Source organism: Aegilops tauschii, chromosome 3, assembly GCF_002575655.3.
Source record: "Aegilops tauschii subsp. strangulata cultivar AL8/78 chromosome 3, Aet v6.0, whole genome shotgun sequence".
NCBI classification, from domain to species: domain Eukaryota; kingdom Viridiplantae; phylum Streptophyta; class Magnoliopsida; order Poales; family Poaceae; genus Aegilops; species Aegilops tauschii.
In genome coordinates this window covers 12822086-12964640 of record NC_053037.3, presented here as the reverse complement: position 1 = coordinate 12964640, position 142555 = coordinate 12822086, and the positions used below count along the sequence as shown (strand labels likewise).

The 142555-nt window shown below is 47.0% G+C and overlaps 8 protein-coding genes across 10 annotated transcripts; 3 read left to right on the top strand and 5 right to left on the bottom strand.

The window, feature by feature from the left end:
• Positions 1–12559: 12559 nt before the first annotated feature.
• On the bottom strand, positions 12560–14600 carry LOC109738748 (patatin-like protein 1). The gene is made up of 3 exons (XM_073511450.1): positions 14203–14600; positions 12887–13070; positions 12560–12742 (listed from the first exon to the last, which is right to left on the bottom strand). The coding sequence occupies exons 1-3, from the start codon at positions 14598–14600 to the stop codon at positions 12560–12562; spliced, it is 765 nt and encodes a 254-aa protein (XP_073367551.1).
• A 6341-nt stretch (positions 14601–20941) lies between these two features.
• LOC109738749 (patatin-like protein 2) lies at positions 20942–22953 on the bottom strand. The gene is made up of 4 exons (XM_020297849.4): positions 22420–22953; positions 22152–22329; positions 21902–22063; positions 20942–21693 (listed from the first exon to the last, which is right to left on the bottom strand). The coding sequence occupies exons 1-4, from the start codon at positions 22833–22835 to the stop codon at positions 21148–21150; spliced, it is 1302 nt and encodes a 433-aa protein (XP_020153438.1). The 5' UTR covers positions 22836–22953; the 3' UTR covers positions 20942–21147.
• A 44944-nt stretch (positions 22954–67897) lies between these two features.
• LOC109786828 (tetraketide alpha-pyrone reductase 2) lies at positions 67898–69170 on the bottom strand. Its single transcript, XM_020345392.2, has 2 exons — positions 68329–69170; positions 67898–68256 (listed from the first exon to the last, which is right to left on the bottom strand). The coding sequence occupies exons 1-2, from the start codon at positions 69168–69170 to the stop codon at positions 68109–68111; spliced, it is 990 nt and encodes a 329-aa protein (XP_020200981.1). The 3' UTR covers positions 67898–68108.
• A 3544-nt stretch (positions 69171–72714) lies between these two features.
• Positions 72715–73764, top strand: LOC120976355 (Bowman-Birk type trypsin inhibitor-like). The gene is made up of 2 exons (XM_040403233.3): positions 72715–72962; positions 73031–73764. Exons 1-2 carry the CDS (start codon positions 72842–72844, stop codon positions 73615–73617), a joined length of 708 nt encoding a protein of 235 aa, XP_040259167.1. The 5' UTR covers positions 72715–72841; the 3' UTR covers positions 73618–73764.
• A 6179-nt stretch (positions 73765–79943) lies between these two features.
• LOC109786830 (patatin-like protein 2) lies at positions 79944–81966 on the top strand. The gene is made up of 4 exons (XM_073509817.1): positions 79944–80487; positions 80578–80755; positions 80844–81005; positions 81214–81966. Exons 1-4 carry the CDS (start codon positions 80072–80074, stop codon positions 81757–81759), a joined length of 1302 nt encoding a protein of 433 aa, XP_073365918.1. The 5' UTR covers positions 79944–80071; the 3' UTR covers positions 81760–81966.
• A 16260-nt stretch (positions 81967–98226) lies between these two features.
• LOC109786827 (transcription repressor MYB4) lies at positions 98227–99257 on the bottom strand. Its single transcript, XM_020345391.1, has 2 exons — positions 98976–99257; positions 98227–98871 (listed from the first exon to the last, which is right to left on the bottom strand). Exons 1-2 carry the CDS (start codon positions 99191–99193, stop codon positions 98541–98543), a joined length of 549 nt encoding a protein of 182 aa, XP_020200980.1. The 5' UTR covers positions 99194–99257; the 3' UTR covers positions 98227–98540.
• A 5229-nt stretch (positions 99258–104486) lies between these two features.
• LOC109786829 (uncharacterized) lies at positions 104487–107991 on the bottom strand. Of its 2 annotated transcripts, XR_002238437.4 has the most exons (9): positions 107662–107991; positions 107446–107562; positions 107187–107315; positions 106907–107083; positions 106382–106522; positions 106040–106228; positions 105822–105893; positions 105454–105712; positions 104487–105360 (listed from the first exon to the last, which is right to left on the bottom strand). XR_002238437.4 is itself a non-coding variant. In XM_020345393.4 (8 exons), the coding sequence occupies exons 1-8, from the start codon at positions 107911–107913 to the stop codon at positions 105515–105517; spliced, it is 1275 nt and encodes a 424-aa protein (XP_020200982.1). In that variant the 5' UTR covers positions 107914–107991; the 3' UTR covers positions 105374–105514. The 2 variants fall into 2 exon arrangements, 1 of the variants encoding a protein (XP_020200982.1); XM_020345393.4 differs by lacking the exon at positions 104487–105360 and having other exon boundaries at positions 105374–105712.
• Positions 107992–134216: 26225 nt separating this feature from the next.
• On the top strand, positions 134217–142469 carry LOC109760587 (disease resistance protein RGA5). 2 transcript variants are annotated; one of them, XM_020319398.4, is made up of 3 exons: positions 134217–135147; positions 137454–139475; positions 142101–142469. In XM_020319398.4, the coding sequence occupies exons 1-2, from the start codon at positions 134336–134338 to the stop codon at positions 139468–139470; spliced, it is 2829 nt and encodes a 942-aa protein (XP_020174987.1). In that variant the 5' UTR covers positions 134217–134335; the 3' UTR covers positions 139471–139475; positions 142101–142469. The 2 variants fall into 2 exon arrangements, with proteins under 2 accessions (XP_020174987.1, XP_020174986.1); XM_020319397.4 differs by having other exon boundaries at positions 142082–142469.
• The last annotated feature ends 86 nt before the right edge of the window (positions 142470–142555 follow it).

Genomic DNA, 142555 nt, shown 5'->3' with positions numbered 1-142555 from the left:
GTTTTATATGCATTTATATGCTATTTTATATGATTTTTGGGACTAACCTATTAACCTAGAGCCCAGCGCCAGTTTCTGTTTTTTCCTTGTTTTTGAGTATTGCAGAAAAGGAAAACCAAACGAAGTCCAATTGACCTGAAATTTGACGGAGATTATTTTTGGACCAGAAAAAGCCCACGGAGCATCGGAGATGGCCCAGAAGAATCCCGAGGCACCGACGAGGGTGGGGGGCGCGCCCCCTACCTCGTGGCCGCCACGGAGACCCCTGTGACTTGTTCCCGACGCCAACACCTCTTATATATACCCAAACTTCCAGAACATAACCTAGATCGGGAGTTCCATCGCCACAAGCCTCTGTAGCCACCGGAAACCAATCTAGACCCATTCCGGCACCCTGCCGGAGGGGGGGAATCCCTCTCCGGTGGCCATCTTCATCACCCCAGCGCTCTCCATGACGAGGAGGGAGTAGTTCACCCTCGCGGCTGAGGGTATGTACCAGTAGCTATGTGTTTGATCTCTCTCTCTCGTGTACTTGATTTGGCACGATCTTGATGTATCGCGAGCTTTGCTATTATAGTTGGATCTTATGATGTTTCTCCCCCTCTACTCTCTTGTAATGGATTGAGTTTTCCCTTCGAAGTTATCTTATCGGATTGAGTCTTTATGGATTTGAGAACACTTGATGTATGTCTTGCATGTGTTTATCTATGGTGACAATGGGATATTCATGTGATATACTTGATGTATGTTTGGGTGATCAACTTGCGGGTTTAGTGACCTTGTGAACTTATGCATAGGGGTTGGCACACGTTTTCGTCTTGACTCTCCGGTAGAAACTTTGGGGCACTCTTTGAAGTTCTTTGTGTTGGTTGAATAGATGAATCTGAGATTGTGGGATGCATATCGTATAATCATACCCACGGATACTTGAGGTGACATTGGAGTATCTAGGTGATATTAGGGTTTTGGTGGATTTGTGTCTTAAGGTGTTATTCTAGTACGAACTCTATGATAGATCGAACGGAAAGAATAGCTTCGTGTTATTTTACTACGGACTATTGAATAGATCGATCAGAAAGGATAACTTTAAGGTGGTTTCGTACCCTACCATAATCTCTTCGTTTGTTCCCCGCTATTATTGACTTTGGAGTGACTCTTTGTTGCATGTTGAGGGATAGTTATATGATCAAATTATGTTATTATTGTTGAGAGAACTTGCACTAGTGAAAGTATGAACCCTAGGCCTTGTTTCCTAGCATTGCAATACCGTTTTCGCTCACTTTTATTACTTGTTACCTTGCTGTTTTTATACTTTCAGATTACAAAAACCTATATCTACCATCCATATTGCACTTGTATCACCATCTCTTCGCCGAACTAGTGCACCTATACAACTTACCATTGTATTGGGTGTGTTGGGGACACAAGAGACTCGTTGTTATTTGGTTGCAGGGTTGTTTGAAAGAGACCATCTTCAACCTACGTCTCCCACGGATTGATAAACCTTAGGTCATCCACTTGAGGGAAATTTGCTACTGTCCTACAAACTCTGCACTTGGAGGCCCAACAACGTCTACAAGAAGAAGGTTGCGTAGTAGACATCAGTGGGCAAGGGGGCATCCCAAAGACACAGAAGTTGATCTTTAGCCGTGTGTGGTGCCCCCTCCACAGTTTTCCACCTCGGTCATATTGTCGTAGTCCTTAGGCGAAGCCCTGTGTCGGTAACTTCATCATCACCGTCACCACACCGTCGTGCTGACGGAACTCTCCCTCGGCCTCAGCTGGATCAAGAGTATGAGGGACGTCACCGAGCTGAACGTGTGCAGATCGCGGAGGTGTCGTGTGTTCGGTACTTGATCGGTTGGATCGCGAAGACGTTCGACTACATCAACCGCGTTACTAAACGCTTCCGCTTTTGGTCTACGAGGGTACGTGGACACACTGTCCCTGCGCGTTGCTATGCTTCTCCTAGATAGATCTTGCGTGATCGTAGGAAATTTTTGAAATACTACGTTCCCCAACACATACATGGTCACCGTCGGTAACGGGTGCAGCAACACCGGGCACTCTCCCGATTCATGAGCGGGCTTGAGACAAGTATCACATAGCTCCGTGTTCCGGGTCATCTCATCAAAGTTGTGGGTCACATGATCTAGTTTTCAAAAATTCGTGCAAGCCCTTTGATTCGTGCAGATTTGTTTATCCCGTGTCACAATGAAGTTTAAGTGGGAAAAGGCGGAAGAACTGAAGAGTCAGCCTTTAATAGGATGTATATTCGTGACCTCTTATATCTCGGTTTTAGGCTAGAAGCTCCGACCGGCCTTTTGTTTTTCCCTTTGCTATTTTGTTAATTTTTAAAAAAAAAATCAATTTATTTGCTATATTTTTCTTTTTCCTTTTTTCTTTTTGTTTTTATTTGTTTAAAAATTCATGCTTTTTGTACGTTTATATTCTCTGTTTTCATTTTAAATTTTGAATTTGTTAATTCTCATCTAGATGATTTTTAGCTATGTAACATCTAAGTTGTTCAACACACGATCAAATATGTAAGTTTCGTGCTAACCTGTTTTGTTCATGTGCACTATGCATCGTGTCATGCTTGTGTCTTCGTTGTCGGGGCTGGTTTTTCGCATCGCGCTGTTGGCCATTTTCTCATTGTGACATGTGTTTGCGCTGGTGTGAGTATATGGGCCTCTGTTTCACATGTGTTGTGACTTCATCTTGTTAACAGATTTGCTAGCCATATCTCATCTAAGTTTTCAAATCATACAATTTTTGGTGCCGAATTTTTCATGCATTGCTTCAATCCACGCCGCGTTGTCGTGTTGTCGGCCCATTTCACGGCTTGCGTCCGTTGTTTGTCGACCCATTTCACGGCTTCTATCTGTTGTTGGCCGGCTATATGTCGGCGCACGCTTGGGGCCATTTCGCGGTTCATGTTCGTTGTCGGGCTGCATTGGTTTTGATTTTGTGCAGGCTGGAGCTTCTTACTTCCGTGTGGGTGCCGTTCAGTTTTGTATAGAGACTAGCTGCCCCCTCTCTCTTTTGTTGAGCTGCGGTTTCCGTTTTTCATCTCCTTTTTATTTTTTATTTATTTGTTTTAAATGCATGAACTTTTTTGGAACTCATGATTGTTTTATTTATTCTTTATATTTTTTCATTTCCTTTTTCTTTTCACCCTTTTTCTTGTTCTTCTTCATTTATTTTATTTAAATTCATGTACTTTTTTTAAACTGATTTGTTAATTGTCATCTGATGAGATTTAGCAATGTCTCGGCTAAGTTCCTATCAGTTCGATCTGTTCTCTTTAAATGAGATGTATCTAAGGCCTCCCAGTGTGGACATGTATAATGTCTTCCTCTTGAGGAGATGAATTCGACACATTGTTCTTGCTTTCTTGTTGTGTGAATGTTAGAATCCATGAACCAAGTGGAGTGGGTAACAATTCCAAGTTAAGTCTTATTAAGCAAACTGAGCATGATTCAATTGGGAAGGTTCCATGTGGTGGAATGTGTCGACGCGGATTCGAGTCCTAGACTTGTTGCGGGTGATCGCTTTTTGGGGATTCATTTCATGAATTTCCGGCGATGTTTGGAGAGATTAATGGCATGACTGCTTGTGGATATGATATGTTGGGAGTCTACAACCAATTCTGTCCTCCCCTCCAAGCCCCTCGAGCGGTTGCTAGCGTTCCCGAGCGTCGCCACCCTCCACCCCTCCTCGCTGACACCCAAGGATGTCGCCGGGAAAGCCCAACCGGTCGTGGGTGACACTAGCAGCGAGTCCCTCGTCGCTCCGGCCGTGGTGGATCTGGATCCATGGGGTGGCAGCCCCTGCCGGTGCGGCATCACCGTTCTTGCCTTGGACTGTGTTAACGGGGTGCTTGGGCTAGCATCCTCAACCGCGGGGGTGGTGGGGCATCGGTTCCTGGCGGCTGCAGCGTGGAGGCCTCCTTCCTTGCCAAATCGGGAGGTTTGTCGCCCCCTCCGCCCCTCTGCGTTTATTTTCCTACGGCTTGTTGCTGAATGTGAATCCCGTGGAGTTTCGGGTTGGTGGTGTAGATCGGGGCCGGGGAAACCCCTAGCCGGCTGGTTTGGCCCGTCAGCGACTTCAACCTTGGCCGGCATTTCATTCTTGGAGGCGGCCTCTGCTTCCTCTCCCAAGTGAAAACCCAAAATTTGGCCTAGATTGGGAAGTGGTGGTGTCGTGTGTGTTGTTCCCTCCGTGGAGGCGTTGCCTGGGGAACTTTGGATTCAGGTGTGGGTTGCTGAAGGTGGGGTTTGGCCAACGGCTGGTGCAATGTCGGTGTGGTGTCTCAGTGCCCTGTTGTCCGCATCTCTGCTACTGCTCTCGGTGACTTTCCTGCTTCCTTTAAACGTTCCAGGCTCGGGTAGGTTTCGTCTTCCTGGTATGCTATCTTCGTCAAGCAGGCCATGACCTGTGTTTTATCTGGACCTTGGGATAGTCTATCTCTAGCTCTCGGTGAGCGTCTCCCATGTTCGACAGTACGCCATCTTTCGACCCAAGACAAGAGGGTTGTGGCCCTCTTCGGCGTCTCCCATGTTTTTACCTTTCCAGAGCTCAACCTTGTTCACAAATGAGCAAATCCATGTCTATAAGCAGTAGTTTATATAACGAATATTGGACAAACGAATGAATATCTACACAAATCAAAAAATATAAACGACTATCGAACGGAGTAGTGAATATCTATATATACAAATAATATATAGTGCTTGTCGGTCTCATCAAATTTGAATAGTAAGGAATGCCCCAAGTCTCTAGAATTCAACACCACCATTCTGTCAAAGCCTGGCTTTGCGCTCCTCTGACAACATGCGTGCGAAATTGACCAACTCCTCCTCATTTGTGCCCCTGTTTTGGTCGGGCTCGTTCTTGCCTGTCTTTTTTTTGGAACATAGACGCTAGAAGCGTCCGGCTTTAACTTAATAAAACCACCAGGCAGAATCCACACAAACAGTCTTACAAAACAAGAATAACAAGTCCAACGAGCACATGGCTCAAGATAAAACTAAGTAGCACACAACCACAAGCTCGGAAACACAAAAGCGGAGTATCAAGGCCAGAGCTAGCAGCACGAGGAGGATCATGAGGCAGCCATCGTCCCGTGCCGCGCCTTCATCATGGATGTCTTGATCAGCTCCATGGCCTCGTTCATGCGCTCGATGTCATGCTTCTTCCCCAGTGGAGCCCAGACCTGAAGGAAAATATGGCATTTGAGGATAATATCAGCGGGGTGGGTCGGGAATTTGTGTTCCATCGTAATTTTGTTACGAACCGTCCAGAGGGACCAAAGAAGCGCCCCAACGCATCTCCAAACTATCCTAGCATTGGCCCCTCTTTGCGCCGTTAAGATAGACAGCAATTCGTGGCTAGACTGAGGGTTCCAATTTTGATTGAATGCGTCTCTCACTGCACTCCACGCAAATCTAGCAAGCACACAACGAAAGAAGACGTGGTTCGCGTTTTCCCCTAAACCGCAGGTGGTGCATGTGCCGTCCGCTGGCCCAATTCGTTTGGCAACGTTGTCCGACGTAGGTAAGCGGTTGCGAAACATTTGCCAAAAGAAGATCTTGATTTTGAGAGGAATGGCAGCCTTCCATAGCCCCCTAGCTATATGTAATGTAGGTCCCGAAGATAGCATGTCATATAAGGACTTGACCGAAAATCGCTTAGAAGCGGTCAACTTCCACGATATCGTGTCCGCCCCAGTGCTACGGTTCAAACCACCCAAGTCGACCGTCAAAGCGTCCCAGCTTGCAGCCTCCCTGGGCTCTAGATTCCTGATGAACGAAATGGCTGGAGGGTGGACGCGTAAAGCATCGGCCACGAAAATGTTAGTGTCCGTTGCCAGTTGGTACAATTCCGGATGGGATTGCCATAACGGCTCCTGACCCCACCAGTGGTCGAGCCAGAACCGTGTGGACTTGCCGTTGTTTACCCGGAACTGTGCACCAACTGAAAACGCCGGTCGTACCGCTTGGATCCCGTCCCAAAAGGCCGAACCGTTGGTTTTAGCCTTGAACAGATTCCCCTCCGGGAAATATTTGGCTCGAAGGATGTCTGCCCAGAGCCCCGACTCGTTTTGGGCAAGACGCCACCACCACTTAGTTAGCAACGCCACGTTCATGAGTTTAGAATTCGTGATACCTAGGCCGCCAAATTTTTTTGGCCTACACGCTGCTGCCCATTTTACTAAGTGATACTTGCGCTTGGTCCCGGCTCCTTCCCAAAAGAACCGGGAGCGAGGGGTATCGAGTCTTGTGTGAACCCCATCCGCTAGTAGGAACATCCCCATAGTGAAAATAGGGAGGGAAGATAAGCTCGAGTTGGTTAGGATTAGCCTCGCCGCCGAGGACATAAACCTACCCCTCCAAGGGTTCACTCGGTTAGCGACCTTCCCATAAAGCGGTTCCCATTCCGCTATGGTAGGTTTCTTGGTCGAAATCGGGAGGCCCAAGTATTTAATTGGAAAGCTCCCTAGCTTGCAATTAAGGAGATTCGCAACCCGCGAGCTAGCTAGATCATCCATCCCAATGGTGATCACTTCGCTTTTCAGAAAGTTGATCTTAAGCCCTGATAAGATCTCGAACGCAAGCAAGAGTAGCTTGGTAGTTGCTAAGCTGTGGTCATCGGGTTCGAGTAAGAGCATCGTATCGTCAGCGTATTGCAAATGCGTGACCCCACCCGGAATCAGATGCGCAACGAGCCCTTTGATGTGGCCCGCTGCCCTTGCTTTATTAATCATGGCCGCCAAGGCATCCGCAACAAAGTTGAAGATAAGCGGGGAACTTGGGTCTCCCTGGCGGAGACCACGCTTGTTACGAAAGAACTTGCCCATTGTGCCGTTGATATTGACCGCCGTGTGCCCACTACACACGAGGTGCATGATACGATGTACGAATCCTGCCTCAAACCCCTTTTTGAGGAGGACTTCTCGCACGAACTCCCAGTTCACGCGATCGTACGCTTTCTCGAAATCTAATTTGAGAAGCACTCCCTGTGCCTTGGTCCTTTTCAACTCGTGAACGATCTCTTGTAACGCAATTGGTCCCTCGAGAATGTTACGGTGTTTGAGGAAACCCGTTTGACTAGAGCTAATCACTCGTTGAGCGACCGGAGCCAAGCGCGATGCATACACTTTCGCACAAATTTTGAACGGGACGTTGATCAAGGTAATGGGTCTAAAAAGTTTGATATTGTCCGCCCCTTTGACCTTAGGAATAAGGCAAATGGCTCCATAGTTCAGCCGGGAGAGATCCACCGTGCCTAAGGCGAAGCCATTGACAATATCGTAAAACAAGTGCTTAAGGCAGGGCCAAAATGTCTTAAAGAACTCCACCGGCCAACCGTCCGGCCCAGGCGCCGTGCTCGTTTTCATGCCGTGTAAGGCCTGGTCTATTTCCTCATGAATGAATGTAAGGGCTAACCTATCGTTCTCTTCCTGCGAGACCCGCTCCGCGGTATCCCACAAATCACCGCGAAGGCGTAATGGTTTTTCAGCGACCGTCCCCAAAAGGCCTATGAAAAACTCGTAGATATGGGCCACGATTTGGTCCTGCGCCAACAGAACACCCTGTTCTATTTGGAGACGCAGGATGGTGCATTTCCTTTTCCGCCCGTTCGCGTAGGAGTGGAAATATCCAGTGTTTGCGTCTCCTTTCGTGACCCATTTGACTCCGCCCCTGCGTCGCCAATATTCCTCTTCCGCGCGTAAAATCGCTGTCACTTGATCCTCTAAAGCGTACCTATGCACCCACTCGGCCTCCGAGAAAGGTCGGCGATCAGCCTCCAAATCTAACAGCGAGATCGCCTCAACTATGCGCGCGCGCTCTTTCTTGGACTCGCTACCATGATTAGCGCCCCACCCGCGCAGGTAGGCGCGCAGCTTGCTAGCAGCCGCGACCCAGCCCTCTGCTGGACCGCGTTGAGGTCCCAGATGAGCACAAATCACGCCCCAGCGCTCGACCACCATCTGGGCAAATCCCTCTGCTTCAAACCACGCCGTTTCGAAGTAAAACCGAGGGCTACGGCGAATGAGCTCCTCCCCTGAGGAGAAAATTAGCGGGACGTGGTCTGATCCGATGCGCGTCTCCGCCACGAGGGAGCACATGGGGAACAAGACCTCCCATTCCGGAGTAAAAAAAACCCTATCTAACACGCTACGGACCGGCTGCATTTGCTTGTTAGTCCAGGTATATCTGGCACCAGTCCGTGCGGCCTCCCGCAATGCTGCTGCCGCAATGGCATTATTGAATAAGGACACCCTTGTCCAGTCAATACGGCCATTATTCTTATCCGCCCCCGAGCGAATTAAGTTAAAGTCTCCTCCTACCACCACAGGGAGGTTGATATCCCTTTTGGCCCCGACCAGGGTGGTAAGTTCTAGTAGGAACGCTGGCGATCTGGAGTGGTCAGCCGGCCCGTAGACACACACGACCACCCACGACCGGCCAGAAACACGGTGCTTAATAGTAGCAGATAAAAGGAACACACCAACATCCCAATGCAAAACCTCACAGACATCTTTATTACAACCCAAGAGAATGCCATCAGAGTGACCGACAGAGGGAACCCACTGCCACTCAAAACGTTGAAGAGGATCAAAAGCAAGCAAATCCCTGATGGGAAAATCAGATTTAATCGTCTCTTGTAACGCAACCACGTCTATATGTTCTTTGACAATGAATTCTCTGAGCTGCGTGCGTCGACCACCGTGGCCACAACCACGGATATTCCAGAACATGTAACGCATCTAAATCACCCTGTTACGTAGGCGCACACCTCTAGAGGTCACCGCCTTCGCCACTCTCTTCCTAGCCGTCGCTCGGCCATTAGAAGGAAGGACACCAGCATCCCTAGCTAGTGACACCTCGTCGGGCACTCTCTCAGCAACAGCCTCTACTGGCACAATGGCTAACTCGCTGTTGTTAGCACAGCGCACAGCAGCGGCCGCCAGCGCAGCCTGCGCCTCTTCCCTAGCGCGCACAAGAGAAACGATCTCGGACTGCGCCCCACGAGTCTCCACCCCGCAGTCATCTAGAATGCTCACTAGTTGCTCATCCGAGAAGGCATTAAGAATGCGAAAAGAGGGCAAGGGGTTACCTGCGGCGTCCATGTTCTTGTCAGCGGTGCGAGGTTTGGCGCTTTCCAAGAAGGAGAGGTCGCCGAGCTTGGCCTTGGCCCGAACGCTCGGGGCGCGCTGCACCACCGGGATCGCCTTGGTGCGCCTGGCCTTGTTGATAGTCCCCGTCGTCCCCAGCGCTGCGCCCAACTCACCACCAAGGTCAGAGCTCTCCGCCTCCGCCACCACCATCGCCTGCTTGTTCGCCGGTTTCCTCCCCGCCGTCTTCTTCGGTTGCCTGCCCCCACTGTTGGAGCCCCGGCGCGGAGCAGGCGTATTGTCAGCTGGCTCGCTAACCACGCCACCGTAGTCCGCCCCCACAGCCACTGGTGAGGAAGAGGTTGGCAGAGAAGGAGGGCCAGCAGAGGAAACCCCACCCGCGCCAGTCAAAGTCGCTGCCACCTGGGATGAGCCAAGGTTGGACCCGTACTCGTTGAAGGTAAGTTCCAGCGACCTGGCTAGCGGGGGCCCGCTGACCGCGGTGTCCTGTGTCGCCACCCCCATGGCACCAATCTCGGCCGACAACGCACCCAGCTTGTCCCAAGTTTCCGTGTCAATGGAAGTGTCCTGAATGCTGTCGTCTTGGTCCTCTCCCTTGTCTGTCATCTTGGTATCCTGGTACTCCGCACCACGAGGGCCGCCCTCGCACCCTTGCGACTCCTTGCCTGGTTCGGCCCTGCCGTGCTTTTCGGTGCCCAGCGTCCGAGCGCCCGGATTCGCGACCTTGTCAGGGGGGTTGGCAGGGCCCGCTCCCAGCACGGCCCGCTCACCACCCCTTTTGGGCAGGGTCTTGCGCTCCACCTTGATTTGGTATCCCTCATGGTTGAACCATACCTCGACAACTCCATTGAGCTTCTCCGGGGCTTTGCACGCAAGCTTCATCCGAACAGGCCCCAACCTGATCAGAGAAAGTTCATCGACCACAATTGGCCTGCCCAGCATTCGGAACCCTTCCCTGATGCGATCTTCACGCCTATGTTTCTTTGGGATGCCATGGAGACGCACCCAAGTCTCCGGCATCACCATGGGTTGGACCTCCTCGTGTAACATGTCGCGCACCCGCGCAGTGATGTCATTGATGGACAGAAACAATTTGCCACTAGACTTCGCCATGTGTAACAGGTCTGCAGAAGGAAAGACCACCACGAAATCATCATCCCCCACTTGAGATACCTGCCAGTCCCAGTCGCCTGTCACCATGTGCTTCAATTCTTGCTTGAGAATCCGTAGGTTCAGTTTCCCCGGCTCCGCAGATAAGATGGCCGCGTTCTTGATGCGAGCATCTATGGGTGCTTCGGCCTCGTCCACGTCCTCGAACTCTAGGCAGAAAAAGCCTTCCCCAGAAATGGCGCTACCCATGATTTGGAGGTGGAGTTGCCGGCCCCTTGTTGGGCAGAGTGCAGACGCATGCCCTTCTTCCTTGCAGAGTACACAGAGGGGCAAGAACTTGCACTGGGACTGGAAGTGGCCGGGGCGCCCGCACTTGAAGCACTCCACGTCCGCCGCCACTTCCACTGGGATGGGTTCCTCCGCCGTACCCTTGGGAGCAGAGGGCAGTGCCACCGCCAGTGAAGCTGCCCTCGGCTTCACGGCCTTTGGGTCCCCGTGGCCCCCACCACCGCTGGGGAATGGCTCGGGCTTCCTCTCAAGCTCTCGACGCCGCTGCTGGACCTTCTTTTTCTTCTTGCGCTCCTGCTGCTGGATCCACCACGGGGGAGGAGGACCCCAATCCCCCTCGCGCCCGCCCTAGTCGCGGGATCCGCCTCGCTCTTCTCTGGCCTCGCGTCCACCCGAGCGCTCGCGCATCACACGCTTCGCCTTGTCACGAAGTTCCCGCTCCCTACGCCGCTCCGCCTCCGGATCTGAGACCTCCATCGGCCGCTTGTCCGCACGCCTGTCTCCCATCACCACCGCCGCGAAGGACTGGAGAAGGGGGGGAGGAGGGGGGCAGATCTGGATCGAGCGAGCGGAGTGGGCAAAGCGCCGCACCTCGCGAGTGGTGGCTGGAAACCCTAAACGGGGATCCAGGCAGCCCCGCCTCACCCATATATATCCAGTTATCGGGCCAGAGTCGGGCCGCGACGCGTTGGGCCGTTGTGAAGCATGAGGCTGCGGTGCCGCGGCCGACTCCAGGCCTAGTCCACTCGGCCCAGGCCCAGAAGCCGCTGCCAGCTCCACGCACGACGCCGACCCCGAAGGGGCCCCCACCAACGGCCCACCCGGCCCAACCCTAGGGCCTGGTGCCGAGCGCATCGGCTCGGGACCACACGTCGCCCCCGCCGCCGCCACCGCCGTCGCCACGGGGGACGCCGGCAGGCGCGGCCAGTCCTCCCTGGACAGCTCCATCTGCGACTCCGTCAGGCTCGCCGCCGCCTTGCTCGAATGCTCGCCGCCGCCCCCGACGAACCGCCAGCACCTGAGCCCGAGTCGAGCTCCCGCGGCGGCTGCCAGATGCGAGAAGCAATGGATCTGGAGCCACGGCCGCCCGGCGCGAAGCGACTCCCGCGCCCCGAGCACGAGGCCACCCTGCCGTGCTTCGCAGCCAAGGCCACGAAGTCGCCGAGCGACGGCCCTGCCGGCGCCGCGCACAGGCCTCGCTCCGGATCCAGCTCCCCGCCTTCGTCTTCCTCTTCCAAGTCCTCCGCCGCCAACGCCCAGAAGCGGTTGTGGCGACCTGCGGCCCCCACTGCCGGTGAGCCGGCGCGGCCCTCCCCGCCGTTCACCTGAAGCACGCTCGCGGTGCGCCGGACCCCGGTCCAGCCCGTCTTCCCCGCCACGGCTGGCTGCCACACCGCAGTCGCGTCGCCCACGCTGTCGCCCACGCTGTCGCCCCTGCTGTCGCCCACGTTCTTGCCTGTCTTGATGTTCACCTTGCACACCTGCCTCTTAAGCAGTGCCTGGCCAACATGGATGAGCCGGATGAGATTCTCTGGCGTGGACACGTCGACGGAGGCCGCTTCTCCCTTGAGCTCGTTGTCCTGGATCCGGAGGTACCGCTTCTCGCAGTGCAACGCCTGGAAAAGCACAGACGCGTGGATGTCGACGAGGTCCGCGCTTGCCTGGCTGAAGCTGTCGATGATGGGTGTGGCACCCCTGTTGGAGAGCCACCCGAGGAGGCCCCACTTGCTGCATTCGGCGGCATCGAACTTCTCTTCGATCTTGGCAGTGCTGGTGCACAATGAAAGGATCATGAACTTGCCGTAGTCCGCCGGCTTGATGGGGAAGAAGTCCTTGTTCCCCATCAGTATCTGCTTGCTTACATCCGTCATAGCCAGCAGGGTCTGTATCCATGCCAATTTGTCAAATAGAGAACGAATGATACATAAACGTCACATCGAGATAAGTCAACTGTTAGCTTATAAGCCTAGTTTAGATTATCACAAGTTTCATCGAGGTTGCTTGTCGTGTTAGAATTTATAAGAACAAAGGACTCACCGGGTTGTTTGCGGCGACGCCACTGTCGATGAGGTTGAAGTCCCGGAGCTTGCCATCCTCTCCCTCTTTCTGAAAGTGGTGGCCGGGGAGGTAGGTCGGCGCAGCGGACATGCTGATGCAGACGTCCGACCGAAGAGCGTTCTTGGACTTATCCTTCATGGCCTACATTCAAGTTCCATATAGTTCAGTCATTCAATGGGCGTGGTGCAACCGTGCAAGCAACACGCGTGCATGCATGTACCAATAATGGGTGACAAGCACGCTACTAGGAATAGCTTATTAATCTATTCTTCACACATCACATACGTTGTAAGTGGAGAAGATGGTGGGCTGCAGGAGCTTGATGTCGAACGCGGGGATGACGACGTTGTTGAGCGTGTCGCGGACCGTGTGTCGCCGAGGAGCTTCTTGACGATCGTGTGGAGGTACTCCATACTCGCCGTCGTATTTGGGTCCCAGCATGCTCCTCATCAACCCAAATGGCCCTTTGCTGCATGCACCACAGAACAGTAAATTACTCAAAACCATCATATTTGTGGATAGGGTACTCCAAAACGACTATTTTTACCAAAAAATACAACCAATCATCAATTCTGTGGCAAGTGAGGCACCGGCGGAGGCTGGGGGCTGTTGCCCCCCCCCCCCCCCCCCCCCCCCCCCCGCCCCCAACACCCCCTCGGCCTGCGATCTTTTGTGAAGATTTTTTTTTGTAATGGCATAGATTGATAAAAATTGGGACTTCTGCCGCTTCTGCCCCCTCCCCCTCCCCAATGATCTTGTGCTAGCTCCACCACTGATGGGAGGTGACCGTCCTCCGGCGCCGGCAGGGTCCGCCGCAATATCTAACACTAGCTTACAAACGGTTCAAAAGCACGAGGATTAATTGTTCGTCAGGTTTAGACAAAACCCAGATTAAACAGGGCAATAACATCTAACTAGACCAATGTTTTGGGCAGTCACAATCAAATGGATCGGTCTGATCCATAAAATCAAGATCCCGGTACAAAAGAAATTTAGCGCTAAAGTTTTGGGCGAAACGTTGATTTATTTCCGATTCACCAAATTTTTAGCTCTAAATGTGTCCATTTTTATGCAGAATTCATGCCAATATCTTTTGTTTATTTTTAAATTCAGATTGTGTTGTTGAAGATTTCTACGGTTCTTTTGCCAAATTTACTTATCTGCATGTTTTAGGTCTTTCCCCCCAAAATAGCGGACAACGGCAGGTACCATGGTGTTCGGCAGAGGCCCTGGGGAAGTGGGGCACCCAAATCCAAAACCCTGTCACTGGCAAGAAACAGTGGCTTGTCACGTTAGACTTCGCCGAGGAACCGGCGCGTGCTTACGATGCCAAGGCACTCGAGTACCAGGGGCGAAGGTCCACAGGATGCTTGGCGCGCGAGTGCGATAGAGCCTCCTAACATCAAGATAGTCTCCAAGACCGAGGAGCAGCAGCACCGGAAGGCCGAGGCGCTCCTCAGGGCCGTGAACGTCAGAGTACCGATCCCTTGGTGGAACGGTATCTTCGGGAGGATTCGCATCTGTACGCCATTAACGAGTCCTATGTTTTAGAAACAACTCCTATGTTTCAGAAACAAGACCTTAGTTGCAGAAAAAAAAACTTCATTTTGCCTCCTTGCAACAAACTAGTGTTGCGCTCGCTCCCTTTGCAACAAGAAGCATCTCGCAGAGAAAAAGAACCCCTTGCAATCATAGGCCGTTCGCTGCCACCATTTGCAACAACGTTGTTGTTGCAGGAACTCGTCTCGTAGCACTGCCGCTGGCGACGACGGTCGAACAAGGCGAGGATGGTGCCGGGGATGATCCCGCGCACGCCGCCCCCGTCGATGCTGAGCACGGTGACGATGCTCGCGTAGGAGGGCGGCGGAGACCTGGGGCTCCCCAGCGACATCGAACGCACACCACCGGCGAGCACCCGCCTAGCCGCGGGCTTCATCTTGATCCGAGGCCCGTTGCTCCTTTGCTCCGCCCCCGCCTCCGCCTGTTGCATGGATGGCATGGTTACGATGGACCTCGTGCAACCTCAAGCTAAGACCTGAGAAACTTTTTGGGTTTACAAAATTGCTCGGCTGGTTCAATTTTGTGAGGATCGATTGATGTAGGATGGTGGTTCATGGTCCACGCTCGCAAACCATATTTATATACCAGCGAGATGTATCGGTCGGTCACTAGGAAGAAAAGTAGTCGTGCTCGCCAGAGCGAGTCCACGAGTGGAATTTTGAAGGGGCCAAAGACGCGGGGACGGGGCCGTGCGTGGACCGTTGCCGGTCGGTCATGGCCGCGCGCAGAAGATATCCACCGTGCACGTCCGCGGGCGATAATACTGGAGAAAAAATGATTCTAAATTCCTTTCAGTTTCCATCGACCAGGCTGGCATGAGCTCTTCATCCAATCGGGCGGTGCCACTAGATTTCGTGTGGCTAGAGTGAACCGGACACATGTTTTGTTGTTTACTCTTTTATAGATAATTAGATAGAATGTACTGGATGGGTAAACGTTCCTGCCTACCATGACATGACAATAGTTTCTACCCCACGGAAATGTATGGAAGGCTCCTGCATGGTCCGTCGCCGAGCTAGTGAGATCCCTTCAAGGTGAAACTTCACTACAGGCCAGTTTTCGTCATTTTCTCTTCCCAGCAGAAACTCCTAGACTAGTTCAAGCTGACTGGTCACACACAGGTTCTGGCTGGCTGATGCCTTCTCTTGATTTGCAACCGATGGTTTTGAATTTGGAATGCTGATTTTCCCCCCCACGACAATAGTTTCTCCTCCACGAAAATGTACGCAAGGATCGTGCAGTCGTGCTTCCTCGTAGAGCGTCAAAATAGTAGTAGCTTCGCTTTGTTAGACAACGTCGTTAGACCAAGAAAAAATATCAGTTGTTCCTTCCCAACACAAGCTCCTCACGTAGACTAGTTCACCCACACAGCGGGTTCTTTGTGGTACCTTCATTTGATTTGCAACGGATGGCTTTGAATTTGGACTGCCGATTTTCATTGCAATAACTATAGCTGTGTTTTGACTTCCTTTTTTTGTGATGCCCTACCGGGGTTTGCCTGATGATGCTATAGAATTACAACCGAGCACAAGAGAGCACCGGGGCTTGACGAGGAAGAAGTCCAGTCGTGCTCGCTCGCCAAGCACGAGAGATTAGAGGTAGACCAAATACTAGTGTGGTTCCTTCAAGGTGAAACTTCACTGCTGGCCATATCATCAAAAACAAAACAGAAACAAGAAGTGATAGCAGTACTGGTTTCGGTCGTGCTCTAGCTGTTTCCAGCAGAAATTTCGTAGACTAGTTCGAGCTGACACACAAAACAGAGACAGGTTCTGTCTGATGCCTTCTCCTGATTTGCGACTGACGGTTCTGAATTCCTCAACAACAACAAAACTGACAATTTTGAATTTGGAATGCTGACTTTTCCACGTAGGCCCTATTAACCCGGGCAGGACGCCTAGACTTTGGCACCCCTGCTACAGAGCGCCCAGCCCATGTACTACACAACATACGCTAATGCTGGCATACTGTACATACAAAATCTGGGCAATCCCTATTTGACGCTCACTGCCCCAAATCGTCAACAGAACACACTTGGGGCGAAAATATAACCCATAAAATTACAGGACCTGGTCCCCGGAGAGATTTCAGGAGCGATCTTGTTTCCAGGTTTTCTTTAACGTTTCATTCCTAGCGGGTTTCTGCTATCCTTTTAAGGTATTTTATTTTTAAAGAAATCAAGAATAAATTTCATTACATTTTAAAAGTACACCATATTTTTAAATTAGAGAATATTGTGGAAATGTATGAGCATTTTTAAAAATTTGGGAATATATTTTGAAATCCATTGTCTAATAAAAGTTGGTGAATATATATTGAAATCAGAGAAATACGTACTTTTATTTATTAAAAAAATACAGCAGCTGCTTTTTTTTGGAAAAAACGGCAGAAAATATTAGGTGAAGGAATTCGGGAGGAGCGGAGCCCTTGAACTCGGCTGCTGACCCAATTGCTAGCTTTGTGCGTTTCCACGACATTATGTTGCAGAGAGTGTCATATAGGACCTCTCTAAAATGTCTCTACACAAAAGCTTACCAAACATTATAGGTGGATCAAGAACACAAGAATGCCACGCGGAAGGGAAGCCCACATTTCTAAGAGGGGTTGAAATCTCTTGCCTAGGTATTATTTCGATGTACACAACCATATAAAAAACTAAAGGAAAACACAAGTATTACGTAAGACTTAATATATGAGGCATTTTATTTTTGTGCAATCATATTCTCCCCCCACTCCTTTTTTCTAAAGCTCGCCCTCCCCCTCATATTTAAATCCTGGCTCTACCCCTGGACAGACAGATTTGAGTTGAGAATAAAGTGTGTTAGTATGTATTACATCATGTTGTTCTTGCAAGCGTGTTAAAGCCTATTTTAGTCGTTTCCTTGTCTTATTTAATCAGCTTATATATGTTAGCACTCCACGAAAAAAAACATATATGCAACAAAACTCTTATTTTATTATTAGTAGTGCAGACAACTGCTCCAGTTTTTGTTAATTTAAATTTTATTTAATCAGTTTATGTCTAGTGTCGTGGTCCTTTTTTAAGAAAATAAGGTTGAAACATGTGGCCTCTGCATCCAAACGATGCACACAACTATATTTATTAAATTATTCAATAAATGTTTGATAAAAATATAGATCAAACAATCTGAAGTCATCACACCGCACCTACAAACTCGACGATGTGGGAACTCATTACAAGACCCCACCAGCTAGGTCCAAGGGCATCCCCGAGCGGTCCGCATGGTGTACCGGGAGCTAACATCCGGTCTACTAAACCCTAAGCACACATTGTTTGCACACGCTCCAAAAGCCCCCATCGCCAATGAACCGTCGACCCATCTTCATAGCTGAGATATGCATTATCCTTGTCAAGCCAGCCGTCAATGCCGTGGCGCAGCGCCAAGCAACGGCATCCAGTCTACTTTTAAGATAATAATCTTGTTAGATATAGTAGATTAGTATTCGCAAAAAAGAGATCTTATGACTGACGGTTGTGGCTTTATCTTTACTTTTCCTACTCTTTGTGAGCATTTTTCGTTCTTTTGTTTGAGACATGACGACTTTTGTTGAACCTATTTGCTTATTAATAAGTATGGCCGTATGCATCGTTCTGATGCAGAGGCCGGGATCCCCTTTTCGAAAAAAAAGTATTTGCAAAAAAGAGATATAATAGAATAATAAGTACTCCCTTTCATTAGAACAATGTCAATGGAGGGAGTATAATATACGGTAGTGCCAAACACAACTTGAGAAATAGCTTCGGCGCGGCGAAACTGAATGAAACCGGAAGAACCACAATTTCATTAGAACATCACGTACTACATTTATTTTATCGCTCACACACTGCACGGCATCAGCACACACGCCAGGACTAGGCCCGATTATTTCAGGCTGGACGGCGTTGACCAGGTGATCAGCGCCGCGCGCTAGTAACCGCCGCCGGCAAGAGCCTCCGTGCACGTGGGCCCCATGTCGCCGGTGTACCGGTCGTTGCAGACATGACGGGATGGATCGGACGGTGCTGGCTCGCAGCTCTTGCAGGTCGGAGCACACTGCTCGACCTCGTCAAGGCAGCGGCACGCCCGCGGGAGTGCCCTGTAGCACAGACCGATGTCGCAGCATTTCCACGGCCTCTCTTCCTCCTCTCCCTCCTTCTTCGCTGCTGCCACAGTCACAATTCATGCTTGGCCTGCAAATCCTCAGTTGAGTGGGCGGCGGCGAACTCCGCCTCTGCCTGCTCCATGTTGAAGGGCGGTAGCTGCTGCTCTAGCTCATCCGCCTCCTCCACCTCCATCAGAGCTATCTCCTCCTCCTCCTCCACCTCCGCCTCCGACGAGTTCGGAGGTAGCCCGACAGCGATGTGGGCGGCGCACGCGGCTTCCCTCGCCCGGATCTGCTGCTAGATCTCGTAGCAGCGCTCCGGTGTCAGCATGGCATAGTAGGTGATCTTGCTCGGGACCATGGTGGAGTGCCGGAGTATGGGCAGAGTGCCGGAGCGGGAGAGGGAGGAGGTGGAAGGGTTCGGATTGGCGACGCGGAGAGGGGGAGGGGGATGGGTTAGGGTTGCGGGACGCCGGCTGGCTTAAATAGTCAGATTTCGTCTTGGGCGGCGAGCCGGAGCGGCGCCACGCGGGTTTCCAGTCGTTTCCGTGTGGGGCCACGCCGTCAGGCCGACGTGGCGGGCATGCCAGGGCGCGCCCGGGCGCCTCCATATCCCCCTCCCCCATATTTGGGCTGGATATGAGAGGTGCTAGTCAGCCCTGGCGTTTGAGGACCATTTGAGAGGCTTGTTTGGGTCAAAAAATCATGACCGGTTGGCCCGCACAGGCGTATGAGGCGGGTTTGAGAGATCCAGTTGTAGATGCTCTAATCAATCATTCCAAAGCCGGACCTGCTCAAGGTTAGTAACCAGCCATGAAGATTAGCTAGTGTAAATACACACAAAACACATCTCCCTCATAGTACACTTTAGCCAGAAATAAGCCATGGAACAAAAATGATACACTTGTGGGCTCGAAGCTACAATTGTGGGCTCAACGCCAACCAGTGCGTGGCTCGGCCTACCTCGTAGTACAGGAAAGAGGGATCAATAGTGGAGAGGGAATGGGGAGTTGGGGGCTGGAGAGGAAAAGTGCGTCGGGAGAGAAGAGGATAGAGGAAGAACATAAGGGCATGTACAATGGTGCTATCTTAGAAGTGCCACATAGGATAAATGATGAGGTGGAGGAGAGAGAACTCATAAGAAAAGGTTTGTCTTCTCTTATTTAAGAGAAGAAAAGAGATGATCTGTTAGCACAATATGTCTCACCATGTTTTCAATAATGACTAGTTATTGAAGATATGGCTAAGACATGACCCATTGTAGACATTTTTTATCATCTCTAAATTACATGCAAGACTTGAGATAAGACTATCTTATCAACCATTGTACATGCCCTAAGAGGAGAGAGATGAATCTGACTTATGGACCCATACTCTCAGTGAGAGTAGCTGATGAACCTGGCTGGGATCGTCTCTTTTTCTAGTGCGTCAAACTGAGAGTAGCTGATGAACCTGGCTGGGATCGTCTCTTTTCCTAGTGCGCCAAACATGTTTAGGGTTTGAAAAGACCAGGATCAGAGAGGTCGGGGTATCAACTTCAGAGATTTGAAGATGAGGGTTTATTTGCGTCGGCCTCTGCAGAGTCAGGGTTTATTTCATACTTGACTCTACACAAGAGCCTACGGATTAACCATTTCCCTTGATTCCAATCCAATCTGCCCAAGGTAACCCTTCATGATTTGAACCCAACCGACCCCGATTCCCACCTCAGTTCGTAACAAATCTTGTGTAAGATTGATTTCGTAGGTGTAGCACCTACTTGGAGGGCATATCCCTTGCCTTACAATGGAACCAGCAGGATGTTTTGGTGGAGACTGGTTTAGCTAATCCAGGTAATTAGACAATAATCCTCTTTTCTATAAACTTGTCATGCAGGCAACTATCACTATGGTTCTCCCACACCCCATGATCAGGCGAGCCTCACATGTATATATGTGATGATCATTAATGGAATAACACTGGTCCAATTCATTCATCCAATTTTCACCCATGTTATCACCACCTTGCCTCTGCCGAGTGGGCAACACACGTGTAAAACTTGTTGGGAAGTACTAAAAAAGGTGGGAAAGATGCCTAGAGGTTTCTTGTCCTTCTTCCTCCGACTCCTTTGTGAAGATGGTCGTCGTCATCGCCCGATTGGACATCAACCTCATGGTGTTTGAGGACTTCGTCATCATCACCGGTGTCGGCATGATTTCCGTTGTTTGAAAGGATGAAGAAACTCAAATCTTGCTCTCAAGGCCAAGAAAGTGGTTGTTCGGGCAACTAGAGAGGAAGTAGTAGAAGAAGAAAGTGTTCAAGAATATGTTGATACCGTGTGCCCGATAAATAATTTTGAAGAAGACTTGGCCCTCTTGGTCAAGAACTACTCAGGCACCATGGCGAACAAGAGAAGGAATCTCAAGGAGGAGTCCTTTGGGAGAAGAAAGTGCTCCAACTATGATAGCTCGCAACACTTTGTTGTGGATTGTCCATTTGAGAGACACGAAGACAAGTCCGAGAAGACTGTACTTAATAAGAAGTTCAACAAGTTCACAAAAATAAAAGATGACAAAGTGCTTGTTGACGAGGAGTACATGTGATGATGATAATGTGGGAACGTCCGCCATTATCGTGCATTAATCAAGGTTGAGAAAAAACCAAGTGACAGTTACCCAACATGTATGGACAATGAAAGAAATTCACAAATTGGGACATCCATGCCATATACGCAGTAGTTTATAGAGGGAATATTGGACAAACCATGAATATCTACATGAATAAACAGATATAAATGACTATCAACAAATTAATATGTACACAAATATATCTATCTATACAAATAATATAGGTAGTGCTCGTCAGTCTCATCAAATTCGAATAGTAAGGAGTGACCCAAGTCTCTATAATTCAACATCGCCCTCCTTCCCAAGCCTGGCTTTGCGCTCCTCAGACAACATGCGTGCGAAATTGACCAACTCCTCCTCGTTCGTGCCCCTGTTTTGGTCGGGCTCATTCTTGCCCGTCTCAGCATTCACCTTGCACACCTGCCTCTTGAGCAGTGCCTTGCCAATGTCGACGAGCCGGTTGAGGTTCTCCGGCGTTGACACGTCGACGGAGGCCGTCTCGCCCTTGAGCTCGTCGTCTTGGATCCGGAGGTAGCGCTTCTCGCAGTGAAGCGCCTGAAAGAGCACAGAGGCGTGGATGTCCACAAGGTCAGCACTTGCCTGGCTGAAGCTATCGATGATGGGCGTGGCGCCCCTGTTGTAGAGCCACCCAAGAAGGCCCCACTTGCTGCATTCGGCAGCGTCGAACTTCTCTTCAATCTTGGCAGTACCGGTGCCAAGCGAAAGGATCATGAACTTGCCATAGTCCGCGGGCTTGATGGGGAAGAAGTCCGGGTTTCCCATCAGGATCTGCTTGCTGACGTCCGTCATTGCCAGCAGGGTCTGTAATGTATCCACGTCAGTTGTCAAACAGAGAATGTTCGATACATCAACATCATTACCGGATGATAGTCAACTGTTTCCATACATCAACATCATAACCGGATGACAGTTAGTTAATTGTTATACTATTAGATGATAAGCTAATTAATTAGGTTAACAAGTCTCACTATAATTGAGGTGGCGTGTCGTGTTAGCACGACGAACTCACCGGATTGTTTGCAGCAACGCCACCGTCGATGAGGTTGAATTCCCGGACCTTGCCATCCTCTTGCTCTGTCCGGAAGTGGTGGCCGGGGAGGTAGGTCGGCGCAGCGGACGTGCTGATGCAGACGTCCGATAGAAGAGCGTTCTTCGATTTATCCTTCATGGCCTACATACGAGTTTCATATATAAATCAGCAAGCGTGGTGCAACCGTGCAAGCAACTGCTTATTAACATGTTCTTCACACATCACGTACGTTGTAAGTGGAGAAGATTGTGGGCTGCAGGAGTTTGATGTCGAAGGTTGGGATGACGACGTTGTTGAGCGTGTCGCCGACCCGCGTGTCGCCGAGCAGCTCCTTGACGACGGAGTGGAGGTACTCGCCGTTGTACTTGGGTCCCATCATGCTCCTCATCAAGCTGAAGGGCCCTTTGCTGCACCACAGAACATACACACATACATCAAGATGGATGGTCGATCATGGATGCAGGAGATTTGCACGTGCGATTTGTGTTATTGTGTACCTGGCTTGAGGGAAGATACTCGGGCAGTGGTCGAGGTAGAACTTGTTGATGTCCTTGGCGGCGAAGAGCGGACGGCCCGCGTCGTCGGGCGCGCTGAGCATAGCGGTCACCAGCCCGCCCGTGCTCGTCCCGGCGATCACGTCGAAGTAGTCCGAGATCCTCGCCTCGGGCCCGTCGAGCTCCTGGAGCTTCTCCTCGAGGAAGGCGAGGATGGTGCCGGGGATGATCCCGCGCACGCCACCGCCGTCGATGCTGAGCACTGTAACGATGCTCCCGTAGGAGGGCGGAGGCGACCTGGGGCTCCCCAACGACGACGACGCGCCACGGCTGAGGGCACGCTGCGCCGCGTTCATCAGGATCCGGGGCCCGTTGCTTCTCAGCCCGGCCCCTTCCGCTACTTGCATGGCCGGCGGCATGGTGGTTACGATTGACCTTGGCAACCTCAAACTAAGACCTTAACTCTCTTTACGAAAGTTGTTCAGTCGGCTGGTTCGCTTGTCTTTGGCACTTGTGTGACGATCGACGGCGTTGTTGGTGCACGCCCGTGCATCATATTTATATCCATGGAATTGGGAAAAGTCGTGCTCCCCGCCGGAGCGCCGGAAGCATCGTGCATATGCAGGCGGTCATGGCCGCACCGTACGTGCGACGAGTCAACAGGTTGAATTGAAGGAGCCAAAGACGCGGGGACGAGCGCCGGTCATGGGCGTGGGCTGAAGATGTGCAGCGTGCACACGCTAGCATTGGAGGATAATTCCATGGACCGGCTGGCGTCCAGAGTGAGTGGTGCTCCGCCCGCGGGGCACGCACAGCCAAGGTACGCATTCTTTGTTGTTTACCTGGTCCGTTTACTCTCGGGAATGTTGGATGGGTAAACGTTCCTACGGTGACAAGTTTCTCCTCCACGAAAATGTACGGAAGGCTCCTGCAGCTTAGTCGTGCTTCCTCCTAGAGACACCGCTTTGTGGGACAACGTAGACCAAGACCAAATATCAGTTGTTCCCTTCTAGGTGAAACTAGCTACTGGCTTCGATCCTTTTCTCTTCGAACACAAAATTCGTACATAGACTAGTTCAAGCTGACACGCATACAGGTTCTGTCTAGTACCTTCTCTTGATTTGCAACTATGGTTTTGAATTTAGACCGCCGTTTTTCATCGCACCAACTATTAGTGGTAAAAAAGATGGAGTTGGAGTATTAGTGGTGTTTTGACATTATTTTGCTGGAGTTTTGCTTCGGTACATCCCTCTAAAAGTTTGCACGAATACTAAGTTACTTAAAAGGGGTATTCTCGTACACTCACGAATAACTCATTCAAATTCCTCTTCCCTCAATGGATCAAACAAGAGATCGGAACAAACTAAATTGTTTGACTGAAGGGATAACTTCTAATCTCCATTTTTAGTCTACATGGAAATTCTGAATTTTCTTTAAGGGTGTACCAAAGCAAAACTCGCTGCTGGCATGTTGGCTGATGATGCTATAAAATGACTGGCTGGTTCCTTCTAGGTGAAACATCACGGTTGGTCATCGAAAACAAAATTAAGAAATAAGAAGTGACAGCAGTACTGCTGTTGGTCGTGTTCTAGCCGTTTCAAGCACCAACTTTGTAGACAAGTTCAAGTTGACACACAAATCAGAGACAGGTTCTGTCTGATACTTCTCCTGAGTTGCAGTTGATGGTTTTGAATTTGGACCACCGACTTTTTCCACAGCGGGTCATACCCTGGGCAAATGGGCCCGGCCCATGTACTATACAACACACACTACTCTTGTACACCTTGAAGGAACGATGACCGGCTACATACAAAATCTGGGCAGTCCCTATCTGACACTCACTGCCTCAACTTGTCGAGAAAACGCACGGCGAAAATATGTAGAATGCGACAGGTTTTGGGAGTGATCCTTTTAGTTTCCTATTTATTTTCTGGTTTTTTATTTCCATTTTCTTTGATTTTTGGTTTCTTTTTATTTAAAATTCAGAAATATTTTTAAAATTTCAACACTGCATTCTAAAAATTATTATATTTTCTTATATAGACATGTTTGTTTTCGAAATTTGATAATATTGACTAAATACATGAACTTTTTCTAAATTAATGAACATTATTTGAAATCAGAGAACACTTTGTAAAATCAGAATATTTCTTAAAACTCCAGAAGATTTTTTAATTCATGCAATGGCATATTTTTTTTATCTATAGATTGTTTGGGGAAAACTGGCTAGAAGACCGGAAGAGAGCAATTAGACGAAAGAAATTCAGGAGAAGCAGAGAGATGTTTACCGAGGAAGTATCTTGTGCAACGGCAGAACTGGTGCTTCTGATGCACCAGGGACTTATGGGCCGTTGGATGAAGAACAGGGGGACATGATTCTGCCTCAAGGTGGGCTGCTGGTACTTTTGCAGACTGGTCCTCGTTTTTGTAGGAAACAACAAAGAGGAGCAAAATATATTTCTCTGCAAGCTCTTTCACCTTACACGTCTCATCTTTTCTGTATTTTTTTCCAACACGGTTCGCATGAGCTGCTACCACCAGAAGACAAGTTCATTTCAAGTAGCTATATCAGTCGAGCCATGTCTACTTTGAATCTGCACTCATACTATGTGTGTGCAAGGAAATGCTCCAAGAACACTCCGGATGCATCATTGCAGATTGGTGCTCCATTTCATTTCGAAGATACATTTTTAACAAACAAAAAACATGGCACTAATATCAACAGACTAGGCAGCAACAGTGCATCAATTATCTAGTTCATGATGTGGAAATTGCATTGTGAATTGATTGGCTATATAATTTAACACACAACTGGTGTACAAAATTCAGTTGTTTCATAAATACACTAACATCCCCGCAAAAAATAAATAAATACACTGACATACTTTACAAAGAAGCATCAACTGCAGAAAATGGCATAAATCAAAAAAGATCTTCAAATAATTACTTTCTCTCACCACTCCCGTGTACTTCTAGTAAGTGGCAGTACTACATAGGCAGGGCCTTCTAGACAATGCATTGCCAACATCCATATCACAGAAAGTAATCTCATGACTTTGTAACACAAGATTTGGGAGTCATGGAATACAGAATGTCTGATGGAATACCCCTCGGACTTGTGCTGCATCAACACGAGATTGAATTAGAATGTTGAATCAGGAATAGAGATACAAAGAACTAGTAATGCTTTTAGTTTTTTTTTAAGAACCGGGCTTTACCCCTTTCCATTGCATAGAACGGAAATACAACCAGTTCCGAACAGAGAAAACAGGAGGAGGGAAAGAGGTAGAGCGAGTTCCCGCACTACCAGGAAACCCACCGCACTCGCTCGCCATCAAAACGAATGCTGCAGGGCGAAAACCTGAGTAGCATGAATTTAAAGTCTATCCTATTACAAGCTCAAAAGATCAAGCTAGATCGATCATGAAGTTTTTGCCAGCCTGGTAGGAAACATCTCCAGGTAGAAACGCCAACAGGTAAACGGCTCGAGCCATCCATCTCTTTCTTCAACTGCAGCACCTTGAAAGCATCAGGCGCCCTGGATCGTTTGCTTGGCGGCGTCGCACATCTTCATCAGCTGCATTGTGCTAGCCCTGATCATCTCCGCTCCCGTACGCAGCTCCCTGGCGGCATCCCCTTGCTGTAGACCTGTCCAGTATAACAGAAAGGAGCATAAAAGAAAACACAATCTCAAAAGGAGTCTTGATTTGTTTTTTTTTTTCAAAAGTGGCCCGATTGCGCGCCAACCATATAGCCCAACAGGTGGCCGCCAGGCCCACCATGTAGAAAGACTTCTTCCCAGGAAGAAATTTGTGACACCACACGAAATATCGCCAGTAGTTTGTGGGGCACTTGTCAGTGCCCAGCACCACCCCGATGGATCGCCAAACTACCCTAGCCACAGGGCAAGTAAAAAAGAGATGTTGGGCTGTCTCCAGCCCTTTACAGAAGGAGCAGCACGGGTTTCCTGGCCATTTTCTCTTTTTCATGACTTGCCTCGTAAGCACCGCGTCTTGAGATAATTGCCAGAGAAAGATTTTGATTTTCAGAGGGATTTTGGCTCTCCAAATCCACTTGTAATGGCATCCACTAAGAGGTCTCTCCAGCATCTTGTAGACTGATTTGGTTGTGAACTTGCCGTTTTGGTTTAGGCTCCAGAAAACTTGATCACTTTTCTCAGTCAGAGGGATGTTTTTGATAGCAGTGCGCAGGGCTTCCCACTGTTCAGACATTTCAGGGGTAAGTCTCGCCTGAAAATAGAGGTGGTCTCAAGCTCATTTCTCTTGTCCAGGGTGCTATCCGGACGGTTGCAGATCTCAAACAAACGTGGGTATTGATCCTGCAATGGGATCAGCCCATTCATTGGATCTTTCCACATTCTAGTTAGGTTTCCAGCCCTGATCTCAATTTTCCTGCCCATCATATAGATGTCTTTCACTTTAAGCAGGTTTTTCCAGCAAGGCGAATCAGAGAACCTGGGAGTAACGTCAGCAACAGATTTGTGTCGGAGATATCTGGCATGGACAATTTCTTGCCACAACCCATTCTGGGTCTCTAGCTTCCACCACCATTTAACCATGAATCTAATATTTTGTTTCCGGAGATCTTTTATGCCTAAACCCCCTTTGTCCCTGGATCTACAAATCCTACTCCACTTGACAAGATAGTATCTTTTCTTTTTGTTACACCCTTGCCAAAAGAACGGCGTCCGTGTTTGTCTAGCCTTTCAATGAAGGTTTTATTCATTAACCACATCGACATGTGGTAAAGGGAGAGCTGTGTGACAACCGAATCAAGCAGGGTATGTCTCCCCCCCCCCCCCATCGAGGCAGCATTGCCAATCCAGGCATCAAACTTTTTCAAGTATTTGCTGACAATAAACTCCAAGTCAGAGGTTTTCAGGTTAGCATAGCTGACAGGCATGCCTAGGTATTTAAGTGGGAAACCGCCAACCTCACAGTCAAATATCTCAGCATATTTATTGACAACAGTTTCATCTCCACCTACTGTAAGAATTTCGCTCTTCTGAAAGTTAACTTTCAGGCCAGACATCATCTCAAACATGTACAACAACAACTTCAGGTTGATTGCTTTGTCAATGTTATCCTCTATGCAGATGATGGTATCATCTGCGTATTGAAGGACCGCCACTCCATCAGGAATAAGATCGGAAGCTAGGCCTACTATCAGCTTATTTTTCTGAGCATTCTTAATCATTTTGGTGAGGCACTCAACAGCCAGGTTGAATAAAAAAGGAGAGTGGGGGTCTCCCTGTCGAACCCCTTTTTTACTTTGAAAGTATGGGCCAACATTGCTGTTAAGTTTAATACTAACAGTCCCATTATAGAGTATTTGTTTAACCCACCCGCACCAAGTATCATTGAAACCTCGCATCTTGTGACATTCTAAGAGAAAGTCCCAGTTAACCTTGTCATAGGCTTTTTCAAAATCCAGTTTAAGGACAATCCCCACTTTTTTCTTAACATGCGTGTAATTAAGAATTTCATGAAGGGACAGAACCCCATCCATAATGTTTCTGCCTTTAACAAAAGCATTTTGAGTCGGGCTGATGAGTTTATCCGCATAGATAGCCACTCTACGATCATGGACTTCCGTAATTAGTTTATATGGGCATCTCAACAAACAAATGGGTCTGTACTGCTGGATTTTCTCAGCCCCAGAGGTTTTTGGAAGAAGGGTAATAATCCCATAGTTAAGCCGCTGCACATCCAGTTTTCCTTGGTAGAAATGATCAAACAAGGCCATAATGTCATTTTTGACAATCTCCCAACACACCTGGTAAAATTCGGCCGGGATGTTATCAGGTCTAGGAGCCCTATTGGGAGCCATATCAAACAGGGCTTCCCTAACCTCCTGTTCTGTGAAGGCACGGCAAAGATCAGCGTTATCCTTCTCATTTAATTTCTCCTCAGCCGACCAGGTATCCGGATCAAGGTGAAGTTGGTTACCAGGAGCTGGGCCAAATAGCTCTTTGTAAAACTAAGTAGCATGGGAGATTAGGTTATCTGTGCCCTCAATCACTGTCTCACCCGCTCTAAGTGATTGCGTTTTCGCCCATTGGCAATTTTATGATAGTAGTCAGTGTTTAAATCCCCTTTGAGGAGCCATCGCTCGTGGGATTGCTGAAGCCAAAAAAATTCCTCGTTCACCAGAATCTCGTAGAGCTCAGCACTAATATCAACTTTCCTACCGTAAAGGTCAGGGGGCAAAATATCCTCCTCTTCTAGTTCCTCCAGCATAGACAGTTCTATGTGGAGCTCCTCTTTTCTTCTCTTATCGTGCCCATATTTGTCTGAGCCCCACCCTTTGAAGTAAGTTTTAAATCTTTTCAACTTGATATTTAAGACGTCTATTGGGTTGGTCGATGCAACTTTCCTAGCCCGGATTCTCCCAACAGTAGGTATGAAGCTGTCATCTTTGAGCCAAGAAAGATCAAAACGAAATTCTTGAGGTTTTGGCGCTTCGCGCCCTTCTTCCCCAGAGGAGAGCAACAAGGGGTTATGGTCAGAGATTTCTCGAACTAATTTCCTCACAGAAACCATTGGGAAAGCATCTTCCCAACTTTCAGACATCAGGATGCGATCTAGCTTTTCCAGGGTGGGGTGAGCCTGATTGTTGGTCCAGGTATACTTCCCCCCACTAATGTGTATTTCTCGCAGGGCTAGAGTATTGATGATGGAATTGAAAAGGTCAGTAGCTTTGTTGTTTCCCATTTTCTTATTCTTCTCACCAGGGTGCCTCAAAATATTGAAGTCCCCCCCCCACTATGTAGGGCACACTCATGCCACTACATGAGGCAGCTAGTTCAATCAGAAATTCATTTTTGAATTCATCGTGTGCCGACCCATAGGCCACTAACAATCCCCATTGAAACTTTTTCTTTTTGTCAAAAAGTACCATTTGGAGTACATATTTGCCCTTAGAACAGGAAATTACTTCTAAAGTATCTCTCCTCACACCGAACAGGATACCTCCAGATTTGCCTATAGAAGGCACCCAGTCCCAATGAAATATACCAAAGGGATCAATCCTTCTCAAGCATTTAGGAGTGAGGTTTTTCTTCATAGTTTCTTGCAGCCCCAGAAAATCCAGGGAATGGTCACTGATCATGTCTGAGAGGCAGGTGGCCATTCCTTTCATGCCCACTCCTCGACAGTTCCAAATGAGACCTCTCATTTGGAACGCTTATTATGGAATTTGGCTCGAGTAACCCTGCCAGGAGACGGGGCAGGGTTACCTAAAGTATCCTTGTCAGAATTCTTTTTCTTCTGGCTCCTAGTCACAGGCCTAGGAACCTTCACAGCAGTTTTATGTTGCTTTTTCTTTTTAGATTTATCAGAAGAGATTTGTTCAAATATATGTTCTTCTTGGTCTAGCCACTCTAAGTTCATAGGGGTGTTCCTACCCAGACCATCAACCACCACCAGGTCATCAGGTTCTTGACTAGTGGTATCATTTTTCTTTTTGTCCTCTAGTTCCTTTCTAGCACATTCTAGCTCTCTGATAATATCAACAGCAGTAAAATTATCATCAGGTATATCTACCCCCATCTTGCTAGCCCTACTAATCATTTCATTATTAGACAGGACAGCAAAGGGATTTTTATGAGCAGGTGAAGTGTTACCTTCCAAATTTTTCTTGCTGGCAAGTTTTCTGGCCTTGTCCTCCATCTTGTCCTACATGCCAGGAGCATTACGCTTGCTGAATCTCAGTGGAGCCTTAGGTGCTAGTGGCGGTGTAAGTATGACTTCCTCCATACTTTCAGAAGATGGAAGTTGTACCATGTAGCTGCTTGAAGTTTTTAGTCCAGGGTCCACCTCACCAGTCACCTCCACAATCTGAGACAGGTTAGAAACAGTTCGACGAGGCATAGAATTTTTTTATGAGAAGCACTTGTCACCTGAATATTTTGGATAGAGGATTCAGCAACATCAGGGTTCATGGGAACAGTCCAGTTCGATGAGCCCCCACACTTCTCATGCAGTTTTTCATCAATCTCTCTCTGCATGGTTTCGATAAGCAAGGAATTGTCTGTATCACTCTCAGAGGAGATAGATCCCTCTTTTTCATCGCATAGCAGGCGACAGACCTTGCTACCGCGGTAAGATCCCCCAGGAGCACTGCGCCCAGCAGATTCACTGTGAGTTTCTCCTTTCTCTTGTTCAGTACGCTTCCTCTTAGGGGTTTGGTCAGGTTTGGTTCTTTCATTAGGAATGGGGTCCACAGTTTCTTCCTCAACAGGATTTCTGACCAAAACCTCCTCAACGTCATAAGTAAATCTATAAAAGCGTCCTGCAAGCACTCCCTCAGCAGTGGCAGGGAGTTGGGCAATTGAGCGACAGCCAATCTTAGCCCTGACAGATGAGGGGCGATTGATAGTTGACATATCGACTTCCAGAGTAATCCCAACTAGGCCTCCCACATAAGCTACAGTTTTCTCACACCTCTTATTAGGTGGAATTTTCCCAATTCTAACCCAGGCAATCTCCAGCAGACCCTCAGAGTCAATATCCTCAGACCAGGGGGAGAACTTGACACTAACACCACACTGTTTCAGTTTAATGTTTTCAACCAACAGAGCTCTGTCAACTTCCCTAGGGTTCGGCATTCTCATCACAAATTTTTGTGGAGCAAAGAATCTGGCAGAACAGCGCCATCCTTGTCCAACATAAACACTCAGTTCATGCTCAATATCTTTGGTAGGAGCAGAGCCATCCGTTATAGTAACTACAATGTTGAAAATATTTTCTCTAGCCTGTCTGTCCACACTGAAATCAGGAATGTAGAAGAAGCCCTGCCCCTTGGATTGGAATGCACACATCACAGGTGTGTGATCCCATGGGAAGAACTCATTACACACAATGGATAGGTAGCCTCTCTTCTTACATCTCTCACAGAAAGCTTGCGGGCATCGAATAGTAAAGTGGCCAGGCAGGTGACAGATCTGGCAGCTATCATAGAGAGGAGCGATAGTACCGGATGAAGAATTCTCGCGATTCATCGGAGAGGTGTTGTTCTTGTCGAAGGCGCGAGGGTTCTTGCCGTCGTTGTCTCCCCCACGCCTCTCTTGACAGGGGCGAGGAGCTGCCTGCTGCCCCTCGACCAGCGCCGGCTCGTGCGACCCCTGCAGATCACCAGTGTCGCCGTCCCACCGAGTTTGCCGGGCGAGGTTCGACTGCGGGCCGCCGGCCGCCTTCTCCCACTTGTCATCGGTCTTGGAGGAGCTCCCCATCTCCGTCTTGCGCTTCCACACGTTGGAGTCGAAGCTGTGGTCGCGGCCGCGGTCGAAACGCCCAGCCCCGCGGCCATGGCGGCCCGCACCAAAGCCATCCCCTCTCATCTCAACAGAAACGTTGCCCTTAGATCTAGCAGGAGGATTTGTGGGAGGAGGGGAGGCAACTACTTGAGCAAAGGAACGAAGATCACCATGGATTTTGCCTTCCCACCAGGAGAAATTTGGATGAACCCTAGATCTGGCGAGAGGCGGAGCGCTCCAGAAGTGGGCGAAGCTCTCGTCCAGATCCAAAATGGGGGAAGGGGTAGCGGCCGCACGTTTAATACCAGCGGCGCCCCCGGAAACCCTAGGTCCAGCTCTCTCATGGCGGTACGATCTCCCCATTCCCACGTGGCGCGCATCCAATCCATGGCGGACCGGTCCACACCCCAGCACCCCGGGGCCATCTGTCATATATGGCGGTCGGCGGTGCGCTCCACTCGTGCGTCCGTGCCCACGAACTGTGTACCCCGGTGGGCCAGGCGGCGGCGCATCCTCACCGGAATCCGCGCCACCCGACGGAAGGCGATCGCAAACCCTAGCGAAATGGCAAGGAAACGTGACGATATCCCCGATGTCGATCGACTCACCAGATCTGAGGTACCGGGCATCCACCGTGATCCCACGCGCGTCGATGAGTACGATCCGGAGCGCCTCCTTGCGCAGTCGAAGCTCGCCGTCGTCGAGCGTGACGTGCCGCGCGGTCGCCAAGTCCGCTGCGAACCGAACGCTCCAGCGAACGTTGCTCTCCATCTCCTGGAATAAAACAGTATCAGTAATGCTTTCAGTTAGTTCGGTCAAACATAGTGAGCACACTTTCCACTAAAGATATATTACAAGCTGAATCAGAAGAACATACAACAGATATGATGTGGCCTTTCCTTTAACAAGTCTCCCAGGTACTGACTTTTTTAAATACAAGTTGCATGTTCAAACCTTATTTTAGAGTTTGTAGAGTTACTGGAAATTATTTATAGATGTAGACTCATACGGGGAGCACATCTCTTTTCTCTTATCAATTAGTAACTGCTATCACCAGGGATAAAAAAAATACAATTACAATTGCAGCTTGAGTCTTGTTTGTTTGTTTGTGTTTTTGGCGAGGGACAGCTTGAGTCTTATTGGTTAGCTCAAATACATCTGCGCAACATCTACACATAATTCTAATTCTGTCAGGCATCGGTGAAAGTTATTTCCATGTCACATGTTTCAAACGATTTTGGGGAAAATTGAGAGAACAAAATCTGGACATGACATACCTTGGATCCTTGAGTTGCCACATATGTCGATTCAACGCCATGTGGGAGACAGACGCCTTGGTTTGGGCCTTGGGCAGGGGATGTACGCGCTCAGTTCGTTTTAATTTCAGTACAACACAAGGTTCGTCTTGCATGTGTGCCATCAGCCCAGCCAGTACCCAGATTGTGTCCCTACATTTTGAATCTAACAATCCATAACTCGCCGGTGCATCTGGTGCACCAATTCCTTTGGTGCATGGGATACGTTCTCGATGTTTACCCTCTTCTAGATGACTACCCAGTTGCCAGATAGGTACGTTTCCCGGACATTTCATCATAGAGAGTGTCATATATAACCTCTCCAAAATCTCTCTACACAAAAAGATTATCAAACATCCTGGCGACATTGAGAACACAAAAAGGCCACACAAAATGGAAGCTCATATTCAGCAGGTTTCAACATCCTACTTATGTATTATTAAGATGCACAAACCATATAAAAACTACTCAGGAAAAAGCATAAATATATCTAGGTCCCCCGCCCCTCCATCACATCTAAATCGTGGCTTTATCCCTAGGAAGATATTTGACTGCAGAATCAAGTGCGTTAGAATCCATTATAAGTTATTGTTCTAGCAAGCCTTATGTGAAAGGAGGATTGTACTCGATTCGTCATCTGCTACAAAGACCCCTTGGATCATTGACCTTCCTACGTAGACAAGACATGTTTACCCTCCAAGCAATGAGTATTCAGAATCGACTAAGATGGCCAATAACTGTGTCAAATATTTTGTTTGACCAACTGAAGGGTATGAAAGGTCCCATAGATTGCAATTGAACCCTTGTCCTGCCACAGATCTTCAACACAACATCGATCTTGGCGTCGCCGGTGAACATACCACTTGGGATGATAAGATGGTTGTAGCACGAGCATCAGAACTTCCTAGAGGTGGAGGAAACATATATTGAACTGCAACATCACTGCCTTTTTATTGGCCTCCTTCGAGGCGGAAAGAAGGATGGGAAGTGGTGCACACTTGTGGATGAAGAACACTTCACGCCGGAGCACTAAACAACCGTCTTTTGGCATGAAGCCGACGAAGAGAGGAAAATCCGCCTTCTGTGGCCAAGCACTACTGATAATGAGTTCATGCAGCTAGAAAACCGCAACTTTATTAGAGAAGCAGTTGCATCGAACCACCATGCTAGATCCGCCCAACTCTTCATCTCCTTATCTTCTCATCTTCTCTTAGGCAAGAGAGATACTTCGAAGGACGAAGAGAAAGAATCTGTACCACACCACAAACTCCCCCTCCCTCCTCCTCCACCTCTACATGGGAGTCGGGGGAGAGGGCCTTGAGAAGCGTCTAAGATCCACAAAATACTCCTATAGATATCACAAAGGATCTATCATGTACGTGAAAGAACAATTCTAGCAGAGTTGCCAAAAGTACTGCTCTTTTTTTTCTTCTCTTTTAGATGTTTTTGTTTGTTTGTCACTACTAAATGCATGTGCAACTAAGAGATTATGTGTGAGATGTGATCGATCTTACCCGCTTTTTTTATCGATCAGGTGACTGCCTTATACAATCTGAAAGCAAAAATGTAGGTACACACATCCGCTCTTAGTTATGCCTAAATTAACTTCAATATCTTATACTCTACAATTGTCCAAATGATATTATTTTCATTCATACTCTAAACATTGTACCAAGTTTTCAAGATATATTTAATAAACTACAGAGTACACACATAAATGTGATAGGACAGATTTGTGGAGATGAATTAATTTGCAAGTAATGTGATATTTTTAGCTTGTTTCGAGTACAAACTAGTTCTATTACAAAAAAAACTTCCTTCAACATCTCAAACTAAATTTTAAATAATTTCAAAAAAATACTGTTCTTCTTTGAATAATATATTAGTTTCATAGTGACTCTTACTAGAACCATATGAAAAATATGTATGTGAATAAATTTGAAGTTAGTATATGCATCAAAGAGAAAGTTACATTAGTTTACTCAAAAATAAGTAATGATGAAGTAAAAAAATATCATAAATGCATCTCAAGTTTTTGAATGAAATTATATTAAAAACAATCAATTGGCTTGACGGGTGAATCTTACCAATCTGATCATTGTTTTAAAATGCACTCTACTGCTTTGTAATGTTAAATTAGCGGCAAGTCATGCTACAAACTTAGATATAAGAACAACAGGTACATCATGAGAAAGAAAATTTTCATTAAATACTTGAGTGGTCACAGTTTTGACCCAAGCTTATATTTTTGTACCTGCGACTTGTTATTAAGAAAGAACGCCCACGTAAATATGGAAAAATTATCTACAATTACTAAACCGAAAGAGTTACCACCAAGGCTCTTATAAGCATTGGGACCAAACATATCAATGTGAAGTAGCTCAAGTGGTCTTCTCGTGGTCATGATGTTCTTCACGACATGACTTCATGCAACTTGTTTTTCTGCTTGGCAAGCACTACAATGTCTATCCTTGTCAAATATAACATCTTTAAAACCAAGGATATGATCACTTTCAATGAGTCTATCAAGATTTCGCATGCCAACATGTCCTAAACTTCTATGCCATAACCAACATTTAGAAGATTTTGCAATTAAACAAGTACGAGGTTGGGCTCTTTTAGTGAAATCAACAATGTATAGAGCACCTCTATGAATACCGGTAAAGACCATATTGTGATTGTCTCGACGAAACACTTGGCAATCTACTTCCGTAAATAGGACATTGAAACCAAAATTGGCTAGTCCAGATACAGAAAGAAGATTGTAACCAAGAGATTAACCGAGCAAAACATTTTCAATGGAGCTATCATTGGATATGGCCACCTTACCCTTGGAGTTATCTCCAAAAGTCACATACTTGCATGGACCATCATTTTTGGCAAGCTCACGGAACATGTCTTTATCTCCGGTCATGTGATCAGTACATCCACTATCAAGAATCTACTCTTTTCCTCTGACCATGTAGTCTCGAAGATTTGCCATGAGACTAAGATTTCTCAGAGTCTTCTCATATTCAATGTCGAATTCTTCGTCTTGATCATTATAACCATGCTCAACATCACCATCATCATCACGCATATGATCATCACCTAGGTCAAGTGATTCATTAGATTTATGATCATGAAAATGTGCAAGCTGATGAATCCTAATGGTTTCCATGATAATATTGCTAATGGTTCCAACGTCGCCCTTAGCACGCATAAGATCACGAAGCTCAAATAGACATTCATGAAACCTAGGATCACTAGGCTTCATGTTATGGAAAGTGATGACCCACAAGTATAGGGGATCAATCGTATTCCTTTTGATAAGTAAGAGTGTCGAACCAAACGAGCAACAAAAGGAAATGACAAGCGGTTTTCTGCAAGGTATTTTCTGGAAGCACTGAAATTATCGGTAACAGATAGTTTGGTAGTAAGATAATTCGTAATGGGTAACAAGTAACAAGTGTACCAAAGGTGTAGAAAGGTGGCCCAATCCTTTTGATAGCAAAGGATAGCCTGGACTAATTCTTATATAAAGCAAAGTGCTCCTGAGGACACATGGGAATTATCGTCAAGTTAGTTTTCATCATGCTCATATGATTCGCGTTCGTTACTTTGATAATTTGATATGTGGGTGGACCGGTGCTTGGGTGCTGTCCTTACTTGGACAAGCCTCCCACTTATGATTAACCCCTCTCGCAAGCATCCGCAACTATGAAAGAAGAATTAATATAAATCTAACCATATTATTAAACATGTGGATCCAAAACAGCCCCTTACAAAGCAACGCATAAACTAGGGTTTAACCTTCTGTCACTCTAGCAACCCATCATCTACTTATTACTTCCCAATGCCTTCCCCTAGGCCCAAATCATGGTGAAGTATCATGTAGTCGACGTTCACATAACACCACTAGAGGAAAGACAACATACATCTCATAAAAATATCAAACGAATACCAAATCCACATGATTACTTATAACAGGACTTCTCCCATGTCCTCAAGAACAAATGTAACTACTCACAAGGCATGCTCATGTTCAAGATCAAACAATATTGAATATCATTAAGGATCTGAACATATGATCTTCCACCAAATAAACCAACTAGCATCAACTTCAAGGAGTAATCAACACTACTAGCAACCCACATGTACCAATCTGAGGTTTGGAGACAAAGATTGCATACAAGAGTTGAACTAGGGTTTGAGAGGAGATGGTGCTGATGAAGATGTTGATGAAGATTGACCCTCCCACGATGAGAGGATCGTTCGTGATGACGATGGCTTCGATTTCCCCCTCCCCGAGGGAAGTTTCCCCGGCATAATTACTCTGCCAGAGCCCTAGATTGTTTCTGCCCAGGTTCCACCTCGAGACGGTGGCGCTTGGTCCCGAAAGCCTCCTTATGATTTCTTCTAGGTCAAAACCCTTCATATAGCAGAAGTTGAACACCGGGGGCTGGCCAGGGGGGCCACAAGCTCGGGAGGCGCGCCCTGGGGGGTAGGGCGCGCCCCCAGGCTTGTGGCCACCTGGTGGGTCCCCTTCTATTCTTTCTTCGCTCAATATTTTTCATATATTCCAAAACAATTCTCCGCAAAATTTCAGGACATTTGAATTTGTGTAGAATAGGTATCTCAGATTTGCTCCTTTTCGGTGGAGAATTCCAACTGCCGGCATTCTCCCTCTTCATGTAAATCTTGTAAAATAAGGGAGAAAAGGCATAAGTATTGTACCATAGTGTGAAATAACAATCCATAACGCAATAAATATCAACATAAAAACATGATGCAAAATGGACGTATCAACTCCCCCAAGCTTAGACATCGCTTGTCCTCAAGCGGAAGCCGAAATCGATAATCATGACCACATGTTTAGAGATAGAGGCGTCGAGAAAATAAAATACGGATATGAGGGCCTCATGATCATTTTTAGAAAAGCAATATATTGTCGTATAACTTCTTATGCTAAAGTGATAATTCGTTAACAAGGTAAGGGATGAACCAAAAACTTTACTGAAAACTAACAAACTATAATCTCTGTCATTAAGGCAATTGCAATTTATCATAATATCCGAAAGAGTCAATATAAGAGCTTTTATCTAGCAAGCCCGCATACTAAACCATCTTTTAGTCTTTCATAATTGTAATACTCACGCGATACTTATGTGATCAAAGCTTCAATCAGACACATAGAAAGATAGAGGCACATAGTTTGGCCTCCCAACCATTTACCTCAAGGGTAATGTCAACAATAATAATTTAGGATCACCTACATACGAGTGGATATGTATCTCTGGATCTTTCCCCAACACATAGTGTTTGCCAAAAAGAGAAAGTGTAAAAGGATGGGGGAAGATCACCATGACACTTGCATAAAGGTAGAAGGCAAAAATAAAAGATAGGCCCTTCGCAGAGGGAAGCAGAGGTGGTTGTCATGCGCTTTTTAGTTGGATGCATGAAATCTTAATGCAAAAGAACGTCACTTTATATTGCCGCTTGTGATAGAGAACTTTATTATGTAGTCTATCGCTTTTATTTCTTCCCCATCACAAGTTCATATAAAGCTTATTTTCCTCACACTAAAATATAGTACATATTTATAGAGCAATTTGTATTCCTTGCACTGATGACAACTTACTTGAAGGATCTTATGCAATCCATAGGTAGATATAGTGGACTCTCATGGCAAAACTGAGTTTAAGGTTTTTGGATGCACAAGTAATATCTCCACTTGGTGCGGGATTTTTTTTTGGCTAGCATGGGATGAGAAGAAGCTCAACATGTTGGAGGATACATGACAATATAACTTCTGTTCGGATATAAGGGAACATAACACATTATGTTGTCTTCCTTGTCTAACATCAACTTATTAGCATATAATATTTCAATGAGTGCTCACAATCATAAAAAGATGTCCATATAGTATATTTATATGTGAAGCCTCTCTTTCTTTATTACTTCCTATTAATTGCAACAATGACCAATACTATGTTTGTCAACTCTCAACAAATTTCATGCATCAAACTTCCTATATGTGAAGTCATCAATCTCCATAAGATTATTATATCTTTTATTCCTTTTCTTTTTCAAGATCAAAGCAAGACTAATCTTTATTATATAACTCTCACACTCGATTACATAGAGAGATCAAAAAGCAAAAACTTAAAGACTAGATCATACTAAAACTTTTATTCTACTATATCATGATTTAACAAAAATGATCGAACTAAGATAAACGATAAAGATAAAGATCTGATGCTGATACGATACCGGGACACCTCCCCCAAGCTTGGCACAAGACAAGGGGAGGTGCCCTTACCTGTACCCGCACCTGTTGTTGTAGTAATATGTGAGCCATGAGGACTCAGCAATCCCATTATCATGGGTATCAAGACTAGCAAAGCTTAATAGAAAAGCTCTCGCGTCATTAATCGAATGACCTTCGGACAAACATAATAGGTAATGTTCTAACTTTGCAAAAGCGCCATGTTGTCGATTTAATTTGGTTAGGAAACCCCTTTGCCCACCACATACCAGGCAAGATATTGTATTGCCAAGGGACTAATCTGATTGGATATTTTCCCCTTCCCTTTGTCATTTAACCTATCTACTTTCTTTTTTATAGCAAATAAAAATTGGAAAGTGTTGTTTGAGAAACTGTGACATAACTTTTTGGAGGGTGAAGATGAGAAAATTTGTAAACAAGAAGCCCTTCTGGATGGAACAAGATGGATGGGTTTTGAATTTCTCATGCTATTGCCACTGCACATTACAGGCAAACATTGTACCTTTTCAATTTCCAGCTGGTCAGATTTCTTCCCTACAAAGGCGCATGGCCTGAGTTATTGTTGATCTAACCTGTAAAAATCCCATAGGTGGTGTAATTGTCATGAGAGCTTAGGCAGGTTTCTTTATCATACAATATACTAAGATCTTATTTTGAGATTTTTGCAATTTTGAAGCAACCAGTTTATGTAATTGTTCAAGATCACCGAGAGTTTTTTTTATTATATACAAGAGCCGCGAATGGGTATTTGTCTGTGATGGCAACAAAGTTTGCCGTTTTGGAGTACAATACAGAAATACATGCTTTTTATGTTTTTAATGGCATCCAGATAGTTGATTCCTGTGAATTTTCCTGTTCTGAAGAGGCCTTGGCGACATATATAGAGCCTTGGGCACAAAGACATAGATTAGTACATACTTATATTTTTTTGTGCACATAGGTCGTCGATTTTCTAGTATAATGGAACAATCAGTCTATGGTTTCCATTGCAGGGGACCATGAAATATTGACCATAATTGGTTTACTTCTATTTATTTAGGAAAAAGCCAGGTTAAACTATCACATTTGTGCAATGGACAATTCGCTTGAGAGCCTCAAATTCTACTGTTGTAAGATAGGAAACGAAGTCTGAAGGTTTGGTGGTGAGTATATGCAAGCCAGGAGTGGGTTGCATAGATTATGTGCTAATGAGATTGCATTCTCAGTTTATGTCATTGCATCCTGCAGAGATTAGTCTAAATGAGCATGTACTATAGTGAGTTGTGCATGTGAAGTGCAGAAGCAACTGTTGTACATTATACGAGGATAAGCACACAAACTCGCCGTTTAATTTTCAGTCGGTATCCAGAAGTCTATTGAATAGATTTCTTAGACGGAAATCAATTGTGACATGACCTTGATTGCCTGTCCACACGCACTGGAGAGCAGAGTCGTGCTCTTTTCCGTACTTGAATCTTTAGTAGCAATTGTTCAATTTCATGCAGCCATTTCAGTTTTATGTTTGACCTCACTGGGCAACAAAAGAAATTTACATAAGATGAAATTTTCGTCAGTTGCTTTGCTATTGTTGTGACAACTCATTTGGTTGAACTGTTGCAGAACATGGTAAACTGTGCAAACATAATAATCACCAGTCCTAACTCTGAATCAGAATCAATATATATTAATGTTTTCAGTTTAAGATTTCTTTAATACAGTAAGATTAATACAATGCCAGTTGATGTTGTTCATGTATTACTTTTATCCCCCCCCCCCCCCCCCCCCCCGCGTCCCCTAGCTCTGGCGACTCGGGTGAAAACCTAGCGCCACCACCACCCCTTCCCCTCGGCCCTTCCCGTCTCGCTTCCGCCGGCAACGCTCGCATTGGACCCAGGGACGGCAGCGACGGGGCGTCTCTTAATCCGGGTTCAAGGCGCGGCGCATCTAGCTGTGGTCGGCGGTGATCTCAACCGACGCGGGTTTCCGCGTGGGGATGGATGCAAGGCGGTGGCGGGTGGCTGGGAAGCGGGGGCGCGGCAGCCGGCAGACCTGGCGGTATGGATCTGGGTCCAGCTTGCCGGTCAGGCGTGGCACCGGCCAGCAGGTGGCATGGGGCAGAGGTGTTAGGTGGCATGGTATACGTGCATGGTCTGCGTGGTGGTGCGGGGGTGCAGCCATGCCGGTCAGGGATGCTCCTTCGCACCCATATCTGTTTTGTTCCTGAAGCTCGCCTGGCCAACTGGCGGTGACGTCTGATACGTCTCCGTCATATCTATAATTATTTATTGTTCCATGCCAATATTATATAACTTTCATATACTTTTGGCAACTTTTTATACTATTTTTGGGACTAACATATTGATCCAGTGCCCAGTGCCAGTTCCTGTTTGTTGCATATTTTTGTTTCGCAGAAACCCCATATCAAACGGAGTCCAAACGGGATAAAAATGGACGGAGGATATTTTTGGAATATTTGCGAAATATGGGAAGAAGAATCAATGCGAGAAGGTGCCCGAGGGGGCCATGAGGCAGGGGGCGCGCCTGCCCCCCCTGGGCGCACCCCTGACCCTCGTGGGCCCCCCGTAAGGCGGTTGCTGCTCTTCTTTGGCCGCAAGAAAGCTAATTTTCGGAGAAAAATCTGGGCGAAGGTTTCAATCCAATCGGAGTTACGGATCTCCGGATATATAAGAAACGGTGAAAGGGCAGAATCCCAGAGCGTAGAAATAGAGAGAGACAGAGAGACAGATCTAACCTCGGAGGGGCTCTCGCCCCTCCCATGCCATGGAGACCAAGGACCAGAGGGGAAACCCTTCTCCCATCTAGGGAGGAGATCAAGGAAGAAGAAGAAGAAGGAGGGGGGGTCTCTCCCCCTCGCTTCCGGTGGCGCCGGAGTGCCACTGGGGACCATCATCATCACCGCAATCTTCACCAACAACTTCACCGCCATCATCACCATCTCTTCCCCCTCTATGCAGCGGTGTAACCCCTCTTTTACCCGCTGTAATCTCTACTTAAACATGGTGCTCAACGCTATATATTATTTCCCAATGATGTATGGCTATCCTATGATGTTTGAGTAGGTCCGTTTTGTCCTATGGGTTAATTGATGATCGTGATTGGTTTGAGTTGCATGTTTTACTATTGGTTCTGTCCTATGGTGCTCTCCGTGTCGCGCAAGCATGAGGGGTCCCCGCTGTAGGGTTTGCAATATGTTGATGATTTGCTTATGGTGGGTGGCGTGAGTGACAGAAGCACATACCCGAGTAAGTAGGTTGTTTGCGTATGGGAATAAAGAGGACTTGATACTTTAATGCTATGGTTGGGTTTTACCTTAATGATCTTTAGTAGTTGCGGACGCTTGCTAGAGTTCCAATCATAAGTGCATATGATCCAAGTAGAGAAAGTATGTTAGCTTATGCCTCTCCCTCAAATAAAATTGCAATAACGATTACCGGTCTAGTTATCGATTGCCTAGGGACAAATAACTTTCTCGTAACAAAAAGCTCTTTACTAAAACTAATTTAGTTGTGTCTTTATCTAAACAACCCCTACTTTTTATTTACGCGCTCTTTATATTCTTGCAAACCTATCCCACAACACCTACAAAGTACTTCTAGTTTTATACTTGTTTTAGGTAAAGCGAACGTCAAACGTGCGCAGAGTTGTATCGGTGGTCGATAGAACTTGAGGGAATATTTGTTCTGCCTTTAGCTCCTCTTTGGGTTCGACACTCTTACTTATCGAAAGAGGCTACAATTGATCCCCTATACTTGTGGGTTATCAAGACCTTTTTCTGGTGCCGTTGCCGGGGAGCAATAGCGTGGGGTGAATATGCTCGTGTGTGCTTGTTTGCTTTATCACTAAGTAATTTTTATTTTCTGTTCTTAGTGTTTTTCTATCTTTAGTTATGGGTAGGAAACGCAAAATACCAAAAAAATTAGTTGTCCCTACTGAACCAATGGTTGAAGAACCACTCAAAATCTATCACACTCCTGAAGCATTTTACTTGGATCATCTTCGATCCCTTTGTGCTCGTGCTGAAACCCCAACTAGCTTAGTTGAGGGCAAATATTTAGATGAGCATGCTTGTTATGTGCGACACCGCTTATCTCAAAAAGGGAAACTTTTACTGGATCAAATTCATCGTTTGCAATGCTATGCTTGGAATTTATGTGAAATATATGATGTTACTTGTTGTTCTGAAAACCCTAAGAAACACCTTCCCTACCAATGTGAGTTTAGAGATAATGGAATCGTATCTTCGTATGCTAAGGGTGTTTATAATTACTATGATGTTCAACAAATTGAAGAATTTGTTGCTTTTAAGGGTGCTTATGAAATTGCTTCTTTGATTGAAAAGTATGATGCTACTCTTTACAAATCTGAAATTTTTGCCATACTTGAATATTGTTATGATAATTATGCTTCTAATGCCTATGTTAAACCATATATTGAGGACTCCTCCACTGTCCAAGAAGAGACTAATATTTTGCAGGAGTCTATGGAAGAAGAAATTAATGATATTATGAGCTCATTGGATGAAAAAGATGAGGAGGAGAGCGAAGAACAAAAGGAGGAAGAGCGGATTGATCACCCGTGCCCACCTTCTAATGATAGTAACTCTTCAACTCATACATTATTTAAATTCCCTTCGTGCTTACCGAAGGATGATTGCTATGATGATTGTTATGATCCCGTTGATTCTTTTGAAATATCCCTTTTTGATGATGCTTGCTATGCTTGTGGCCAAGATGCCAATGTGAATTATGCTTATGGAGATGAACTTGCTATAGTTCCTTATGTTAAACATGAAATTGTTGCTATTGCACCCACGCATGATAGTCCTATATTATCTTTTTGAATTCTCCTGACTACACTATATCGGAGAAGTTTGCCCTTATTAAGGATTATATTGATGGGTTGCGTTTTACTACTACACATGATGATTTTGATAGATATAATATGCGTGTGCTTGCTGCTCCTACTTGCAATTATTATGAGAGAGGAACTATATCTCCACCTCTCTATGTTTCTAACACGATAAAATTGCAAGAAACTGTTTATACTATGCATTGGCCTTTACTTTGTGTGCATGAATTGTTCTTTTATGACATGCCGATGCATAGGAAGAGAGTTAGACTTCGTTGTTGCATGATATATGTTACTTTGTGCTCACTACTAAATTACAAATCATTGTTAATTAAAATTGGCTTTGATATACATTGGGATCCGGGTGGATCCATTACTTGAGCACTATATGCCTAGCTTAATGGCTTTCAAGAAAGCGCTGCTAGGGAGACAACCCGGAAGTTTTAGAGAGTCATTTATTTCTGTTGAGTGCTTTCATATAGTTTTAAAAAAAGAGGGGAACCCAAAACTTTTCAAAAAGGAAAATGAAAGTGAGAGAGACAAGCATTGTTGAAGTGGGGGAGCTCCTTGAACTTTGTTCATGCTCACGGAAACTTTTTGAATCTTGATTAGAGAAAATTTTCAAAAAAATAATTACCCCTTGTACAATTCCATTGTATTATAAAAATAATGTGCCAAGGTTTGCCTTTAGGATGTTTACAATGCTTGTTGGTTTGTGCGGTGCAGGACAGAAACTTTGGCTGTAGTGCGCAATTTTACTTTTTTTACTGGAACGTCAAATGGTTCTGAAACTTTTTGCAATGTCTTTCTATACAAATTGTTTATTTTTCATAATTTGGGCAGAATTTTTGGAGTACCAGAAGTATGGTGAATGTTCAGATTACTACAGATTGTCCTGTTTAAGACAGATTCTGTTTTTGATGCATAGTTTGCTTGTTTTGATGAAACTATCGATTTCTATCAGTGGATTAAGCAATGGAAAAGTTATATTACAGTAGCTACAATGCAAAAACAAAATATGAATTGGTTTTCTACAGTACCTAGAGTAGTGATTAGCTTTATTATACTAACGGATCTTACCGAGCTTTCTGTTGAAGTTTTGTGTGGATGAAGTGTTCGAAGATCGAGGATGTCTCGATGTGAGGAGAAGGAGAGGCAAGAGCTCAAGCTTGGGGATGCCCAAGGCACCCCAAGTAAATATTCAAGGAGACTCAAGCGTCTAAGCTTGGGGATGCCCCGGAAGGCATCCCATCTTTCTTAAACAAGTATCGGTATGTTTTCGGATTCGTTTCGTTCATGTGATATGTGCAAATCTTGGAGTGTCTTTTGCATTTAGTTTTCTTTTTTCTTTTATGCACCATGCTGGTATGAGATAGTCCTTGGTTGATTTATAGAATGCTCATTGCACTTCACTTATATCTTTTGAGTATGGCTTTATAGAATGCTTCATGTGCTTCACTTATATCATTTGAAGTTTGGATTGCCTGTTTCTCTTCACATAGAAAACTGCCATTTGTAGAATGCTCTTTTGCTTCACTTATATTTGTTAGAGCGTGGGCATATCTTTTGTAGAAAGAATTAAACTCTCTTGCTTCACTTATATCTATTTAGAGAGTTGACAGGAACTGGTCATTCACATGGTTAGTCATAAAATCCTACATAAAACTTGTAGATCACTGAATATGATATGTTTGATTCCTTGCAATAGTTTTGCGATATAAAGATGGTGATATTAGAGTCGTGCTAGTGGGTAGTTGTGGATTGTAGAAATACTTGTGTTGAAGTTTGTGATTCCCGTAGCATGCACGTATGGTGAACCGTTATGTGATCAAGTCGGAGCATGATTTATTTATTGATTGTCTTCCTTATGAGTGGCGGTCGGGGACGAGCGATGGTATTTTCCTACCAATCTATCCCCCTAGGATCATGCGCATAGTACTTTGTTTCGATGACTAATAGATTTATGCAATAAGTATGTGAGTTCTTTATGACTAATGTTGAGTCCATGGATTATACGCGCTCTCACCCTTTCATCATTGCTACACTAGTAGGAAAAGGGGCTTTTACCCCGGTTTGTAAGGGCCCTTTGTCCCGGTTTTCGAACCGGGACTAAAGGGTCGTTACTAAAGCCCTAACCCTTTAGTCCCGGTTCTTACACGAACCGGGACAGAAGGTCCTCCACGTGGCCGCTGCTGCCAGCCCAGGCAGGGGGGCCTTTGGTCCCGGTTGGTGCCACCAACCGGGACCAATAGGCAGGGCCTTTTGTCCCAGTTGGTGTCACCAACCGGGACCAATAGGCATCCGCGCGTCAGCATTTCAGGGGCTGGGGTTTTTGTTTTTTTTAAGGGGGGGGGGTTGGGGGGTTAATTTAGGTGTTTCATATATTGTGTTAGCTAGCTAATTAATAGAGAGAAGTGTCCTCTCATATCTCCGTGCTTGGTCGACGCTACGTACTATATACGTATGGAGAGGACTAGCTAGACACGCTAGCTAGTAATCAAATGAAGGAAACAGAAGATCGTCATGAACATATGCATACAGAGAGAAGTGATATCGACCACCTCTCCTCCGAGAGATTGGTCGAACAACAAGTTCTCGTATATCTATCCGACACTATCGGCTACATATATACAATAATTATCTCTTACAATACAATCTCCTAATTAAATTGTAAGAACACAGGGTCCACATAGTATTTTCCGTTTTCAGCGATCACGTGGTCAAGGAAGAATGCCGCCAATTCCTCTTGAATTCCTCGCATACGATCTGGTGCTAGGAGTTCATCCCGCTTCCGAAACATCTAATTTGAAGAAGGGGGTCAATACATATATATATGAATAAATGAAACTCAACACAAATGATGGTAATAAAATAAAATTGTGAATATTATTTCTTACGCACTTCATATTGTTCTTCAGAGTAGCCCCGCTCACAGGTCGTGTAGCGGATGGACTCGCAAATGTAGTGTCCACAGTAATTATTCCCGGGTTCCTGCCACAACCACTTTACAATAAATAGAGGTCAATCAAACTGATAAGCAAGCATGCTAAATGGTATTGATGAAACTAGCGCTTGAATCACTAGGAGATGCGCGGAACATGCTACTATAGTACTTACTTTCGGGTGTTTAAATTGCAGCTTCTTCGGTAGTCCCGGAGCTTTTGTGCTGAATTTTCTCCAAACCCTGCCAGACAAAGAAAACAATTACTTGATATCAGGAAATGAACAAAGTTGCTGATATGGTGGATAATGATCGATTTAACTTACTTCTCGAGCATTTGAGTCATGTTCGCATAGTCCTGGGGATCTTTTCGTCTCGAGTCTAAGACGGTTACTACTCCCTGCTCAAGCTTAATCTCTAGGAGAATATAGTGGAAGCTGCGCATGCATGCATAAGTCATCAATTACATTACCATAACCTGGACTAATAAGGGAAACCGAATATGCACAAGACAGTAACACTCACTAGAAGTTGTAAGGAAAGAGTATTATATCTTTGTTTTGATTTAATACCAACGATTGTAGCAAGTTGGCCTCGGCTTCTTTGGGATGTTTTTCAACCGTATATGCATCTATGAGATTTGTGTTAATGAACCCAATATCACCGATTTGTCTTTTCTTCAATTCGGCGATCTTCAATCTGCATAATATAGTGAGGATAATTATAAATACATGCAATGAAAGAGCTGACCTATATAGAGAGACTTAATGACAGAAGTAGTAGTACTTACAGACAGTAGCAAGTGATCGTTGTTTTATCGAGGGCCTTTTGATTGTAAAACTGGAAGAAATCCTCAAATGGAACATTCAACAGTTCAATTCCAACGAGGTCAGGCTCCGGTTTAACTCTCAGCGTCAAAGTACTCGTCCCATCAGACTCTCTGCAGGTTTTCATGTACCAATCATGTAATCTTCGCATCATCGTTGTTAGAGATCTTTCATCTTTGACGAGAGGCTTTCCGTAATGGTATTCGTGTTCGTCCACCTCCATGATTTCATAATGTACATCGTCGGGCAGGTAATCTCCAAGATTGCTATAATCGGGCACCATCCTCGGATCATTAGCGATGATGTCTTTTGACACCTTGAGCGGGGGGCACGATTGGTTCGCTTGTTCGCCGAGCTGGGCAATTTTTTTCCCAGCTCGTCGTTCTTTTAACCTTTGATCACTGACAGTACTTCCCGACCGCTCCGCTTCGGCATATGTCTTTGCAAGAATGCGCTCATAGTTGCCTCTCGGCGGAGACTTTGGTGGTTTTGTCAGGGCAGCCAGAGTGCGCTTTGCTTTCACCGGATCTACCTTCTCCTCCGGAGGTGGATGTTTCTTTGCTTTCACCCCTTCAAAGAAGTTTGTCACTTCGGCTCGCACGATCTTCCTGGTTTCCTCCTCGGTCCTCTCGTATGGTAACTTCTCTGGAGTCTTCAGAGAAGGACCGAATCTGTATTGCCTCCCGCCTCTGGCAGCTGTACTGCTAGACGCCGGCAGAGCAGACGGAGCGGTTGCGGCTGTCTTCTTTCCTTGCTTGCGAGGCGGAGGAGAAGGACTACGACGCGCCAGAGCAGCCGCAGCGGCGGCGGGTCTCTTCCACCCTTGCTGACGAGGCGGAGAAGGAGGAGGCTAGCTGCTCTAGCGCGCCGGCGCAGGCAGAGAAGGAGGCGGAGTGCCGCCACGCGCCGGAGAAGGAGGCTGAGTGCCCTGATCACTCGCCGGAGGAGAAGGCGGAGGAGGAGGCGGACTGCCCTTACTCGCCGGAGCCGTCCAGTTCGGAAGGTTGATGAGCTCCTTCCGCCATAGGCACGGAGCTCCTTCCGCAATTTTCTAGCCTCTTTGGTAACGTGCATTGCCCTTTCTCACCTCGAGAGTTGGTGCAAACTTCGCCGGTGCATCCAAACCCCGTGATATGATACGCCCTATCACGCATAAGCCTCCTTATATCTTCCTCAAAACAGCCACCATACCTACCTATCATGGCATTCTCATAGCCATTCCGAGATATATTGCCATGCAACTTCCATCATCATCATATACATGACTTGAGCATTCATTGTCATATTGCTTTGCATGATCGTAAGACAGCGAGCATGATATTTTCATGGCTTGTCCGTTTTTTTGATATCTTTGCTACGCTAGATCATTGCATATCCTGGTACACCGCCGGAGGCGTTCATATAGAGTCATATCTTTGTTCTAGTATTGAGTTGTAAGTAAATAAAAAGTGTGATGATCATCATTATTAGAACATTGTCCCAGGTGAGGTTATCAAAATAAAAGAGGCCAAAGAAGCCCAAATAAAAAAAAGAGGCCAAAGAAGCCCACCAAAAAAAGAGAAAAAAAATAAAAAATAAAAAAATTAGAGAAAAGAGAGAAGGGACAATGTTACTATCCTTTTACCACACTTGTGCTTCAGAGTAGCACCATGTTCTTCATATAGATAGTCTCTTGAGTTATCACTTTTATATACTAGTGGGAATTTTCCTTATAGAACTTGGCTTGTATATTCCGATGATGGGCTTCCTCAAATGCCCGAGGTCTTCATGAGCAAGCAAGTTGGATGCACACCCACTTAGTTTCCAGTTTGAGCTTTCATACACTTATAGCTCTTAGTGCATCCGTTGCATGGCAATCCCTACTCCTCACATTGACATCAATTGATGGGCATCTCCATAGCCCGTTGATTAGCCGCGTCTGTCGTGGAATTGTCACGGCAGATGTCCTAGCAAAAGGACTTAGTCGTGGAGCCATCGCAATGGGTTAGCTTAAAGGGGTTAAACCGGACAAGGGACATGAGAGTTTTATACTAGTTTGGCCCCTTACGATGAAGGTAAAAGCCTACGTCTAGTTGTGATGGAATTGCTGGGGTTTCAATGACCAGGGAGCGAATACGCTTTGCCTGAGTCTCGAGTTGTTGTGTGTTGTCCTTGAACCGCTGCCGGGTCGTGCCTTTATATACACAGGTCGACGCCCGCCGGCTTACAGAGTCCTGATGCTGGTTTATACACATACCGGCCCGGTCTCTACTTTGTCATACCTTACAATACAAGTCATGTACTACATGGCGGTTTATAGCTACAGGCCTTAATCTACCTTTGGGCCTTGGGCCTTCGAGTCTTTGTAGTAAACCGCTTTATTCCTTGTCTTCATGGGCTTTTAAGTATAAACAATCCATTATGGGGATAACCCGGCTTCCTTGGCCGGTTTACACCTAGTAGTAATATCCCCAACATTAGGCCCCAGATTGATTTGAACTGGTTCATGTCAATCTCCAAAACCTTGAGAAAATTTCTTCTTCCATATCCTCGCATAAATCTTGTAAACCGCCATGACGTCATCATCCAGAATCATAATAAACCGCCATGACGTCATTTGTTATTTTAAATGGTATATTCCTCACCTTCATTAATGAGCCTCCGACAATCGAGGCGACAAATCTGTCACATATCCATTTGTTAGGCTCCTCGATTCTTGCACTTGACCCTTATCCTTTCGTCTTTATAAATACGGCTGAGGGTCCTTTCCGTTTCCCCCCTTTCTCTTCGTCTCCTTCCTCGTGACGTCTCAGAACCCGAGCTCTGCCGCCGCCGTCGTCCTTCGTATCTGCATCAACCAAGGCCGCTGCATCAACCTGATCAAACCAGAGCAACGCGGCGCTCCTCCGCTGTTCCGCAGCACCGGTGCGTTCATTTCCTTTTCAACCTCAGATCTTCATTAGGGTTCCGCCGTTCGTCGGTGTTCTTCCCTGTTCGTCTTCTTTCTGTTCTTAGATCTCATAACTTGATTTGCAACTGATAGTAGAAGTAGGCGATGATAGTCTAGCGCCCTTTACCAACCTCAGAAAACACCTTTTACTGCCTGAGATCCAATCAAACAAACGTGTTCTTCCACTGCCACCATTTTAGGTTAAATTTATTTCCTCTTTTTAGAACTGTGGCAGATCCAAATTTATACCACCGATCTGTGAAATCTGTTTGCGCCATACTTAGAAATTTTTGTAAATCTGTAGCCTCTATACCATTGTGGGCGGTTTATCCTTTAAACTTTGATAACTCATCATATACCATTAGCCCTCTGTTAAACCGCCAACCTACTTTAAGTGCTGAAATCCGGTTTAGTACACCCAAATGCTTGAAATATCATCGTCTTCCATCATTGCGTCGGTTTGTAAGTTGTAACCATGAACTTTAACCCGGATACCGTGCTTTTTTCCAGCTTGTCACCAGAAATGGCCAAACAATTTTGTTCCTGTAATTGGGTTCCTTCCCGGGTTACGGAAGCGCAGCTGGCTGGTTGTGTTGCAACGGGCGCTTTAGCAAATAAGGACACTATTCATTGGCGAGTCCCCGGTCCAGAATTTCCTCCTAAACCCCAAGACGGAGAAGTTATTGTATTTACTGATCACCTGAGCCGAGGCTTCACTCCTCCCGGATCAAAAATTTTCCGTGACGTGCTCGCCGACTTTCAAATCCATCCCCAAATATATCGGTCCAAACTCCATATCCAATATTTGCGACTGGCAAGTATTCTGTGAAGTGTACCTACAAGAGGAGCCTACTGTTGATCTGTTCCAGGATTTGTTTTATCTAAACCAACGTACTGAGTTTACGGATGGCCCCAATACTGAACTAGGCGGGGTTTCAATTCAAAAGAGGAGAGATGTTGATTTCCCTCATGCCAAGCTTCATAGTCATCCTAAGGACTGGAATCAGACTTGGTTCTACTGCCGCAACACAGCCCCAGCCAATGAAAATCCTTTGCCGGGTTACCGTCCACACCGGCTTACCCAAGCTCATCCCGTTCCTCAACGGTTGACCACCCAGGAGCGAGCAAAATATGCCCCTCAACTGGCAAAGCTCAGAGCCTTTGTTGCAAATGGGCTGACAGGCGTGGATTTTGTCCGATGCTGGGTTTCATGGAGCATTTTACCTTTAAGCCGGTGACCCGGTTTAATGTGTGAATACACAGGGGATCTGAACGACCCGCAACGCCATATTGACATCCAGCTGACTGATGATGAAGTCCCCGAAGCTGTTAAAAAGATGCTTAATGAGCCAATAGATGTGTGCAGCAAAACCGGGCTCAGTCCTTTCTATGCTGCCAATAAACCGCCAAAGGTATAATCTACCGTATTTCTGCCTTTATCCATCCTTTGTTAACTTTCTCCTTTGAGGACTTACTATTTGTCTATGCAGGCCGATGATCCATTCTGGAAGAAAAAATCACAAGATAAACAGGTAAAGAATCCTTGGCTTAAGACCAAGGCTTCAAAAAAGCCTATGAAAAGAAGGAACGTTGAACCGTCCGAGCCCATTATTGATGATGATCTGGATATTCCGGATTCAGAGGTAGAAATTGACTCTCTCGGTTCATTTTTTATACACCTTATTGACAATGATCATTATCAGGATGAAGCGGATGCCAGCCATGCTGATGAGGTAACTATTCTTTCTTCTGATTCTGATCCTATGCCAGTACCAAGAATCCGTCGAGCCATTCGGAAAGTAAAATTTTCATGCCCTCTTTCTTATTTGGACCCGCACTTTCTTTTAAAGACGCAGCAGCATGAAGCTCGCCGCACAACTCGACATAGTGGCCAAGTGGTGACCTCCTCCGGTTTACCAAATTCGCCGGTTCGCAAACGCCGCCAAGAGGTTGCTTATACTCCTGACACCCTTTATCCTAAGGCGGGTTACATCCGATATCCTCTTAATCCGTCTGACTCAAATTATCAGGGAACTTCCCATTCATCGTCCGGCGAGTCATCAGCGACACAACTTCCTCCTCTGAGAACCATCCCTGGGTAAGCATAACATACTTTTAACTTTTTGGTCTTGTATTATATTGTCATATCGATCTTCGTGTCTGCTCTTTTTCAGTGCTAAAGCCAGACCAAGCAAGAAGGCTAGATTGAATAGGCCAACCGACCATGAACCGGCTACCGAGCCGGAGAAAACCCCAGAGGCTATTGACCCGGAGCCTAACACTGTTATTGATAATCCGGAACCTCAAGCAACCGACACGCTTGTTGAACTAGTAGAAAATAATCCAACAAGCCAGTCAGCTGATCCATTAAGTCCAACTGTTGATCCGCCGAGTCCGGCTAAAGCATCCGATAAACCGCCAAGCCCTGCCAAAACTATGGACGACGATGTTGTCGTAACTGGCCTTGGTTTCAGCTCCCCTGGTCGTCCTGTCTCGTTATCAAAGCATAGCGCCAAAGAAGAAATTTCTGCTATGGACAAAGGGAAATGGAAATCCGAATTATCCAATTATACCAACCTCAGCGCTGAAGACCTTCATTCTGGTTTTTTAAACCGCCTGTATACAAGCCGCGACTTTGAAGTCGGTTTAGTAGGCCTGATGAAGGAGCGGTATGAGGTAAATGTCACTTTCCCTTTGCATAAATATTCCAACAGTCCTTTTGTTAGAACTGGTCTAACGTATCAACTCCAGTAGCCCCCAAGGGCCGGTGCATAACATTGGTTTGAACCGGGTCTTGAATCGATATTTGCATTTTGCTAGTGTAGCCCCCATGAACCGGCTTATATCTTTTTAGAATGAACCGGTACATCCTACTAATCTCACCACTTATAATGATGACAATCCATCTGAATCTGAACGAATACGCATTAGCCCCCAAGTGTCAAGTAGATAACTTGTTATGTGCTTGAGACTTTAAATTAATAGCTGATAAGAAGCAATCCGCATTAGCCCCCAAGTGTCAAGTAGATAACTTGTTATGTGGTTGGGACTTCAATGTTGTAATGCTAACTTATTATCTGTATTTTGCAGGATGAGTTGTCCAAAAAAGACTCCCAAATCACTTATCTCCAAGGAAACATCAAGTCTCAGGTAGACGAAACTTGCAAAGTTAAGAGCGAGCTGACCACCGCTTTAACAACCATGGAGCAGCTGAAGGAATTCTTCAAAGGCGAACGGGCAGATTAGGCAACTGAAAAGACCACCTTGTTAAAGCGGGCAGAAGATGAGGAAAACGCCCTTAAACCGGACACAGAAGAGCTGAGCAGCCTGAAGCGGCAGATTGATGCCATGACCTCTGCCATCTTTGGTAACAATCTCTTCACCAATATGTAACAACACCAGTTATAAAAACTTCCGGTTTAATAATAATATGATCCTTTTGCAGGTAGTCGTGTTACTCATCTTGGCGCAGATATGCGCAAAAAATTGAAGGTCGTCTATACTTTGGTAGAGCAGCTTTATACCGGCGCACAACGAGCCATCTGCACAGCTTCCAATAACCATCCGCCCCCGTTGCTAATCAAGGAAATGCTGGAAAAATTATCTATGATGCCTGCCCGGATTGTGGAATTGAAGAAATCCGCTGCTAGGTCCGGTGCCCTTACTGCACTGACGCACGCCAAGGCCTGGATCTCTGACCTTGATCCGGAAGATGTTGGAAATGGTTACCCAAGCCAAAAAGAGGATGGTTCAGAATTTAACAATGACGATCTCCGGGCTATCACAAGAGAGATGCGACCACTGGCAAGTAAGTTGGCTGAAGATACTAACTTGTCAATTTACCAGAATGTATATGACGCCAGTGGCAAGTGAACAAGTGCTCCGACTTATGACGTGGAAAGTCTGATCCCGCTGATCCGTAAGCACACTTATGCTCCTGATGTAAAACCGTCTGATCTTATACACGACGAAGCTATCTTTCAAGCCTTATCAGCAATTGATTGGACAACTGTTGACTTCCAGTCACTGGGTGGAGAGAAGGAGGGTGAACCGGCGCAGGAAGATCCGCAACCTTCACATCAACCTGAGGCAGAATCATAATCCGGAAGCCGGTTTAACTTGTGCCTATTGTCATCCTTGTGAAAAACAATCATTCTTATGGGCAGTCGAAACGCCTTGTAATAGGCTAGCTTGAACAGCTGATCTGATATGCCATCGTGCATACTTGTTGCACACAATATTGTTAATCCATCATGCTATATTTGCTTATGATCTTTATCGGTTTTACACAGCCCTGTTTCTGCATAAAACAAAGTGAAAACTGTCCTGGCGGTTTACCGCCGGACGGGTCATAATGCCCAATATATAGCCAAGGTTGATAACCATAGCTTTAAATAATGAAATATGAAACATATCATACCTGTGATATTGAATCACTTTGTTGGTTTACCAACATTCTTGTAATAAGGGTGACGACCCAAATACTGAGTATTGATAACTCAAACCATGTTATGCTGGTATATAATAAGTGATGGCGGGTTATGATAAACACCGGATGATCATTCTGGCAACTTATAATTAACTCCAGGCCGGGTTAAATAAACACCGGTTTATACGGATGACTTATAATCAGGCCGGGCCATTGGACGCCGGTTTAGCTCAAAACTTTAACAAGGGAGAAAAATAAAACTGACCAATAAAAACCAGGGAGAAAAAAAACACTTGTAGTCGAGGCTTTTCAAGGGCTGCCAGGCCCAAATGCGAGGCTTTTCATGGGCTGCCAGGCCACTGAGTTAAACCGTTTTACAAAGCCTTTTAAGATGGTTCTCAATCCTTAACCAATCGTCGGTCTATCATTGACAAGTTCAGGGTCATATGCGATTGACTCGTCAAGTTGGCGGGTCATACCAGGTTTACCTGGGCGGAGTGACTTACTTAATGAAGGCAGGTTAACCCGGGGTTTTAGGTATATATACCAGGCTTCCAAGCCACGGCTTGATAGCCTATTGCAAGTGTAGATTTCTTTGTTCATTGCGATAGCAAAGAATCCCGAAGCAACATTTTGAGCTGTGCTCAACGGGTGCCTATGTTTGAGTTATTCTTGACAACACTCTTTGGCCCCTAAGTAATGGCATTGCGCCAGCCAAAAGGTGTAGCTATGGTTGAAAACAACCAAGCCCCCAAGTGACTTACTGTCGTGGCTTTTCAGCCAGCCAAGAGGTGTAGCTATGGTTTGAATACAACCAAGCCCCCAAGTGACTTTCTTTTGTGGCCTTGAGCCAGCCAAGAGGTGTAGCTATGGTTTGAATACGACCAAGCCCCCAAGTGACTTTCTTTTGTGGCCTTGAGCCAGCCAAGAGGTGTAGCTATGGTTCGAATACGACCAAGCCCCCAAGTGACTTATATTGATAGACAGTTGTAAAGCTGATTCAAAGGGTAAACCGGATGTCGCTTTACAAACAAAAACCTCCGTGTAACCACTCATGATATGAGAAGAACAGCAGATACCCCGCTTTAGCTGGGGCTCCGGTTTATTACATTGATCACAATATATACATCGTCAAAATATGTACATGATAGGAGCCTATGGCTCAGGTGTAGTACGGCCGTAGATGAGCTATGTTCCACAGCCGGATCGTCTCCTCCTCTGACTTGCGTGAGTCTTTATGCTCTCGGACATCAATGAGGTAATATGATCCGTTGTTTAGATTCTTGCTAACCACAAAGGGCCCTTCCCAAGGCGGGGATAACTTGTGCATATCGGTCTGATCTTGGATAAGCCGGAGTACTAGATCGCCTTCTTGAAAAGTTCTGGTTTTAACCCGGCGACTGTGATAACGCTGCAGGTCTTGCTGATAAATCGCCGAGCGAGCCGCCGCTACGTCCCGTTTCTCATTCAACAGGTCCAACGCATCCTGGCATGCTCTTTCATTATCCGCTTCAACATAAGCTGCCACTCGTGGTGAGTCATGACGAATATCACTTGGAAGGACAGCTTCCGCTCCATAAACCATGAAGAAGGGTGTATAACCCGTAGATCTATTGGGGGGGTGTTAATGCTCCATAAAATGGAAGGCAGCTCTTCAACCCAACAACCTGGTGTCCTCTGCAAAGGAACCATAAGCCGTGGCCTTATCCCCTTCAAAATTTCCTGATTAGCTCTCTCCGCTTGACCATTAGACTGGGGGTGGGCCACTGAAGACACATCAAGACGGATGTGCTCTCTTTGACAGAACTCCTCCATAGCACCCTTGGAAAGATTCGTGCCATTGTCTGTTATAATGTTGTGTGGAAAACCAAAACGGAATATCACCTTCTTTATAAATTGAACCGTCGTGGCTGCATCACATTTGCTAACTGGCTCTGCCTCCACCCACTTGGTAAATTTATCAACCGCCACCAAGAGGTGGGTCTTCTTATCCTTAGACCTCTTAAAGGGTCCAACCATATCAAGCCCCCAGGTTGCAAACGGCCAGGTAATTGGAATCATCCTCAGCTCCTAAGCCGGAACATGAGCCCGGCGTGCAAACTTCTGACAGCCATCGCACCTTTTGACCAAGTCCTCAGCATCAGCATGAGCCGTCAGCCAATAGAAACCGTGACGAAAAGCCTTAGCCACCAGGGACTTTGAACCGGCATGATGACCAGAATCACCTTCGTGAATCTCGCGTAAAATTTCACGACCTTCTTCAGGAGAAACACAACGTTGAAAAGCCCCTGAGACACTGCAATGATGTAGCTCGCCATTGACAATAGTCATGGACTTGGAACGCCGGATTATCTGCCTGGCCAGAACTTCATCCTCTGGTAACTCACCCCGGTTCATATACGCCAAATATGGGATCGTCCAATCCGGGGTGACATGAAGCGCCGCCACCAACTGAGCCTCCGGATCAGGAATAGCTAAGTCCTCCTCTGTGGGTAGCTTGACCGACGGGTTATGCAAAACATCAAGAAAAACATTGGGCGGCACCGGTTTATGCTGGGAGCCCAACCGGCTTAAGGCGTCCGCTGCTTCATTCTTTCGCCGGTCTACATGATCAACCTGATAACCCTTGAAATGACCTACAACAATATCCACCTCTCGACGATACGCTGCCATGAGGGGGTCCTTGGAATCCCAAGTAGCAGAAACTTGTTGAGCCACTAGGTCTGAGTCACCAAAACATTTAACCCGGCTCAGATTCATCTCCTTAGCCATCCGAAGACCATGGAGCAGGGCCTCGTACTCAGCTGCATTATTAGTACAAGGAAACATCAAGCGGAGAACATAACAAAATTTGTCACCTCGAGGGGAAGTAAGAACCACTCCAGCCCCCGAGCCCTTCAATTGCCTGGATCCGTCGAAATGAATCGTCCAGTATGTGCTATCCGGTCTATCCTCCGGCACCTGCAACTCTGTCCAGTCATTGATGAAATCCACGAGTGCTTGAGACTTGATGGCCGTGCGAGGCATATATTTTAATCCGTGAGGCCTAAGCTCAATAGCCCACTTAGCAACCCAGCCAGTCACTTCTCTGTTCTGGATGATATCTCCCAAAGGAGCAGAACTGACCATAGTAATGGGATGGCCCTGAAAGTATTGCTTCAGCTTCCGGCTCGCCATGAAAACCCCATATACAAGCTTCTGCCAATGTGGATATCTCTGTTTTGACTCAATGAGCACCTCACTGATATAATAAACCGGCCGTTGAACCGGATACTCCTTTCCTGCCTCCTTGCGCTCCACCACAATAGCCACGCTGACAGCCCGAGCATTAGCATCCACATATAACAGCAATGGTTCCTTGTCCATGGGGGCAGCAAGAACAGGTGGTTCGGCAAGCTGCCGCTTTAGAGCCTCAAACGCTTCATTAGACGCATCACTCCAGACAAAGTTGTCTATTTTCTTCAGCATTTGATATAAAGGGATGGCCTTCTCTCCGAGACGACTTATAAACCGGCTCAATGCTGCAATCCGGCCTGCCAGTCGCTGAACATCATTGATGCACTTCGGTTTAGCCAGTGAAGTAATAGCCTTGATCTTCTCCGGATTAGCTTCAATGCCCCTGTTAGACACCAGAAAACCCAAAAGCTTGCCTGCTGGCACACCAAAAACACACTTGGCCGGGTTGAGCATCATCCTACAAATCTGGAGGTTATCAAAGGTCTCCTTTAAGTCATCTATTAATGTTCCTCCTTCCTGGACTTCACCACAATATCATCCACATAAGCATGAACGTTGCGCCCAATCTGGTTATGAAGACAATTCTGAACACAACGCTGATAAGTTTCTTGGGCACTCTTGAGCCCAAAGGGCATAGACACATAGCAGAAGGCTCCAAAGGGAGTTATAAAAGTTGTCTTCTCCTGGTCCTTAACTGCCATCTTAATCTGATGATAACCTGAATAAGCATCCAGAAAACTCAAACGCTCACAACCCGCCGTAGCATCAATGATTTGATCTATACGGGGGAGGGCAAAAGGATCAGCCGGACACGCTTTGTTCAAATCCGTGTAATCAACACACATACGCCAGGTGCCATTCTTCTTAAGCACCAGCACCGGATTAGCCAACCACCCCGGATGAAAAACTTCAACAATGAACCCTACTGCCAAGAGCCGGGCTACCTCCTCACCAATAGCCTTGCGCCTCTCTTCATTGAACCGGCAAAGGAATTGTCGGACCGGTTTAAACTTGGGATCAATATTAAGGGTGTGCTCAGCGAGTTCCCTCGGTACACCTGGCATGTTAGAAGGCTTCCATGCAAAGATATCCCGATTCTCACGGATTAACTCGATGAGCGCGCTTTCCTATTTTGGATCCAGATTTGCACTGATGATGAACTGTTTGGATGAATCACCGGGCACAAAATCAACCATCTTAGTCTCATCAGCCGATATAAACTTTTCAAGGCCGGATCATGCTCCGTGGTTGGTTTCTTCAAAGAAGTCATGTCCGCCGGATCAACGTTGTCCTTATAGAACTTCAACTCCTCTGCTGCACAAACCGACTCAGCATAGGCCACATCACCTTCCTCACACTCCAAAGCGATCTTGCGGCTTCCATGTACTGTGATAGTCCCTTTATGACCCGGCATCTTGAGCTGTAGATAAACATAACAGGGTCGTGCCATGAACTTAGCATAGGCCGGCCGTCCAAACAGGGCATGATACGGGCTTTGGATTTTCACCACTTCGAAAGTCAATGTCTCTGATCTTGAGTCATACTCATCTCCAAAAGCGACTTCCAGAGCTATTTTACCAACCGGATAGGCTGATTTGCCAGGCACCACACCATGGAAAACAGTGTTTGAAGGTTAAGATTCTTATCTGTCAACCCCATACGACGGAAGGTGTCATAATATAAGATGTTGATACTGCTACCTCCGTCCATGAGCACCTTACTGAACTTATAACCTCCAACCTGAGGTGCCACCACCAACGCCAAATGACCCAGATTGTCAACCCGGGGCGGGTGATCCTCTCGGCTCCAGACAATAGGCTGCTCAGACCATCACAAATAACGAGGCACTACCGGTTCAACCGAGTTCACCGCTCGTTTATGAAGCTTCTGATCGCGTTTGCATAAGCTGGTGGTGAAAACGTGGTACTGTCCACTATTCAACTGCTTTGGGTGACTTTGGTACCCTGACTGTTGCTGCTGCGGTCCTTGTTGGTTATAACCACCCTGGTTGCTCTGATTGCCTTGATTGCCATGTCCACCCTGATTGCCTTGGAATCCTGAACCGGAGTTGCCTCCTCCATAACCCGGCCCATAGGACCCGGATCCTGAACCGCCGGATGGTCCATGATCATTCCGGAAGAAATCTGAATTTTTGAATTCTCGCATGATATAACAATCTTTCCAGAGGTGCGTGGCCGGTTTGTCCTGCGTTCCATGCTTCGGGCAGGGCTGGTTCAACAGGTAATTCAGGCGATCCGGATTAGGACTGGGCTCTGCCCTTCTTGGGGGCGGCTTTCCTTTACGACGTTGACCATTACCCTGTGTATTGGTGTTAGCCACAAAATCTAAATTATGATCTGCTTTCCACTTACCATTATTATTGTGGCCCGTCGGGTTATGCTGCTGCCCCTTGGCGTTGCCGCTCTTCTTTCCCTCCCCCGGTTTGTCATCGTCAGACTCGGGGTCCTTGGTACTATCAGAATCAGCATACTTAACCAGTGCAGCCATAAGTGTTCCCATGTCATTGCAGTGACGCTTGAGCCGTCCCAACTTCAACTTTAAAGGCTGAAACCGACAATTCCCCTCCAATGTTATAATCGCCGAGTCGGCATTGATGCGATCCGAAGAATGTAAGATCTCTGAAACCCGGCACACCCAATGGGTTGTTGACTCGCCTTCTCCCTGGACGCAGGCGGCTAAGTCCACAATTTACATAGGTTGCTTGCACGTGTCTTTGAAGTTTGCTATAAACCGGGCTTTTAACTCAGCCCATGTCCCAATGGAATTAACTGGTAAGCTTTTCAACCACGTGCGAGCTGTTCCATCCAACATCATAGCGAAATATTTCGCGCAGGCCGCTTCATCCACATCTAACATCTCCATAGCCATCTCATAACTCTCAATCCATGACTCGGGAGGCACATCAGCGGTGTAATTAGGCACCTTACGGGGGCCCTTGAAATCCTTGGGCAGCCGTACATTGCGCAAAGCCGGGACGAGGCAGGGCACCCCCCAAGAGCTGAAAGTAAGGCCTTGCTCTACGGAAGCCACCGGACGAACCGGAGTGAGCTGACGGTCCTGCGCTGCTAACTCAGCTTCTCGACGTGCTACGTTGTTCACCACATCCTGAGCATTTGCCCCACCACACGCGGATTAGGTCCTCGAGGAGCGTCTCGGTTCAGCGCACTGCTTGACACAGCCGGTTCATCGATGTGCCTGCTATAACTCCGGCTCGGGCGTGGGGTTGAATGAATTCTGTCTCGGCTGTATGAATAAGCGTGCTGCTGCACCATAGCCGTCTGAAGAAGATCCCTAGCACGCCGCGTCTCAACCGCTGCTGGGGATTCACCCTCCATTGGAATAGCGGCTAATCGTGATGCGGCAGCGATCATATTATCCAAAGGGGTGGAGAAGTGACCCGGCGGCGCCGGTACATACTGCAGCGGGTTATGGGTCCGTCGAGGGGGATCCGTCACCCGTGGCTGATCCGGTGCTCCGGTCCTCGGCGCTTCAATCCGGTTCACCGCTGCCGGATTACTGGTTCCTGCTCCTGGCGTGCCAAAGAGATTCATTGCCTCATAAACCGGTGGTAGTCGTGACCGATGCCTTCTCCTTAACACGTCGTTTGAAGCATTCTGATCCAACAGGAGTCGATAATTTTCCGCCTGAATCCGTTGTGCTTGTGCCTCTAAAGTGGCACGCTCCTCAGCCATCCTAGTTTCTTCAGCCGCTAAGTCCTCCTTAGCTTGAGTTATCTGATCCTGCAGCTTAGCCACCTCCGCATTATGCTGATCTTGGGTGTCGGCGGTAACTTGTGTGGTCAGTAAGGTCGTCCAGGCGTCCAATAAATCGGACAAGATTTGGGTCGGCCGGCACGCGGGGCCTCCCGCCCCAGCTGCCGATCCGAAAATTATTACTGCCGCGGTTGAAGATTGCAACATGGGTTGAGTTCCAGCCATGAAGATCGCAACCCGGTTCAACGGTTCAAAGGGGTCCGGAATACTGTCGCCGTCGGAATACCCCCAAACTGGCCATCTTGCAGTTGGTACAGTGACCCGGTCTCCCCGGTGGACGACTCGTCATCTGAGTAGACGACAGTCTCGCCATCGGACACCGGTTCAAGTTCCGCACCATTGATGAATCCTACGAAGGCACGCTTCACGGCGGGCTGAACCCGGGCAGGGCTTGCACGCTGAGCCGTCTCGACGAGGTCGGTGCAGATGTCCGGCTCAGGGCCCGGTTCGCCGATCTTGCCGATGAAGACGTGAATTCCTCCAAAGGGGACCCGGTACCCGTACTCGATTGAGCTGGCCTCGGGGCCCCAGCCTGCGTCGTCGATGTAGAGCTTGCCGCGACGACTCTTGGTCATCCGGCTCACGGTGTATCCCTTGAGCCCTTGAAAATTGCCCTTCAAGAACTCGAAACCATCGCGCGATAGCCCCACGGTGGGCACCAACTGTCGTGGAATTGTCACGGCAGATGTCCTAGCGAAAGGACTTAGTCGTGGAGCCATCGCAACGGGTTAGCTTAAAGGGGTTAAACCGGACAAGGGACATGAGAGTTTTATACTAGTTCGGCCCCTTACGATGAAGGTAAAAGCCTACGTCTAGTTGTGATGGAATTGCTAGGGTTTCGATGACCAGGGAGCGAATACGCTTTGCCTGAGTCTCGAGTTGTTGTGTGTTGTCCTTGAACCGCCGCCGGGTCGTGCCTTTATATACACAGGTCGACGCCCGCCGGCTTACAGAGTCCCGATGCCGGTTTATACACATACCGGCCCGGTCTCTACTTTGTCATACCTTACAATACAAGTCATGTACTACATGGCGGTTTATAGCTACAGGCCTTAATCTACCTTTGGGCCTTGGGCCTTCGAGTCTCTGTAGTAAACCGCTTTATTCCTTGTCTTCATGGGCTTTTAAGTATAAATAATCCATTATGGGGATAACCCGGCTTCCTTGGCCGGTTTACACCTAGTAGTAATATCCCCAACAGCGTCGATGTGAGACTTTCTCCTATTTGTCTTCTCCACACAACTCCCATTATCATATTCTATTCCACCCATAGTGCTATGTCCATGGTTCACGCTCATGTATTGCGTGAAAGTTGAAAAGGTTTGAGAACGTCAAAAGTACGAAACAATTGCTTGGCTTGTCATAGGGGTTGTGCATGATGTGAATATTTTGTGTTGTGAAGATATGTTATTTTGAAAAGACTTGATTGCTTTATTAGTATGCTTGAAGTATTATTGTCTTAATGTCAAAAGATAGACTATTGCTTTGAATCACTCGTGTCTTAATATTCATGCCATGATTAGATTACATGATCAAGATTATGCTAGGTAGCATTCCACATCAAAAAATATCTTTTTTATCATTTACCTACTCGAGGACGAGCACGAATTAAGCTTGGGGATGCTGATACGTCTCCGTCGTATCTATAGTTTTTGATTGTTCCATGCCAATATTATACAACTTTCATATACTTTTGGCAATTTTTTATACTATTTTTGGGACTAACATATTGATCCAGTGCCCAGTGCCAGTTCCTGTTTGTTGCATATTTTTGTTTCGCAGAAACCCCATATCAAACAGAGTCCAAACGGGATAAAAACGGACGGAGAATATTTTTGGAATATTTGTGAAATATGGGAAGAATAATCAACGCGAGAAGGTGCCCGAGGGGACCACGAGGCTGGGGGCGCGCCTCCCCCCCCCCCCCCCCCCCCCCCCGCGGGCGCGCCCCTGACCCTCGTGGGCCCCCCGTAAGGCGGTTGCTGCTCTTCTTTGGCCGCAAGAAAGCTAATTTTCGGAGAAAAATCTAGGTGAAGGTTTCAATCCAATCGGAGTTACGGATCTCCGGATATATAAGAAACGGTGAAAGAGGAGAATCCCAGAGCACAGAAACAGAGAGAGATAGAGAGGCAGATCCAATCCCGGAGGGGCTCTCGCCCCTCCCATGGCATGGAGACCAAGGACCAGAGGGGAAACCCTTCTCCCATCTAGGGAGGAAAGTCAAGGAAGAAGAAGAAGGATGGGGGCTCTGTCCCCCTCGCTTCTGGTGGTGTCGGAGTGCCGCCGGGGGCCATCATCATCACCGCAATCTTCACCAACAACTTCACCGCCATCATCACCAACTCTTCCCCCCCTCTATGCAGCAGTGTAACCCCTCTTTTACCCGCTGTAATCTCTACTTATACATGGTGCTTAACGCTATATATTATTTCCCAATGATGTATGGCTATCCTATGATGTTTGAGTAGATTCGTTTTGTCCTATGGGTTAATTGATGACCATGATTGGTTTGAGTTGCATGTTTTATTATTGGTGATGTCCTATGGTGCTCTCCGTGTCGCGCAAGCGTGAGGGATCCCCGCTGTAGGGTTTGCAATATGTTCATGATTTGCTTATGGTGGGTGGCGTGAGTGACAGAAGCACATACCCGAGTAAGTAGGTTGTTTGCGTATGGGAATAAAGATGACTTGATACTTTAATGCTATGATTGGGTTTTACCTTAATGATCTTTAGTAGTTGCGGACGCTTGCTAGAGTTCCAATCATAAGTGCATATGATCCAAGTAGAGAAAGTATGTTAGCTTATGCCTCTCCCTCAAATAAAATTGCAATAACGATTACCGGTCTAGTTATCGATTGCCTAGGGACAAATAACTTTCTCGTAACAAAAAGCTCTTTACTAAAACTAATTTAGTTGTGTCTTTATCTAAACTGCCCCTACTTTTTATTTACGCGCTCTTTATATTCTTGCAAACCTATCGCACAACACCTACAAAGTACTTCTAGTTTTATACTTGTTTTAGGTAAAGCGAACGTCAAGCATGCGTAGAGTTGTATCGGTGGTCGATAGAACTTGAGGGAATATTTGTTCTACCTTTAGCTCCCCGTTGGGTTCGACACTCTTACTTATCGAAAGAGGCTACAATTGATCCCCTATACTTGTGGGTTATCAACGTCGCCACGACCAGGTTCGGCAGTGGATGCCATCTACAGAGATTGTCTACAGCGATGGTGCGGTGTGGTCCACGGCAAGGGCTTGGATGTGTGTGGCAGCCGACAACAACCTAACTCCGGCTATGCAGGTATGGTGCTCAAGGTGAGCTTCTGTGTCGATGGAGCCTCATGCTAGTCCTAGTGGGGATGCTCGCCGCGGACTGGTAGGAGGGCGGGGAGGTCTCGGGGAATTGGGCACAGCGGCCACCTTCGACGGAGATTACTGGGATGGGATGCTTCAGGCGAAAGCCTTGTGTCCATCTTGTCGGCAATGACGACGGCGACGCCTTCGGGCACCGTTTCATTTCATGAAGGCATCATCGGGAAGCTACTGTTGCCCTCTTAATCGTGTGCCCCGGGAGAAAGCCTCAGATCCATCTCTGGATCGAACGACGACGACCGTCTCGATGTCGTTTCTCCCCCTTGGGGGCGTTGTTTTTGGGAGCCACAGATCCATGGTTAGTAGCTTGAAGTCTGGGTTGGAGTGTTTGTTCGGTTGTTGGTGTGCAGGATGGTGGTGGTGGAAGTGATCTGTGGCGACGACCAATCCCTTGGTCACCTCGGTGCTGATGGTTGACCTATCTCTTGGGGGCTCATGGCGGCGATGAGGTCTCGGTGTTCGGTGCCCTTCGATGGCGTCTGAGGTTTTGTTGCCTTGCATAGTGCTTTGGTTCCCTCTTTTTGTGATGGTGGTCGTGGTGTGGCCTAGAGGAGGTGCAGGGCCTGTCTCGGCGGAACATTGCCCTTCGGCACGGTCAGTGGCTCTCTTTGCCGCGACGTGGCTAGGCAATAGGATTCCCTTCGATGGTCGTTGCGACTTCCTAGCTCTTCAAGGTGCAGAGTGATCGCAGGGCAACCGGCAACTTCTTCTCTACGTCTTCTCGGTGACAGATCTCCTTTCGATTGATTCAACAAAGCTTGCTTCCGCTCTTCTCGGCCCAGCTAGTGGTGTTGGGTGCTAAGTTCTTGGTGTTGGCTGCACGTCGTAGCTCTTTTCTAGATCTTCTTCTGATCTTCCTTGTGCCTTCTTGTGTGTGTTGGTTGCTATCTGTTGTACCTGATGTCTTGTATCTTATTCTTATATATAATGAAAATGGTTCAGGCCGGCATAAGCCCGCCGTAGCACCATAAAAATAAAAAATACAGTGCCAGTTGTAATTTAATGCTGGTGTCTCAAAAAATTGCATTAGATTTCTTTATTATAGATAGACTTGGGCGCAAAGTTAGCCATAGAGAAGTACTATTGTGCTAACAATCTGAGCTGAATACTGCTAAATGCAATACTATTGTGCTAACAATCTGAGCTGAATACTGCTAAATGGCAATAGCTGCATTCATCACTTTAGAATGGTTGGTTTAAGAGCCAATAGAAATAATTTTCGGATACTCTGCAGTTTTGCTTCCCATTATGTCCAAGATCTGTCATAGATTGGAACGTCATGCTTCCCAATTCTGCAAAGCCCAAGATATATTTTTGAGACTTGCTTCCCAGAGTCAATGATAATATCCAAAGAAGCACGCAAGATTTATATGGAACAGAGGAACCGATACATGTCAAACATCAATGCGGGTGCTATTATTGTTATAGCCTGGTTAGACTTTTGCTGCTTTGGTCAGAACATATACATAGTTGAATCAGTGGTCAATGTAGTTCTACTGTAACTAAACCAAACAGGGTCAGTCTCCCTACCAACATTGACCACAAATAAAAGATTACAAGGACGCACCATCTTCATCCCTTCTCAAAACTGAAATTAAAAAAATAAAATGACTATATCATTGGGAAAATAGTTATGCATTATACGCGGCTCAGATTGTTGAAACCCAGAATCAGATTGTTTTTATTGTTTCTAAATGTAATTACTCCCCCCCTCTCTCTCTCTCAGTCTACAGGGCGTGCGCGTACCCCTAGATCGTCAATTTGACCAACCTAATACAAGTCATATATTATAAAAAATATACCAATATAAACTTCAGATGTTCTATTTTCAAACGGTATAAATTTTGTGTTATATAGTTTATATTAGAGTGATGAAATTGACAATCTAGGTATACGCGCCGGATTTGTAAACTGAAGCAGAGAGAATACATGTCTTGCTTGCTGATGTGGCATGATTGTGTGACGATGCCACATTATTACTTTTGCACTAACTTTCGTGATCTCATGTGTTGCGTGCTGGGAGCTTGGCTATGTAGTTGATCCTTCAATTTTCTATATATAAATTACACTCTTTCGGCTGCAATCTAATTCATTTCTCTTTTATATATGTTTTTGTTACATGCTTCATATTTTTAATGTTTTTAAAGTGTATATTAAAAAATACTCTTGCATTTTATCTTTGTTAGTTATATTTGTTTATGTAGCACCTAATAATGCATTTCTTTTAACAAGATTACCATGACAAGCGCACGGGGTATCATCTAGTTGAGCAAGTTTGACAGCCAACAAGTTGGTACTAATACGAGGAACAGTTTATAATGTTGATACATACTCCAGGTTCCTATTGTAGCATTGTACTGTGGGTACCGACATTGTATGTATGACGCACAGATGCTCACACGTTGGATCGAGCACACCACCTCCACTTAATTACTCGATATATATAAGTAAGCCGATCCATGGATCGATGTCATGTCAAGGAAGAAGAAGACCCTTCTCCTGGAAACTCTTGATGCAGTCGTCGAACATCTGCTGGATGGAGAGGAATGGAGGGAACCCCAGCGCCTCCATCTTGCTCGTGTCCATCTTGTGCGCCCTGTCATCCCCCTTCCCGCCGCTGCACCTGTTCCATTCAATATCCCAACGCCATGAGTTCATCATCCATGAGTTGCTACATCTAGAGCTAGGAACTTACTCTGTGGGGATGGGGTACTGCGGGTAGCGCTCCCGGAGCGACCCGAGCACCTCGGACCAGTGCGCGACGTCGCCGGAGCAGATAAGCCTGCCGGACGCCCTGCCGTCCTCCATGGCCAGGACGTGGCCCAGCACCACGTCGTCCACGTGCACGAACCCGATGGTCGTGTTCGGGTACTTGCCGAGGTCCCCATTGAGCAGCGCCAGCACCACCAGCGCCGTGCTCGTGGCCGCCGCCCGGCCCAGCACCGGCCCGACCACGAACGACGGGTTCACCACCACCAGGTCCAGCCCGTGCTCCGTCGCCAGCCGCCACGCCTCCTTCTCCGCCACCGTCTTGGCGTACGCGTACCACAGCCCGTACGTGCGGCAGTAGTCGGCGTCGCTCCAGTGGGACTCGTTCAGCGCCGGCGGGGCGCCGCCGTGCACGTGGTGGTGGCGGTACCGGACGCAGGAGCAGGAGGAGGTGAACACCACGCGGCGGGGCGGCACCGCGGCCCGGGCGCAGGAGCGGAGCACGTTGCCCGCGCCCTTCATGATCGGGTCCACCAGCTTCTCCTGCGCGTCCTTGCCGTCCTCGTAGCTGACGACGACGGGGGACGCCGCGTGGAAGACGCCGTCGACGCCGCTCACCGCCGCGTCGAAGGAGCCCTCCACCAGCAGGTCGGCGCGCAGCAGCTGCAGCCGCTCGTCGGCGCCCTCCAGCTCCCACAGGAACCCCACCTTGGCCTCGTCGCTCGGGTCCCTCACCGTGGCCCGCACCGTGTGCCCGGCGGCCAGCAGCGCCCGGATCAGGTGCGACGCGATGAACCCCGTCCCGCCGGTCACGCAGTACTCCGGCATCTCGATCGACCACCGCACTGTGTATGTCTACTTCTTGACTCCGGCTGGTGTTAGAAGAACATGCATGCGTTGGGTACAGATTTATACCACGAGTTTGTTTTCAGGATCGATCTATCTGCGGGGGGGAAGAGAAAGAATGCGATGGACGGATCAGTTGGCCGGGGCAATGCAACGCAAATGTGGCGCCATGGAGTTCGGTTTGAATTAGGTTGAACATGGGAAGCGGATTCTTGAGGGCATCAGGGATGCGTGGCCTATTATTCTTCATCTGCCGCATTCTTCTATACTGAACGAGCAGTAGATACGTACGTACGCATGCATGGGCATGTAGCAATCTCAACCTCACGTACTAGTAGTTACCAACTTGTTTGCTGTCAAACTTACTCAATTACCTCAACACTAGTTGTACTAGGGGAAAATGGTTGTGTGTGGTGCTCGCCTGTTTACCGGGTGCATTACGTCGGATACTTGGCAAACAGACACCTAGGGACATCTCTAGCCCAACTTCCAAAAATGTGCTCTTTCATTCTATTCCTACCAAAATATGCTCTTTCATTCTAGACGATCTCTCACTGGTTTACCTCCTCAAAATTTTGGGAGAAATGTCCACGGGCTCTCGAATTTGAGCAGCCGAAACAAAAGTCTTAGCAAAGATTCCTTTTAGGCTGCCGCTCCTCTCGCTTCTCCGCCTTCATCATGTTTCTTGCCTCCGCCGGGCACCGCGCATGCCGGACGACACCCCACAGCCCTGCCGATCCCCTGCGCCTCCTTCGGTTCCCTCCCTAGCCGCCACCGTGGGTAACTCATGGACGACTAGGGCCACCGTGGAACCTTGTTTTGTCAGAAACGGATCTTCCAAAGAAGCACGGTGGTGTAGACCCGCACTGAAGCAAAATGGCATCCAAATATCATCCACGCCAGCGACCTTCTGAATATTGGAGTTCGGCCACGGTGGGATTGCTCGGCGAAGGGCGAGCATGGCTTCGAGGGGAATCAAGCTACTCGATGCCTGCAGACGACCCCCTCGGCCTCGTCGCCCACTTGCAGCCTCAACGTCGTTCGCTGCAGTTCTCACCTCCTCTGCCTGCCAAGTGTTTGACGAATCACCTAGATACAATTTTTTCTAATGTTTTTCTTTGCTTTCTTGACTGCTTTTGCAATCAAATTCACCATTCAATATTGCAATGGTAGATGAATAGGTTAAGAAAGATGTTCTTCAATGACTTTTCATCTGAAGAGGAAGAAGATGATGAAGATGACTATGATGGCCATTGTCGTGATCGTTGGCAAGTAACATAGGAGACCTAGACTAGAATCTCAGTTCGCCCGCTTGGATATCAACCATGATTGGGCAGAAGGCTATGCCAAGCTTGTCGGGGATTACTTTGCACCCAATGCAACATATGCAGAGAAGTATTTCCAGTGGCAATTTGGATGCACTGAAGTATATTCAACGCCATTGCAAAAGTAGTTGATGGTCAAGATCCTTGGTTTAAATTGACAAGGATTGAATCGGGGGAAATGTCTGTTGATGAACTGTGTCGCGGCTCTTCGAGTCCTTGCCTATGGGTGCTCGGCCGACGCCATTGATGACAATGTTTGCATTGGGGAAAAACAATCCTCGAGATGGTTCAAAGATTCACACAAGCCATGGTCAAGATCTATGAGTGAGTGAGGCTCATGGGTCTTATTGAAGAATGCGGATGGTCATGGATGCTTGGATTAGTTGATTACATCCAATGGACATGGAAGAATTCTCCCGCGGGATGAAAAGGTCAGTACAAAGGGTATTGGAAAGATCCAACAATCATCCTCGAGGTGGTTGCATCAGAGGATCTGTGGATTAGTATTCGTATTTTGGGTTCCCTGGCTCTCACTGTGGATTTTGTGTCCTTTCAAGACTAGTACCTTTTGGAATGCTTGTTGTTGAAGATGCTCTGCCTTGCATCTATGTTCTCAATGGCCGTGGGTACACAATGGGTTACTACCTTGACGATGACATCTATCCTGCATGGGCCACATTTGTGAAGATAATTCAGCGTACTCAAGGCAATAAGAGATCCCACTTTGCGGCATGTCAAGAGTCGGCAAGACTGGATGTTGAGAGAGCTTTCAGTGTGCTTCAAAAGTACTTTGCGATTTTTCATGCCTTTGCCGAGTATGGAAAGCCACAAGTCCTCTGGCAAATAATGACATGTTGCATCATATTGCACAACATGATCATCGAGAATGATAGAGGAATGCCAGATAACTTGTAGTATATCTCCAATAGGGATCATGTCGAGCCGGAACACAATACAAACATAATCAGGAAATTCCACGCAACACATCAAAGGATTGAGAACAGAGAAGTTCATACCTTGTTACAAGATGATATTGTTGAGCACTTGTGGCCACTTCATAACACTTGATTCTTGTGCGTTTATCATGCTTTTTATTTGGATTATTACTTTATTTGAGCCATTTAATGTGCTTGAATTTGAATAACTAAGTTTATAATGTTGTTTAATTGTGTGAACCTAAATTACCAAGTTTCCACTTGATACCAGTGTATCTAGTTGAAATTATAGACAAAAAAGATAAAATAATTGGAAAATATTGTTTTCTAGAAAATTAACTTTTAGGAGTTTTGTTATGTCTACTTTTTTTAAAACAATTGAGATGTTTGAGGAGTTAAATTTAGTAGTTCGCGTGGTGAGCGACATAGAGGACTAATTGAGTACGGTGGTATGTAAGTAGATGGCCTTTAGGTTGGTAAATATAGGGGTTTTGGACGATAGGATTGAATCAAGATCAACCTTTGAACTTTGTGTTGTTCATAATGCAGATCGAGACGAACAACACATGCAACGAAACAAAATACAGATGTTTTTTTACCCTATTTTTTCTCAGTCAGATTCAACTAAAAACACGTGCAATACAGATAAAATCGCTGCGGGCGACCAAAACACATGCAATATAAATAAAATCACTGCAGACAACCAAAATATAGATGAGGTCGCTGCGGACAATCGAACATGCACTTATCGTATCTAGCAGCCGGTGACGAAAGAAACCCGGGGGCACGTCCTTATCGGCTCGGTAACGACGACGAGGCAAGTGCGTGGCCGGGCTAAGGCCAGTCATACAGTAACATACATATGTTATTAGTCCATGTTACCATCTTCATAATGAAAAGTGTCATAGATGTAGTAACATACATATCTTTATTTATTGCGTTGTAGACTCATTTTGTATTGGAAACCACTAGATGATGGTAACATATTATGTTACTCTGTTTGTCTCTCTTCTCTTTAATTATATGACACATCATCTTTTTTCTTATGTGTCATCTATGTTACTACTTATATTACTATGACTAGCCTAAGTGTCGGCCAGCGACCGACACGTGCCTTGATCAGCTAGCAGGTCAGCGCATAGGGGTTCGTTTTTTGGCCGGTGGGTGCGCGCCAGATGCATGCGTTGCATGAGCCCCACGTGGCCACGCCATGAATGCACGCAGTTTACAAATGCTCTAGCTCCTAACTCGAGGTCCGTGACTGCCGTGCCACGCCACAAGGTCTCCTCTACCGTCGCCTCGCTGTTGGTCCGGCGGGGCTACATATACTCCATCTAGTCGACGTGAACGCCACTCCACCATCTTCTGCTTAACTAGCTACAGTTCACCAGCCATGACGAGACGCGCTGCAGCCACCTTTATGCTGATGCTCTCGCTCCCGACAGCGGCCCTCATGGTCGCCGCCGACGACGTGGGCGTCGACAGCATCCGCCTCCCTACCGACGGCGGCGAAGGTGATGCCTCGACTTCTGAATTTCTGCTTGTTCATCTATCTTACCGAGCACCTACGTCGTTTGTTCAGGTCTCGCAACGAGCAAGGGAGCCGAGGAGCAAACACTCCCACTCCCGGACCATGTTGTGGCGGCCAGAGAGGAGAGCGTCGGCGGCGTCCCCGAGGAAGAGGAGAGGCCATGGACGTGCTGCAACAGCACCGTGTGCACCAAGTACATGCCGCCGACGTGCCGGTGCCTGGACGAGGTGGAGGAGTGCGCCCCCGCATGCAAGGCGTGCGAGCCGTCCGGGTTCAACCCGGCCTTCCACGTCTGCAATGACCAGTACCACGGCGACCCAGGGCCGACGTGCGGCAAGGAGGAGAGGCCGTGGACGTGCTGCGACCGGACCGTCTGCACCAAGTCGATGCCGCCGACGTGCCGGTGCCTGGACGAGGTGGAGGAGTGCGCCCCCGCGTGCAAGCGCTGCGAGCCGTTCGGGATCAACCCCAACCGCCACGTCTGCAACGACCAGTACCACGGCGACCCCGGGCCCACGTGCGGCAAGGACGACGACGACGATGACCACCCCAGCGGCTCTCCATCCCTCGCCGCCGCCACACAGATGCAGTTGCTGCTGGTTTCTCTGATCTTGTTGTTGTTTATCCAGAGTCCTTAGATGCCTCCGTGTACTAGCATCGCGTCAGGGCACGTGAGATGGCGCGTTCTTCACGGATCGTGCCGCACGTAATAAGATTAGATTAGAAATGTTAGGGTGTATCGAATAAGATAACAAGAAAAGGTCCCATGTGAGCATTTTCCTTTCTATTGTAGTCCTTTCTGATGGATAGATAAAAGCGGTCGCGAGGGAGTGAGCCTAGCTCAACTGGTTGGGGGAGTGGATATACAAACCCAACACCTAGGTTCAAATCTTCGTGGAGATGAATTTAGGTTAAGGTTGTCTGCATTCGTAGTTGGTGGCTTGGTGCAGAGGCCAGGAAGTGAATTCTCCCCTTCTTAAGTACTTGTGTTGTTGCACGTACGCACTTGCGTATAGCCGATGGACTAGGCAAATCACAGCTGTTGCGGATCTCGGTGCGGCTCAGCCCTCATCTCTGCATGGTGTGGGTGCTCGCGGCGGTGCCCACTGAGTTCTTCGGCCTGCTGATCAGTAGCCGGCAGGTGGCAGCGTGCGGCCTGCCGATCTGCCTAATAAAGGAGGTGGTCCTAGGGTTTTTCTTGTGTCAAGATGGTGTTCTGCTTGATGCCTGTCCTCATTGATCTGGCCGGTGACAAGTATCTGAAGGCTACGTCGGAGATCTTCATTGGGCGCCTGATATCTGTAGATTGCTAGGTCGGTTGGGATTCGGTCGTATGAACCCATATTTCTTGGCGTGCGGCTTCAGGAGTCACGCGAAACTTCGTTGTCTGTTGCCATCATGGGACATGTCGGTGTTTTGAATTCCATGGTGAAGAAAGTGGCAGAGAATGTCATATGGCGGCTAAGGTCTGAGGCATAGTAACGGCGGATTGAGCCTTCGAGGCAATGATGACTTTGCTTGGTGTTTCTTGACTTGTCACCGGAGGAGTACATAGTCTAATCTTTCAGTGTGAAAATCCAAGGTCTGACCTGATGTGGTTGTGCCTGGCAATGGTGTTGTTGAAGGTATTGTTTTGAGAGTGCAGACTTTCTCCATGGTGAAAACCTGAGATCTATGATCGCACGACGACGTCACTTATGCACTGTTTACTTCTTAGAGGCGTCGCTTTTGAAGAATTTGAACTCCGGGTGCTGCCTTCACAGTGGTTTGTATTAAAGCTATGTGGTTTTGATCACCTTAGCGAGATCTTTAGTTTTATTTATTTTTTATCTTTTTTTGTTGTAATTTTGTGTGCATCTGTAATGTCTGTAGGACATTTTGCTGTTACCGAGGCCGGGTGTAATTGGTATCTTCAAGATATTAATATATTCCCTTTATGGAAAGAAGGATAAAAGTAGTCATAAAAACTGTGTTCTCCCCTCGCAAAAAATAGTCTGTTGTGTTAAGCAACTCTATTAGAGTCCGATCACCATATTAATCGCAACTATAGTGATTTTGGCAGAAATGATGCTCTAGCAGATTTGTCATGTCGTTAGAGATCACCCTCTCATTAGGGATCATCATAATGTATGTGTCCTCCGTATATGGCCTCCCAGCAGTCATATATGGCGTCTCGAGGTTGGCTTTTGAAGAGAACTCCATATTGCAGTTGCATGTAGATTGTATGTGGTGTAAAGAAAACTTCCAATGGTCGAATCTCACGTGGGATGACTGAGTGGTTGGGGGAAAAGGGGACGAAGCTCCTCTGACGTGCCGTCAGCCCACTGACACGTGGGCCCGGCCCCACGCGTCAGTGAGCCAACGGCAGGGTGCAGTACGGCAGAGGAGCCGGCTCCGGGAAAAGGATGTCCCATTCATAAATGGGTCTCCATGATTATAAAAGCAGCAAATACGAAGACTCTGTTAACTATTTTTTTAAAGGACTCTAAGGTTACATGTTGCATCTCAAGCCTCTATAATTTTTTGAAGTGCACAACATACTAATTATGGAGGCTACTCTTTTGGAAACTCTGCTAGAGTTGCTCTTACACATACATGATGGATCCTTTGTGATATCTATCAATATCTATAGGTGTATTTTGTCGATCTTAGGATGCTTCTCAAGGCCCTCTCCCTCGACTCCCATGTAGATGCGGTAGCGGTGGGGGGGAGGGAGGGACAGTGGTGTGGTACGGATACATTTTCTTCAGCCTTTGAAGTCTCTCTCTTGCGAGATGGGAAGACAAAGAAATGGAGAGTGGGCGGATCTAACATGGTCATTTGATGCAACTGCTTCTCTGGTGAAGAAGTTACAGTTGTTCTCGCTGCTCGAGCTCATTATCGGTAGCCCTTGGCTATACAAGGTGGATATGCCTATCTCCGCCGCTGGTTCTTCTTGCCAAAAGGCGACTGTTCAAAGCTCCGACGTGAAGCGTTCTTCATCCGCAAGTATTAACTGCCGCCCATTCTTCTTCCCGACTAGATGGAGGCCAATAAAAAGGCAGTGGTGCTTCGATTCAATATATGTTTCCACGACCTCCAGGAAGTTCTAGTGCCCCATGCTACAGCCATCTTGTCATCTCAGGGGGTATGGTCATCGGCAACGGCAAAGATCGATGTTGTGCTGACGCTTTGTGGCAGGACAGCAGTCCAATTGCAACTATGTTTATTGTTTGGATCAGTACTATAAAATTCTTGGACCGAGTTACAATATATTCATCTTCTGGTGTCATGTGTGAGTTGTGGTTTGTATTACTACATTTTTATCTTTATAATGAATCTATGGGACCTTCGTACCCTTCAATTAGTCAAACGAAAGATTTAACATAGTCATTGGCCATCTTAGTCGGTTCTGAGTACTTCTTTTTTCGAGATTATGCCTAGGTGTATCATATTTTTATAGAAGACAGAATTATAAGTACAAGATGACTACATTTCGCTGCGAACAATGAGCATAGCACGAACAACACACCCAGGCCAGTCCAAAGACAGCCACTAAACGATGAATAAAATTAGAAAGCAAAAGAGCATGTCCTAAACTACGAAACATCGCCTCGTCGATGCTGAATAAACATTGCTTGGAGGGTAAACATGTCTCGTCTACGTAGGAAGGTCTGAGATCCAAGGGGTCTTTGTAGCAGATGAGGAGTCAAGCACAATCAGCCTTTCATATACGGCTTAAGAACAACATGTAATAGATTGTGACACACTTGGTTCTCCAGCCAAATATGTCTGCCTAAGGACCAAGCCATGATTTAGATGTGATGGAGGGGGTGGGGCGGGGGGGGGGGGGGGGGGGGCTTAGATATATATGGGAGGGCAAAGAAGAATAAAATCACATAAAAGACAAAACATCACATATATTAAGTCTTTATTTAGTGTTTGTGTTTTTTCCTTAGTAGTTTTATATGGTTGTGTGCATCACAGTAAAAAATCGGTAGGAGGCTGAAACATCCTTTTAGAAAAATGCAGGCTGCTATTCTACGTGGCCTTTTTGTGTTCTCAATGTCGGCGGGATGTTTGGTAATCTTTTTGTGTACAGAGATTTTGGATAACTTCTATATGACGCTCTCTGCGAGGAAATGTGGGGGGGGGGGGTGGGGGGGCACATAGGTACCAATTGGGTAGGTGGCCCAGTTAGAGGCCTCTGCCTGTGCTTCTGTTGAATTTCATTCATCTAATTGTTGTCTTCTGGTCTTCTAGCCAGTTTTCCCCCGAAAAAGGGGCGGCTTGATTTGTTATAGGTAAAGAAAAATATTTCATTGCATGATTTAGAAAATGTTCAGGAATTTTTCAATAAATATGCGAATTTTAAAAATATTATCTGATTCAAACAAATGTGCACTAACCTTAAAAAATGTTCATGTATTGAAAACAATATTAGTCCATATGATTCATATTACTTGTCGCTCAAACGGATATATTTAGCACTGAAATACGTCTAGATACATCTATTTGAGCGACAACTAATATGGATAGGTGGGAGTATCATATTCAAATGTATTTTATGTCTATTTAAAAAATATAATAAATTTAAGAAATCATTCTTGAATTTATAAAATATTTGTGAATTTCATGTAAAAAGGAGCCCAAAAACATAAAAAGGGAGAGAAAAAATGGGTTTGATATCGAAGAAAATTGATAGAAAACAAAGAACAGGATCACTCCCGAAACCTGTCCGTAGACACCGTGCTATGATTTTATGGCACATTGTCGGTGTGCGTTTTTCCGGCAAGTTGAGGCAGTGAATGTCAGATAGGTATTGCCCAGATTTTGAGTGTAGTCGGTTGTGGTTCATTCAAGGTGAAACAACAATAGCGTGTGTTGTGTAGTACATGGGCCGGGGCCCTTGTAGCTGGGGGTGCTAGGCGCCCCATTTGCCCCGGATATGCCCCGCTGTGGAAAACGTCGGTGGTCCAAATTCAAAACCGTCAATTGCAGCTGAGGAGAAGTACGGGTCGCCATTTGTGGCTAGGGTACCCGCATGATCCCATTTGTATTCCTTTGAACATCCCCTGTGATCAATAAAGCAGTTTCTTGCCGCTCAAAAAAAAAAAGCTGAGGAGAAGTATGTCTCAGAAAAGAAAAAGAAAAACTCAGCAGAAATATCGGACAGAACCTGTCTCTGTTTTTTGTGTCAGCTTGAACTGGTCTACAAAGTTGCTGCTTGAAACAGCTAGAACACGACTAAAAGCAGTATTGCTGTCACTTTTTTTTTCTATTTTGTTTTGGATGACCAGCCGTGAAGTTTCACCTTGAAGGAACCACTCTAGTATTTGGTCCACGTACGTCGTCTCAGGAAGCGCAGCTAATCTCTGGTGTAGGGATGACATCCCCAGGGTATGGATACGGGTGGAGTTTCTCCATACTCTTACCCATCCACGCTGAACTTACCTACCACTCATTCCCATATCCATCAAGGGTATAACTTTTTCCCATACCCATCATCCGACAGGGTATATGGGTACCCGTGGATAAAAAATACCGCATTTACAACACGTCAAATTGAGTAGAAAATACATTTCAAACCACGATGTACAAAGACACATTCTTAAAAAAACTTGCACATAAAGCAACCCATAAAAATGTTAAACAAGAACACATAATCATAAATAACAACACATAGTCATACACTTTAAGTTCACAAAATCACGATTAATTATAGAGATAATTTGAATGCACATTAGAGTTTTTACCTAGTGTGATTAGGGGGAAAGTTAATATGTTAGAATATTAAAGGAAACCCGCTTGTCAACATTTTAGATGGGTACATGGGTAAGCGGGCATGGGTTATACGATCCCATACCCATACCCTCTCTACCCGATAGGTGTGATATTTTTTTCATTTAAGTACCCATTGATAATTTTGTGTCCCATACCCTTACCCTCTCTACCCGATGGGTGTGATATTTTTTTCATTTAAGTATCCATTGATAATTTGTGTCCCATATCCTTACCCTCTCTACCCAATGGGTGTGACATTTTTTTCAAGTACCCATTGATAATTTGTGTCCCATATCCTTACCCTAATACGGTTTTTTCCCTCGGGGTACGCGGGTAATGGAGACCCATTGCCATCCCTACTCTGGTGCAGAGCGAGGGAGCACCACTGCACGAGATTTTGTACATCTTCGTGGAAGAGAAACTCTCTCGTGTTCGGCATTCATTTTATAGCATCATCAGGCAAACCTCGGTAGCGTATCAGCAAAATGATGCCAAAATACCAGTTATAGTTATTGCGGTAAAAAATGGCGGTCTGAATTCAAAACCAACAATTGCAAATGCAGAGAAAGCATCAATCAGACCCCGTATGCGTGTCAACTTGGACTAGTCTACATTAGGAGTTTGTGCTGGAAATGGGAAGAGAAAATGATCGGAACCACTAGTGTCACTTACTTTAATTTTGGCTTGTTTCTATTCTATGGCCAGTAGCTCCACGAATATTTTGGTCTAGGTCTTCCGTACATTTTCGTGGAGGAGAAACTTGTCACCGTAGGAACGTTTACCCATCCAACATTCCCGAGAGTAAACGGACCAGGTAAACAACAAAGAATTCGTACCTTGTCGGTACGTGTCCCGCGGGCGGAGCACCACTCACTCTGGACGCTGGACATGCCACACGAAATATAGTGGCACCACCCCATTGGACGAGGAGTTCAGGCCAGCCTGGTCCATGGAATTTAGAATAACTATCCTCCAATGCTAGCGTGTGCACGCTGCACATCTTCAGCCCACGGCCATGACCGGCATGCTACGGTCCACGGCGCCCGTCCCCGCGTCTTTGGCTCCTTCAATTCAACTTGTTGACTCGTCGCACGTACGGTGCGGCCATGACCGCCTGCATAAGCACGATGCTTCCGGCGCTTCGGCGGGGAGCACGACTTTTCCTAATCCCATGGATATAAATATGGTGCACTGCCGTGCACCTCAGCCACCAACAACGCCGTCGATCGTCACACAAGTGCCGAAGACAAGCGAACCAGCCGACTGAACAACTTTCGTAAAGAGAGTTAAGGTCTTAGTTTGAGGTTGCCAAGGTCAATCGTAACCACCATGCCGCCGGCCATGCAAGTAGCGGAAGGGGCCGGGCTGAGAAGCAACGGGCCCCGGATCCTGATGAACGCGGCGCAGCGTGCCCTCAGCCGTGGCGCGTCGTCGTCGTTGGGGAGCCCCAGGTCGCCTCCGCCCTCCTACGGGAACATCGTTACAGTGCTCAGCATCGACGGCGGTGGCGTGCGCGGGATCATCCCCGGCACCATCCTTGCCTTCCTCGAGGAGAAGCTCCAGGAGCTCGACGGGCCCGAGGCGAGGATCTCGGACTACTTCGACGTGATCGCCGGGACGAGCACCGGCGGGCTGGTGACGGCCATGCTCAGCACGCCAGACGACGCGGGCCGTCCGCTCTTCGCCGCCAAGGACATCAACAAGTTCTACCTCGACCACTGCCCGAGTATCTTCCCTCAAGCCAGGTACACAATAACACAAATCGCACGTGCAAATCTCCTGCATCCATGATCGACCATCCATCTTGATGTATGTGTGTATGTTCTGTGGTGCAGCAAAGGGCCCTTCAGCTTGATGAGGAGCATGATGGGACCCAAGTACAACGGCGAGTACCTCCACTCCGTCGTCAAGGAGCTGCTCGGCGACACGCGGGTCGGCGACACGCTCAACAACGTCGTCATCCCAACCTTCGACATCAAACTCCTGCAGCCCACAATCTTCTCCACTTACAACGTACGTGATGTGTGAAGAACATGTTAATAAGCAGTTGCTTGCACGGTTGCACCACGCTTGCTGATTTATATATGAAACTCGTATGTAGGCCATGAAGGATAAATCGAAGAACGCTCTTCTATCGGACGTCTGCATCAGCACGTCCGCTGCGCCGACCTACCTCCCCGGCCACCATTTTCTGACAGAGGGCGAGGACGGCACGCCCCGGCAGTTCAACCTCATCGACGGTGGCGTTGCTGCAAACAATCCGGTGAGTTCGTCGTGCTAACACGACACGCCACCTCAATTATAGTGAGACTTGTTAACCTAATTAATTAGCTTATCATCTAATAGTATAACAATTAACTAACTGTCATCCGGTTATGATGTTGATGTATGGAAACAGTTGACTATCATCCGGTAATGATGTTGATGTATCGAACATTCTCTGTTTGACAACTGACGTGGATACATTACAGACCCTGCTGGCAATGACGGACGTCAGCAAGCAGATCCTGATGGGAAACCCGGACTTCTTCCCCATCAAGCCCGCGGACTATGGCAAGTTCATGATCCTTTCGCTTGGCACCGGTACTGCCAAGATTGAAGAGAAGTTCGACGCTGCCGAATGCAGCAAGTGGGGCCTTCTTGGGTGGCTCTACAACAGGGGCGCCACGCCCATCATCGATAGCTTCAGCCAGGCCAGTGCTGACCTTGTGGACATCCACGCCTCTGTGCTCTTTCAGGCGCTTCACTGCGAGAAGCGCTACCTCCGGATCCAAGACGACGAGCTCAAGGGTGAGACGGCCTCCGTCGACGTGTCAACGCCGGAGAACCTCAACCGGCTCGTCGACATTGGCAAGGCACTGCTCAAGAGGCAGGTGTGCAAGGTGAATGCTGAGACGGGCAAGAATGAGCCCGACCAAAACAGGGGCACGAACGAGGAGGAGTTGGTCAATTTCGCACGCATGTTGTCTGAGGAGCGCAAAGCCAGGCTTGGGAAGGAGGGCGATGTTGAATTATAGAGACTTGGGTCACTCCTTACTATTCGAATTTGATGAGCCCGACGAGCACTATTATTATTTGTATAGATATATTCGTGTACATATTCATTCATTTATCCGATGGTCATATATATCTGTTGATTTATGTAGATACCCATTCATTTGTCCAATGTATTTGTTATATAAACTACTGCTTATATGGCACGAATGTGCTAATTTGTGAACTTCTTTGATTGTTCCAACATGATGAGTAACTGTCACTTAGTTTTTTTCTCGACCTTGATTAAGATAGTTAACCATGTAGTTTTGACAATCAACGGACTGGTCTTATATATCATTTAGAAGTTTATAAGTTGCATATTCATGTAGTGAATAAAATGCACCTACTTTTCTGCCACTTTCCGTCTTTGGGATCAAAATCTATGTACTCATCTAATCTCTGGGGAAATAAGAAATCAAATAAAGTCAAGGGGAGAAGCCCCTCCTACGGAATCGATAACAGCTTAGAGTTATGAATCGGATCTGATGTACCTCATAAATGCTCGGATCGGTAAGTGTGGAGCATTGAGATGGCCTTGTATTCATGAATCTAGCCATTAGCGAACACTCTTTTGATCGCTGGAAAGTGGTTCTTACACTCCCAACATATCGCCGAAAAATCTGAAATAAATCTAGAAAAACTGAGCACCCGCAACAAGTCTAGGACTTGAACCCGCATAGATAGATTCCACCACGTGCAACGTAACCAATTGAGCTATGTTTAGTTCGTTCAACAAGACTCAACTTGAAACTGTTTCCCACTCCACTAGGTACATGGATTCTAATAATCACACAACAAGAAAGCAAGAACAAAGTGGGTTATTCAACTCCTCAAGAGGAAGACATTATGCATGTCGACAAGGGGAGGCCTTGGATACATCTCCACAAATGAAGGGCTTAGAGTGGGGAAGGAGACTATGCTCAATTATCCTATTTTTAGTTTTTCATATGTAACCCTAATGAGAGGTGGAGAAATGGTACAGTTCTATACATAACTCTAGGTTTAGATGGGCCAAACTCACTTAGGAGCAACCACGTGTGACGTGTGCTAACTTCAGTCTGCACGCATGCAGATGTTTCAACATGATGTTTCTTTAGTGTGTTGATGATTCATAATCCCGCCAAGCACTAGGATTGATCCTGATAGTACTGGGATTGAAGCCGGTACCACCAGGGTTTCTCTCTAGAACACTGAGGCTCGGTCTTGCTAGTTCTCTAGAACCGTGCATAGCACTGCGATTGTGGCCGGTAGTACCAGGATTGAGGCCAACATCATCGGACTGTTCTCTGATGAAATTGCCGTTAAGTGTTTCAAGTTACCCTCATTGTTTCTGTAAGCTTCAATCTTGAAGGCGGTGATGCCTTTACATACATCTTCACGCATAGCTTGCTCTTCCTTCGCTTCCAAGCTTTCTCTCATGTTGATCACTTCCTCCTTTGCTAAAGATGCAAAGGATAGGAGTGTCGAAGCTGCCCCTCGTCGGCGTGAGCGCCGATGCCGCGAGGATGCTCGCCGGAAGCATCTGATGCTATGATGGCAACCAAGACCTTGCTCTGACGGGCGGGCGCGGTGACGGCAGATGCTGCGACGGCGGCCAACTCGTCACGCCGGTCTCCTCCCAGTGCCTGCTGCCACCGTGGCTCCGCTCCGGCACTGCTTGTCGCCCCCAACCGGATTCGGCCGCCTGCTGTCCTCCATGGTGTGCAGTGGTGGCTCGGTTGCTCGCAGATCTGGCTGTGGTGATTAGAGACATTGCTCCGCGTTCGTCGGCCCGTCGCGTATCGGGCTCCTGGTGACCGGCCTGTGCGCACGGGGGCAGCCTGCGAGGCGGACCCGTGGCGGAGGCACAGGAGGCAGTCTGGCGCAGCAGCGGTAGCCTGCTCAGGGTCGTACTCGGAGCCCCAAGGCCCAATAGATCGCGTGAAACGTTATTTCCCTGACACCACTTATTCGCGAAGTACGGGTCGAATACCAAAAAGCATAAGGACTTTTTTGCAAAGTTGCCACGATGGTGAATCGCGCGAAGCAGTCTGCGCTTTATTAGTAGTAAAGATAAAGATTTTTTATTGTATAAGTTTACATTGTTTTCTATAAATTTGGTCAAACTTTATAAAGTTTGAATTCAGTTAAAGCTAATATGGGGACTAAATAAAAACGAAAAGAGTTGCAGGGATGAAAAGGTTTCAAATTACATATATAAGCAACCATGTAGAGAAAAAAGATTACAAATTGGTCCATAAGGGACACACACACACCACCCGCCGCTGCACAGGAGCTGCTACAAGCTTCAGAAAGGCTTTCAAGTTCCAAGTCTTTTCGATTGACTGGAGGAGGCCTTGTCCACGACAAGCCGGCGCTCCGGCTGCTACCAGCAAGGCGGCGACACCGCCAATGGCCTGCGGCAGACACTAATGACCCCTCTTGGCTCACGGGCACAAGTAGCAGATGAAAGAAGAAGCCTAGGCCAACGAGCAGATCGAAAGATAGCAGGAAAGATTATTGGAACGGAAAACCTAGCTAAAGGACCTGCAGGCAGGCATGGATATCTTCTCCAACTCTCGGATAGAGGAGTGGAAGAGCATGGATCCAGACATATCCGAAGGTTATTTGACGCAGCGGCCATGAGACCCACCTCATCACTGCCGTCAGCGAGGGAGACACCGACCACCTTGAGAAGGTAGGCAAAGCAAAGGCAGGAGCGCCTCCTCGCCCCCTGACCTCTCCGGAAACGAAGGAGCAACTAGGAAGGAACAAGTAGTAGTTAACCTACAGGTACAGGAGGAAGCCCATTGGGCCAACGGCACCTCCCTACAAGTAGTAGTTAACCTACAGGTACAGGTACAGGAGAGAAGGCGGATCTGGGGCATGAGGTTCCCTCTTGCCATCTAACGGCAATTGGGCCAACGGCACCTCCCTCGTAATGCTGCTGCTGCTTCTTGATATGTTCCTCGGAGCGCGAGGCGAAGTCTGCACATATACATGCACTGCGTGTAGTGGGAGGAGCCAAAGCATTCCGATTGGCACTCTCCGATGGACCTCCCCTCAGCCGCCGTAACGGCGACGAGGATGAGTACGAGGACTAAACACCACACAACAGAGCTGCGATTCTAACCCATGGCCCATGTGTGTGTCTACCAAGTACTAACTGGCTTCAAGCTGATTGAGATATGCCACCAGTACAGTACGTACGTCTGGTATTTGTAGAGGCGTGGCTGGAACAGAAGAGTGGATGAGGCCGGCCAGAGCAGGGGAGACATGCATGCATGTGCATGGCCAACACACACCACGGAGGTGTTTGGTTGGGGCTCCGTTAACGTAAATGGTAACGTAATCAGGTTACCCCGCATTTGCGGCTGTAATGGGACTGTCGCTGGTTTGTTTGGTTCACTCATTCAGGTAACGGTAACAAAGAGACAAGAAAAGAAAACTGCGATTAGGGTTGCCCCTGCGTGATTCTCCAGCTCCACGACCAAGACCTGAGGACGTTGCACGCGTGGTTTGAGGACAGATTTGCTGCGGCGGCCAGCGGCACAACGGCAATGGAGACGGCCATGGTGGTACGGCGGCAACGGAGGTGGCCGCGGCAGTGGACGGCAGCCATGGTGGTACGGCTGCAGCGGCCGCGGCCGCGGCGGTGGACGGCAGCCCTGGTGGTACGGCGACAACGGCGGCGGCGTCCATGGTGGCTCGTGCGAGGCAGACGCAAAAAATGTTGAGGAAGAAGAGGAAACAGACGTGGGCGAGAAAGGTGGAACGGGGATGGGATCGCTTAACGGCCAGGTGTGGGCGTAATCGTTTTTGTATAGCGCTGTAACCGATTACGCGGTTTGGGATTCCAGCCCGACTCAAACCAAACACACGTAACGGTAATGGATATCGCTGTAATCAGGTCCCGGCCAGAAACTGACGAAACAAACACCTCCCACGTGTATCATCCATCGAGGCCGGCCGCATCCGACATTTGCGCGCGGGCATCGGCGTCAGTCTCAACAATACATCTAGTATCAACTCCCTCCGTGGAAAGGAGAGGAGCGGATGGGCGACAGCTTGGGCGACAGCGTGGGCGATGCGCCGACGGCGGTGTGGCAACCAGCTGTGGCGGGGAAGACGGGCTGGCCCGTGGCCCGGCGCAACGCGAGCGTGCCACAGGTGAGCGGCGGGGAGGGCCGCGCCGGCTCATCGGCAGTGGGGGACGCAGGTCGCCAAAATCGCTTCTGGGCGCTGGCGTCGGAGGACTCGGATGAGGAGGACGAAGGCGGGGAGCTGGATCCGGAGCGAGGCCTGTGCGCGGCGCCGGCAGGGCCGTCGATCGGCGACTTCGTGGCTCTGGCTGCGAAGCAGGACGGTGCTGCCTCGCGCTCGGGGCGCGGGCGTCGCTTCGCGCCGGGCGGCCGTGGCTCCAGATCCATGGCGTATCGCATCTGGCAGCCGCCGCGGGAGTTCGCCTCGGGCTCGGGTGCCGGCGGTTCGTCGGGGGCGGCGACGTGCATTCGAGCCAAGGCGGCGGCGAGCCTGACGGTGTCGCAGACGGAGCTGTCCAGGGAGGACTGGCCGCGACTGCCGGCGTCCCCTGTGGCGGCGGCGGTGGAGGCGGCGGGGGCGCCGTGCGGTCCGGAGCCGATGCGCTTGGCACCAGGCCCTAGGGTTGGGTCGGGTGGGCCGTTGGTGGGGGCCCCTCCGGGGTTGGCGACGGGCGTGGGGCTGGAAGCGGCTTCTGGGCCTGGGCCGTGTGGGCAGTCTGGGGCGTTTTCCGACCCTCCTGTGGGACTTGGACTGGAGACGTCCTCAGACCCGCGGCCTCATGTTTCCCAACGGCCCAACGCGCCGCGGCCCGACACTGGCCCGATCACTGGCTATAAGTGGGTGAGGAGGGGCTGCCTGGATCCCCGTTTAGGGTTTCCAGCCACCACTCGCGAGGTGCGGCGCCTTGCACACTCCGCCCGCTCGATCCAGATCTGCCCCCCTCCTCCCCCCCTGCTCCAGTCCTTCGCGGCGGTGGTGATGGGAGATAGACGTGCGGACAAGCGGCCGATGGAGGTCTCAGATCCGGAGGCGGAGCGGCGTAGGGAGCGGGAGCTACGTGACAAGGCGAAGCATGTGATGTGCGAGCGTTCGGGTGGTCGCGAGGCCAGAGATGAGAGAGGTGGATCCCGCGACCAGGGCGGGCGCGAGGGGGATTGGGGTCCTCCTCCCCCGTGGTGGATCCAGCAACAGGAGCGCAAGAAGAAAAAGAAGGTTCAGCAGCGGCGTCGAGAGCTTGAGAGGAAGCCCGAGCCGCTCCCCAGCGGTGGTGGGGGCCACGGGGACCCAAAGGCCATGAAGCCGCGGGCAGCTCCACTGGCGGTGGCGCTGACCTCTGCACCCAAGGGTACGGCGGAGGAACCCATCCCAGTGGAAGTGGCGCCGGACGTGGAGTGCTTCAAGTGCGGGTGCCCTGGCCACTTCCAGTCTCAGTGCAAGTTCTTGCCCCTGTGTGTGCTCTGCAAGGAAGAAGGGCATGCGTCCGCACACTGTCCAACAAGGGGCCGGCAACTCCACTTCCAAATCATGGGCAGCGCCATTTCTGGGGAAGGATTTTTCTGCCTGGAGTTCGAGGACGTGGACGAGTCCGAAGCCCCCATAGATGCTCGCATCAAGAACGCGGCCATCTTATCTGCGGAGCCGGGGAAGCTGAACCTACGGATTCTCAAGCAAGAATTGAAACACATGGTGACAGGCGACTGGGACTGGCAGGTTTCTCAAGTGGGTGATGATGACTTCGTGGTGGTCTTTCCTTCTGCAGATCTGTTACACATGGCGAAATCTAGTGGTAAGTTGTTTCTGTCCATCAATGACATCACTGCGCGGGTGCGCGACATGTTACACGAGGAGGTACAACCCATGGTGATGCCGGAGACTTGGCTGCGTCTCCATGGCATCCCAAAGAAACATAGGCGTGAAGATCGCATCAGGGAAGGGTTCCGAATGCTGGGCAGGCCAATTGTGGTCGACGAACTTTCTCTGATCAGGTTGGGGCCTGTCCGGATGAAGCTTGCGTGCAAAGCCCCAGAGAAGCTCAATGGAGTTGTCGAGGTGTGGTTCAACCACGAGGGATACCAAATCAAGGTGGAGCGCGAGACCCTGCCCAAAAGGGGTGGTGAGCGGGCCGTGCTGGGAGCGGGCCCTGCCAACCCTCCTGACAAGAACGCGAATCCGGGCGCTCGGTCGCTGGGCATCGGAAAACACGGCAGGGCCGAACTAGGCAAGGAGTCGCAAGGGTGCGAGGGCGGCCCTCGTGGTGCGGAGAACCAGGATACCATGATGCCGGACAGGGGAGAGGACCAAGACGACAGCATTCAGGACACATCCATTGACACGGAAACTTGGGACAAGCTGGGTGCGCTGTCGGCCGAGATTGGTGCCATGGGGGTGGCGACTCAGGACACCGCAGTCAGCGGGCCCCCGCTAGCCAGGTCGCTGGAGCTTACATTCAACGAGTACGAGTCCAACCATGGCCCATCCCAGGTGGCGGCGACTATGACTGGCGCGGGCGGGGTCTCCTCTGTTGTCTCTCCCTCTCTTCCAATCCCTGCCTCCCCAGTGGCCGTGGGGGCGGACTCTGGTTGCGTGGTGAGCGAGCCAGCTGACAACACGCCTGCTCCGCGCCGAGGCTCCAACAGTGGGGGCAGGCAGCCGAAGAAAACGGCGGGGAGGAAACCGGCGAACAAGCAGGCGATGGTGGTGGCGGAGGCGGAGAGTTCTGACCTTGGTGGTGAGCTGGGCGCAGCGCTGGGGACGACGGGGACTATCAACGAGGCCAGGCGCACCAAGGCGGTCCCGGTGGTGCAGCGCGCCCCGAGCGTTCGGGCCAAGGCCAAGCTCGGCGACCTCTCTTCCTTGGAGAGCGCCAAACTCCGCATCACCGACAAGAACATGGACACCGCAGGTAACCCCTTGCCCTCTTTTCGCATTCTTAATGCCTTCTCGGATGAGCACCTGGTGAGCATTCTAGATGATTGCGGGGTGGAGACCCGTGGGGCGCAGTCCGATATTTTATCTCTTGTGCACGCTAGGGAAGAGGCGCAGGCTGCGCTGGCGGCCGCTGCTGTGCGCTGTGCTAGCAACAGCGAGTTAGCCATTGTGCCAGTAGAGGCTGTTGATGCGAGAGTGCCCGACGAGGTGACACTAGCTAGGGAAGCTAGTGTCCTTCCTTCTAATGGCCGAGCAGCGGCTAGGAAGAGAGTGGCGAAGGCGGTGACCTCTAGAGGTGTGCGCCTACGTAACAGGGTGATTTAGATGCGTTACATGTTCTGGAATATCCGTGGTTGTGGCCACGGTGGTCGGCGCACGCAGCTTAGGGAACACATGGCCAAAGAGCATATCGACGTGGTTGCGTTACAAGAGACGATTAAATCTGATTTTACCTTCAGGGATTTGCTTGCTTTTGATCCTCTACAACGTTTTGAGTGGCAGTGGGTTCCCTCTGTGGGTCATTCTGGTGGCATTCTGTTGGGTTGTAATAAAGATGTATGTGATGTTTTGCATTGGGATGTTGGTGTTTTCCTTTTACCTGCTACTATTAAACATCGTGTTTCTGGTCTGTCGTGGGTGGTCGTGTGTGTCTACGGGCCGGCTGACCACTCCAGATCGCCAGCGTTCCTGCTAGAACTTACCAACCTGGTCGGGGCCAAAAGGGATATCAACCTCCCTGCGGTGGTAGGGGGAGACTTTAACTTAATTCGCTCGGGGGCGGATAAGAATAATGCTCATATTGACTGGACAAGGGTGTCCTTATTCAATAATGCCATTGCGGCAGCAGCATTGCAGGAGGCCGCATGGACTGGTGCCAGATATACCTGGACTAACAAGCAAATGCAGCCGGTCCGTAGCGTGCTAGATAGGGTCTTTTTTACTCCGGAATGGGAGGTTCTGTTCCCCATGTGCTCCCTCGTGGCGGAGACGCGCATCGGATCTGACCACGTCCCGCTCATTTTCTCCTCAGGGGAGGAGCTCATCCGTCGTAGCCCTAGGTTCTACTTCGAAACGGCGTGGTTTGAAGCAGAGGGATTTACCCCGATGGTGGTTGAGCGTTGGGGCGTGATTTGTGCTCACCTGGGACCCCAACGCGGTCCAGCAGAGTGCTAGGTCGCGACTGCTGGCAAGCTGCGTGCCTACCTGCGTGGGTGGGGCGCTAAACATGGTAGCGAGTCCAAGAAAGAGCGCGCGCGCATAGTTGAGACTATTTCGCTGTTAGATATGGAGGCTGATCGCCGGCCTTTCTCGGAGGCCGAGTGGGCGCATAGGTACGCATTGGAAGATCAAGTTACAGCGATTTTGCGCGCGGAAGAGGAATATTGGCGACGCAGGGGCGGAGTCAAATGGGTCACGAAAGGAGACGCAAACACTGGATATTTCCATGCCTACGCGAACGGGCGGAAAAGGAAATGCACCATTCTGCGCCTCCAAACAGACCAGGGTGTTCTGCTGGCACAGGACCAAATCGTGGCCCATATCTACGAGTTTTTCATAGGCCTTCTGGGGACGGCCGTTGAAAAACCTTTACGCCTTCGTGGTGATTTGTGGGATACCGCGGAGCGTGTCTCGCAGGAAGAGAACGATAGGTTAGCCCTTGCATTCCTTCCTGAGGAAATAGACCAGGCATTACACGGCATGAAAACGAGCACGGCGCCTGGGCCGGACGGTTGGCCGGTGGAGTTCTTTAAGAAATTTTGGCCCTGCCTTAAGCACTTGTTTTACGATATTGTCAATGGCTTCGCTCTAGGCAGGGTGGACCTCTCCCGGCTGAACTACGGAGCCATTTGCCTTATTCCTAAGGTCAAAGGGGCGGATAACATTAAGCTTTTTAGACCCATTACCTTGATCAACGTCCCTTTCAAAATTTGTGCGAAAGCGTATGCATCGCGCTTGGCTCCGGTCGCTCAACGAGTGATTAGCTCTAGTCAAACGGGTTTTCTCAAACATCACAACATCCTCGAGGGACCAATTGCGTTACAAGAGATCGTTCATGAGTTGAAAAGGGCCAAGGCACAGGGAGTGCTTCTCAAATTAGATTTTGAGAAAGCGTACGATCGCGTCAACTGGGAGTTCGTGCGAGAAGTCCTCCTCAAAAAGGGTTTTGAGGCAGGATTCGTTCACCGCATCATGCACCTCGTGTGTAGTGGGCACACGGCGGTCAATATCAACGGCACAATGGGCAAGTTCTTCCGTAACAAGCGCGGTCTCCGTCAGGGAGACCCAAGCTCCCCGCTCATCTTTAACTTTGTTGCGGATGCACTGGCGGCCATGATTAATAAAGCGAGGGCAGCGGGACACATTAAAGGGCTCGTAGCGCATCTGATTCCGGGTGGGGTCACGCATTTGCAATACGCAGACGACACGATGCTCTTATTCGAACCCGACGACCACAGCTTAGCTACCACCAAGCTACTTCTGCTTGCGTTCGAGATCTTATCAGGGCTTAAGATCAACTTCCTGAAAAGCGAAGTGATCACCATTGGGATGGATGATCTAGCTAGCTCGCGGGTTGTGAATCTCCTTAATTGCAAGCTAGAGAGCTTTCCAATTAAATACTTGGGCCTCCCGATATCGACCAAGAAACTTACCATAGCGGAATGGGAACCGCTTTACGGGAAGGTCGCTAACAGAGTGAGCCCTTGGAGGGGTAGGTTTATGTCCTCGGCGGCGAGGCTAATCCTAACCAACTCGAGCTTATCTTCCCTCCCTATATTCACTATGGGGATGTTCCTTCTAGCGGATGGGGTTCACACTAGACTCGATACTCCTCGCTCCCGGTTCTTTTGGGAAGGAGCCGGGACCAAGCGCAAGTATCACTTAGTGAAATGGGCAGCTGCGTGTAGGCCAAAAAAAATTTGGCGGCCTAGGTATTACGAATTCTAAACTCATGAACGTGGCCTTGCTAACTAAGTGGTGGTGGCGTCTTGCCCAAAACGAGTCGGGGCTCTGGGCAGACATCCTCCGAGCTAAATATTTCCCGGAGGGAAATTTGTTCAAGGCTAAAATAAACGGCTCGGCCTTTTGGAACGGGATCCAAGCGGTTCAACCGGCGTTTTCAGTAGGTGCGCAGTTCCGGGTAAACAACGGCAAGTCCACACGGTTCTGGCTCGACCATTGGTGGGGTCAGGAGCCGTTATGGCAATCTCATCCGGAATTGTACCAATTGGCAACGGACACTAACATTTTCGTGGCCGATGCTTTACGCGTCCAACCTCCAGCCATCTCGTTCATTAGGAATCTAGCGCCCAGGGAGGCTGCAAGCTGGGGCGCTTTGTCGGACGACTTGGGTGGTCTGTCCCGTGGTATTGGGGCGGACACGATCTCGTGGAAGTTGACCGCTTCTAAGAGCTTTTCGGTCAAGTCCCTATATGACAAGCTATCTGCGGTAACTACATTAGATATAGCTAGGGGGCTATGGAAGGCTGCCATTCCTCTCAAAATCAAGATCTTCTTATGGCAAATGTTTCGCAACCGCTTACCTACGTCGGACAACGTTGCCAAACGAAATGGGCCGGCGGACGGCACGTGCACCACTTGCGGTTTAGGGGAAAACGCGAACCATGTTTTCTTTGGTTGTGTGCTTGCTAGATTTGCGTGGAGTGCGGTGAGAGACGCATTCAATCAAAATTGGAACCCTTATTCTAGCCACGACATGCTGTCTATCCTAACGGCGCAAAGAGGGGCCAATGCTCGGATAGTTTGGAGATGCGTTGGGGCGCTTCTTTGGTCCCTCTGGACGATTCGTAACAAAATTACGATTGAACACAAGTTCCCGTCCCACCCCGCTAATATTATCTTCAAATGCCATATTTTCCTTCAGGTTTGGGCTCCACTGGGGAAGAAGCGTGACATCGAGCGCATGAAAGAGACTATGGAGCTGATCAAGACAACCATGGTGAAGGCGCGGCACGGGACGATGGCTGCTCCTTGATCCTACTCGTTTTGCTAGCTTTGGCCTTGATGCTCCGCTTTTGTGTTCCTGAACATGTGGCTGTGATCTTATTAGCTTTATCTTGAGCCATGGGCTCGCTTGACTGACTTTATTTGGCTTGTAATACTCTATGTGTGGATTCTGCCTGGTGGCTTTATTAAGTTAAAGTCGGACGCTGCTAGCGTCTATGTTCCAAAAAAAATCAACTCCCTCCGTAAACAATTAAGGAGGAGTATCAACTTGCTAAAGGAAGAATTAAATAGCTTCCACTTTCATCAACTGGCTCGCTAGCTAGCAAGCTAAATACAGACAAGGTGTTGTCCCAGAGAAGGGTAGAGAGGAGATGGTCGTGAAGGCAGAGAAGATTCTACAGGTGGCTCGTAGTTCTGAACTCCGTGGCGGTGTGGAGCATTCGTGATGGTGGAGGAATTGCTCTACTGTTCTTTCTCCCGCGCAAGCTTAATTTCCCTGTATGAAAGGTTTTCGGTTTGTATGACGTTGGTCCTTGCTGTAGATCTATACTTCTTCACTCTCTCTCTCTCTCTCTCTCTTTTTCTTTTTTTCTTTTTTTGCGGAAAATTTCAAAGTAGTACAGAGCACTGTAGAAGTAAATAAAATTACAGCAAGGTCCTCAAACCACACAACAACCACAGCTGCCGCCTAAGCGAGTTGAAGGCACGCCATTGCCGCCGCCGCCGCTCCACTGCCGGAGCCAACACCTTGTAAAGATGACCATGGCGACCGTGAAGTCTGCGGCCATAAGACCAGAACCCCGATAAACCGTCGTTGCCAAGGAATCTTCGCCAGGAACCACAGATCCAGCACCCCCTACACACCAGTACCCCAACTCCGCTGTCCCTGGAGGATTTTTCAGTGAAACGACGAAGAGGAGAGGTAAAAATATGAGATCGCTATGACAAAAACTTGATGCACATCATGTATAAACAGGACACTCTTCCACCACATGTAAGGGTTTATAACGAAAACAGCCATCTCACACACACAAATCATTTTTTAAAATATTTTAAACTTATTACTTTTTCCATGAGTAATAGATGCTATTTGGAAGCCCCGTGCTCAAATTTGCAGATTTTTGAGTTGGTTTGCTATTTTCGCGGCAATTGAATTTTCGGCAACTAAAATGGGCAAAAACTAGTGGCAGGTAGTTAACCTTGCCCGTCAGTGCTCACTTTCATTACGTGCGCAAATTTGGGGACACTTGTGGCGGGCGCTTATACTCCCCCGCCACTGCTATGCTAACAACAGTGGTGTATATGTTTTGCTACCCGCCACTGCTGCGTTTCAAAAATAGCAGTGACGGGTGCCTTCCTTTGCCCGCCACCAATTTTAGGCCACCTGTAACACTTTTCTCAGTAGTGAACTGTGGGACATGAGATAGAGAGAGATTGGAATGTGAGGAGACTGCAGAGTGCGAGAGATGTGGGTAGTGGTGATGGGTGGTGAGGGGTTAGCTGCTAGGGCTCACGATGTTTCTGTACAAGATGTTTCTAATGGGCCTAGCGAGCCGGTATTTTTTGGTGGCAGGTGTAGAAAACGATCCGCCTCACAACAGTACAGACACAAGCGCTCATATACACGCGCATACACTCACCCCTATGAACGCACACATGCACACATTACCCCTATGAGCACCTTCGAAAGACTGAGCCGGCATATCATCTTGAGATTTATGAAGTCACCGTAGGCGTCTCGTCGTCAACGAGAACGTCTCTTCCCACTGAATGCGCATCACAGGAAATACTAAAATAAATTCAGAAATAAATGCGAGCACCAGAATTTGAACCCTGGTGGGCTGGGGATACCACAGTCCCTCTAACCATCCAACCACAGATTGGTTCAAACATCTACCTGTTATCTGTAGACATTATGTCCGAGTCTATGTGGGTGGTAAAAATGTGGCCCCACCTCGAATGTCATTACGTTCGAGTCGGATTAAGCTATCAAAGACGGGGTTTTTAGCCCCACCTTGATAACTTGCTTTGCAGTGATATCCCTTTTTTGTTGGCTTTTGGTTGTGATATCACATATTGTATGTGAACATTGAGCGTGCATCCTGCAAATTACGAAGTGACAAGATTTTCTTTTTTTTTGGTGCTGCTCAAACCTGGGCAGTTTTTCTGTTTCCTCCTTCCTTCATCTTATTTGTAGCTAACAGAACATAAATAAACAAAAGAAACGAAAACACGGAGACACTGCAGACATGCATGGCTTCGCACGCAACAAAAGAAAAGAAAGAAAACAATAGCACGTCGACAATGCCAGCCGTTATTATGCATACCCCCTTCGTCCCAAAATAAGTGTCACATACTTAATAAAACTTTGTACTACTAAATTTGTATACTAGGTTTGCGACACTTATGTTGAGAGACAACTAAAACCGAGCTAGTAAAAAAAAATGATGGAAGAAATATGAATGGCGGGCACTAGCTAGCCCGCAAAGCAGGCTAGTATTTCGAAGAAATACGGCGCCCCCAAGCTTGGATAGGCTTAGAAAGGCACTTGTGCTGGCTTGGCCAGATTCCAGCACATCCGCCAGCACTCAGCGAACGACTTGGCCTCAGACGCCGTCGCGATGAGGAGGAGCAGGCATACACACAACACAGCAGCGATGCGCTTCGAGCCCATGGCTGGAGTATCAACTGGCTACAAACTGATTGAGATACACTAGCACAGGTACGTACCTACGTACGACGTGTGGTATTTATAGAGGAGGTGGCCGGAACTGCGGAAGAGTGGATGAGACCGGCCGGAGTGCGTGCATGTGCATGGCCACGTGCATCATCCATCGAGGCCGGCCGATCCGACATTTGCGCGCGGGCCGCATGCATGTGCATGGACAAGGCGTCAGCGCGCACGGCGCTCGATCTGTTGTGTCACGACTGGACTTGTTACGTCTGACCGCTGGCCACTTAGAGCATCTACATCGGCGATGGACAAATCTAACCCTCAATATGTCCGCGGGCATGTCCGGACTTGTCCATGGACAGGAGGAGCAGGCTGTCCCTAACTTGTCCTCGTCCGCAGCCGTTTCTCTGATATCCAAACCCTTAAATTCATACACAAACATGCAACATGAATCAACACATGTAGTTTCATACTTCATACCGGACATAGGACATTGTTGGACATAGGACATGTGTTGTGCGTGCTTCATTTCTGTGTTGGGCTTGTTGTGCTGTGCCCATAGCTGAACCTTGTGTAGTGTTTGTGTGCGTGTGTGTTGGACCTTGCCTGCGGTGGCGTTGTGTGTGTGTGTGTTGTTCAGATGGTACCATGTTGACTTTGTGCTCGGTGGTTTGCTTTATTTATAAAGCGGCGCGAAAGCCTTTTTCGGTATAGGACATTGTTCGTACATGGCATATGAAACTAAGACATAGCTAGCATAGGGGAGCTCAACCACGGCAACCCTTGCCCCTGACCTTGTCTTCATGGTCGAGGAAGTGACGGTCGAAGAAGCAATAAGGATCTAGGCGGATCTGCTCGATGTCGTAGCTGGATGTGTCGGACATGGCACTAGGCATGTTCAGATCCTCCTCTTTGGTGGAAGGCCAGTGAAGGCACGAACGGCCCGGGCTTGCTCGATCGCGAGGCCCGAGCTGCCCGGGCTTTCCGTTCGAGAGTATCCGGGCACGGTAATCCTCGTCACCGGCCACCACTGCGTGATACACCTTCTCCCTATCATGACGGGCATGCCGAGCCTCGACCACAGACGCGCTTTCACACTCGGAGCATCCATGGCACTGAGCATTGCTCCCATTGGCCTCAGAGTCCAAGCCCGACATCACCGGGACAAGTACCCATCACCTAGGATACGCTAAGCTTGGGGCGTCGGAGCCTTCTGCCAGGGACATGCTCAGCTGCACTCACCAGCTGTAGTGACGAAGCGTCCGCTAGATGCGCTGACACCGCTAGATCCCACCCGGAGTGGAGGTGCTGGTAACTGGCTAGTGGATCCGCGGCTAGGACGCTCCCACGCCAAAGCTCCGTTTTCCTCCAGGGAATGGCGGACTCCGGCCAGGAGGCTCTCTCCTCCTCGTCTGAGCACTCCATGGTGGACGGATCCCAGTCAACGGATCTGGACCAGTCAGACTCAGGTCTGCTGCCGGAGTAGGCCATCGTGGAGCGAAAGGGGGAGGTGGGGCTAGAGTGGAGTGGAGTGCTCAAGAGTGAGGACTAGAACTTTGTGCAGGGTGTCGACGGGGTGGGTTATATGTAGCATCGAACTGGTCCAGCCTACACCGGTTCGGCGTGACGAACGTGCCTAGGCTTGTCCGAGGTGCCCCATATCCATCCTACATATGGGCTGGATATGAGGGTGTCGGACAGCCCGGACGTTTAGGAGGAAAGTGGGGAGGGCTCGTTAGGGTGGTCTTTTTGCGTCCAAGCGGTGTCCGAGCAGTCCGCCTGTTTAGGAGAGAAGTTGGGGGTCTGATTAGATGCTCTTACTTCACGTACTACTCCCTAGAGGAGAAGTATACACTATCAAGTAGCTAAACGAATAAGTAATCAGCTAGTTAGCGAGCTAGATACAGACAAGGTATTGTCAACTATCCATTTGTAATACATGGTAACTCGATATTCTTGTTAAAACAAATACATAAATAGATGGTACAATCAACTATAACTTGTGTAAAATAAAATGTAAGTGTGTTCTTTCTTTACATTTTGAAAACAATAAAACATGTGAATCGTGTGGCAATGTAATGTTTAAAAAGAGAAAAAATATTAGATTGAAGTCAAGGGAATGAGATTTTTAATAAAATAAAGTGAAGCATGAATAATATAGATTTGCATCCTGTGTCCAACGCATATACCGTCCATAATCATGCAAAAAGTTTGCGTAGACCAAAGACTGATAGTTACATATTGTACTTATAGTTACCAGATTTCTATGATAATTCATTGAGCTGTGAAAATTCCCACAAGATCATCAAAGCTACATCAATTGCTTGTTTAGTAACCATATTCTAATCTAATCATGCTAAAGGCAACTCTTGACACTTTATTAAACAAAACAAAAAGAAAACGCACTAACTTAGGGAGGCTCGACTTTTGTTTGAAAAAAGAGAGGCCCCTCTCCGATTTCGGCCAGATCACCAAGGAAGTAACAGAAAACTAAACAACCTACGATCTGATAATGAGACAGGGACTGAACTAAATAAAACAATACAAGGTTGTGTCACGTGAGCTTTAATTATAGCCATATAACTTTGTAAGTCTTTCATTTCATTGCTTACCTAAGCTATGGCTTTAGCTTTAGTACTGTTGGATAAATAAGGTAAAGTTCGTACGATTGCATATAATGAATGATTGTCATATTTATAAAAAGAACTTTCAAATTAAAATAGAAGTGTGGTCCACAAAGTCAAGCATTTTAAGATCATCATCCTCTACTTCTCTAATGTACGGTATAAAATTGGGTAGGAGTATTGGCAAATTGAGTTTTTGCCACGTAGATCATATCTGAACGTTTGAAGGGACATGAGCATTAAATGATGAGCCTATATATCTCTCTTGTAGACAATACAAGCTGCTTCATATACTGAGTAATTAAGGAGCGGTGATGGGCTCAACTCGAACTTGGAGTAGTAGTCAGTACACATACATACATAGTACTTCCTCCGTCTAAAAAAACTTGTCCCTTAAGTGGATGTATCTAGTACTAACTTGGAGCTAGATACATCCATTTGAGGGACAAGCTTTTTCGGACGGAGGGAGTACAATAATAGGACTGTTTCTTATACGGTACAGAAGCCATCAACCGAAGTATGTAAACACCAGGTGAAACCCTCCAAATTAAGTAGACGTACTGCACGGCATAGAGAGGCTGAGCTCCAGGTTCACTTGAGCGAGGCACCTGCTGTCGGCGTCCGACAATGCCCAGTCGTCGAGTCCGTCGTTGGAGAAGGAAGGACGGCCCCGGTGCTCCCGGCGCACTTCATTTGGAATTACCCTTGGCAGATGCTCGCCGTGCTGATCATGTGACGAGGCTAGCAAAGCCTGCAATAGCACACGATGGCTGTCGGGGTCGGCGCCGCCCGTGCGCCTCCTCATCGCCGGCGAACCCCAGTGGGCCTCGACCTCCTCGCCCGTCCTCCCAGGCAGCCTCCCGGCGATGATGGACCAGCTGGATAGATATAGTCGTGATTCGTCATCAGCAGAACATAACCAGAAGCTAGCTACTAGCTACGGATCGCTATATGCATCGCAAGCACGTAGCTAGGTAGGTACCGGTTTCCGAGCAAAGCATGCAGCTTGATGAGGAGGTCCTCCTCGTCCTCGGAGAAGTTCGTCGTCGTCCCAGCAAGTAGCCCCCCTGTAGCCATAGCCGGCTGCAGCGACCGCGCATCACTGATAGTAGTGGTCAGGCGCTCCGTGACAAGCTTCGGCCGGCGGCGGCTCCTCGCCGTCGTCGGCTGCCTGCTCGGACTGCGTCGTGGCTCCCTCATGGCTAGTAGCTGGTACGTGTGCTAGCTTGCGATGGTTAGGTCGACTTAGATAGCTAGCTAGGGGTCGAAGGAGGAGAAGATGAGGTGTGTGTGGCAATGTTGGCATATAAAGCGTGCGTGCATGAGCTTATTTTTGGCAGTTGACCGGAAGTAACAGCAAGACCGGCCGGTTGGATCGCTGCAGCTGTACTACTGGACGACGAGCCGACGATCGAGCTAGCTAGCCACGCCCACGCGCGTGCGCTGCCGCTTTTGTTAGTTGCGGCTTGTGGCATCGTGTGCTGCGTGCATGCGCGCACGTACGTACCGGTACTACTGTAGCCTGCATGCCGCCTTACGGTCGGCAGCACCGCACCTACCCGCAAATATCCCTCACAGGTCCAACTATGATATCCATTTATATTTCGGCCTATAATATCTGGTACAGTGCAACTACGATATCCATTTATATTTCAGCCAAATATGAGATAGCCCAAGTGAAAAAGGAAAAGAAGTAATGTTTTTGTCTCTCAATTTATTTGATTTTTTAAACTAAATATATAGGAATTGCTTCCTATGATGTATTTTTCTAGATTTTTTAAATAAAATTACGTACAATGCCAAAAGTCTTAGAACTAGCTAAAAAGTAAAAAAAAATTGGTGGTTTTGGAATCTCGATGTACTAATTTATATTATGTTTGAGGTTTATTTGTACTTCTCATCAACTTTGCTAATATGTCTACATACTTTTCACAAAATAAAGTAAAGAGGAAAATAGTCAAAAAAGTAAAGAAAGAAAAATGACGGCTGGTACAAAGCCGAAGTCCTTTCTAACTAAAGGCGCCCGTGCCCATCCAGCCAATTAGGCGCAGCTACCTCACCCCGTATCCTGATGTACCAGCCAATTTGGTTTCCTGTTTGAGAATCTCGCGTATTTCTCACACCTGGTCCCACCAATTTTTTGTCACACAAATGTATGGATGGCCCATGGTGCATTCATGGTTGCACCAATCTCTCTCCTCTATCTCTCTTGCATAGCATTTATTTTTTAGGGGCTTTTAGATGCTTCATATAAATTAAATCAAAATTATGTATTGGTCCTTTTAATATATTTTTAATCCTGGCAATAAGACCTCTCCAACAGTACCAATGTTGGATATTTTTGAAAACCTTGTAAATTTCACCGTTCCACAAAATTGATTGAAATAAATTTCACAAATACCAAAAATATTGCAAACAAATTGTTCAATTGCAATAGAATGTTTTGTAGTTATTTTAAAAAATCATCGAAAGTGAAAACGGATTCAAAATGTTTATTTCAATTAGCAACTATAATAAAATGAATTCTTATTTCAAAATGTCTTTTTAAAAAAAACTCGATTTCAATTGTTTCAAAACACATATTTTAATTATTTTAACTTTGCTATCTTGGAATATTTGTGCACATTTGCCATTTTAACTTGAAATATTTCATAGCTCGGATATTTCACATATTTGAAATACTTCTAAAACATACATCTCCGTAATTTTAGCACATGTTTAACTTTCACTTATTTGAAATATTTAATAGGTTATATATTTCATGTATTTCAATTTTTACAACATTTAAGTCTGTCATTCTAATAATTTCATTTATTTCATGAACTATATCTATTTCAATTAAAATGATATCAAATATTTAAAATCAGTTGATTTGATTATTGAGAAAAAATAATTTCAATTAATTCCGTCTAGTTATTTGAATTATTTCCATCAGGTGATTATAGTTACTTCACACTTAAGTTTCAATTATTTAAGGCAAATATACATAAATAAAGTTATAATGATTTTTTATAAATAAATTTTAGTTATTTTAATTTTTTGAATATTTAAAATATGTCAAGTAATAAATGTTTTGTTGCATTTATATATTTCATGAAAAAAAATACTAATTTCAATATCTATTTCAATTTCACATGTTTTAGATATGGCATAGTTAGCTTGATTCACTTATTCGAAAACTTTCACATATTTCATATTTTCCTTTTTCAAATATCTTTGAAACACATATCTCAGTGACTTCATCTCCTATTTCAATTTCATTTATTTAAATATTTTCACATATCACATATTTAACTTATTTTAAAGTATTTGCATATGCGGAATAAGTTTTCACTTGTTTCATCTATTCCAATATTTTACTGGATCACTATTTCACTATTTTGAATTTTCTTACATGTGTGAAATAAAGTAATTTAAATATATCACTTATTTAAACAGATCACTGTTTCACGATATAACCAATTCACTTATTTTGAAATATTTCACATTGTGAAATAAGTTTTTGACTTGTTTTCTATGTTTTAGTAGTTTACCAGATGATTATCTCGGTTACTTTGAAATATCTTACTTATGTGAAATAAACAATTTTTCATATTTCATTATATCGCTATTTCACATTCACTTTTTTGAAACATTTCATATTAGTGAAATATTTTTCATTTATTACATCTATGTCATTTATGAGTAAAATTGGTTTTAGTCTGTCACTTATTTCATTATGTCAACTGATTCTAAAACCAATAAGACTTACTGATTTATAGCTTCACTAACTTCAATTATTCCATAGATTAGTTTCAATGATTTGGGATAGTTGACTAACTTCTCATATTTTATTAAATTTCTTATTTAAATCATTTCAAAGATAATGCAATGTATATGAAACTCATGTCAAATATTACTGAAACATTAAATTAAAACTAGTTTAAATGTAGCCAAGATTGATCTTATTTTGAAGATCTTATTTGGGTACGAATTCAAATACAAAAAAGGTTCACAATCTAACTTTTGGTCTACAAGATATCATTCAATAAAAAATATTCAAAGGTTTGGTTTTGATTAAGTTGATTCTAGATGCATCTCTCTCTCTCCATCTATCTCTCTCTCTCCATCTATCTCTCTCTCTCTATCTATCTACTCCCTTCGTTTCTTTTTACTCCGCATATAAGATTTGGTCAAAGTCAAACTACACAAAGTTTGACCAAATTTATATAAAAAAATATGAACATCTACAATACTAAAACTATATAGTATGAAAATACGTGTCAAACTCTACAAAGCTTGACTTTGAACAAACTTTATATGCGGACTAAGAAGAAACGGAGGGAGTATCTCTCTCTCTCTCTCTCTCTCTCTCTCTCACACACACACACACATAACTGTACCTTTGTGGAGCCTAACTGGACTATTCTACGAAAAAAATATCCATGTGAGGACGAAAGTGTTCTTCTAATCCCAAGCTCATCTGCTCCTCCTATGAATAGTAAAATCATAGAATATAGAAACAAAATCAAAACTTCCAATTTTTTTACAACAAACATTGTTTCGTTTGCACCTACGTGAAAGTTTTTGTGATGAAATTTCATTCGTGGAGGTCTAGGAAAATATAAGAAAATGAGCACTCCAAAATGCCTTCAAAAACAGTCTTTTTGGAGCATTGAATTTGTTTTTTCACCCACAACATTAGTAATATTTTTGTGGCAAAAAACATTCTGAATGGTTTGATATCTGTGGCCAAAAAAATTCTGAATGTTTTGATATTTTTAAACTATGTTATTGTTAATTATGGTGCATTTGAGCTCGTGTGTAAAAATTACATGTCCAAGCCTCTCCGAAAATGGATTTTGTGCTCTCGGGAGCACATGTTCCGTTTATTTCATAAAATGAATGTTCCAAAAGTTAAAAAATGGTGTGTAGATTAGGGTGAGTCATGTATTCTCAAGTTTTTGTGATAAAAAACCATTTCTTTTGTTGTCTAGATAAAAAAACATTTTCTAGGTTTTGAAAAAGTGTTCGGTTTGTTATTTTTTCCAGGTGAGCAGATGATCTGTGATTTTCAAGAAATTTGAATGGAAATGAACTTAAGTCCTTTGCTTCTGAGATTCTATTGGGTTCTTTTGGATTAGTGTTTTTTTATTAAAAATGTAGTGCATGCTCCCTGAGCAGTCATCCAAAAATACACTCCATAATTAAGTGTTTGAAAAGTCTAAAAGTATCTGACAAAAAAAGAAAAACCTAAAACTAATTTTGCACATACGCAAATATATATCAGTATGTCATAAAAAAATTCCTCTAAAAAAGTATGTCATAAAATTTCAGATTCCAATTAGAACTAAAAATATAGAAACAATAAAGTCAAATCATTTTATGAATAGTACTCATTTCAGATTGGGTCATGAATTTGGCCCATTAACACAATCAATTTCATTTTTTTATTTTTGTTTCACAAGCTGTGACGTGGTTAATATATGCTATATGTCACATTTGGGCATCCGGTGCACCGGTAGCACCACAAGGCTGGGTGCACCACATACATTCCCCAATCAATCGCCTACATTTTCTCTTTTGCCTCTAGTATGCCTATGTCACCAACAAGGGTTTCAAGGTTGAAGAGGAACAAAAAGTGTTTGGTTTTGCATATTAGGAGGTCAAGGCATCGAAATCGGTGGACCAAAATTTGTGCCCAACAGGAACTTGAAACAAGAGACCATGTGTTTTTTTTTTTCTGATTTCCTTTCACTATAGCAAACTAGAATTACCTCTATCTTGGATGGGCACCTGTTCATTATTCGATTCACCAGCTTAAACAACATCTTCACGTTCTGTTCTTCCTAGAGATGAACATTTCGGTGTCTCGGGCAAATTGAAAAACTCAAAATGAATACATTTTAAAAGCCATTGAGCAGCGCATGTATGCCCGCCGAAAGAAATTCAGAGAGGTGCTGAAATGGATCCTCCACCGTGCTCATAGAACGATCTACTAATCTTTAGACGACTCAGTGCACGCATTCAGATAGTTCGGTTGTACCAGGGACAAGTAAATCTAAAGACAAGGATATGGACGGGGTAAGGATCCACCGTTTGTGTCTTCCCGGAGATTGGTGCATCCAATTCGGGTATAAACCTGTAAATCCTTTTCCCAAAACAACACACCCTATAGTATGCATCCTGACATATACCAAAGAAGTAGTCCTCACATGGGAGGTTGTTTCATCCTGATACCTTTTTGACAGTGGCAAATTAAGTACCGTGTAGTAAATGGAAGTCCGGAGTAAATTAACTACTGCAAATAGCTGCTACTGTATTTGCGAGCCTTTTTTCCTTTTCTTCCGATAGTCAGGTTGTTCATCCTGACACCAGCTGTTCTAACAAAGGTTGAATGAACTTCGGGAAGGGCTGCCACCAACCCATCATCTAACTTGAAACTTCTAGAACCAAGAAAGATGATATATATAACCACTGAAAAGCATAAACTATGCTAGTGAGAAAAAGAAACTATTGCTGAAAAAAGACCTTACCTATTTAAAGGCACAGAATCTGCATGTGAAGTGCAAATCAGGTAAATATGTACTTCAACAGCAAGCTAGCATAAACAAACAGGCATCTAGTACACTAACACACACAAACAGCAAGTCATAAGCTGCATCTCATCTAAGTTGAAGGTGCAGTTTGATTGGTAGTTGGAACAAGCAAGCAAAAGCAGCAACTACCCACTCTGACAAACATGCGTATTCTGAGTAGATGCAGACAGCAACAACAGAGAGTCGACGATTTGAGAGCGCAGAATGACACATCAAGACATAAATGCCCTCAGCAATCAGCATGACGACTCATACATCTTTGGACTGCGTCTTCGCCCGGGAGGTTTGGCATGGGTTTCAGAACTCGGACGGCAAGGCGGCCATCATTGCTTCATCTTCTGCTACCATCAAGGATTGGTGGTGGAAAACGCTTGGGCTGGGAAAGCTTCAGGACTCGCGCAAGCAGGTAACCACGGCGGCCTACGTGGTGTGGAATCTCTGGAAGGAACGTAACCGCCGAACGTTTGAGGAGAAAAGGTGTTCGCCTGAGACGATTACAGCCATGGCGAGAGATGAGATAGCTTTGTTCTGGGAGGCTGTATCTTAACTAGCTGCTTCGCTTTGCCACTATGTGGTCTTGGCACTGTCTGTACCAAACTGTGGGATTTTGGTCCTTCTCCCTTCTTCTATAATGAATTGGCAGAGCTCCTGCCCGTTGCCCGTCAAAAAGCAATCAGCATGACACTTGTGTGGTGGACAGGGAGCATAGCACTGCCCCTGTCTAGCAACTGAAGAAATTAATTGATCCGAAGAATGGCTTCGAGTACAACATCCATGATCACAATGACACTGCAGACACGTATCCATATCAATGTAATTCCTCATGGGGTGACAACGAAATAAAGTTACATATGTATGCTCCTACTGTTGTGGAATATGTACCTGGGACTTCAAAATTTGCAGCCTCCTACTTGCTAAAACTGATTTCTTCTGTACTAAATTGTCAAACTAACTGGTGTACATATACTTTATCCTGCGTTGCAGAAGAGGCGTATGGCCTAGGACCAGAAGATCGGGCAGAGTACAATCGTCGATGGCTCTTAAGATGGTCAAGTCCTTGTTTTCTGAGAGCATTTGGATTGATGCCTGCCTTGTGAGCAGCAATAACTCCAATTGCTTCCCAGTAGTTCTGGACATTCAGCTGGGGAGAAAAAGGTTGGTGTCTAAGGAGTAAGGATCTCTCGAATACAAGATCATGTGGTGTATCAGAAGGTAAACTAGAAGAATAATTATCAAGAAATGTTACATACCGCTTCAATATTGAATTTATCAGGGGTGTCATCGAGCACCGTCTCATTTTCCTGAACGGTAATGATTAAGGGCTGCAGAATTACAGGAAAAATTATCTAATTTAGCTGTCCTGATAAATACAGAGGGTTACACTTGGGATTCTATCATTAGCTTCACTCATCATATGCAATTTAAGTGGCAAGATACTTCATCCGTAATATGCACAGGAGAAGTGTACCTTGTTCTTTCTTGCAGTTCGAGAAAAGGCAAGAGCACCATCACCTCCACAGGCATCTCTTGGAAGAATCACACTATCAACATCACTAGCCACTATGCAACCACTGTCCAAGGTACCCTGCCTCCTCGTCACATACTGAGGAGCAGTGCTTAAACCAGCAAGCACACATGGTAGAAAGGTATAACCAATCTGTTAGAAAAAATATCAAAAAGGGTGAAGGGAGACGGGAGATGAAATTTATAAGCACTATGTAGTATGTACTCCTTAGTTGACATTGGGCATTTCACTTGTAATTATTTAACTCAATGATGCACAAACAACTTAAAATAAGAGCATAAATACCTCTTCAGCAGCAGATCGTGGGGACACTGATGGGCTGAGTGGCAGGGGCAACACCGCAGGAGCGTGAGCAGCAGGAATTTTGAATTCTTTCACAATTAGGTGACTGATGATTGCTTCAACTCCGGCTAACAGATCAACTCCCTGCATTGATATTGTGATATCAACAACATATGAGCTGAGAGGTATATTAATTCTTGCTAGGATATCAGATATATTTCTCCACAACTGATAAGCCTTTCAACGAAATAAGGGGCAACAATTTTCCCATTTATTGAGAAGAGAGGCGCTAACATGTATTCCTGACTCTACATGAGCGCCAAAGAATGCATGTTGTTACAACTTGCAAGAGATACGTTAGATGATGCAAACTGTAAGTTCGCATGTCAGAGTAACTCTCCAAACAAGCATATCAAAAGGATAACAAGGGAGCTCCAAGAATGCCTCTTGCAAATATCCGATACAACAAGGGCAGAAACTATCATTACAAAAATTAGAAAAAAAAGTACTTGAGCAGATAAGAACTACCTTTCCTTCCCTATAGCAATCTGAATCTTCAGGGTCGTCGTCTGGGAAGCGCGCGACAACAGCCACAGCATTCACGCCTGCCTGGTTCACTAGCGCGTCGACCGCTCTTAACAGGGAATCGGAGTTCCCGACACTCCCGGTTGATTTCCCACACTTCGGATCGAACCAGGTCTTGATCTACACCATACATGGGTATTTCATCAAGTAACAATGAAGATTAGCAGATACCAAGGAATTGAGTTTGTCTTCTCAGCTACTACTTTCAAAACAGAGTGTGCACCTCTAAAGGAGCATCCGTGACAGCGTACTCCACAACAGGGAGGCCGAGCGAAGCCCTCGCCGCATCCGCGACCTGCAAATGGCGGAGCCGGAGCTCCTCCTCGATCCCGGAGTCCAACACCAAGCCTACCTACCTAGGTTAAATCAGCTACAACGCATCAACGTGTGAAGAAATGAAATTCTGAAATTCCTAGTGATCTTGTTCCTACAGGGCCACTGCATCTATCAGCATTCAGTATAGTTTGGTAGCGCTCACTGACCTTGTTCTGGTGGACTGGCTGAAGAGCCCAGGCGCCTTCGGCAAACCTGTCGAGGGCGTATCCCTCGACGTAAAGCGTATTGGGCGTCGGCCAGTAGAGCATCGCGGCGTTGAGCACCTGGGGTAGGGGTGGGGAGTGGAAGCAAAGCCTCAGACTTTGAGCGGTCGGGCTCCGGCGGAGGAGAAATGGCAGCGTGTGGGGAGGGCCTGAACTTACGTTGGGGTGGGAGATGACGCAGTCGGCGACGGCGGCGAGGGCGCGTGCCACGGGGAGGGCGTCGCCGGCGAAGCCCCCGACCGCGGCGCCGACCCCCGTGGGCACCACCAGGACGGACGTGTAGGGCCTCCTGAAGGACGGGGGCCGCGCGTCGGCGGTGGGGGAGAGGGGATGCGCCCGGGCACGAGCGCGCCGGCGCGCCGGCGGCGGGAGGCCGGCGGGGAGGAACGGTCGCGCGAGGTGGAGCGCCATTGTTTTACCACGGCGAGTGAGGGGAGAGCGGGGAAATTGCAGGGGATAAGGTTGGACCGAACATGGCCCACCAGTTCGGCCCTGGAGTCGGCCCGTCTTCCATGTAAATTTGAACTCATCTCTTATCGCTAAACTGTGTACTGAGAAAAAAGTAGATGTCTGTTAAAAAATCCGGATAAAAACCGACAAAGAAACAAAAACAAAACAAAACAATGAAGAAAACAAGAGTATAATGAAGATAAAAAAGACGAGTGAAAAATAAGAAAGAAAAGCAAAGTATAACGAAAAAGTGCAACCTGAAAAAAGTCAATGAAAAAAAAGTAAAAACCAAAGAAAAAACCCGAAGTAAACTGAAGCAGAGCGAACCTACAACAACACAAGCTGCGGGGAGCGACCTACGATAATGGGCCGGCTCGATAGTAGCCCACACGTAGGTGATTCCTAATAGGAATCAGCACGGGCGAGATAAAGCTCTCGTGTCTCCGGCCGCTCGGTCGCTACCAGGTTTTTTCTTTTTTTTTTAGCATCTGTAACCTTTATTATAGTTGGATGTTCATAGGGATACAGATGATATCGGGCGTAGAAACAAGCCATACATGGCGCCCGCTAGACAAGGAAACAGCAGCTTTCGCAAGCGAATGTGCTTCAAAATTAAACTTCCTATTTTCATGAACAAAGCGAATATTATGAAAAACAGCAGTGCGATGACTGATCTCCCGGAGTATCGCTGTATAGTGGCAAGGAGCTTCCGTCCCGATCTTGGAGATCACCTCAGCACAGTCCGATGCCACACAAACAGCATTCAAGTTGAGGTCCCCGGCCAATGAAAGGGTATCATTGCAGGTGAAAGGATCGATATAGTTGACTAGGGGGGTGGTGAATAGGCAACTAACAATTTTTAGCTTTTCTTTACCAAATTAAACTTTGCATCAAAATAGGTTGTCTAGATATGCAACTAAGTGAGCAACCTATATGATGCAACGACAACAAGCACGCAAGCAAGTAAAAGATATAACACAAGTAAACTAGCGAAAGTAAAGGAACAAGATAACCAAGAGTGGAGCCGGTGGAGACGAGGATGTGTTACCGAAGTTCCTTCCTTTTGAGGGGAAGTACGTCTCCGTTGGAGCGGTGTGGAGGCACAATGCTCCCCAAGAAGCCACAAGGGCCACCGTATTCTCCTCACGCCCTCACACAATGCGAGATGCCGTGATTCCACTATTGGTGCCCTTGAAGGCGGCGACCGAACCTTTACAAACAAGGTTGGGGCAATCTCCACAACTTAATTGAAGGCTCCCAACGACACCACAAAGCTTCACCATAATGGACTATGGCTTCGCGGTGACCTCAACCGTCTAGGGTGCTCAAACACCCAAGAGTAACAAGATCCGCTAGGGATAAGTGGGGGGAATCAAATTTCTCTTGGTGGAAGTGTAGATCGTGGCCTTCTCAACCAATCCCGAGCAAATCAACAAGTTTGATTGGCTAGGGAGAGAGATCGAGCGAAAATGGAGCTTGGAGCAACAATGGAGCTTTTGGGGGAAGAGGTGAGTCAACTTTGGGGAAGAAGACCCCTTTATATAGTGGGGGGGAACAAACCAACCGTTACCCCCCCTCTGCCCCAAAGAGAGCGGTAGTACCGCTGTGCCAGCAGTACTACCGCTTGCAACAATAAGCGGTACTACTGCCCAAAAGCGCGGTACTACCGCTTGGTCCACAGCGGTACTACCGCGGAGGGAGGGCGGTACTACCGCACGGGAGCGGTACTACGGCCCCCCACAGCCGCGGCCAGTACCGTAAAACCTGACACGAAAAAGGAGCCCTCGAATCGAGGCGGTACTAGCACGAGACCAGAGCGGTACTACGGCTTGGGGCCACCAGCGGTACTACTGCTCTGGAGCGGTACTACCGCGCCCAGAGCGGTACTACCGCTTGTGGCACCCAAGCGGTACTACCGCTCCGTCCCGCGGTACTACCGCTGGGACCAGAGATAGCACACACACGGAGCTACTAACGGTACTACTGCTCTGGGCGGTACTACCGCTCTGGCCCGCGGTACTACCGCTGGAACCAGAGAGGGCACAAAGAAAGGAGAACCAAGCCCATCATCGAAACGGAAAGGCTCGGAGGGAGGGGCAAAGGAAGTGTACGTGATGATTCCGCCCTAGCCTTTCCAAAACGGACCCCCTCTTGATAGTACGGTGATCCCTATGAATCTAGTCCACCAAACTAATCCGAAAGGACTACACCGTCTTCGCTTTAAGCTCCGAGGGGAGGATATCGTCTTGTGCCCAAAAAGAATGAATCTCTGAAAAAACACTCAACGCACACGATTAGTCCGTAAAAGCATTGTCATCAATCACCAAAACATCTTAGGGATAAATATGCCCTTACAATCTCCCCCTTTTTGGTGGATTGATGACAATACGGGATTTGCACAACTGGGAAAAAAAACAAAGGGCATAAGCAAACCCCAAGTCTCTAAAATATAGACGGGCTCCCCCTAGATGTGTGCCATCAAGATATGTGCTTTGAGCTGCACGACACACATATTAGGATCAACACTCCCCCTGTATTTTAGAGACCAACAACCTAAGCGAGAAACAAGATAGCAGGATATATAACATAACGAAGCATATAACTCAAGAGATATCAAATGACTAGAGACAAAGATAAAGATATTATAATGATGGGGTAGCATATGTCTCACACCATATGACTAGAGACAAAGATAAAGATATTATAATGATGGGGTAGCATATGTCTCACACCATATGACGCGAACTAAAGTCTTACTGAACACAAAACCAAGCAAAGTGCAAGTTCCAAGCAAAGCACAAAGTAGCACATAACGAAAGCACAAAGGCAAAGACACACTCACACACTCGCAACACAACGACGCAAATCACTAAACTCTCTCCCCCTTTGGCATCGAGACACCAAAAGGGGCAAAGAGCTAACCTACGGCTCCAGGTGAGAGCATGCTGAGGATCTCGAACATCAGGACTCTGCGTGATCATCTGCACTGCCGTCCGCGCCCGGAAACTGCTCGGCATCTGAGTCGGTCCATGGACAGTGCTGCTGGATCCACTCCTCCTCCTCAGTAATCTGACCCTCTGAGCCGCTGGTGACTGTCGCACCCATCTGACGCATCAGCTCCTTGTGTCGACCTCTTGCCTTCTTCTCAGCCACATGAGTCATGTACTGACCATGAGACTCCATGCAGAACAGCTTCTTCATCTTGCGTTTCAGCTTCTTTGCCCAAGAGGGCTCTGCTGCAGAAGGCTCTGTCCCAGGTGGCACATACTCCTCATCATCATCCCCGGCATCAGCCTCGTCCTCGGTCTCCATGGCAGCAGCAGAAGATGGAGCTCCAGATCTACCCCAATTATCCTTCTTCCTCAGACGCTTGATCTCATGAGAGACCAACTCTCCAGTTTCCAGCTGCTCATCAGGATAGGTACGTCTCCAGGCCCTCTCAATAAGCAACATGATGAACGGACCATAAATTGGGCACTTGCGCTCAGAAACAGCCGCCAAAAGCTCAGACCACATGACATGAGAGATGTCCAGAGACTCGCCGGTGTTTGCGTCCTTCTCACGCTGGCAGAAGAGAAGCATGTCCACAAGATAAGAGTGCACCATGTCCAGGTTCCCAATACGAGGGAAGAGAGTCTCGCGGAAGATGCGGTGAAGGATGTCCAAATAGGTAGACAACTCATAGGTTTCCTTCCTGGTCTCAGGGTGGACCTTCCGAGTACAGTAGGGCCAGAGGGCTTGCTTGTGAGTGGAGGTGGTATTCTGGTGAGGACGAAAACCAACTGGAGTCTCGAGCCCTTGATCTTCCACCTCAAGCAGCCCCATGAAGGCCTGCCACTTGACAGCTAGCACCTTTCCATTTGTCATCCAAGTCAGAGTCCTGTCTGCGTCAGTCCCTAGGTGAACAGTGGCAAAGAACTGTGCCAGCAAATCTGCATCAAAGTCCTTGTTGAACTGCATGATCCTGAGAATGTTCAACTGAGAGCACATCTGTAGAGCATCACCAAAGTACTCAAGGTCCTTCTCCATAGCATCCGTGTTGATGGAATGAACATTGACAAAGAGATTCTTCTTAGCCTTGATCACATCAAAGTATGTGGAATACTGAAACCGGTTCCAGAACGGGCGGTTGACAAGATTGGGTTCTTGTTCTTCCTCATAGGGGTTGCGCCGACGCCTGTCCCAGAATTCCCTGCTAGACATCTCAGTCACTTTCCTGCCACTTGGCTTTGGTCGGCTGGCAATCTTCTTCGTGCGAGGAGGATTAGCACTTGAGGAAGCACCCCCTGCCGGCTGTGGAGCACTGGAAGAACCACCTGCAGTCTCAGATGAGCGGTACCGCTTCGACGTTGAACGCCCGGGGTTGACACGACGGACTTGCTGCTCAGTATGTTCATCACCTGGAACCAAACACACGGACACAAGAAACAACCAGTAGAAACGATCAACACCAAATAAACACAACAAAGATGGATCAACATGTGGTAGGAAACAATGGAACTGGGCATCCAGCGGTAGTACCGTGCCTGCTCAGCGGTAGTACCGCTTATCCACATAAGCGGTAGTACCGCTCCGTGGAGCGGTAGTACCGCTCCAGCGGTAGTACCGTGCCATATGAGCGGTAGTACCGTGCCATATGAGCGGTAGTACCGCCCGAGACGGGGCACGGTGGATCCCTACTGCCGTGGTCAGATCCGGCACTACCGGGGATGCTAAATTCAAAAATAAACCTACCAAACATCAATCCAAAGAGTCTAGTTGCCTTCTCCAACCTACTCAAGCCTAGATTTGGCCAAAAATCTAGAGATGCAACTACTATTGCCCCTAAAACGCACAATCTGAAAACTAGACACAAAGAGAAGAGGAACGGGGGCAATACCGGCATCCATGGCAAGAGGACGAGGTGGGGATCGACTCCACCGAAGGAAATGGAGAGGAACGGTCCGGAGACGGAGGGCCGCCGGAGCCTTCCCGCGGCGAGATGGCGCTGGAGAGAGGAAGAGGAACCAGGGGACGAAGCAAATGGGTATGGGGTGGAGGAAACCACCCCTGCCCACGACTTAACCCCCTGGCCCCGCCCCTCAGCGGTAGTACCGTGGTGAGGGGCGGTAGTACCGCTTAGCCGTATAAGCGGTAGTACCGCTCTGTTGAGCGGTAGTACCGCTCCAGCGGTAGTACCGCTCCAGCGGTAGTACCGCTCCTTCACAACGGTAGTACCGCCCAGCGCAACACAAACCAGACTCAACACACATGGTGCAAAACGAAAGACGGGAAACAACGGCAAGAAGACCAACAAGAGCACTAGCAAGAGAGCAAGAATCACACACCTCTATACGAGAGGGCGGTGGCCGAGGCCACCTATGTTTGAGTCACTTGGTATGGCACCGCGAAGAATTATCCTTGGGCCCATGACCAAAACTCGTCTATGAAGCACAAGTGCCATCAAAAATGGCTAATGTGAAAGAGTGAGATCAGTTTATGCATTGTGGGGGGAGGGAAAGTTCATTGAGAGAACAACACTCCCCCTACGTCCATGCCTACACCTAGACAAGAAAGCACAATGAATGTGAGGGGTGTGCAAAGGTTCAAACCACATTGCTCGAATCAATGATATTTAGCTCATGCCTTAACTCGCGAAATCTTGCTTCATCCAATGGCTTCGTGAAAATATCTGCAAGGTTATCATGAGTGTTGACATAGTTGAGCTCGATCTCCCCTCGCCTAATATGATCCCGGATGAAGTGATACCGAATCTCAATATGCTTTGTCTTGAAGTGTTGCACCGGGTTGAGAGAAATCTTGATAGCACTTTCATTGTCACACTAAAGAGGCACTTTGTCACAAATGACACCGTAATCCTTTAAAGTTTGCCTCATCCATAAGAGTTGTGCACAACAACTTCCGGCCGCCACATACTCCGCTTCGGTGGACGAGAGAGACACACAACTTTGCTTTTTGGAAGACCAACTTACCAAAGAGCAACCAAGAAATTGGCACCCTCCGGAAGTGGACTTCCTATCCACTTTGTCTCCCGCCCAATCGGAGTCCGAAAAACCTACAAGCTTGAAGTTTGCTCCTCTTGGGTACCATAGGCCAAAGTTTGGGGTATGAGCCAAATATCGAAAGATTCGCTTGACCGCCACAAAGTGGCTTTCCTTAGGTGCGGCTTGAAACCGTGCACATATTCCCACACTCAACATGATATCCGGTCTAGATGCACAAAGGTAAAGCAAGGATCCAATCATAGAGCGATATACCTTTTGATCCACCGCTTTACCATTGGGATCAATGTCAAGTTGGCACTTGGTGGGCATTGGAGTGGAAGCCGGCTTGACATCACTTAGCTTGAATCTCTTTAGCATGTCTTGAGTGTATTTGGCTTGGTTGATGAAGGTTCCTTCTCTTCTTTGTTTGATTTCGAATCCGAGAAAGAACTTCAACTCTCCCATCATAGACATCTTGAACTTTGAGGTCATGAGAGCGGCAAATTCTTCATTGAAAGCTTTGTTAGGGGAACCAAAAATAATATCATCAACATATAGCTGGCACACAAACAACTCCCCTTTGACCTTCTTAGTAAAAAGAGTGGGGTAGATTTTCCCGATTTCGAATCCACGATCTTGTAACAACTCCGTAAGATGCTCATACCACGCACGTGGGGCTTGTTTAAGGCCATAGAGCGCCTTGTGGAGTTGATACACATGATCGGGGAAATAGGGATCTTCGAACCCGGGGGGTTGTTTGACATATACCAACTCATTTATGGGACCATTAAGAAAGGCACTCTTCACATCCATTTGTTGCAAAGTGAAATTATGATGAGAAGCATAAGCAATCAACAAACGAATAGATTCAAGGCGAGCAACGGGGGCAAAGGTTTCACCGTAGTCGATACCCTCGACTTGGGAGTAGCCTTGTGCACCAGACGAGCCTTGTTGCGAACAATGATTCCATGAGCGTCTTGCTTGTTCTTGAATATCCACTTGGTTCCAATGACATTATGATTCCCGGTTGGCCTTGGCACTAACTTCCACACTTGGTTATGTTCGAAGTTGTTGAGTTCTTCATGCATGGCGTTGAGCCAATCCGGGTCCTCAAGTGCTTCATAAACCTTTTGGGGTTCGACACAAGAAACAAACGCATGATGTTCACAATAGTTTGCTAATTGTCTACGAGTGCTTACCCCCTTTCTTAGGCTTCCAACCACATTCTCCATGAGATGACCTTTGGTGGTGAGCTTGGAAGCGATCTTAGCGGCACGACGCTCCAATTCCTCCTCGGAAGTGAAGTGAGGAGGGGTAACTTGATCATCTTGAGCATCGTCTTGAGCTTGTTCTTGATCTTGAACTAGCTCGAGGGGAAGAACTTGACCTTGGGCATCATTTGGTGGATCACCACCATCTTGAGGTTGATCTTGCCCTTGATCTTGTTCATGTGGTTGAGGGCCTTCACTTTGTTCTTCGGAAGCGTGTGGGTCTTGGGTTGGTGATGGCTCCACTTGAGTGGAGCATTGTCCTTCTCCTTCGGCCACAAGGGGTTCCTCAATGGGTAGGATATAACCAATACCCATTCTTCTTATGGCTTGGGGAGGAATTTCATCACCTACATCACAAGTACCACTTTGCTCCACTTGGGAGCCATTATTTTCATCAAACTCCATGTTACACGTCTCCTCAATAAGTCCCGTGGACTTATTGAGAACACGGTAAGCATGGGAGTTTGTAGCATAACCAACAAATATGCCCTCATGAGCTCTAGTCTCAAATTTAGACAAACGAACACCTTTCTTGAGAATGAAACACTTACACCCGAACACCCGAAAGTACTTGAGGTTGGGCTTGTTACCGGTGAGGATCTCATATGGAGTCTTGTTCAAGCCTTTGCGAAGATAGAGCCGATTTGAAGCATGACACGCGGTGTTGATGGCTTCGGCCCAAAAGTTGTATGGAGACTTGAACTCCGCCATCATGGTCCTTGCCGCATCCATCAACGTCCGATTCTTCCTCTCCGCAACACCATTTTGTTGAGGGGTGTAAGGTGCGGAATATTGATGCTTGATCCCCTCATCACTGAGAAACTCATCCAAAGTGTAGTTCTTGAACTCGGTGCCGTTGTCACTTCTTATTGTCAAGATCTTTGTATTGTGTTGACGTTGGGCTTCATTTGCAAAGTCAATGACTGTTTGTTGGGTCTCACTCTTCCTCTTGAAGAAATACACCCACGTGTATCTAGAATAATCATCCACAATTACCAAGCAGTACTTTCTACCCCCAAGACTATCAAAGGATGGAGGCCCAAAGAGATCCAAATGAAGGAGCTCCAACGGCCTCTTCGAGTAAATAAGAGTCGTGGGAGGGTGAGCCTTCTCATGAAGCTTTCCTTCGATACAAGCACTGCAAGCACGATCTTTGGCAAAACTAACGTTCGTTAGTCCACGGACATGGTCCCCCTTGAGAAGACTTTGCAAAGATCTCATATTGACATGGGCTAAACGGCGATGCCACAGCCACCCCACGTCAACTTTAGCCATTAGGCATGTCGCGGTCTTAGTGGGTTGCTCCGAAAAGTTAATCACATAGAGACCGTTCTCGACATGCCCAACAAAGGCTACTTTAAGAGTCTTGCTCCACAAGAGGGCCACGGTATCAATATCAAAGAAGGTGGCAAAGCCCATGATAGCAAGTTGACGAACGGAAAGTAAATTGTATGCAAGGGACTCAACTAGCATGACCTTCTCGATCGTGAGACCATGAGAAATGGCAACTTTGCCGAGTCCCAGTACCTTAGAAGACGAGGCATCACCCCACTCGACATTGGTGGGCATAGATGGATTCTTGTGCACGTCCACCACCAAGTCCTTGCTTCTGGTCATATGATTTGTAGCTCCACTATCGAGCAACCATGATCCCCCACCGGAAGCAAACACCTACAAGAGATCAATGCTTGGTTTTAGGTACCCATTTTGTAATGGGTCCTTTGATGTTAGCAACAAGGGTCTTAGGAACCCAAATAGACCATTCAATGTACTCATGAGGAGAACCAACGAATTTGGCATAAACATGCCCATCACTAGCACGGCATAACACATAAGAAGGATTAAAGTCGCCGGCTTTGTTGGAAGGAGTGGCATTGCTCTTCTTGACACCTCCACCCTTCGCATTGTTCTTCTTCTCCTTGGAAGCACCCTCTCCCTCCTTCACAAAAGTTTGCTTGAGAGGAGGAGGTCGCTTGGTCTTGTCATTCTTCTTCTTGTTCTTGGGATTGGGTGCGAACCCAATCCCCTCCTTGGCCACAACTTCCTTTTGATTGCTCAAGAGGTCGTTGAGGTTCTTCTCACCTTGTATGCATGACATAAGGCCTTTCTCAAGTTGCTCCTTTAGCTTAGCATTCTCCTCAACAAGATGCACATGCTCACAACACGGGTTAGTAGCATTTGCATTATCAATTAACACCATATGAGGAAAGGTGGCTTTCTCCTTTGTTAGCTTCACTTGGAGTTGATCATGAGACTCCTTGAGGCTAGCATGAACACCCTTCAAGACTTTGTGAGCCTTGTCGAGAATGCCAAACTCCTCTTTGAGTCTAGCAAGATCAACCCCAAGTTTTGCCTTCTCGGAGTTTAGCACACGAGACACAACAAGAGCATGATCAAGATCCTTCTTTAACTTAGCATGATCATCGTTGTATGACTCCTCAAGAGCCAAACGAAGACCACGCTCTTCGTCAAGAGCATTGGAAAGATCCGAAATCTCATCGGCATAGTCACGACTATGCCCCTCCATCTTAGAGATGGTATCTTCGTGAGCCTCGATCATGTCATTGGCTTCACCAAGTTGTTCCAAGAGAGCAACGAAGTGCTTCTTGGATTTACCCTTGAGTTTACTCATAAAGATCTCAAACTCATTTTCCTCCACATTTGTTCCCTCATGTTCATCAATGCTATCCGTCGAAGAAGGATGATTAATGATGGTAGTTTTGATGTTGGAGGTTACCTTATTGGTGGCTTTAGCCATGAGGCACTTGGCGGTGATGTTCTCATTGGGTGAGTCGAAGAGAGACACCCGTGGAGTCTTCGCAATGGCAACGGAGGCCATGGCAACCGACTCACTATCTTCATCATCGTCATCATCCTCATTGTACTCTTCTTGAACCACCAACGCCTTGAAGGGAGTCTTCTTGGTGAAGTTGCTCTTGTTGGGGAACGACTTGGCCTTGTCTTTTCTAATGAGCTTGCCACCATTGTCTTCCCTCTTCTCGTAAGGGCACTCCGCAACAAAATGGCTCACATTGCCACAATTGAAGCAAGTCCTCATCCGTTGCTTGCCCTTTGCGCCACTTGAGTTGCTTTTGTTGAAGTTTGGCCTCGTGTTCTTCTTGCTCCAAAATTGCCTTGAAGCAAGAGCCATGTGTTCATGATAGGCATACTTCGTATCTTCGAGGTTGCCCTCCTCTTCTTCCTCTTCATCCTCTTCCTCCATACTAGCCTTGGCCTTTAGAGCAAGGTTGGGCTTCTTTACTCTTTGAGAGCGAAGAACCGCATTGTCGGCGGTCTTGTCCAAGATGCTCATAGCAACAAACTCATCCAACACTTCACTTGATGACAAAGTGTGGAAGTCCGGCCTTTGACGAATTACGGAGGACATGGCTTTGTGGTAGGGCATCATTGCCTTGAGGAATTTGCGCTTGATCCAATTGTCATCCGTGTCCTTACTTCCATGATCTCGGAGAGAGACCGCGAGTTTGGTCACTCTCCGAAAAAGCTCACGAGGTTCTTCATCTTCTTTCATTGCAAACTCGTCGGCTTCATCTTGCACCACTTCATAGTTGGAGCGTTGAATGCTTGCGCTTCCCCGATAGAGGGAAACAACTTGGAGCCAAGCATCTTTGGCCACGGTGTAAGGCCGGAGATGAGGAAGATCTTCGGGCGGGATTGCTTCTTGGATGATGAAGAGAGCATTCTCATTGAATTGATGATCCACAACTTCTCTAGGAGTGAAGTTGCTTCGGTCATGCGGATAAAAGCCTTCTTCAATGATTCTCCAAAGGTTAGTGTTCACATGATTTAAATGACGCTTAAAACGATAGACCCAAGAATCAAAATCTACATTCTTCTCAATCTTAGGGGCCGGGCCGGCATGATTCAAATGAGTGGAAGGAAGCGGTCCACCATAGATGGGTGGAGGTTCCACATGGGCAAAGATGCCGGTCCCATTTTTATCACTAGAACAAGGAGCCTTCTCGCTCGAAGCTTCCCCCTTGTCGGAGGTAGCATCCGTCACCTTGTTAGCGGGATCACCCACTTTCAACGGTGCGGTGGTAAGTTTAAGCCCTTCTAAGAATTTATTCAACATGCTTTCGACCTTGGTCGTCATGGAGGTTTTCAATGTGTCCAACGCCACATTGAATTCCTCACGAGAGACCGCGGTTCCCCCATCTCCCGTAGATGAGACAGGATTCTCACCGGAGTGCTCCTCCGCACCGTCTACGACGTCAACCATACTCTTTGGACAGTAAAGTCCTTAATAAAGAGACGAGGCTCTGATACCAATTGAAAGGATCGATATAGTTGACTAGAGGGGGGGGTGAATAGGCAACTAACAATTTTTAGCTTTTCTTTACCAAATTAAACTTTGCATCAAAATAGGTTGTCTAGATATGCAACTAAGTGAGCAACCTATATGATGCAACGACAACAAGCACGCAAGCAAGTAAGAGATATAACACAAGTAAACTAGCGAAAGTAAAGGAACAAGATAACCAAGAGTGGAGCCGGTGGAGACGAGGATGTGTTACCGAAGTTCCTTCCTTTTGAGGGGAAGTACGTCTCCGTTGGAGCGGTGTGGAGGCACAATGCTCCCCAAGAAGCCACAAGGGCCACCGTATTCTCCTCACGCCCTCACACAATGCGAGATGCCGTGATTCCACTATTGGTGCCCTTGAAGGCGGTGACCGAACCTTTACAAACAAGGTTGGGGCAATCTCCACAACTTAATTGGAGGCTCCCAACGACACCACAAAGCTTCACCACAATGGACTATGGCTTCGCGGTGACCTCAACCGTCTAGGGTGCTCAAACACCCAAGAGTAACAAGATCCGCTAGGGATAAGTGGGGGGAATCAAATTTCTCTTGGTGGAAGTGTAGATCGTGGCCTTCTCAACCAATCCCGAGCAAATCAACAAGTTTGATTGGCTAGGGAGAGAGATCGAGCGAAAATGGAGCTTGGAGCAACAATGGAGCTTTTGGGGGAAGAGGTGAGTCAACTTTGGGGAAGAAGACCCCTTTATATAGTGGGGGGAACAAACCAACCGTTACCCCCCCTCTACCCCGAAGAGAGCGGTAGTACCGCTGTGCCAGCGGTACTACCGCTTGCAACAATAAGCGGTACTACCGCCCAAAAGCGCGGTACTACCGCTTGGTCCACAGCGGTACTACCGCGGAGGGAGGGCGGTACTACCGCACGGGAGCGGTACTACGGCCCCCCACAGCCGCGGCCAGTACCGTAAAACCCGACACGAAAAAGGAGCCCTCGAATCGAGGCTGTACTAGCACGAGACCAGAGCGGTACTACGGCTTGGGGCCACCAGCGGTACTACTGCTCTGGAGCGGTACTACCGCGCCCAGAGCGGTACTACCGCTTGTGGCACCCAAGCTGTACTACCGCTCCGTCCCGCGGTACTACCGCTGGGACCAGAGATAGCACACACACGGAGCTACTAACGGTACTACTGCTCTGGGCGGTACTCCCGCTTCAGAGCGGTATTACCGCTTGTACCACCCAAGCGGTACTACCGCTCTGGCCCGCGGTACTACCGCTGGAACCAGAGAGGGCACAAAGAAAGGAGAACCAAGCCCATCATCGAAACGGAAAGGCTCGGAGGGAGGGGCAAAGGAAGTGTACGTGATGATTCCGCCCTAGCCTTTCCAAAACGGACCCCCTCTTGATAGTACGGTGATCCCTATGAATCTAGTCCACCAAACTAATCCGAAAGGACTACACCGTCTTCGTTTTAAGCTCCGAGGGGAGGATATCGTCTCGTGCCCAAAAAGAATGAATCTCTGAAAAAACACTCAACGCACACGATTAGTCCGCAAAAGCATTGTCATCAATCACCAAAACATCTTAGGGATAAATATGCCCTTACAGCAGGGTTGCGCCTCTAGCGAGGATGGGTCCGTAAGACCTTCAAAAACTCTCGCTGAAGCTCCCAAGAAAGTTCCCGCCTTGTCTCGGCAAACGACCGCCGCAGCACCTCTTCTACCACATCTTGACACCCCACCATCAGCATTAATTTTTGCGTCGAAGTCGGTTCGGGAATCCATATCGATCTGATTACTCTGGCCCTTGCATTATCAGCTGTTACATGCAAGTCCTTATGCATCGCAAGCCGGTCCTTGGCTGGGTGCCGCTTGCTGTCCGCCACCAAATCAAGATCTTCCAGGAACTTTGTGACAAAAACCAAGGTGCTTAGGGGGCTTTGGTATTGATCGTCATGGATAGCACGTCGTCTCGCCCACCATATGGCCCACATCGTAACCAAAACTTGAACTACCTCCTCCTCCGGTAAAGTATCAAGCAGCCAAAAAACCCATAATCTTGCATCTTCAGTTCGGTTTGAGATAGCAACCTCAGTCAGTTCCTCCTCGGCTAAAGCCCACACACATCGGGACATATGGCAATCAAATAAGGAGTGTCTCCAGGAATCGATAGCCGCGTTGCATATGGAACACGCCGGCGTATCTGTCATTTTTCTGTGACTCCGGACATCTCCAGTTGGGAGCAAAGTCTTGGCTAAACGCCAAGCAAACACCTTAATCTTGGACGGGATGCTCAGGTTCCACAGTTTTCCCCAAGATTTCCTGTCCGCCTCGACATGAGAGTGGCTCGGGTTATGCTCCAGCCAATCCGTTCTCTGTTGTTTTGTCGAGGCCAGAAGTCGGTAAGCAGACCGAACTGAAAAAACACCCCTCCTATCATAGTGCCTGGCCCAGAAGTCATCTTGAGCTCGAGTACTCAACGGAATGTTCAGAATCGCCTCCCTGCCCATTGCATAAAAGTGTTCATCCAGTACAGCAACATTCCAACAAGCATTGCTATGGTCAATCAAATCCGATACTAGCCGCGGAGGATCTGAAGTCTTTGGACACACCGGCCTCAGTTTGTGATCCCGGGGTATCCAATTGTCATGCCAGATGTTCGTTTCACTTCCTGTCCCGGTCCTCTTAATGATGCCCAATTTGAGAGTATCCCGACCTTCATGTATAGAGCGCCAGACCTGGGATGGTTTACTCCCCAGCTCGGCTTCCAGAAAATTGCAATCAGGGTAGTAAACTGCCATGAGTATACGTGCGCTGAGGGAGTCGGGTTCTTGCAGCAGTCGCCATGCTTGACGAGCCAGTAAGGGAACAGCTCAATGTCACGGAACCCCATACGTCCCATAAACTTGGGCTGAGCCATCACCTCCCATGAGACCCACGCAGTCTTCCTCTCACCCTTCTTGGAGCCCCACCAAAACTTACGGAGCAGGCCATTGATGTGTTGGCACAAACCCCGCGGAAGCTTGAAACACGCCATAGAATATGTAGGTATTGCTTTTGCAACTGACTTAATAAGAACCTCTTTGCCTCCGACTGAGAGTGCATTTTCCATCCAACCTTGAACCTGCTTCCAAATCCTATCTTTCAGGTGTTTGAAAGAGCCCTCCTTAGCTCTCCCAACATCTGATGGGAGGCCTAGATATTTCTCGGACAGCTTTTCATTTTGAACATCGAGAACTTGCATGACACTCTTCCTCAAGACATCTGAACATCCCTTGCTAAAGAAAATAGAAGACTTCTCTTTGTTAATTCGTTGTCCAAATGCTTCACAATATTTCTGGAGCAACACATTTACTCGCTCCGCCATTTCAGGCGTAGCATCAAAAAAGAGCAAGCTATCATCTGCAAAAAGAAGGTGATTAACACACGGTGCTCCTGGTGCAACCTGGATCCCATGAATACTCTCTCCTGGGGTCATAGCTTTAAGCAGCAAAGAAAGGCCTTCCGCCGCCAACAAGAAAAGGTAAGGTGATATAGGGTCTCCCTGCCTTAACCCTCGAGTTGGTTTAAACTCCTCAAGCTTTCCTCCGTTAAACATGACAGAAAAAGACACCGAGGTTACACACCTCATAATAGCATCAGTAAACTGAGGGCTGATGCCCAGCTTCAGCATCACCGCCTTCAAATATGGCCATTCGAGCCTGTCGTAGGCCTTCATCATGTCTAGTTTTAATGCATAGAACTGGTTACCCTTCACCTTCTTGGTTTTCATATAGTGTAAGCACTCATAAGCAGAGATAAAATTATCAGTGATCAAGCGGCCAGGTACGAATGCAGATTGTTCCTCAAAAATGATCTCGGGGAGAATGAGTTTGAGCCGGTTAGCCAATACCTTTAATGCGATCTTGAAAATCACATTGCAGAGACTGGTCGGTCGAAACTGTGCTAAATTTTTTGGACTAGCAATCTTGGGAATAAGAACGATGAAAGTTTTGTTTATCTCCTCCGGTGAATCATCACCACTCAGAACACAGAGCACCATCTCTGTTACCTCATCACCACACAAGTCCCAGTGCCTCTGAAAAAAGTGAGCAGGGAAACCATCTAGCCCGGGGGCCTTCGTAGGGAACATTTGGAAGAGTGCAGACTTAACCTCTTCCATTGTATACAGTGAGTCCAGCCTACTGTTCATTTGATGATCAACTTTCACCGGGATGTGGGAGAGAACCTCTTCCATCCCAATGGTGTTTTCTGAAGCATACAGATTCTTATAGAAGTTCGTCACGATGGACACCATCTCATCCAAATCCGACGTCATAGAGCCATCGCTTTTCTGGAGCTCCACGATATTGTTCTTGGCCCTGCGTGCACTTGCATTTTTATGGAAAAAATTTGTATTGCTATCACCTTCAGCCAGCCATTGGATGCGGGCCCTTTGCCGCCACATGATCTCCTCTCGGAAACAAAGTTCGACCATCCTGGCTTCAACTTCCTTCTCTTCCGTGCTCGGTCCAACTCGCAATGGTTCCGCTCGCAAGTCCTCTAGCTTTCGGCGTAGATTCCTGAGTTCCGACCGGACTGGCCCAAAGGTAGCCCGCCCCCACTTTTGTAATTCTGTCGCCATATGAGCTAATTTTCCAGAGATAGCCGAAACAGATTGTGCCCTCCCATTAGCTTTCCATGCGTTCTCCACAGCAGCGCCAAAGCGGCCATCACGTTTCCACATACATTCATATCGAAAGGGCCTCTGTATTGCACGTATACTGACATTAACCAGTTCAGTTTCCAAGAGGATAGGAGAGTGATCCGACTTGACTGCCGTTAGATGCTCTAAGCTAGCATAAGGGAAAAACTCAGACCAGCACGCTGTTGCCAAGGCTCTATCAAGCCGAACGCGACAATAGTGGCCACCAGCCACCTTCTTCTCCCACGTCCAATCCAGCCCTCTATAGCCTAGATCTGCTAGCACTACTAGGGAAAATCCTAGTAATAGCGCGGGTTTTGAGGCTATCAGCAGCGCGGGAAGCTGCGCTACGAATAAGGCGCTACAGCTAACTGTTAGTAGTAGCGCGGTCTGTACCCGCGCTACTACTATGGACTGTATCAGCAGCGCGTTTCCCGAACGGGGTACTATTAATTAGCTGTAGCGATTTCCTGGCCCCGCGCTATTGCTATATCTTTCATCATTTCCCCCGGCTTCCTACCCCGTTTCAGCTTCAATAAACTGCAATTTTCAGATACTAGGTACTACTAGATATCAATTTCATAAAGCATTATAGATACTAGGTAGTACCCCCTCGGTTCCAAATTACTCACCACGACGAGTAATTTGGAACGGAGGGAGTACTAGATAATAATTTCATATATACTCAACATGCATCCTCAAGCAGTACAAGGTGATATCGACGACGATCATCATATGTAGTTCTAGATAATATCGACGACGATCATCATATGTAGTTCTACATGATATCGACGACGATCATCATATGTAGTTCTAGATGATATAGCCACACACACATATGTAGTTCTAGATGATATCGACAACGATCATCATTCTCAAGCCTGGGCGGTGGGTGTTCCTGATAGTAATTAGGATGGCCTGTCCAACACGAAGATTCTTGCCAACGAGGAATCTCTTCCACCCAACCGAGTTTAAGTGTGTGCGACCGTCTGTGTCCATACGGTAAGTACAGGTGGTGACGGAGCCCCTTGCGGTAAGGCGTAGTCCAGCTGAGCCTTCTTCATCAGGCTCGATACCACAACTCACAGATAGGTTCTTTGGTAATTTCTGAATAAGAAAAACATATCAATTAATAAATAGCCTCGCACATACTCTTGCAAATATATTTCTATTAAGTCTTGATTTCTACACTATCAAAAGACACAGTACTACGCATTTGTACTAACTAATCATGAATTCTACTAATAAGTATATATGGATTATCTACACTATTAATAATTCCTTGGATTCTACACTAATAAGAGCATGTGATCAGACTCTACACTAAAGCATATCATCGACTAGATTCCACAAAGCATATCATTGGACTCTACACTAAGCATATCATCGGATTCACTAAGCATATCATCGAATAATTTGCATTTGTAAGTATAACAATAAAGCATATATATATATATCATCAAATTACTACAGGTAGTACGTATAACATACCATTTCATGCCGATCGACCATGGTACTTGTCAGGCGGGTCACGAATGGCACCCCGACAAAGTCATCACATGGCGGAATTATGTCCCATAGGTTGCACACCTCCTCCTCGCTCAGCCTCATTCTTTGAGCTATGATGGCTTCATGAAGTGGGTTCTCATCATCTTCATCGAGTGGGTCCTCATTATCTTCATCATCTTCGTCATCTTTCACCAGGTTGAGATAAATGACAACCAGCTTGGGTCTTTCTTCTCTGAAGGAGAAGCTGATCAACTCACCACCAGTAAGACGCATGTGGGCAAGGAAACGGGCCCATCCATCTCCTCCAATCTGCGACATATTGCGTCCTTTCTCGACCTCCATAGTGTACGGCCCCCCAGGAGCCTCAAGTGTCACAGTGTCTCCTGTCAGCTTGTTGAATTTCAACCTCACATTGCATGGGACGATCTGTGTAAAAAAAGCAAAATGACACAATGCAGTAATGCCAACACTAAAAATAAAATAGTTGTTACATTTCATCTAATTTCTTACCGCCGCATGACGAAAACTCAGCTAGAAGTAGATGCCGAACAGCTTGCCAGTTGCAAGGCTGCTGGTGCACCTTGACTTGCACAGTCGACATAGTGGTGGTGGTGGTGGCGCCATTTTCCTAAAGCAATATGAGCAAAGGATTAACGATTCACTTCACAAGAAAGAAAAACAGTAGCATGTGATATTTTTGGTTCTTCCGCGAGAAGCAATTTTATGGACAAAGCATTTCGGTGGCACCTATTGCCGAAAAAACTTTTCACAAATATGTACCAAATAAGGGTACCACCTACCAAGACATTTCATCTCATTTGGCCCCTATTGCCTAAGATAATTGATTAAAAAAACAAGTGGCAAATTTAACTAAATTGGCACCTACATTTTGCCAAAAAATATCTTATTACAAAAAAACAAAAGCATCTACCTATCCATGTATAGAAAAAATAACAATAAAATGGTGCATACTAAATCAACTAAATCAACTAGCCTACTAAATCCACTAGCATACTAAATCAACTAAATCAAAATGTTCTAAATCAACTAGCCTACTAAATCAACTAAATCAACTAGCCTACTAAATCAACTAAATCAAGATGTTCTAAATCAACTAAATCAACTACATACTAAATCAACTAAATCAACTAAATCCAACTAGATGGAGGAGGGAGGAGGGAGAAGGAGGGGCGACTCAAGGAGGGAGAAGAGAGTAGGACGGAGGAGGAAGACGGAGCGAGGAGGGGCCAGCCGGCGACGAGTGGAGGGAGGACGGAGGAGGAAGCGGAGCGAGGAGGGACCGACCAGCGGCGACTAGAGGGAGGACGGAGGAGGAGGTACCGAGTCCACCGAGGAGGAGGAGGTGGCGGCGGCACAGATTGGAGAAGGGGCGACGGGGGAGGACCGGCGTGGGGGTTGAGGGCGAGATGGAGTGAGTGTGAGTGTGAGTGGATCGGATAGGTCGGAGGGTGGGGGAGATGGAATGGCTTAGCAGTAGCGCGCTATATCAAAAGGCGCTACTGCTAAACGACCTATCAGTAGCGCGTTTCACAAAGAGCGCGCTACTGCTATGTGTCAGCATGTAAAAATAGACATCAAAAATACATTGATCATCAATAATCTTTTTGTGTACAATCTGATTTGTCAATATGAGTCCTCATCACTTTAGGAACTGGTGAAGACTCATCTTGCGGCCACAAATTCTACACATAGAGTTCAATGAAGACCAAGTGGTTGTGAAAGTTTGAGAAGTAGTATATTTAAGGTGGTACAAACTCTCTTCACGAAGCGAGGTGGGACTAATTTTTTTTAGTAAACTTAGCAGTAGCGGTTATTGTGTGAATGCGCTACTGCTATGGCCCCTAGTAGTAGCGCTCTTCATATTAGCGCGCTGCTGCTAGAACTAGCCTCGCGGCGGCGTCGTGGCAATTATAGCAGTAGCACGTCTTAGAGTAGGTGCGCTACTGATACATTTATTTCAGCAGCGTGGTTTGTGCGAGCGCGCTACTGCTAATTAGCAGCAGCGCCTTATTTTAAAGCGCGCTGCTGCTAAGATTCTGTGTATAGGCTTTTCCCTAGTAGTGTAGGGTGCAAACATCAACTGCTTCACGAAATGCCTCCATCTGTGCACTATCCCTCTCATTTGGGCCAACCTGCTCCTCATTCCTTGGAATCTCATTAAAATCGCCAATGCATAACCAAGGCAAAGTGCTCTCGCCTCTGAGACGTTTCATTATATCCCATGTTTTGTACCGTAGGCTCCTGTTTGCTTCACCATAAAAACACGATAAACGCCACGGATCCTTCTGTGGCTCCTTGACCCATGCATTCACATGATACTGTGAAAAATTCTTTATTGAAATATCCAGAGAGTTTTTCCAAAAGATACAAATGCCGCCGCTACGGCCAGAGCTACTCACACCAAAACTGAAATCAAAACCTAACGTAAAACGGAGACCTTCAACTCGGCTCTTCGACAATTGAGTTTCAACTAAACAAAGAATCGACGGCGCACTTCTCTCCACGAGATCGCGGAGTTCTCGAACCATCGCAGGATCGCCAATCCCGCGACAGTTCCAGCATAATGTTTTCATTGGGCCTCGCGGCGCCCCAGATCAGCCCGCCAATAATGCCAACTTGTTCTTATTCTGCTTTCCTGGTGACTCTGAGTTTTTCGCCTTCTTTACTTCCCTTGGAGAGACGTATGCTGAGGGAGTGGCGGAACAGCCATTAGAGATTGATTATTCTGCGTCATGTTGTTTGTTTCCTCCCCCTGAGCCGCGCCAACCACATGATCAGATGGGTTTCCGGACAAGGCCAAATTCAGATTTCTACGCGCCGTTGGTGCTACTGATCTGTGGTCTTTCTCCATTGTAGCTACTGGCTTTAATGGGCTCGTAGCATCTTCTCCCACTTCTACATCCTCATCCAGTCCTGCATCTTGCGATGACCGTTTTCTCGGTGATCCTGTCCGAGCCGGGGGAGCCCCCCTGCCTGTCCGTCCTCTACCTCTGCCACCTGAGCGGCCACCACGCGAGCCACGACCACTATCTTGCTGCTCCGGTGGTATCTCCCTTCTCTTTGCGAGCATCCATCCACCCCATTGCTTATCTTTGGCCTCCCAGACTCCATCTCCGCACTCCTCATGGTTATGACCCATGAAACTACAAACCTGGCAGAAATAAGGGATCTTCTCATACTTCACCGGGAGGAACTTCCGCCCTTCCCGCGTCACGTTCAGCAATGTCACCCTAGTTAGAGGCTTGTTCACCAGAACCCTTGCACGCACTCTGACGTAGTCTCCCTCATAAAAGAGCCTCGGAGAGAGCTGGGTTTCCTTCACCCGACCAATGCGTCGTGCTAATTGATCCACTACCTCAGTCTTCCTGTATAGCTCTGGTATGTTGTGAATCTGAGCCCAAACGTAAAGGCCCCCTGCCTGTCCGTCCTCTACCTCTGCCACCTGAGCGGCCACCACGCGAGCCACGACCACTATCTTGCTGCTCCGGTGGTATCTCCCTTCTCTTTGCGAGCATCCATCCACCCCATTGCTTATCTTTGGCCTCCCAGACTCCATCTCCGCACTCCTCATGGTTATGACCCATGAAACTACAAACCTGGCAGAAATAAGGGATCTTCTCATACTTCACCGGGAGGAACTTCCGCCCTTCCCGCGTCACGTTCAGCGATGTCACCCTAGTTAGAGGCTTGTTCACCAGAACCCTTGCACGCACTCTGACGTAGTCTCCCTCATAAAAGAGCCTCGGAGAGAGCTGGGTTTCCTTCACCCGACCAATGCGTCGTGCTAATTGATCCACTACCTCAGTCTTCCTGTATAGCTCTGGTATGTTGTGAATCTGAGCCCAAACGTAAAGGCCGTCAAACACATAGGAAGCTGGTTCCTGCTTGCCATTGTAGTCTTCAATAAGCATCCCCATTCCTCTAAACAACCAAGGTCCTCCATGAACAACCTTCTTCCAATCCCCTAAGCAAAACATCTGGAAGATATAAAGGTTCTCGCCAGCCTCTCTGTACTTGGGTACATGCCTAGCCCCCATACCGACTTCATAGTTTCGAACATCGACGATGAACTAAATTGCATGGTCGTGTTTACCTTCCCAATTGCTAGCCACCTTGCATCTACCGCGTACTTCCTCAGATCCTCCTCCCCTACAACCATGTCATCCAACTCATCATCCTGAAGATCCAGATGTTGCAGCATCTCTTCCAAATCCTTCCCCTTCCATCCCGCAGAAGAGGAACTCGCGTCAGCCGCCATCTAGGGTTTTACTCCCGGAGTCGGCACGGCAACAGCTGATGAAACACCGACCGATCCTCTCTCCCGAGTCCCTACCGCATGCCAGGGCGAGCAGATTAGGCGAGAGCGGACCGGCGGCCGGCAAAAGTCTCTAGGCGGAGATAGATCGCCGCCAGAGCCATAAACCCTAAACACGAGGGTAGGTCACGTGAGGTCGCTACCAGGTGATCATGATGGCGAATCCTATTTCTCGTGTAAGTCAGTGGATAGCCACCAAACGGATACCCCCCCCCCCCCCCGGCTCGCCACGTCCTTTCTCTTCTGGGCCAGCCCACTTATCCGCTTTGTGTGCAAAGTTGAACCCCGGTAGAATTTTTTGGCAGACTCCACTTCTGGTTTGGGAAGGTTCTAACCGGTTTTCTTTTGTTATTTGTGTTTTCTCTTTTCGGGTTTCTCTAGGTATTTCGTTTTTGGTTTTACTTCTTTTCCTTTAATTTTTTTCATTTTTTCTTTTTACAATACAGGAACAATTTTCAAACACATGAGAATTTTTTACATTTGGAACATTTTAAAATTTGCAAAAATATTTTGAAATCCATGAAGATTTTGAAAAATGCAAATAATTTTTTGAACTTCAGGGACATTTATCGATATTATGAAATTTTTCTTAATTCAAAATATTTTTAGAAATTCATGATTTTTATTGTAAAAGCCAGGGTCATTTTTAAATTCTTGAACATTTTATGAAATTTATAGTATTTTTCAAATTTTTGAGATTTTATAAATTTTGAACATTTTTAAAAATTCATGAACATTTTCTAAATTCACGAACATTTTATGAAATCAAAGAACATTTGTTAAATTCTTGAATATTGTTTGAATTTTTCTACTTTATTTGAAATTTAGAACATTTTGTGAAATCCTGAACATTTCTTAAAGAAGCAAAGGAAAAAAACCACAAAAAAAAAGGCAGGGGAACCCGCCCCGAATATTGGCTAGCCAAAGCTATCGCGCCGGGGGGGGGGGGGGGGTATGTATTTCCTCTCTATTTTGCACGTAGGTTGGGGAATAGGAGGTCCGGCTCTTCATCGGCCGCCAGAGCCATGTTTCCCACGGTTGGAACCAGGACAACCACTAAGAAGAACCACCAAGTGAAAAGCAAAGAAAGCAAAGAAAAATAACAAAAATATATATATTAACATCAAGTTGATTAAATAACTCCACCCATGCGAAGGTCCGGAGGCAGTAATGAGCTTTGGTCACGACATAGCCCGATAAATGTTAACAGTGCGTATAAAAAATGTTTCGAATGTGTACGGAAAGTGTTGAATGTGTACTGAAAACCAAGAAAGAAATAAAAAAAGCAAGAAAGAAAGAAAAACAATAAAGCGATGAAAACCGAGAAAGAGACAAAGAAAAAAAGAAAAAAAAAGGGTGAAACCGAGAATGAAATGAAGAAACCCGATGAAAAGGCAAAGAAAACAAAAAGGAAACCTAAAAAAAAGAAAGGTAAACCAAAACCGGCGAGCGAGGCGAAGGAACCAGCGAACTTGATTGAATGAAACCCAACATATGAAAATGGGTCGGCCCATTAGCTACAGCGCACAGGCATTCGCTTCAGCGAGCCAGAACTAGCGACCGTGGCGTTTTCTTGGGAGCGTCCGCGGTTGTCTTCCCAGGTGTGACAGAGTCTGCTACTCTCGAGGCGTGCGCGTGCAGAGAAGCATTAGCTCTTGTGGAGGATCTGGCCATCACTAAAGCATGTATTGTATCTGACTGGCTGAGAGTCATAAACGACCTGAAGAGTAGACAACATCTTGGTGAGTATTGCCTGATCCTCAGAGAGATCGACGACAAAAAAAGGCAACTGCAGAGTTGTGAATTTGTCCATGAGCACCGCGCAAGCAATGGTGAGGCCCACGGACTAGCTAGATTGGCCACTACACTCTGTAATGGTCGCCATGTGTGGTTTAATGATCCACCGGATCACCTTTGTATCCCTGTAAACTTATTTGAATGAAATAAACTGCGGTGTTCTTCTAAAAAAAGCACCCACGTGAAGTGAGATATGGTCACCACGCAGAAAGTCAGCAATCCACGCACGCACGACCTTGATCTAAAAAAAATGCACGCACGACCCAACTCACGACCACGCGCACACAGACAGGAGAGACGACACGTTCGGGTCCAACCTCGCGCTGCCGCCTCCTTGCTTGACGTCGTCTAGGCTGTGGCCGCCATGGTGTTGTCCACCGATCGGTGACAGACACCTTCCATCGACCCCCCACTTCCCCAGGAAGGCCCCTACTCCCCTGGTCCCGCCCCGATGGCCCTGCTCCGCCCCCTGTGTGCGCCGTTCGCTGCCCCGCACCATCCCTTCTTCCCCTTCCTAATCTTGGTAAATTTCTTTGATTGTTTTCCACTTGTTCTATATGTGAACTAAATTTATTTGAAAAAGAATGACTGCGTAAGTATTTTGTATTTAGGCATATATGCAGGGTATCGTTGAACTGAAATTGATGCATCTGCAAATTCCATTTTATGTTGTAGAAATAGAAGATGAAGGGGAAAAAAATCACTGGTGCTTGCAATGGGGATGTATATGCCTATCATATCATTTCAGATGGAGTGAATCAAGCGTCCAGACTGAAACACCCGTGATCAAGTTAAGGGAGGAACCAACGAAGTAATCAACTGATTTGATATTTTTGTATCCCCGTATTATTATATGTACTTTGGTGATGTGTTATCTATTCACTGAGCATTGGGTTTAAATTCTCGATTTATTGGGCAATTGAACTTACTTTATTCTGTATATTTTTGCATGAGGTATTTTTGGAAAATGGTGTGAGGTATATTTGGATTGTTGTAAGTGCCAAAAACTATCATGTTGCCGGAAAAAAAAATTGGGATGAGGCTTGCTTCATTCCTGGCTCTGCCACTGCGCACCATCGCAAACCTGACGCATGCACATGCCCGGTGGTCTCGCCCGAGCGAAGTAGCACGGCAAGGGGCAAAGACCCTAACAGAACGACCTGACTTCACACGGCGCACGCAGACGAGCACGCGGGGTGGTGCACGCTGGCCCGACGCAAAGCCCCTCGTAGAGGTGGCCCCGGTCACGCCGACGACCCATGCTTTATGGACCCCTAAGGAATACCAGCTGGGTGTAGGGTGGCCACAGAGATTAGACGGACGAGTGCACACTAGGGAGCCATCGGTGGGAGGCTCATGCGCAACAGATGGCACGAAGGTCACTCTCGCGCGCTGAAGCCCCCAGAAAGCGAGTACTCCAACATGCTTTTATAGGAGTAATTGGTGGACTAGGATGTAAAATGTCCAACCCTAACTAACCATACTAACCCCTGTGGTTGGTTGGGGCGCAGTTTTGTCATTCTGGTGGAGGTGGCGGTGGTGTTCTCATTGTTGGTCCTCGAGCTCAAACCTCCTCCCGGCGTTGTCCTCTGTGGCAACACCGTTGGACTCGTTCCCGGGCTTGGTCAGCGAGGCGGCGACGTCAAGCTATGTGATTTTGTTTCGGGGCTGCTTCACCACTTTGTCAGCGCAGGCCCCGGTGCCAGCAAGAAGTTCTTTATATCCCTGTACAGGAATGGCGTCGGAGCTGCCTCCCTCTTGGTGTTTGTCAGCGAGGGAGGCATCAAGTTTTCTTTGCTGATGCCTGCTGCTTCTCAGGCGTGGCGAGTCAGATGGGCTGAGGCTTTGAAGACTTCACGTTCTCACAAAACAAGGTCAGCCGGCTCCACCGATGGGGCGGCAACGGCGGCATGCCTTCAGCTCGCGGCGGTGTTAGTAGTTGGTCGGCACCCCAAGGACCCGGTTGTAATTTTCTTTCATTTTGGGGGTGCTCCGTATCACTTGTTAATTGTTATCTTCAATATAGACCTAAGGCCTACTCACAAAAAATAAATCATACTGATCTACACACAGACTCGTCCATATATTGGAAACATATCCCTTTTTTTGCGGGTGATGTTGGACACGTATCCAGCAATATTCGGTAAGAAATTTTCTTTGTTAATGCGATGCCCGCATGGTGGATGCTCGTGGTAGAGCCACACACAAAGTTTCTGATGCCATGCCGACACATTTCTTCAAAAGCTACGCGGGATGTTTCTGAGCCACGCACACAAAGTTTCTGATGCAATGCCGAGTCATTTCTTCAAAAGCTACGCCGAATATTTGTGAGGCACACACGAAGCTTCCCGGTGGATGAGTGAAAGTTCCATATAGTGCTGCATGCGATGACCTCTTGACCAGCCTCGGTGCGCATACCACTCACTTGGCTCATCGTCCCGCTGAAACCTCACACCCAGTTCATATACAGTGTTCACTTGGATCGCATTTGGTTGCGCGGGGAAGACGATCCTGCAACCGATGGAGGCCGTGGCGGCGAGCGCCGTGACAGGAGCGATGCGGACCCTCCTGCCCAAGCTCGGCGCCCTGCTGGAGAAGAAGTACAAGCTGTCCAAGAGCGTGAAGAAGGAGATCGCCTCCTTGAGCCACGAGATGAGCAGCATGAGCGCTCTGCTCGTGAAGCTAGCCGAGGCGGACGGCGGCGAGCTCGACGTGCAAGACAGGGTGTGGCGCGACCAGGTGCGCGAGCTGTCCTACGAAATGGAGGACTGCGTCGACGCCTTCACGGACGACCTTGGCAGCGGCGGCGCCAGGGCCGGGCTCTTGAACGGGCTCATGAAGCTCAAGGCGCGGTACAAGACTGCCCGCTGGATCGAAGAACTGAAGTCTCGGGTGGTGGAAGTGAACAAGCGCCACGACAGATACAAGCTTGGTGACCGGGTTGGTTCTTCTTGTCAGAGCCCTGTGGCCATTGATCCTCGGCTACATGCACTCCATACGGAGGCAGCCAGCCTTGTCGGCATAGACGGCCCCAAGGAGAAGCTCGTCGACCTGTTGCTGGGAGAGGAGGAGGAAGATGGCAATCACCGGGCACTCAAAGTTGTAGCCATCACGGGGTTTGGAGGTATTGGCAAGACAACTCTCGCCAGCCAGGACCGAGATAAGATCAAAGGCCACTTTGAACGCACAGCCTTCGTATCGGTGTCGCAAAATCCAAGCATGATCGACATCTTGTTGGATATACTCTCACAAATTGGGGGCTTCTTGCATTCATTGATGAATAATGTGCCCCGACTCATCAGCGCACTGAAGGCACGTCTCGATAGCAAGAGGTATGCTTAGCTCACACAAGTAATTAAATTCAGCTATTACAGCTTTTTTTTTAGAAATGGAGGATGACCCCCGGCCTCTGCATCTGGGAGAAATTCAGCTATTACAGCTGACGAAAGGAGTGTAACTTCTTTAAATCTCCATCATTTTTCGCCTTCATTGTCATTTATACAACTTTAAGATACAATTATACCTACGTCTGCATACTTCTTCTTTTTTCATGCCTGGCATCTCACCTTCCCAAAGCTTATTCAACAATTTAACGCTATCAATGGGGTATCAAGATATTTCAGAGCCAAAAACTCATCATACATGGAAGAATCAGAGTCAGCAGCCCCCAGACAGAAAACTTCGTTAGTTTCAACTAGACAGAGAATAAAGTTCAAACCATAATAAGTTCCTATCCCGACCAGACTTGCCACCTAATTCAGCCAGCTTGTCAACTTCATCCGTCTTCCTATCTACTTCTACTTTTCCTTTCTGTATTCACTATAGAGCCACATTTCTGCTCCTCCCACCTTTCTCCTTAAAGTTGACAGAGTGTAGTTGCATTCATTCATGGCATTTCTATTGCCATATGGGAGTTCTAAATAGACTGAAAAATGTCAATTGGTTTATTCCTAAGCAACCAGCATTGCTCAAAGGCTGGCCTCAAGTGTCATTCCCTATAGAAGTATGATAGTCCCACAAGTCCCTATTTTTCTTCTTCTCGAAAAGTAGGTTGGACCCCGGCCTTTGCATCGAGAGATGCACACAACCATATGTTATTGCATAGTTGGTTCATCCAAACATGTCATACAAAAATATATAAAATGATAGCACAACCAGATAGTAATAAGATCACATAACTCTGTCATCAGTGGCGGACCCAGGAATGGGCTAGGCCCCAGGCAGGCTACAGTGATTGCTACAATCAACAAACGGATTGGGCCGCACGCCCCAGCCCGCTGCCTGGGGCCTGAATCCGCCACTGTCCGCCATGCTTTACTAATCCTATTGCTGGAACCCCATCCATATGAGTTGACCATAGCCTGTACTACTGTCTCCGATTAGTTGCACCAGAGACCGTGGACTCCCGCGCCTCCCCACACTATAGGTAGGTGGTACCATGTACAGATCAACTGGCTGCCTTGAAGACAACTTGCAAACAAAAAATTGAAACTCACATCCTGTTAAAAACACACGGGATAAAGAACTTGGCCCCTGATTGCTCTCATCCCATTTCGCCTGCTACAGTAGTGCGTAAGGAGACAGAGAGGTGGCGAAGTTCCCCCTCGGTTCCGCCGGCGATCCTTGGCTTTCCCTCCTCCTCGCTCGCTGCTCCGACAACGCGGGAGGGGGTGGGGGTAGCTCTCGCATAAGTTTTCCGTGGGTATCGTTTTGACGGTGACACCACATCAATTTGGGCTACCCAGCTCAAGCCAAGCCTTGGCGTCCTACGCGGCGTCATGGTGCATCTGTGGGTTGTACATTCCTGTTGTCCCTTCGGTGAGGCTTGGCTTTCCTGGTGTTGTTGTTGTGGTGATGGCGGCGACAACTTTGTCGAATTATGTTCTGCACTCTTGTCTACATCGCATTGGCGACGAGACTGGGGCAGTGCAGCCTTTGCAGTTCGGGCTCGTGTCCGGTGCAGGGAAGATGGTGTGAGGATAGTAGATCCGGCGTGGTTGACCTATCTTGGCGGCGGCGGGACGCAGATCTGGGGTCGGGTGTGGCGTGGCCATTGTGGTATGGCAGATCAGGTTCCGTTGCAGGCAGTGGCGGAGCTACATTCAAAAAGCATGGGTGGGCCGGTCTGAAGATAGGCCCAGTTTTTCTGATAATTATGACTTAGATTTACCCTTAGGCCCAATCTGTTGCACCAAAACTGGGTGGGCGATGGCCCATTTTGCATCAAGGTAGCTCCGCCACTGGTTGCAGGGCGGCGGGCATTTTTGCAAGCATGGAGCTGCTCCTGAATCCAGGTTAGTAGGAGGTATGCCCCCTTCTTCACTGGCATCTTCCGTAATGCGGCAGATCGCTTGGTGGTCCCCCCGCCACCGCCCAATATTTGTAGCACAAAGTGTTCTGAAGTGTACATATCTGAATTGTTTTGAAATTCCGTTCAGTTGTGCAAAACACACTCAAATAAATCCAAACGATTCAGCCCGGCAGCCATGACACCACCCTCCAAATGATTATATATGCTTTTATCTCTAATTTATATAACTACTTTAATTAAAGTTATTTAACTTTAACAAAACAATTGGTGAGGATCCTACTGTGTTCTTGAGTATGAAAACTTATACGATTTTACTTTATTTGACAGATACCTTATTGTCATTGATGATATATGGACAATACAAGCATGGAATACTATTAAATGTGCCTTTGTGGAGAATAACCTTGCTAGTAGAGTTATAACAACTACACGTATTGAAGACATAGCTCAAGCATGTTGTTCTTGTTTCCGTGGCCATGTCTACAAGATGAAACCACTTAATAATCTTGACTCAAGGAGATTATTTCATAGAAGGATTTTCCCCTCCGAAGATGCTTGTCCGGAGAAACTAAAGAATGTTTCTAATGAAATTCTAAATAAATGTGAAGGAGTTCCGTTAGTTATAGTAAGTGTAGCTAGCATTTTGGCTAGTCATAGAGAGGTAAACTCAAAGGAATTCTGGGAGAAGATACAAAATTATTTAGGTTTCCAATTGGAAGGAAACCATGATTTGGAATGGCTGAGACATGTGCTTAATCTTGGTTACATTAATTTATCTTTGGACCTTCGGACATGTATGCTTTATCTCGGTATATTCCCAGAAAATTCTGAAATAATGAAGGATGATTTAGTGAAGAGATGGATAGCCGAGGGTCTCGTTCCTGAAAGGCTTGGTTATGGTCAAGAGGAGACCGCAGAAGATTTCTTTAATGAGCTGATCAATAGAAACATGATCCAAATAGCAGAGTTTGATGACTGTGGGCATGTGTTATCTTGTCGGGTGCATGATGTGATGCTTGACTTTATCGTATGGAAGTCCACGGAAGAAAATTTCATCAATATAATTAAGGGAACCCCTACAGTTAATGATCCGCAATACATGAAAGGGTGTTTGCAGGTTCGTCGGTTATCCCTACAAGTTAGAAAACCGGAACACAAGGAATTGCTGGGAAGCATGGCTCTCACGCAGGCCAGATCATTTAACTTTTGGGGGTCTGCTCAATGGATGCCCTCTCTGTCTAGGTTTCAACTCCTGCGAGTCCTGCATCTTGACCTTGGTGTTTATGATTCCAAAAATGAGCAGTGTCTGTCTTTCATTGGCAGTTTTACCCGACTGAGGTATTTGAGGATCAGAGGTGCCGTCTTTAAGGAAGTGCAGAAAGAAATGCAAAAATTACAACATTTGAAGACATTGGAGATAGTTGGTGAAAAAAGAGTTGGCCAAGACAGAGAGGAGTTTTTACAATCTTTACACCTAGAGCTCAATGTCAGCAAGTTACCATCGATGCTGTGGCATCTGATTGTTCCATGCACTGTGAAGCTGCCTGGTGAGATCAGCAGGATGAGTGCCCTCCGCACTCTGGGCGAACTCAGCATAGATCTCCAAGATGTGGAGAACATCAAAGGCCTCGGTGAACTGGAAGATCTGAGGGACCTGAAGATACTTGTAGAAAAAGGTGTCCGGGAAGGCGATTGTGCTGATCTTGTTCCTTCCCTGAGCAGGCTCAAACGCCTTGAGTCCCTAACCATCCGTATGGCTGGATCCGTCAAAATTATTGATGTCCTGACTTGCTGGTCTCCACCTTCTCCCCATCTTCGAAGACTACATGTGCTGGGGCTCCCCTTCTCCACTGTCCACCAAAACTGGATTAGCCAACTCGACAACCTCAGAAGCTTGAAAATTCAGGTTGTTTCGCTGCCAGAAGATGGTGCCGAGGTTCTTGCCAGGCTGACCTCGCTGGTTCACCTTACACTGCATGTTAGCAAGAATGTTCCCGAGGAAGGCGTCGTCATCCGCGCCGCATCTTTCCCAAACCTCAAGGATTTCGTGTTCAGATGTGAAGGGATTTGCCTCGTCTTCGAGGCAGGGGCCATGCACAAGCTTGAGAGCCTCACCGTGAAGTGCTGCGAAGAAGCAGAGCGGGTACACGGCTGTGCTGATTTATTTGGTAGCATCGGGCATCTGGGAAGCCTCATGTCATTCAAGCTGGATATTTACAAGCTGGGTATTGTTTTGCAAGCCTATTCTCCTCCACAGCTTCAAACTGGGGGCCTCGACAGTCTCGCGGCCGCGCTCAGGGAGAAATATCCGGGGATTCCTGACATTCGCATTCAGCGCATGTAAACACGGTACGGATAGAAAACCTTCCGTGCTTCGTACTACTACTTTGTTTCACTTACATGATTTGTACTGTTTCGTACTCCCTCCGTTTCTTTTTTATTTGCATATAAGTTTTGTTTGGAGTCAATTACACTGGTGGTGCTAGAAGTTGACGCAAACAATCATTTTGGTGCTAGAACTTGCGGCATACATTGAACTGGTGCAATAACTTGGCTCGAGTGTGCAAATATGGTGCAAATCTTGATTGTGTATGCTCAGACCGCTGACTAGGCATTCCAGCGTGGCGTGGGGGCCACTGTCAGTGACTAGACGGTAGAGAGGGGGCGTGTGGCCAGTTTCTTTGCGAAAACCACCTTCAATTTTTTATTTATCACAAAAAAAATCCCCTGTCATTATTGGTGAGGTGGCATCTCAATTTTTCTGAAAAATTAACAAAAAAAATAGTACTCTGCGCCTCGAACCAGCGACAGGCTACTGGCACGTAGTCGGTCCTAGCAACTCCATCCGTAACACACTCTTCTTAAATGGACTAGCAAGATGCTCGTGTATTGCACGGAACATCAAGATGCATCTTTTTTATAAAACACCTGTTGTGATTGACCCATACGGGAGTAATCCATGTGTAAAAACTAATGATATCTCAAGAAAATGGAGAGATAAGGTGAGGAGGAGTGGGGTGTGGTGGTGGTTGGTGGTCTGACTGAGTGGAGGCATGGAGATGGACGACGCTGGCAGCGACCACCGTACCAGATTGTTCCAGAGGCTTTCTTTTTTAATTGCTCAACAATGAGGTTGTGGGAGATAAGGATGAACGAGGGAAGGCCTTATCTGCAAATGTGGATAGTGGTGCGGGTATCTTTTTGCAAAATTACCATAGTTTGCTTTCTATCCATCAGATATCGGTCGGATGGTCTATATTGCAAGATGGCGGGTACACCATCATCACTAACTCAGTTTTTATATCTTAAATGGATAACTACGCGTAATGTAGATGACAGAGGAGCTCTTTTTTTTGTGAAATACTTTTATTTTTAGCAAATAACGAAGGCATTCTTAGCTGAAATAGCCTGCGGCCAGTGCCGCCCATTTGCACCTGCTCGTATCTTTTAGAAATTTGTAAGATGTATGTAAATTCTAATCTCAACAATAAAAATAACGTTAAAATATTCATATTGTATAAATATTATATACATACAAATAAAATAACTTAATTTTTAAAAAATCAGGTATTATTTAAAAATATATTCATATATTTGAAATAATATTTATGAATTATGAGAATGCTTGTATAATTTTAAAAATACAATATGAATATTTGTAAACTAATATTTAAAATAAAATGTTTGTATAATACAATTATATACATACAAATAAAAATATTTCTATAATTACAAACATTTCAATAAATCTACGCACACTTGCATAGTTCAACATTTTTATAATAAAAAATATTTTTAATTTAAATTTTAAACTGTTTATTTGAATATTCAATCGTGACTAATATATAAATTATATAATTTTTTTGAATAGAAGTCATGAGTTAAAATTATACACATGTGAATATTTAGTAAATGTATGTATCATCATTTTGTATAATTTGAATATAAGCTGCGAGTGTATAAATATTTTAAATGTCCATATTTATGAAAAAATATAATACATGGGGGTATATTTAAATGATTTTATTTACTAATTATCGTCTTTATGTATACTATTTATATCCCCAGAAAACATTATAATATTTATAACACATGAATATTTTAACATTATTTTTGTTACATACGTTTTGCAAATATCTTTAAAAAACCTAGTGCATGCAAAATGGGCCGCACTATTTGGAACCGATTTAAGCCTCACGTGCGTCCGGCTTATGCTACATGAGTGTCTGCTATCAACATTTTGCAGTAGTGCGATCATTGGAGCGGTTAACTCAGATATAATTTTTGCAGTAGGTCGCGCGTTCAACTTGTGGAGGCACTATTTTTCCCTTTTAATTTTCCAATACTGACAGCTTGGACCCATGTGTCATAGGGGCGGAAAAAATAAAATGCATTCTGGCACGTAGACAAGGCTCTCTTTTATGACAAAAATATTCAAGGGGGTTTTCGCCAAAAACAGGCCTCTTTGCCTTCACTGCGCTGACAGCGGGCCCCATGCCATGTTGGCGTGCCAAGTCAGCATTATTTTTTCCTATCAAACGTGGTTTGCACCGTATTTGCACACCCGAGCCAAGTTGTTGCACCAGTTCAATGTATGCCGCAAGTTCTAGCATTAAAGTGACCGTTTACGCCAAGTTCTAGCACCACCAGCGTAACTTCAAAGTATCTCTAATTTAACCAAACTTATAGGAAAAAAGTATCAAACATACACATTGAAGAAACAATATCATGGATTCGTTACGGAATGTAGTGTCATATTTTATATATATTTGATATTGTAGAAGTTAATATTTTTTAATGTAAATGTGGTTAAACTTTACAAAGTTTAAGTTGACACAAATCTTATACGTGGAGTACTAATCATCTTTATCTCTCCATCACAACCCTTCAATTGTATTTGCTCGCATCGTGAACTAGACTGACACAATTTTGTATGTCCTTAACTTATTTGCAAGGTACGTATTTATATTACAGGTCCATTGCAGTGAACAAATCCACGATTATCCTCCACTCAAATCACGGGAGGTACTATGGAGTGTGCCTCAGGGCTAATACAAACCTACTACACTGTTGCCGTGATGTCAGATTTCTGGCTCTCGGGCACATGCAATCTCGCTATCATGACCTTCCATTTATTGCTCGGGATCTGTGTCAAATTAGTTTCAGAATGAAATACTGCTAAAATACGTGAGTGAAATAGCTGCCATGGCACACATGTGAACAGTGGATTCACTGACGGTACATGCTTTGCCATGTAGGCGTCCATGTAATGAACTGCATGTGCTCCAATGTAATGTGTTATATGATACTTCATCCGTTTGCAAATATAATATGTTCTAATTCTTTTCTGAATCAGATGTAAATAACCATGTTTCAGTGTGTAATTTTTTTTGCGGGTTATGTATCAATTTTATTGTCACTTTTTTAGT

What these genes read in the sequence shown, in the direction of transcription:
- LOC109786829 (XM_020345393.4), bottom strand. Translation starts at nt 107,913, where the DNA reads ATGGCGCTCCACCTCGCGCGACCGTTCCTCCCCGCCGGCCTCCCGCCG. An exon ending in GAACTGCAAGAAAGAACAAG is followed by an intron (nt 105,894 to 106,039) that starts GTACACTTCTCC and finishes GTAATTCTGCAG; the next exon opens with CCCTTAATCATTACCGTTCA. An exon ending in ATAAATTCAATATTGAAGCG is followed by an intron (nt 105,713 to 105,821) that starts GTATGTAACATT and finishes TTTTCTCCCCAG; the next exon opens with CTGAATGTCCAGAACTACTG.
- LOC109738749 (XM_020297849.4), bottom strand. Translation starts at nt 22,835, where the DNA reads ATGCCGCCGGCCATGCAAGTAGCGGAAGGGGCCGGGCTGAGAAGCAAC. An exon ending in CAATCTTCTCCACTTACAAC is followed by an intron (nt 22,064 to 22,151) that starts GTACGTGATGTG and finishes ACTCGTATGTAG; the next exon opens with GCCATGAAGGATAAATCGAA. An exon ending in GCGTTGCTGCAAACAATCCG is followed by an intron (nt 21,694 to 21,901) that starts GTGAGTTCGTCG and finishes GATACATTACAG; the next exon opens with ACCCTGCTGGCAATGACGGA.
- LOC109786827 (XM_020345391.1), bottom strand. Translation starts at nt 99,193, where the DNA reads ATGAGGGAGCCACGACGCAGTCCGAGCAGGCAGCCGACGACGGCGAGG. An exon ending in CATGCTTTGCTCGGAAACCG is followed by an intron (nt 98,872 to 98,975) that starts GTACCTACCTAG and finishes ATATCTATCCAG; the next exon opens with CTGGTCCATCATCGCCGGGA.
- LOC109738748 (XM_073511450.1), bottom strand. Translation starts at nt 14,600, where the DNA reads ATGCCATCCATGCAACAGGCGGAGGCGGGGGCGGAGCAAAGGAGCAAC. An exon ending in TTGCAAGGAGGCAAAATGAA is followed by an intron (nt 13,071 to 14,202) that starts GTTTTTTTTTCT and finishes TGGTGCATGCAG; the next exon opens with CAAAGGGCCATTTGGGTTGA. An exon ending in CCATCTTCTCCACTTACAAC is followed by an intron (nt 12,743 to 12,886) that starts GTATGTGATGTG and finishes ACTTGAATGTAG; the next exon opens with GCCATGAAGGATAAGTCCAA.
- LOC109760587 (XM_020319398.4), top strand. Translation starts at nt 134,336, where the DNA reads ATGGAGGCCGTGGCGGCGAGCGCCGTGACAGGAGCGATGCGGACCCTC. An exon ending in GCACGTCTCGATAGCAAGAG is followed by an intron (nt 135,148 to 137,453) that starts GTATGCTTAGCT and finishes TTTATTTGACAG; the next exon opens with ATACCTTATTGTCATTGATG.
- LOC109786828 (XM_020345392.2), bottom strand. Translation starts at nt 69,170, where the DNA reads ATGCCGGAGTACTGCGTGACCGGCGGGACGGGGTTCATCGCGTCGCAC. An exon ending in CAGTACCCCATCCCCACAGA is followed by an intron (nt 68,257 to 68,328) that starts GTAAGTTCCTAG and finishes TGAATGGAACAG; the next exon opens with GTGCAGCGGCGGGAAGGGGG.
- LOC120976355 (XM_040403233.3), top strand. Translation starts at nt 72,842, where the DNA reads ATGACGAGACGCGCTGCAGCCACCTTTATGCTGATGCTCTCGCTCCCG. An exon ending in CCCTACCGACGGCGGCGAAG is followed by an intron (nt 72,963 to 73,030) that starts GTGATGCCTCGA and finishes TCGTTTGTTCAG; the next exon opens with GTCTCGCAACGAGCAAGGGA.
- LOC109786830 (XM_073509817.1), top strand. Translation starts at nt 80,072, where the DNA reads ATGCCGCCGGCCATGCAAGTAGCGGAAGGGGCCGGGCTGAGAAGCAAC. An exon ending in AGTATCTTCCCTCAAGCCAG is followed by an intron (nt 80,488 to 80,577) that starts GTACACAATAAC and finishes TCTGTGGTGCAG; the next exon opens with CAAAGGGCCCTTCAGCTTGA. An exon ending in GCGTTGCTGCAAACAATCCG is followed by an intron (nt 81,006 to 81,213) that starts GTGAGTTCGTCG and finishes GATACATTACAG; the next exon opens with ACCCTGCTGGCAATGACGGA.